The sequence below is a fragment of the Pristis pectinata genome, chromosome 11, assembly GCF_009764475.1.
Source record: "Pristis pectinata isolate sPriPec2 chromosome 11, sPriPec2.1.pri, whole genome shotgun sequence".
NCBI lineage: Eukaryota > Metazoa > Chordata > Chondrichthyes > Rhinopristiformes > Pristidae > Pristis > Pristis pectinata.
Window position 1 is genome coordinate 20,056,548 of NC_067415.1, and position 106,311 is coordinate 20,162,858.

The 106,311-nt window shown below is 40.9% G+C and overlaps 1 protein-coding gene and 1 long non-coding RNA gene across 2 annotated transcripts; one reads left to right on the forward strand and one right to left on the reverse strand.

Moving 5' to 3' along the window:
• Positions 1–16,150: 16,150 nt before the first annotated feature.
• LOC127576062 (uncharacterized) lies at positions 16,151–36,492 on the forward strand. Its single transcript, XR_007957165.1, has 3 exons — positions 16,151–16,394; positions 34,628–34,800; positions 35,768–36,492. It is a non-coding gene; the product is annotated as an uncharacterized LOC127576062 (long non-coding RNA).
• LOC127576057 (copper-transporting ATPase 2-like) lies at positions 25,505–93,531 on the reverse strand. The gene is made up of 21 exons (XM_052026393.1): positions 93,200–93,531; positions 78,806–80,036; positions 75,682–75,909; positions 71,146–71,306; positions 68,956–69,117; positions 65,680–65,756; positions 65,418–65,589; positions 59,498–59,731; positions 58,723–58,814; positions 54,584–54,711; positions 50,653–50,807; positions 47,486–47,620; positions 44,290–44,484; positions 42,983–43,165; positions 40,408–40,609; positions 39,191–39,337; positions 38,030–38,172; positions 35,187–35,390; positions 34,951–35,068; positions 32,645–32,747; positions 25,505–30,410 (listed from the first exon to the last, which is right to left on the reverse strand). The coding sequence occupies exons 1-21, from the start codon at positions 93,458–93,460 to the stop codon at positions 30,137–30,139; spliced, it is 4,605 nt and encodes a 1,534-aa protein (XP_051882353.1). The 5' UTR covers positions 93,461–93,531; the 3' UTR covers positions 25,505–30,136.
• Between the last annotated feature and the right edge of the window lie 12,780 nt (positions 93,532–106,311).

Genomic DNA, 106,311 nt, shown 5'->3' on the forward strand with positions numbered 1-106,311 from the left:
CTATCTACTGTGTGTGACAGTCTATGAAGTACTGTTTCCAATTCTACCACTGTGTATGTGTGATATATATGTTTGAAAACAATAACATTGTTATATGTTTTATTTGCTGCAGGCAGATTGAAGGGGATAACAAAATTCCTCAAAATGCTCAGTCATTTTCTATATAAGTGAGAATAGGAAAAGACCAAAATCCTAATATACTTCCACGTGCCTTCACATGTAGAACACCATTTATCCGAACAGGAATTCAATGTGAGGTCAACTTGTGAGCAATGGTGGCAAGAAAAATCCATTACTAATGTAGGAATTTAAATGCATTGTCAGTATGTGAAATTCCATCTGCATAATTAACTATTGATAATCTGCCATTCTGGTGTTAGTTTTATATTTTTGCTCTGCTGTGCTTTTTTTGTTCCATTGCTTTTTGTAGCTACCAGTTTATCATTCATCCTTGTTATTATTTTGCTGTACATTTGATCCTGGATCTGTACAAAGGAGAAGATATAATGAATTCCAGGAAAAAGCTGCCAAAAGCACTTTGGTGGTGGCATTCTTTCAGCCATATAACAACAATGGGGTGAAGAGAAAAGGATACTATGGTGTGCAGTTAGACCATTGAAGGAGTGCTGAGTCCCAGGCACTTTGCTTGAAGTCTTTTGGGCATTTTAATTCATTCGCGAAAGAATTAAACTATGGTTGCAAAAGAATTTTTAAAATCTTAAGTAAATTGGAAAAATTGCCAGGCAGGAAAGGAGACAAATCTGTCTGCAGTAATAGGAGATCTCCCTGCTGTTTGCAGCCAAGGGCCTCCTCAACCTCCTCCTCCCAGTGGCCGAAGAGAGGCACAATGGGCACGATCTTCACTGTGCATTGACTCTATGAGGAATGCAGAAAGCAGCATCAAATACTATAGTGGTCTTTTTTTGGCTTCACAAACACCAGTCAAGAAGTGTGGAATATCCTTCACAAACTTGGCTGCCTGTAGAAATTCAACTCCACCTTGTCTGCTACGTGATGGCATGCAACCCTTGCTCTTAGCCAATTGGTCACAACAGATCCAGGCTCAGTGCAAGGCCGTGACACGGTCCCATATTTCCTCAATCTGCTCCTCTCCCAACAATCTTCCCATTGGAGCTCAGTGATAATTTTGTCTCCATGTCATCTAGATCAGTGGTTTCAACCTATTAGATTTAAAACACCACTTCTTCACATTTGGTAAAATAGTCCCTTAAAACCCATAAAATCATGGACCACTCCTTTTAAGAAGTTGGGGATTCCCAGGGACTGTTAACAACCCTAAGGCCAGAACAGCCAGCGAGTAATACTACTATTTTTAATTTTCGTGAACCTTCTAACAACCTGCAGGCTGTGGTGTTCCCATGCACCTCTTACCTTGTCCTTGGTGGTAAAGGTCATAGGTTTGGGAAACGCTACTGCCGAAACCTGAGTGAGTAACTACTGTGTATTTCAGATTTACACATTGCAGCCATATTGTGTTCATGGGGAAAATGAATATTTAGATTAGTTGATGGGGTGTCAATCAAGTGGGCTGCTTTATCCTGGAGGGTGTAGAACTCTTCCAGTATTGTTGGTGCTGCACTCATCCAGGCACATGGAGAGCATTCCTTCAGACTCCTGATTTGTGCCTCATAGAAATAGAAAGGCTGTCTGATGTCAGCAGGTGAACACTGCAAGATGCCCATTTTCTGACTTTGTGGGCACAGTATTTATGTAGCTGGGATATGAACTCTCATTTCTAGATTATTAATCCAATAATTCCATCACTGTACTCCAGCTGAAATGTATCTAGGATCTCAGGTGCCCCAAACCGTCCTTTCTATGTTCTGTTCTTTGTCCTGTCAAAAAGAATACCCTGACAGACCAGAAGGGGTAAACGCTGGTCAGTAGGTGATATTTCACTAATGGCCTTTGACTGATCTCCCAGGTATATCATTTGTCAATACAACTACGCTAACATTCAGGCATAGCAAAGACAACTATGCAAGAGTCAGCAACCAACGTTTGTGAAGGAAAAGGTGGATTTATTTGAAGTCTTCTTGAATAATCATATATCTGGCCAGATGGTGACTGGCCTCAGGAGTTTTTTACCTTTTGCAGCTATCCAACGTTTTCCGTCCTGACGAAGGGTCTCGATCCGAAATGTCGACTGTTTATTTCCTTCCATTTATGCTGCCTGACCTGCTGAGTTCCTCCAGCATTTAGTGTGTGTTGAACCTATTGATATATTGTATTATGATTTCCAGAAGGCATTTGACAAGGTGTCACATAAAATCTGGTGCACAAGAGGTCATGATATTGGAGGAAGTGTGCTAACATGGAAAGAAGAACTTGTTATCACATAGAAGACAGAGCCTCACCTTAACTGGAATATTTTTCAGGCTGCAAGAATGTAGATGTTGGGATGTTTCCATTAGTGGGAGAATCTCAAATGAGGAGATATAGCTGCAAGATAAGAGGGCAGTCATTTAAAACAGGTGCATAGGAATTTCTTCCCACAGAGGGTGGTGAATTTTTGGAATTCTCTACCTGGAGGTTTGCAGAGGTGAGATCATTGGAGGTATTTAAAATTTAAGTACATACTTGTTTTGAAAGATTGGGGAATTGAGGGATATGTGGAACTAGCACAGAAGGGGAGTTGAGGCCTGGGGTGGATTTGAGGGGCCAGGTGGCCTACCCCTGGTCTTTATTTTCTTGTGTTCTTGTACACGCAGTTTTTACCATCAATCTGTTAGTAAAACCATGCTTTGAGCATCTTGTGGTATGGTTCAATATCATGAATTGAACAAAGTATTTCAATTTAAAGGCTTTTACAACATTGGACAATTCTCCATCCTATTTGGATTTCTGTATGAGAAGCTCCTCCAGTGTTTCCTTCAGCTCTCAGCCTGTTACAAAAAAATATTTGAAGAGTTTCTTGGTTCTTTACAGCTTATGAAGCTTGATCAGTTTTGTGTGTAAAAGCTACAAAACTGCCTCTACATTCCTGTCTGAACCTATTGATGTTGGTTTCTTTTGAGTTAAATGATGCACATCCAACGGATATTTCCTCCATCAGTGTATTGCTTCTTTGGAACCACACTGGAGTTTCAGCTTAAGTTATGTGCTTAGGCACTGAAGTGTTCTGGAACCTGAGTTGGAGACAAGTGCTCCTAACCTATTCTTCATATACAGTTTCAGCTGTCCTTGGCATCTGTGAACATGCAATTCTTGGAGATCTGTATCCTTGGTAACAGTGCAAAATAATTCAACAATGTTTATACAAAGAAAACCACCAAATTCACCAGTTCAGACTTTGAGTTCAATTCCGAAAGGATTCTGTGGGAAAAAAAGAGAGTACCTTAAGTTGACTGCAGCAGTGAATGCCTTTTGAGTTTCAGCCTTTTCAGGAAATGACTGATTGGGACTTTTTTTCATCACAAGTATCATTCACTGGAATAATCTAATGTGTGCAACTGCATCTAATTTTTAGTTGTCATTTATTTGATCTGCTTCAGAGTATGTGGATTTATTGATCTTGTCCTTGCATTGGGATGATCATGTCACTGACTCAACAGGATCATATTGCCAATGGATAAGTCTGGATATAAGCTTTTTACTCACTACAGCCTGGCATAAGATCACAACAATCATTTCCAAATCTGTGGATCCTGCAGATCACAAAGGAAAAATTAGAAACCTGCTCCTTGGTTTTAGAGAAGTTTGGCATCATGCAGTACTCTTAACTGCACAGCAAGTATGTATTTTTAGACCCTAAGTTACTTGGTTGTGGCTCAAGTAAAAGACCACTACTGAAACCAGTACAATGTGACCTTAATCATAAAGCACCTTTTGAAAGGGTTCAGATGGTGCAACCACTCTCTTGTACAATGGTACAACAAACAGCAGCTTAACCTGGGTCTCAGTGTAAGAGATTCTGTTTTATAGGGTATAATAACATTGACTGATGATGCAATGATTATCTTCTATCTGAATTGTTTCAGCAAACTCATATAGAGTTGTACAGCACAGAAGCATGACCTTCACCCACCACATCCATGCCGACATTTTCACCCACCTACACTAATCTGATTTTCCTGCACTAAATCCAGATCCTTCTTTGTCTTGCCCATGTAAGCGCCAGTCTAAATGTCTCTTAAATGTATTTATTGTATCTGACACCACCACCACCACCTCTGGCAGCAAGTTCCAGACATCAACCGTTTGCTGTACACAACAACTTTCCCCTCAAATACCCTTTATAACTCCTTTTGCTCACCTTAAACCTATGCCCTCTTGTTTTTGATAACCCTACTGTGGCAAAGATTCTGACTACCTACCTACCTATGCCCCTTCCCTCATCCTCCTTCATTCCAGAGAAAACAAACCTAGCCTATCCTAATGCAGGGATTCAACCCGAAACATCAACATGACTCCCCCCCCCCCCCCCCACAGACGCTGCTCAACCCGCTGAGTTTCTCCAGCAGATTGTTTTATTGCTCCAGCCTATCATATCTCTTCCTATATCTAAAGCCCTCCAATCCAGGTAACAGCCTGTTGAATCTCCTCTGTACTCTCTCCATTGCAACCACATCATTCCCATTGTGTGGTGACCAGAACTGTGCACTGTATATACAGTATGTAATATGAACTGGGTTTGGGTGTTGATTGAGGTATCTATCTTATGGCCACTGTATGATAGCATGCAAGTTATGGCCTTCAGGAATAGGATTGCAATAAACCTAATTTCAGTGCAGACTGGTGTCAAGCAAAGCTACGTCATCCTCCCAACATTTTTCTTAATCTCTCTCATCACAGTGCCACACTTTGCCTCCTCGCTGGAGTGGATCTCATCTGTAAGATAAATGAGGAACTGTCTAACCCATGTTGTCACCACTATGGAAGCAAAGTCACTCCAACTCATTTGCTCAGTTGTAGTTATCATTGGTTCATTTACTAGAGTGGATGAGAGAATGGACCTACACTAAAAAATTTGCAAAATAAAGATCCTCTACTAATGTGTCCCCACTGCACAACTCCACGTTTCGATAATAAAGGTCAGTGACATGACCCTGTAAAATCTGTGCCATGTCCCAAATCTCAGGAGACACTGCCCAGTAAAATAGACATAAATGACAAACTTTACCATCATCTTCAGTGCACCAGCAAAGCCTTTAGCTATCAGAGGAAAAGAGTGTTTGAAGATCAAGGCCTGAAACCCAACACAAAGCTCATGGTTTACCAGGCAGCAGTGATCCCTGCTCTCCTCCATGCTTCTGAGGCATGGACTATCTACAGCAGGTACTTCAAAGCAGTAGAGAGGAAGACCAATGCTGACTCTGTAGAACTCTCCAAATTCACTGATGGGATAAGTGAATCAGTATCAAGGTTCTCTACAGGCCAACGTCCCCAGCATTAAGGCCCTAATTATACATTGTCAGCTCCGATATGCAGGCCACATTGTTCACATGCTCAACACCAGACTCTCAAAAAAGGCACTTTCCTCTGAGCTCTATCACAACAAGAGATTACCAGAAGAAATGATTCAAGGATGTACCCAAAGCTCCTTGAAAAAGTGGAACACCATCATTAATTTGTGGGAATCCCTAACCAATGATTGCTCAAAATGGAGGAGGAGCACTTGGGATGGCATTGAGAAGCTCAAGTCCGTTTGTTGGGAGCACATAGGAGGTGTAAACCATGGAAGGAGTACACCATCTTACAAGCTGTCTGCACTTGTCAATTGCCCCGTCTCCTCCTCTGTGATAGTCTGCATGCTCCACATTGGCCTCTTTAGCCACCTCAGAAACTACAGAACTGGAGTGAAAGCATGTTAGCTTCAATCCTGAGGGATTGCCTCAGAAGAGTATTGGTCAGGACACCAGGGAGAATTTTTTTATTCTTTGGAAAGCGCCAAAGGAACTTTTACATCCACCTGAGAGAGCTAATTGGCCCTGATTTATTGTCCCATTTCAGAAAGAATATAGCAAATATATAATAAGCAAAAATATGAAAGTTACTTGGAAAATGCTGTTCACAAGAGGAATTTCACAATTATATATTGATTGAAGGATGTATCCATTCATCTCAATATTTTACTGCTACATGCACAACATTCTGTTAGTATTATATTCTACATTGGAATCTGATAGTGATGTCAAAGTCAGAGTTTATTGTCAAATGCACAAGTACATGTATGCACAGGTGCAATGAAAAACTTACTTGCAGCAGCATCACAGGCACTCAGTATCATATAAACAGCATTCACAAGAAAAACAAATTATACACAATTTTTACAAGAAAACACAATTAGAACAAAAAAAAACAAAGTTCATTTTAGTGCAAAGTGATCATAGTGTTGCTAAACTGTACTAATTAGGGTTTTGCCGGGTGGTTCAAAAACCTAATGGTTGACGGGAAGTAGCTGTTCTTGAACCTGGTGGTGTGGGACTTCAGGCTTCTGTACCTGCTGCCCGATGGTAACTGCGAGAAGATGATATCGCCCGGATGGTGGGGATCTTTGATAATGAATGTTGCCTTCTTGAGGCAGCGCCTCCAGTAGATACTACTGATGGTGGGGAGGGATGTGTCAGTGATGTATTAGGCAGAGTCCACTACTTTCTGCAGCTTCTTACATTCCTGCGCATTTGAATTGCAATACCAGACCGTGATGCAACCAGTCAGAATACTTTCAACAGTACGTCTGTAGAAGTTTGTCAGAGTGTTCAGTAACATGCTGAACCTCCTTAACCTCCTAAGAAAGTAGGCGTTGGCGCACCTTCTTTGTGATTGCATCTTTGTGCTGGGCTAGGACAGATCATCCAATATGTTAATGTCCCTTTTAATGTATACTGACATTTTACCAAGTCCCATGCCATTTTCAATTTTTCATTGTATATTCTGTCATTGAACTGCAACAGTGGTTTCCATGTTCACTGAGGGCTCTGAACCAAGCCCTGGTGTTTCAGGGAGTCTGGAGAATGAGGCGGTGAATTTGCCAACTATCCTGCAGGATTCAATGCTGGAACATTATTTAGACGTTTCCAGTAGACTTCCTGCCCCCTTGCCTGGGAAAGTCGGAGATGATGGTAAGTGAAGGTGGGGGGGGGGGGGGGTGGTGGGCGGGATGCATTCATAAATTGTAGGAATGGAATGAGTTGGAGATTGCATGAGGGTCAGAACTGGGGATTGTGGTGTAAGTGCATTTATTTCATGGTTTCTGCCTTTTCTGCCTCCTTTTACCTGTCAGCACTTTGGATCCTTGAGAAACAGAAGGTGTGAATTAAAATTCAAAAATCTGTCAAAATGGAAATGCATAGATAGGGTCAAAGAGTTATACAGCACGAAAACAGGTCTTTTGGCCTATTGACTCCACACCGACCAACAACATTTACATTAATCACATTTTTTCTATTCTCCCAATATTCTCATCAACTTGTACCCCCCCCCCCAGATTCTACCACTCACTTACACACTTGAGGCAATTTTACAGTGGCCAATTAACCTACTAACCTGCACGGCTTTGACTTGTGAGGGGAAACCAAAGTACCCAGAGGAAACCCATGTAGTCACAGGGAGAATATGCAAAGTTCACATAGATGACACCCAAAGTCAGGATTGAACCTGGTTCTCTGTTCCTGTGAGGTATTGTCTCTTATTAGCTGTGCCACTGTTTCACCCATCAATATTAACATTAACTGTAACATTAAGTTTTTCTCTCTCCACAGATGCTACTGATCTACTGAATATTTCATCATTCTCTTTTATTTTGTATTACCAGCAACTGCTGTTTTCTGCATTTCACAGGTCCGGCATTTTTTTCTCTCACTCTTCATTGCCCTCACCCATCTTCCTCCATTCACACTCCTCCAGATAGATCAACCACAATTTATAAACATTTATTTCCCTCTCCTGAACAGCCACCAAAAGTAATTGTGCCATCTAGGAGCTTTGTTCTCCACTCTATCACAGACATTCCTTTGTTCTTTCAACTCCTCCCCATCTCTACACAGACAGGGCCAGATTCAGGATTGAACTTGGTCACTGCCGAATAACTAATCCATCACTTGAGTATGCTAGTCATGTTATCCCAACCCTGCCTGTTGGGTTAAGATTGGTTTGAAATTTAAACTCTTTTTACCACTGGTCAGATCCAAACTCACTGGTGCTTGAATCTTAAAATTATCCCTGTCTTATATTTAAGATCCAACTTTCTTCCTATAACTTCTCTTCAGATAATAACCCATTAAAAAATGCTCCAGGAAATGGCAATTATAACAAAAGCATTTTTTGTAAATAACTATAAATGACTAGATAATCTGAGGTTTTTTGTTTTGACTGTTCCATAAAAATATTTGAAGATTATTTAATATTAAAAGTCAATTCTTCCAATTGCTCTGCCAGTAATTGCATTGCATAGTGATTAAGCAGGTCCTAAAGACCATAAAAATCACCGGAGTGGCACCTGGGCTTTGCTGAACTGATTGTTCTTATAACAAGAGGATCCGAGGGAAGTATGAATTAAAAATGGAGCTCACTATATTATATGTAATTTATGTTGATTAGTGGAATTATTTTTATATTAAGAAGGTTTTGCTTCTTGCTTTCTGAGATTAAAGCCTACATCTTAATGCCTTGTAGGAGTTGTGCGATTGAAGCTTCTGCAACCTTCTGCATGAAGACCAGTATGGGATTAGGAGATTGTCAGAGGTACCACAGCCTTCAGCCTTTTATATTAGTTCCAGGTTGCCCCCAATGATATAGAACCATAGAACAATACATCACAATACAGGCCCTTCAGCCCACCATGTTGTGCCGACCTTTAAACCACACCTAATACTATCTATCCCCTTCCTCCCACATATTCCCCCTATTTTAAATTCCTCCATATGTTCAATCTCTTGAACTTGACCAACGTGTCTGCCTCCACCATTACCCCCAGGCAGTGCATTCCATGTACCAACCACTCTCTGGGTGAAAAACCTCCCTCTGATATCTCCCTTGAACTTCCCACCCAATACTTTAAAGCCATGCCCTCTTGTATTAAGCATTGGTGCCCTGGGAAAGAGGTGCTGGATGTCTACTCTATCTATTCCTCTTAATAGTTTGTATGCCTCTATCATGTCTCCCCTCATCCTCCTTCTCTCCAAAGAGTAAAGCCCTAGCTCCCTTAGTCTGTGCTCATAATCCATACTCTCCAATCCAGGCAGCATCCTGGTAAATCTCCTCTGCATCCTTTCCAACACTTCCACATCCTTCCTATAATGAGGCGACTAGAACTGGATGCAGTACTCCAAGTGTGGTCTAACCAGAGTTACCTCGCAGCTCTTAAACTCGATCCCACGACTTATGAAAGCTAACATCCCATAAGCTTTCTTAACTACCCTATCCACCTGTGAGGCAACTTTCAGTGATCTGTGGATATGAACCCCCAGATCCCTCTGCTCCTCCACACTACCCGGAATCCTGCCATTAACCTTGTACCCTGCCTTGGAGTTTGTCCTTCCAAAGTGTACCACCTCACACTTCCCTGGATTGAACTCCACCTGCCACTTCTCAGCCCAGCTCTGCATCCTATCAATATCCCTCTGCAAGCTTCAACAATCCTCCATACTATCCACAACACCACCGACCTTTGTGTCTTCTGCAAACTTGCCAACCCACCCTTCTAGCCCTTCATCCAAGTCATTAATAAATATCACAAAAAGTAGAGGTCCCAGAACCGATCCTTGTGGGACACCACTAGTCACAGCCCTCCAATCTGAATGCACTCCCTCCACCACAACCCTCTGCTTTCTACAGGCAAGCCAATTCTGAATCCACACGGCCAAGCCTCCCTGGATCCTATACCCTCTGATCTTCTGAAGAAGCCTACCATGTGGAACCTTGTCAAACACATTACTAAAATCCATGTAGACCACATCTACTGCACTACCCTCATCAATTTTCCTGGTCACCTCCTTAAAGAACCCTATCAGATTTGTGAGACATGATCTTCCCTTCACAAAGCCATGCTGGCTGTCCCTAATCAGTCCATGATCCTCTAAATGCTCATAGATCCTATCTCTTAGAATCCTTTCCAACAGGTTCCCACCACAGACGTAAGGCTCACTGGTCTGTAATTCCCTGGACTATCCCTACTACCATTTTTGAATAAGGGGACAACATTTGCCACCCTCCAATTCTGCGGTACCATTCCTGTGAACAACGAGGACTCAAAGATCCTAGCCAATGGTTCAGCAATCTCCTCCCTCGCCCTGTGGCGTAGCCTGGGGAATACTCCATCAGGCCCCAGGGACTTATCTGTCCTTATATTTTCTAACAGCTCCAACACATCCTCTCTCTTGATATCTACATGCTCTAGAACATTAACCTTACCAACACTGTCCTCAGTGTCATCAAGTCCCCTTTCTTTGGTGAATACTGAAGAGAAGTATTCATTGAGAACCTCACCCACTTCCACAGCTTCCAGGCACATCTTCCCACCTTTGTCTCTAATCGGCCCTACCTTAACTCTCGTCATCCTTCTGCTTTTCACGTACGTGAGAAAAGCCTTGGGATTCTCCTTAACCCTACTCACCAAAGCCTTTTCATGTCCCCTTCTTGCTCTCCTCAGCCCCTTCTTAAGTTCTTTCCTTGCTACTCTATATTCCACATGAGCCCTATCTGATCCTTGCTGCTTACACCTTATGTATGCTGCCGCCTTCTTCCTAACTAGTTGTTCCGCCTCTCTTGTCACCCATGGTTCCTTCACCCTGCCGTTCTTTCTCTGCCTCACCGGGACAAATTTATCCCTAACATCCTGCAAGAGATCCCTGAACAACGACCACATCTCCATAGTACACTTCCCTTCAAAAATGTCATCCCAATTTACAATCTCAAGTTCTATCCTTATAGCCTCATAATTTGCCCTTCCCCAATTAAATATTTTCCCGTCCTCTTTGCTTCTGCCCTTGTCCATGACAATGCTAAAGGTTAGGGAGCGGTACTCACTGTCCCCAAAATGCTCATCCACCTAGAGATCTGTCACCTGACCCGGTTCATTACCTAATACTAGATCTAATATGGCATTCCCTCTAGTAGGCCTGTCAACATACTATGACATGAATCCATCCTGGACACACTTTACAAACTCTACCCCGTCTAAACCTTTGGCATTAAGCAGGTGCCAGTCAATATTTGGGAAGTTGAAGTCTCCCATGATAACAACCCTGTTATTCTTGCATCTTTCCAAAATCTGCCTCCCAATCTGCTCCTCAGTATCCCTGCTGCTACCGGGGGGGCCTATAGAATACTCCCAGTAGAGTAACTGCTCCTTTCTTGTTCTTCACTTCCACCCATCACTACCTGCTCTAACATTCTGGTTCCCCTCCCCCTGCAAATCTAGTTTAAACCCCCCGGAGCAGCATAGCAAACCTACCCGCAAGAATGTTAGTCCCCCCTCCAGTTCAGGTGCAAACCACCCCATCGGAACAGGTCCCACCTTCCCTGGAACAAAGCCCAATTGTCCAGAAACATGAAGCCCTCCCTCCTGCACCATTTCCTTAGCCACATATTTAGCTGCATGATCCTCCTATTTCTAGCCTCACTAGCTCGTGGCACAGGTAGCAATCCTGAGATTGCAGCCTTGGAGGTCCTGTCCTTCAGCCTTGCACCTAATTCTCTAGGCTCTCTTAGTGGGACCTCCTCCTCTTTCCTGTCCATTGGTCCCTGCGTGGACCGCGGCATCTGGCTGCTCACCCTCCCTCCTGACAATGTCGGGAGCTCGATCCGGGATATCATGGGCCCTGGTGCCAGGGAGGCAGCAGACCATCCGGGATTCTCGATCTCTCCTGCAGAACCTCCTGTCTGTCCCTCTGACTATCGAATCCCCTATCACTACTGCTCTCCTCTTTCCCCTCCTTCCTTTCTGAGCCGAGGGTCCGGTCTTGGTGCAGGAGACGCGATCACAGCAACTTGTCCCTGGTAGGTCGTCCCCACCAGCAGTATCCAGGACGGTGTGCTTGTTGTTGATGGGAACAGCCACAGGGGTGCTCTGCTCTTTCTGTCTATACCCCTTCCCTTTCCTGACAGTCACCCAGCTATCTGCCTCTTGACTTTTAGGGATGTTAGCTTTCATAAGTCATGGAATCGAGTTTAAGAGCCGCAAAGTAATGATGCAGCTTTACAGGGCTCTGGTTGGACCGCACTTGGAGTGCTGTGTCCAGTTCTGGTCGCCTCATTGTGGGAGGAGTGTGGAGGCATTGGGGGGGGGGGGGGTGCAGGGGAGGTTTGCTGGGGTGCTGCCTGGATTGGAGAGTATGGATTATGGGGAGAGACTGGGGGAGCTGGGGCTTTACTCGTTGGAGGGGGGGAGGATGAGGGGAGACGTGGTGGAGGTGTACAGGGTATTGGGAGGAGTGGATAGAGTGGACAGCTAACGCCTCTTTCCCAGGGCACCAATGCTCAATACAGGAGGGCATGGCTTTGGGGTCATGGGTGGGAGGTTCGGAGGAGATGTCAGAGGGAGGTTTTTCGCCCAGAGAGTGGTTGGTGCATGGAATGCGCTGCTGGGGGTAGTGGTGGAGGCTGATTCGTTGGTCAAGTTCAAGAGATTGTTAGATAAGCATATGGAGGAATTTAAAATAGAGGGATATGTGGGAGGAAGGGGTTAGATAGTCTTAGGAGTGGTTTGAAGGTCGGCACAACATGGTGGGCCAAAGGGCCTGTATTGTGCTGTATTTTATGGTTCTATGGTTCTAACTTCCACCCATACTGACTCTAGAGAGGATCCTTCTACATTATCCACCCTTTCTGCAGCTGTAATAGCATCTCTGACCAGTAACGCCACCCCTCCTCTTCTCCCCCCTCCCTATCCCTTTTAAAACACTGAAATCCAGGAATATTCAATATTCATTCCTGCCCTGGTGACAGCCAAGTCTCTGCAAGAGCCACGATATCATAGTCCCATGTACTTATCCAAGCTCTCAGTTCATCACCCTTATTCTTGATACTTCTTGCATTTAAGTAAATGCACTTTAGCCCATCTACCTTTCTACTTTTATACCCTGTACTCTGCTTCTCCTTCCTCAAAGCCTCTCTACATGTTAGATCTGACTTTTCCACATCCACTTCTTCCTCTGACCTACCCCTCTGGTTCCCATTCCCCTCGCAAACTAGTTTAAACCCTCCCGAACCACCCTAGCAAATCTGCTTGCAAAGATATTGGCCCACCTCGGGTTCAGGTGTAACCTGTCCTCCCTGTACAGGTCCCACCTTCCCCAGAAGAGATCCCAATGATCCAAAAATCTAAAACCTTCCCTCCTGCACCAACTCCTCAGCCACGCATTCATCTACCATCTCCTATTCCTACCTTCACTATCACATGACACTGGCAGCAATCCTGAGATTGCTACCCTTGTTCTTCAGCCTTCTGCCTAGCTCCCTAAACTCACTTTTCAGGACCTCATCCCCCTTCCTACCTATGTCATTGGTACCAACGTGTACCACGACTTCTGGCTGTTCTCCCTCCCGCTCAAGAATACCGTGGACCCGATCAGAGACATCCCGTACCCTGGCAGCTGGGAGGCAACATACCATCCGGGATTCATGCTCACTTCCAAAGAACCTCCTATCTGTTTCCCTGACTATCGGGTCCCCTATCACTATTGCCCTCCTCTTCTCCTCCCTTCCCTTCTGAGCAGCAGGACCAGTCCCAGTGCCAGAGACCTGGCTACTGCTGCTTGATCCCTGCAGGTCATCCCCCTCAACAGCTTCCAAAGTGGAAAACCTGTTATTGAGGGGAACAACCTCTGGGGTCCTCTGCACTATCTGCCTGTTCCCTTTCTTTTTCTTTTTCTCTCCCCTGACAGTCACCCTTCTATCTACTTCCTGGACCCTAGAAGTACCTGCTCTAAGGGGGGTGACTGTCTCCCGATGCACAGTATCTACATAACTCTCTCCCTCCCTGATGCTTTGCAGTATTTGAAGCTGCAACTCCAGCTCATCAATTCTGAACCGAAGTTCCTCCAGCCTCCAGCACTTACTGCAGAAGTGGTCACTGTGCACCCCAGCAGGGTCCACTAGCTCCCACATTAAGCAGCTGCAGCGCACCACCATGTCCTCCATCTGAACAGATTTTTTCCCTACCTAGTTTTATCCTACTTAAAATTTATAACAATAACAGGTAACAGGTAAACCTTACCTTTACCTACCAGCTACTCACCCGTCTCGCCCCTTTACGCCTAAGCCCATTGAGCCAAAGCCCAATCACTCTGCTCCCTCTCACTCTGCTGCCTGCTCCAAACGCCTTGGTTAGGAGTCTTCAAACCAAACTGCTGCGAAATGACAGAAATAATTGTAGAAAAGCCAGTCAGTATAAAGAATACAGACAAAAGAATGTTGGAGTTGGAAAATGCAGAGCTGGAGGACATGCCCAGTCTGACTTGCTGGCATGTCTTCCAGCAGGTCAGATGGGGCATGTCCTCCACACCCAGAGAAAAATATATGTTCTTTATATTGACTTTTCCCCTCCTTCACCCAAAGCTAAATACCCGGTTCTCAAGCACAAATGCAGCTGATTTATAAGGGGCACTCACATATAATTAAGGACATGAGATGTGGAATCAGTTCCAAAGTCTTACTAATAAATCACTAACAGTAAATGAGAATTGTAGAATTCAGTATTAAGTCCGGAAGGCTGTAACGTCCCCGGGCAGAAGATGAGGTGCTGTTCCTCAAGCTTGTGTTGGACCTCATTGTAACAGTACGGGAGGCCACAGACCGATAGGTCAGAGTGGGAGTGAGATGGAGAATTAAAGTGGCAGGTAATGTGAAGCAAAGCATTTACCCAATCTGCGCTTGGTTTCTCCAGTTTCGAGGAGACCATGACTTCAGGTAACTTGATTTCTCTGTCTGTATTAGTTGTCCATCTGTAATATTCTGTCAGCTTGTTGTTTTTCTGACATTTTTTTCTTTTTTTCCTCTGGGAGTGGAGGATATGCCCAGCCTGACCTGCCGGGCATGTATTCCTGCTCTGCATTTCACAACTCCTAGATTCTTTTATCTATGTTCTTGCTCTCTGACTGCTCCCATTCACTCATTGACCAGATAACCCTGTTTGCAGCTTATTCCCATGGTCACTCCGATTTTACCCTATCAGAGACAGCTCCCTCCCCTGCCCCCCCCGCAGCTGTACAATCTTTTTTTGTCTTCCTTTCAGTTCTCACGAAGTGTCTCCAATCTGAAAAGTTGACTCTATTTCACTTCATGCAGATCCTGCTTGACCTGCTGAGTATTTCCAGCATTTTCTGTTTTTATTTTAGATCTGCAGCAATTGCAGATTTTAAAAAATATTTTCCCAGGCTTATGTAAAGCTGTTCTATTTCAAAGGCTTTCCTAATGGGCTGCTTGTAAAATATTCATTATGGACTGCAGCAGGCTCCAAAACCAGTTCACAGGAAAACAACTGATGGACAATACATGCAGCCAGATTTTTGAAAACAAAACTCCTCCCTGCCTTAACACATTACAAACTATTTAGAGTTTTTCCAATCATTCTCCTTCCTTCTCCAGACTCCATGATCTCCCTTGAAGTGTTTTCAAGATCCTCAACTTGAGTTGCACATTCCTTGATTTTTTTTCACCTATTTCACCAACTTCCTCCAGTTCTGCATGTCTATGGTACTCTGACACTCATTCCTTGCTCTCAACTCTGCTCCTTCTGATTACTGCTGCTTCAACGCAGTGCTGCTCTACTTGCAACATCTTTGCAGAGTCCTAAGACCTTAATGCCCCATTGCTTAGGCTTTAAAATTTTTTTTAAGCCTTTCCCTATGAGGACACCTTCATCTTTTTCCCCCCCAGTGTCCTTGCTTCCATGTCTTCCTCACTGGTCTGCATCCATTTTGTTTCCTCCACCCTACAGCATACTGAAGAGAGCAGCAGAATAAAGGAAGCATGGTGAGGCAGGGTCACATGATTAACATCCGGTTAGCATCAATGTGAGGCAGTAGAGTTGTGCTGACGCAGTTCTGCAAGCTGACCCTGAGCACAGAACAAGCAGATAAGGATGTTCTGTTATGAACAAACATCTTGGGTCACAGTGTAACAGTCTGGTAAATTGTAAAAGCATAAACAGACACTCTGATTGCAGAACAGGTGGCTAAGGTGATTATGGAACAGTGTCTGCAGAAATTTGAAGAAATTAAAGAAACAAGTGTATGTGTGGAAAAGTAGTTCATTTGTAGCCATGCAATCTATGACAAGGAACCAGGCTATATCTGGAGGAATGTACAAAAAGATACCCCACAGGGTAAGAGACAGCAATAACTCCAGAGACTAACCATTGCAGAAGACCCTGAGGTAGGGACTCAGCAAAGAACTTACCACTTCAAACTCTGGCCTGGTTATCAAAGCAGGTAATACCTGAATCCAAATAGTGAGTCTTGGAATTGTTTGAAACTAAGTAATGAGTTTTGGAATTGTTTGAAATTATTTGCAAATAACAAAAATAATTTTTGAGCAAAGTCATTGTCGTGTGTGCTTATGGCATGCTGCGTTGAATTGGTGATAATACTTTCAGATGCTTTTTTGATTGCAGAAACACTGCAGAAATATAACTGGTTATAATGAACTGATAGGATACTTCTTTCTTCATTACCCAAATACCATGCCATTAGCTTTGCTTAATGAAACAACAAATGTTTTGCAAGGTATTTCTGTGATGATGATTGCGCTATTCAGAATTCAAAGCATTTGAACAATGCACCCACACACAGATACACTTGTACATTGACAGATTGTGGCCTCTCCTGAGATGTTAGAAAAGAAAATGATAGCTTCAAACTGTCACCAGCTGATATTGAACGAGTTACCTCATAAAATGAAGACAAGGAATATAAAGGAAACCATTGTGACAATGAATCTATTTGAACTGGAGAAGTAATTTAATCAAATTATTCTTACTGCCTTATTTAAAGAACAGAAGAGTGCTCGTCTTATTCAGTGAGACAATTTAACACATTCAGACATTACTGCTTTAATCAGTTTCTAACTTTTGCTGTAATAGGGAATTGTAACTGATTGTAGTGTAAATCAATGATCAAATAATGTGACAATTAGGCTACTGTGTTTCCTCCATTATACAGCACTTTAGTTTTTAGTGATCAAAATAAGGTATAGTAATAATGATACAAAAAGCATTCTATCAAGCACATGGGCTATGTACATTTGGAATATTGATTAACAACACCAAATAACAATATAACCATTGCACAATGGAACATTGAAGGTGGGACTGAATTCATGGAAAAAGTGCAATTAACTTGTTTCCCTTAACATACCTAAAGTGATGCAGAGCTAATGGATTTCTTCATCTCTGAGACAATCATGCATCCTGTTTCTTCTTCTGTGACTCCTGACTACCCATTGTTTATCCAAGCACCCTACCTCCAATCCCCCTTCAGGTTGAAATTTCTTTTCCAATAATAACTTCCCCATGAAATACGGTTCTGGCTTCCCAGTTCCCCTTGCCTTTTGAGTCCAGATTGCTGAAGTACATTTTCTGCCCATCATGTTTATTGACATTATAAAAGGTCCCTTTGCTCAAGCCATCTGCCTCTCCCATCAATGCATCATACTCTTCACATCCAAGAGCTGGATATCCTCTGGGCTTTTATTGTTTTGCTGCTGTAATTTTTGTGTTAATTCTGTTTGCAAAGTAAGTGTAATTGCTGTTGAAATAACAGCAGTGAAATGCAAATGAGCCCATAGAAATTCCCAGCACAAATCACTTTTCATTTCAACTTAACAAAACCCTTTAATAACAAAATGTTGCCTGTCCCATAGTGTCATTAAATTGGAAGTATGTTGGTTGCTCTGTGTGCTATGTTTAATGGAGTTGATCATTTTAAACATTTCATTTTATGTCTTTCTACACTCCTGTGGATTAAACTTTGGAATATTTAGTGCTGGAAGAGAATGCTACTGTGACTGGTGCAATTTTGTTTTGTTTCACAGCAGATAAATTAAAATTGCCTTTTTATCACAATGACCAAATAATACAGTGTGGAATCTCTACAAATTCCTCAACAGTGTGACTGGTAAAGGAAAAAAAATATCCAGAGAGAAATAATGAAATGACATATATGCCTAGCTCAATGCTTAGATAATACATTTACATAACTTGAGCTAAATGCCATTTAGCTGAACTAGATGATAACTGACCCAGCCCAGGATTTCAGGGACCCAGGGTTAACAATTGTCTCACAGTTAGGATTTACCCATTCCCAATCTCAAATGCTATCCACTTGCGTAGTGTCAAGGGTTAAAAATGAAAATGAGCTCATGAAAAACTGTTGGCACTGATGGAACACAGGGCGAGTCCGTGGGTGTAGGAAATGTGGGTAAAAATAAAGCAAGGAAAAGTTGGAAAAATATTCTGCCAAATATAGTAAATGCTAATCAACAGTGTGCAAATGTGCATTCAGGAGAGGATTGTAAAAGCTGGAAAAATGAAAATGCTGATAAGAAACTATGTACACATGGTTTGTGACATTGGTTGTTCAATTCTGCAACTACCTTATAACTGTATTTTAGTTGGCTGTTAATGAATTGCGCCCCAGTGTAAAATATGCTCCATTATAGTTGGAGAGTCAAGGTAGATGAACATTTGCAATGTAATTATGCCACAAGGATTCCAAGTTTCCTTTCTTGCTATGGTTTCTTCATGAAATATAATTGGAACATGATTTCGTAATTCAATCCTTTAAACTTTGTTACACCCTTAAAGGTGCTCCCGTTAAGGTGTAGTAATTTTGCCTGGCAGTTCCAAAACCGGACAAAGCAACTCTGAGGAATTTCTCAGTTTGCTTAAGGTTCACTGCAGAATAACTGCAATATTTTAGTAAGAAGGCACCAACCTGCACTGTTAACTCTGTTTCTCACTCTGTAGTTGCTGCCTGACCTGTTGTATATTTCTAGCTTTGTTTAGTTTATTTGATTTCCATCAAGGAGCCCCATCAGTGAACCAGTGCCATCCTTGAACACAAAAAAATTCTGAGTCAAGTGAAAATTTTGGTGGAACAAAAGAAGTTTCCCTTTTCTACCATAGATACCAATACAAATGAAGATTTAGCATTTGGCTTTGCCTTGATTGGAAATTAAAATTGGCTTATTATCATCACATGCACCAAGATACAGTGAAAAACTTAGTTTTGCAAGCCATCCATACAGATCATTTCAAAATATAAATATATCAAGGTAGTACAAGGGAAAATCAATAACATAATGCTGAATATAGTGTTACAGTTACAGAGAAAGTACAGTGCAGGTAGACAATAAGATGCAAGGGCCATGACGAGGTAAATTTTGAGGTCAAGAGTTCATCATTAAGGTACAAGAGGTCCACTCAAGTGTCTTATAACAGCAGGATAGAAGCTGTCCTTGAACCTGGTGGTGCATGTTTTCAAGGTTTTGTGCCTTCTTCCAGATGGAAGGGAAGAAGACAGAATATATTGGTATTGATGTCCGGGGTAGGAGGAGTCCTGGATCACGCTGTCTGCTTTTCCGAGGCAGCGAAAAGTATAGACGGGGTCCATGGAGGGGAGGCTGGTTTTCGTAAAGGACTGAGCTGTATCCACAGCTCTCTGTAATCCTTTGCAGTCTTGGGCAGAGCAGTTGCCATTCCAAGCTGTGATGCATCTGGATAGGATGCTTTCAATGGTGCATCTATAAAAATTGGTGTCGGTCAATGGGGATATGCCAAATCTCCTTTGCCTTCTGAGGAAGTAGAGGCACTGGTGTGCTTTCTTGGCCATAGAGTCTAAGTGGTTGGACCAGGCCAAGCTATTGGTGATGTTAGCTTGTACGATGAAGCTGAAAGCTGGAAGATGGTTTCACAAGAGGCTAACCTTGTTAACAGCTTTGAGTATTTCCGATTTCTAGATTCTGTGCTAGTTTTCTTTTGAATTCAACATTGAAACATTTAACTTCTTCATATTTCTTTAATCCAATTGTTTATTGCAAAGATATTTGAACTTCCTTAGAGGTTACCTTTATAATGAACTGAAATGTCTGTGCCAAATAAAATAGTTCTCTTTCAGTAGCAGGACCCACAAGTATGTACCGACTTAATTTGGATTCTTGGATAGAAGAAGAGAGAAATACTGTGAGCAAAACAGCTTGATATTTATGATGCATGATTACAGTAATTCAAATCTATTGATTCATCATGTTGAATGCCATAACAGCATTTAATTAACAAAATGTCTTTTGGAGAAAGGTCATTTTGTCACCAAACTGAACATTATTCATGGAAGAACAATAACCCATGAATCACTGTAGTTAACCATGGCACATGAAAGTACTAGGTACCAGAAATGATGCATAATAAATGTATCGATATTCACTGAACTATTTACCTTTTGACGTACTTCACTTCTTAATAAAAGGGCAAGAGTCAGAAGAGTTGTGTGCCATTTTCAGCACACTGAAGTTACTGTATGTTGTGGTGATACACAACTGGAGTCTCAATGCCAGCACGACTGCCCTCGAGGTGGCTGTGCTAGGTATGACACCATAATCCATTGCGTTCTGTGTTTGCCAATAAGGTGTGAAAAGTATGTTTGTTACCAAGGTCTGGTGTTTGTTACCAAAGTTCATCCTCCACAACTGTTCCCAAGGCAAATATTAAGGAAGATCAGTAAGTCAGTGAAAGATACCCTTTGATTCTGCCTGAAATTTGCTGGTCTTCCAGGCCACAGAGTTGCCCATGACTGATGCTGAAGAACCATGTACTGAGGGATGAACTAAAGCTTGGTGCAGCCACCACAGACGCTCCAAGGGGAAAGGCCACAGTTTAAGGCCCTGCCACCACTGTGCATTGAAGAGCTGGAAACAGTGTAAAAAATGCAAGGACTGTTTTGCTGACTTATAAATGTGCTGCAAATGACAAATTTTATGAACAAAGTATATTTATTAAAAATAATATGATGATGCTGTGTAACATAATTTACACCATCATAGGGTTACCCTCTGGCCAACCCTTCAATCTGATACAGCACTCCTTTGTTCTTGACTCTTCACTCTGAAGAAAGAGCTTGTCAGGAACTATTGTGTCAATCTTACACATTTCAATGAGGTTATCTCAATGGAGAATATAATTGGTCCTGGCAGCTCAAGCAAATCATATTAAGGATATTTATCTATCCTTATAAATATATAGAATGAGAAAAAACATCCATTCTGGTTATTTAGCCATTCCCCCAGAACTAAAAATGCTGGAATCATGCCAAAATGATTTGTTGCTCAGTGTTTTCATGAAGATCATGATAAGTACTGAAGGACTTTTAGTGACAGGGAAAATCATTCAATCCAGTTAAAACAACCATATTTCCACTTAGTCTGAACTCCAGTTATTATCTATGATACTATATATATTGATTATTTCTCTCCTTGGAATATGAATGTATATTGAATCCATGCTATTAATTGCTAGTTCATTCTATAAATTAGAGCATAATTACATAACAAATGGGAGTGGAAGTAGATCATACACTCCTAGCTCAAGGAGTGTAGGATCTACTTCCACTCCTATTTGTTATGTAATTACAAAGAGGAATAGAAGTAGGCTGGCCCTGTACTTCGGGAGAACTATCCTGCTCGATCCCCATACCGCCTGTTCTGATGCAAGGTCATCAACCAGAAATGGTAAACTCTGTCTCTATACACACGCTGGCTGACCTGCCAAGTACTTCTAGAATTTTCTGTTACTTATTGCATATCACTTGAATCCCTCAGTGTGCAAAAACTATTGATCTCAGTCCTCAACAATCTCATCAAGTGAGCATATACAGCTCTCTAAGGCAGAGAGTTATAAAATTTACAATCTCCTGGATAAAGAACTTATTTTTCATCTCTGCCTTACCCTCTGGCCAACCCTTCAGTCTGATACAGCACTCCTTTGTTCTCGACTCTTCACTCTGAAGAAAGAGCTTGTCAGGAACTATTGTGTCAATCTTACATATTTCAATGAGGTTATCTCAGTGGAGAATATAATTGGCCCTGGCAGCTCAGGCAAATCATATTAAGGATATTTATCTATCCTTATAAATATATAAAATGAGAAAAAACATCCATTCTGGTTATCTAGCCATTCCCCCAGAACTAAAAATGCTGGAAACACTCAGCAGGTTAGGCAGTATCTCTGGAAAGAGAAACAGAATTTATGTTTCAGGCCAAAGACCCTTTGTCAGAACTGGAAAACTAAGAAAGTGTTAGTATCAAGCTGAAGGGAGGGTGGGGAGGAATGGAATAGGACAAAGGAAATATCTCTTGTAGGGTGAGGTCAGGGTTGACCTAGTGATTAAATGCTCATGGAGCCATCTAGTTAATAGATTAATCCCTCGCCCATCTTCTCTCCAATGTAGAACTATGTTTTCTCACTTTCCCAGTTTTGTTGAAGGGTATTTAACCTGAAAGGGTAACTCTGGTTCTCTTTCCACAGATGCTGCCTGATCTGCTGAGCTTTCCCAGCATTTTCTGTTTTTTTTAAAATTCAGATTTCCAGCTTTTTTTGTTTCCCCTACTGTGGGTATCCAAGAAGAGATTTCTCAGGAGAAGTATTGTTTTTGTCCTTGGACATTCAAGTCACAAAAATTGCATGACAAAGTCAAGAGTGACTCCCAACAGTGACCAAGCATGGATTGTAGGTTTAAGTTACATATTAAGTTATAAAAGCTTAGTGTAAAACTACACTGTATTTCTGCCCCACAAAGACAGACATGGTTTGAGAGACAGAGCATGAGGTAAGGAATACCAGAAGTCCTTATGAGGAGCATGGTCATTGGAAATACTGGGCCTGTTCCTCGAGTCAGGTACCTGTGGGTATGTGAAGTGCATGCAGGACAGGTGATGCCAGAAGTGATTGAGCATCTTGGGCTGGCCAAGAAGTGATAACTGAACATCTATAGAATGGTCTCCAAATGAATATAAAAATGCCTTGCCTTTTCCAGAAACAGATTGTGTGGACCACACCTGAAAGCTGAACAGGTCTCTCTCTGTCTCTCTCTCTCTGTCTCTCTCTCTCTCTGTCTCTCTCTCTCACTGTCTCCCTCATTCTGTCTCTGTCTGTCTGTCTGTCTCTCCTTGAGGTGAAAGATCAATCATAGTCATAGAATTGTACAGCACGAAAAAAAGCCCTTTGGCCCAAAGGTGACAACCAAGATGGATATTCAAGCTAATCCCATTACCCAGCACTTGGCCCATATCCCTCTAAACTCTTGTCATCCATATACCCTGTACATGTACTTCTTAAATGCATCTAATGTATCTGTCTTAACCATTTCCTCTGGCAGCTGGTTCCATACATATACCACTGGCTGTGTTTAAAAAAAAAGTTGACCCTCAGATTCTTATTAATCCTTTGACCTCTAACCTTAAAAACTATGCCCTCTAGTTTTCGATTCTACATCCTTGGAATAAAAGGCCACTCACCCTATCTGTGCCCCTCAATATTATATATGCCCCTATGAGATCACCCCTCAGTCTCCTACGCTCCAAGGAGTAAAGGCTCAGCCTGTCTAACCTCTCCCTATAACAATCCTTCAAGTCCTGGCAACATCCTTGTAAATCTTTTTTTGCATACTTATCAGTTTAATCACATCCTTCCTACGACAGAGTGACCAAATTTGGACCTAATACACCAAGTGTGGCCTCACCAATGTTTCGTGCAATCGCAACATAACTTCCCAACTTCTATATTCAGTACCCTGACTACTGAAGGCCAGCATGCTAAATGCTTTCTTCACTGTCCTATCTACCTGTGACTCCACTTTAAGGGAACAATGCACCTGTACTCCAAGGTCCCTCTGTTCTACTATACCCAGGGCCCTTCTGTTCAATATAAAAGCCTTACCTTGATTTGTCCTTTCAAAACATAACACTTTGCGCTTATATGAATTAAACTCCATTTGCCATTCCTCAGCTCACCTACCCAACTGATCAAGATCCCGCTGCAATTCTTGATACTCCACCTACGACACCACCTATTTTAGTGTCACCTGTAAACTTACTAACCATCCCTCGTATATTCTTATCCAAATCATTAATATGGATGCCAAATAACAATAGGCCCAGCACCGACCCCTGGGGCACACCACTAGTCACAGACCTCCAGTCTGAGAAACATCCTTCCACCATCACCCTCCATCCAGCCAATTTTGTATCCAGTTTGCTAACTCCCCTTGGATGCCATGTAATTTAACCTTCCAGAGTAGCCTGCCATGCAGAACCTGATCAAAAGCCTTATGAAATCCATATATACATCCACCGCTCACCCCTCGTCAACCTTCCTCATCACTTCATCAAAAAACTCAATCAAATTCATTTAAGACAAGATCTCCCACGTATCTCTCTAATCAACCCCTGCCTTTCCAAATGTAAATATATCTTATCCCTCAGAATGCTTTCTAGCAGCTTACCTATCATGGACATTGACGTTAGGCTAACTGGTTTATAATTACCAGGTCTATCCTTACTGCTCTTCTTAAATAAAGGCACAACATTTGCTATCCTTCAGTCCTCCAAAACCTCGCCAGAGAATAGCAATATTGCACATATCTCAGTGAGGGCTCTCACAATTTCTTCCCTAGCTTCCCATAGCATTCTTGGATATACCTGGAGATTTGTCTACCTTCATACATCTTAACACATGCAATACTTCTTCTACTGTGATATGGACTGCTCCCAAAACCTCTCCATTACCTTTGCCAGGTTCCCAAGTCTTCACATCTTTGTCTATGGTAAAAACAGAGGAGAAATAATCATTGAAAATTCTGCCCATCTCCAGTGGCTCCACACAAACATTTCCGTCTTGGTCTTTGAGGGGCCCCATTCTCTCCTTAGTCACTCTTTCTCCCTTAACATGCTTAAAAATCTCTTGGGATTCTCCTTAATTTTCTCTGCCAAAGCCATCATATGTCCCCTCTTGGCCCTCCTAATTTTCTTCTTGAGTATATTCTGGCATCCTCTATGTTCCTCCAATGATTCATTTGATCCCAGCTGCCTGAATCTGACCCATGCGCCCTTTTTCTTGACCAGGGTTACAATATCCCTTGACATCCAGGCTTCCCAGTTCCCAGCAGCTTTGTCTTTTACTGTAACAGACAGGAACATGTAGTCCTTGAACTCTTGCTATCTCACTATTAAATACCTCCCACTTGGCGGAGGTCCCTTTGCCCACAAACAACCTAGCCCAATCAACCTTTGCCAGCTCCTATCTAATTCTGTCAAAATTCACCTTGTCCCAATTCAGAACTCAAACCTGCAGACCGGTTCTGACCCTTTCTAATAACTGTTTAGAAACTAACAGAACTATGGTAGCTGGTCCTAAAGTGCTCCCCTACCATGAGATCAGTCACTTGCCCCTCCTTATTTCTCAGGAGTAGATCAAACTTTGCCCCCTAAATCAATAAATATGTTACTGTTTGACCTGAGAAAGGACTGTGAAAGTGATTCCCATGCTCCATAATAGATTTATTCAACTTACTCTGTACAGAGAATACAGGATATAATATAAAATGACTACATTTCAAGAAAGACATGATGGCCTTTTGCCAAAGGTTAGCAGAATATAGAATGAATTCTCAAAGAAATCATTTAATGCTATATTAATTAAAACATTTTATATCTCTAATGTTACCTAGTTCTGTCAAATGGTCTTTGACCTGAACCATTCAATCTGTTCCTCACACCACAGATAGAATTTAAAGCATTTTGTTTTATTTGAAACACGTTCACCATGTTCTCAAATTTTCCTTTTTTGACATAATATAAAAGAGAATGTGAAGACAATTAAAATATCTTTTACACAGTAATACTGTCAACTTCTGTTGATCTTTCCGAAGTATGATAGAATCTAATGGAAAATAAAACTAGGCACTGTGTAAATGTACTGCCAATTCTTCATGAACTTGCCTTGGATTACTGGCAAAGACCTATTTCATCCAATCAGAACATGAGAAATATATCTAAAGTGACTGATATTGACTAAAAACTCCCAACTCTCCTTGTCAAATTTAATATAGGGATTCTCTGACATCTATAAAATGTGTTTCAATAGTAGTGTTGTAAATGGACGAATAACTATCTCCAATATTATAATAGTTATCCCAATTAAGAGAAAATAAAACATTTTATTTGATTCTCTTGTTTTATACTTCATGACAAATTCTGATATATAAAATTGGAAAAGAGACCTTGTTGGATTGGGATAAATTTCATTCCATGTACTACATAAAAATTGAGTGTCTTGAGCTTGGGAAAGGAATTTACCTTTTGCATCAGTTGTAAAGATGGTAAATCGTTTTTGTTTTAAACTGTTCACACCTACTGCAGAGTCCAATATTGTAAATTGTATTTTAGGTCACATAAATATGCCTTCCGTAAAATCTATGCCTTGGACTTCATGACCTTTCTTAAACACTAAGATTCTATATTTCAAAATGTTGAGGATGTTATACACAGCTGAAATATATCATTCAGATATTATATGATATTTATTTTCCTTTACCATGCAAACTATCAAAACCTGTTATAACATTTCCCAAGCTATTTTTTTACTCTAAAGCTTACTTCTGCTTCACTCAGCCTTACATTTTAATTTAGCATAGCAAAAATAAACAAAAGTTTCACATCAACTCACTTTAAGAAAAAGGAGAATTATTTTACATAATGCCAGCTTATCAGGCATATGCTGCTTAGAGGTCAACCTATAATATCAAGCCTAAAGAAAAACATTTGTTTTAAATAATTGTGTCATAAGCCAGACTATAACAATGGCCTTTGGAACTTGAGCTGTTTACAATGTTCTTGATGCGTTTGTTGAAAGTCAAACTGGGAACTTCCTTGGCTTTCAGAAATAAAACATAAATAAATTTGAGAGCAAGAATACAAAACTCACAAAATTTTACTTTTTTATCAAAACAATTTATAAATATCTTTAACTTGTACCCCAAAAATGTGTATTTGCTGCTGATATATTTCTAGAAATATATTATGTCAATTAATTCATAATGATTTGTTGAACAAGTAAAATTTTAGATACTGTTTAAAATTTAATGAACCTGAATGCCAATCATGGCCATAATACTGCATCCACATGCATGCTTGAAAGTAAATAATGTCATGAATGCAAGACAATTGAGCATGTGTTTGTGGTTGAGGTTACTGGAAGTTAATGATCTCAATCTCAGGACAGAACTGTAGTAGCCTCCCTGGTCTTAAGCCTAACATCTTCAATGGCTTCAACAAGTAATGAAAATCATTTACAAGTAAGTTAGAAGTGAAATGCTGCACCATGTTCAATTCCATTCACAGCTCCTCAGCAAACAAAGCAATCTATTGTGGCACAAAAACACAAAATGCGGGATGAACTCAGCCTCTCAAGCTGCATCTATGGAAGGTGAAACCAGTCAACGTTTCAGATCAGGGACTCTTCCTCTGAACTGGGGAAGAGTTCTGAATTCCCCAGTTCTGAGGAATGATCCGCAACCTGAAACCTTAACTGGTTTCTCTTTCCACAAACCCTGCTTGACTACCTGAGTTCTTACAGCACTTTCTGTTTTTGTTTCAGATCTCAGCATCTGCAATTTTGTTTGTTTTCCAATCTACGGCACCATGAAGCAAGACTTGGACAATATGCAGACAAGGGTGGATCTGCAGTAAATATCATTCACATCACAAAATTGCTAGACAATGATCATCTGCAACCCTTGATAATGGAACAGCATATACATTTCTGCCTCCCTCCCCCCTTCTACTTTCTGGGAGGTCACTATTGATCAGAAACACAACTGGACCAACTGCAGAAGTATTGTGGATGCACGAGAGATCAGAGGATGGGTATCCTGTAGCAAGCAACTCACCTCCTGAAACCCTAAGCCTTACCACCAACAATATGGAATAAGTCAAGAGTATGATGGAATACTCTCCACTTTCCTGGATGAGTGCAGCTTCAACAACACTCAAGAATCCAGGATAAAGCAGTCTGCTTGATTGCCATCTCATCCACCACACTAAACATTCATTCCCTCCACCACTGGTTACAGTAGCACCTACAAAATGCACTGCAGTTACTTGCCCAGGCTACTTCAAAAGCACCTCCCTAACCCACCACCATTACCAACCAAAAGAAAAAGGGCAGCAGGTGTATGGAAACACCACCGGCTCCAGTTCCCCTCCAAGTCGGCCCAGAAGGATGGCAGCAGTTCAAGAAGGTAGCTCACCACCTCTGAAGGGTAATTAGAGATGAGCAGTAAATGCTGGCCTTTGCAGCAACATCCACATCCAAAACAAGCATAAACTTTAAAAAAAAATGTCCTTTCCATAATGTGCCCTTTGACACTTTCATCACAATTTTGGAACCTTATACATGAAGAAGATCAAACCTGAATAGTTTTCAGGAAATTTGGATGTGCGGCAACACAAAAGGGATATGTTGTAACTGTACTATTCTCAAATATCACAGACTACGGGTATCAGCATCTATCAACTGGTTCCTGAATGTGCTGCAATGCTTGCATCCATCTACTGTTTAAAATACATGCTGCAAAATATCTCCAGTGTCAAGGTCTGATGTACATTATTTCTTTATTCTAACATGTTCTTCAGTGATTCATTTTGTGGAGTTTTGCATGTTAGGAAAGCTGACAAAAGGAGGGAAATTGGCTATATTCCTTCCTGCTCTCCCACCCTTGTTCTTCTTCATGCATAGTCCCTCAAGGTCGAAGATTACTTGATTCCATTCCAGTTCCCTGATAAGGCCAATGTGGGACCTGCAGACTACCAGAATTAGTTGTTGAGACAGGCAGGTGGGTAGTTTGTGAGGTAGTGTGCTCCTTCCATGTTTTACACAGGGCTTCCTTGTGCTCTTGATGCATGAACTTGAGGTTCTCAGTGTCATCTGGAATGCTCCTTCTCCATTTTGAGCAATCATGGGCCACAGATTCCAAAGACTTGGTGGACATAGTATGGATTTTACATTTTCTTTCAAGAGAACATCCTTGAATCATTTCCCCTGTGCATCTGTTGATCTTTAGCTATAATGGAGCTGGGAATAGAGTATCTGTTCCAGGAGTCTGGTTTTAGGCTTGTGAACAACATGGCTTGCCCAATAGCAGGGAGACCCCCTTTGTAGTTACCACTATTGGGTTTTTCTCCATTCTTGAAGATGATAATAATTACAGGATCTCTGAGGTTCCCGGCAGATATAGATTAGGTTGTGAATTTATGACCAAAGTCCTCAACACAAGGTCTTAGAACTTCTTCAGGGACACTGTCTGTCCCTAAGGCCTTGTTTTTCACTTGGCACATGACCTTTATGATTACATGTCCGTCAGAGATGAAGGTGAGGCTGAACCAGTTTGACAGTTTGTTGTGGATTCAAGGACAGTCGAATCAAGGAGACAGAACTGAGGATTCTTTAAAATGCTTCTATCATTGGATGCTGACTGCATCTCTGTCCTTGACAACTTAACCTCTGTTCAGCCCTAGTACTAACCATTAGGAAGCACAATTCAGCCAGTAAAGAACATGAGTCAGACCTCTTTCTCTTCCTTATTGCATCTGAATTTTGCTCAGCAACTATGGTGGTAAAAGAAATGCCTGATTTAGCTTACTTTTAAAAACAGGATGCCAATCATTTTCCATCTGATGACTTAAAAAAACAATAGTAAGGTATAAGCATTGTTATCGGGAATTCTACAAATAAAACAGAGGGTAATCTTTAAAGATATCAATATTTATATTGGGTAACATTTACTGGAATTCTCTTTGTTCAGAAATGCATGGCATCATGATCTGAAGTCAAGGTTTTATACACTAGTGACTTTCAAAGAGTAAAGGAATTAGCATTAAGTACAAAATGTCATTTTCACAGACCTAAACCTTAGAAAACTGTTGTTTCAGAAAGGTTGTGTATATTTGGTTCAAAGCACATGAAGGTTAATAAAGCAGCTTGGTCTTAATGCACAGAGTACATCAAATAAGGATACATCTAACAGCCATTTAGCTGTTGGTCCTTTAATGAAATCCTAGCTGAATGGGCACTATTTAGATAAGAAATAAATCTGTAAAAATCGTAAATCACAATCTTCATCAGTCTTTAGATACAATGCTCTTCATTTTGTTCTCCAACCAGCAGAGACCATTCATCATGTTCCTCGTGAATAGGTATGCTCTGATTTGATTGCCTGTCAGAAGTTAATGAATTTAGAGATAATCGACTGATGTGTCTTAATCGATCCCAGCTCCTGAGCCTTAGAGAGTCTCGACGCTTGTTATCCATTCCTATACGGATACTAATTTGTGATGGTGTAAATTGCTTCATGCGGCCTTGTGCTTGAGATTCAAGTTTTTCTGTATCTGGCTTCTTGTAGCTAAAATTGAGAATATACAGAATGCTGAATAAGAAAATATTCCATTTTAATCATCAAATAAATGTGATTGTTTTCAATGCAGAAAATCAATTAAATACCGCAACTGTTCTCTGATTCTAAAGGAATACAAGGCCTAAATTATCAATTGGAGATGCAAGAGAGTGCAGATGCTGGAATCCGGAGTGAAAAACAAATTGTTGGCAAGATTGTTGAAATAGCATGCAACCTGATGCAATAACTGCAAGTCTACGCTTGGTCTTACTGGTGTAGAGGAGGCCACATCATGAGCACCAAATGCAATAGACCAGGTTGGGGGAGGTGCATGTGAATCTCTGCCTCACCTGGAAGAGCTGATTAGGTCCCTGGATGTGGGCGAGGGAGGCGGTGTAGGGACATGTGTTGCAGCTCCTACAGTTGCAGGGCAAAGCGCTGGGGACGAGGAGGTGCAGGTGAGGAGGGATGAGTGAACCAGAGACTCATGGAGTGGTCTTTGCATAAAACAAATGGGTGGGGAGGAAAGATGTGACCTGTGGTGGAATTGCGTAGCTGCTGGCAGAAATGATGAAGAATGATGTGCTGGATGCAGAAGATGATAGAGTCTGTCTTTAACTTCATCCTCCCCTCTCCCCACCTGGCTTCATGTACCCACCACCCCCTCCTCACCTGATCCTACCTATCACCTGCCAGCCCCTACCTCACCCTTCCCCCTCACCTCTTTGTACTGGCTAGACTTCCTCTACACTTCCAGTCCTGATGCAGGGTCTCGACCCAAAACATCGACTACCCCTCTGCCTCCACTGATGCTGTTTGACCCACTGAGTTTCTCCAGCAGTTTGGAGGCGGTTCACCAGGTGGATTCTGGAGGTAAGGAGGTTAACCTATGAGGCGAGATTGAGATGTCTGGGACTATATTTGCTGGAGTTCAGAGGAATGAGCGGGGATCTCATAGAAACATTATAAAATTAGGGATAGATAAGAAAGAGGCACAAAAGTTGTTTCCACTGGTAAGTAAGACTAGAACTATGGGCATAGTCTCAAGATTCAGGGGAATAGATTTAGGACAACAATGAGGAGGAACTACTTTCCCCAGAGAGTAGTGAATCTGTGGAATTCTCTGCCCGGGGAAGCAGTGGAGGCTACCTCATTAAATATATTTAAGACACAGATAGATCTTTGCGTAGTCATGGAATTAAGGGTTATAGGGAAAAGGCAGGTAAAGTGGAGCTGAGTCCATGGCCAGATCAGCCATGATCTTATTGAATGGCGGAGCAGGCTTGACAAGCCAGATGGCCCACTCCTGCTCCTATTTCTTATGTTCTTATGCTTTTTGCTCCAAATTGTCAGTTGATAGTGATAAGCAAAACATAACACACAGGTTTCATTTTCCCTTATATGCCATTGTATTTGTACTTGTTATTTCTTCCACATTAAACACAGTGGAATGAGTTTAAGAAGTAAGCATGTAAGGGACGTGCCAGGAAATCAGCAAAAAAGGGGAAAATAATTTCTCTTCTCAATGAGGCATGAACCTAATTTGAAGGGTAACAAATTCCTTTAGAATTGCCTTTTTTTTTGCTCATAGCATTTAATACATCTGTATTTTATACTTGGAGGCTAATAAAACGTGTAATGTCTGTCACTGTAATACTGCTACTTTTTATCTCTATTATTAACAGTTTCATCTAACCCAATCATTTCAGAGTAAGGGCGGTTTTGCAGAAATTATCCATCCATCCTCATATCAGCACGATTCAATGGTAGCTTACACTTCCCACAAACAACATTTTGCTTTCAAAAATGCCAAGTCAATTATTTCATGCTGTAAGTGAAATAAACATTTCAGTTTGATTGGAAAGAAAATGATGTAAATATGTTCTACCACCAGGCTGGACAATGAAAGGGCATGATGTGACCAACTGTATCATAAATCCACAGAGAGATCAAAAAGGACAAGAATGGAAAGTGCTTCATGGTCATAGAAATGCTTTCTATAGTTTTCATTAAGATCATTTCAGTGTTGCAGCCTCCGATTCCACTTACAATGATTTCAAATTGAGGGAGTTATCCGCAACAGCTTCACCTGTGATTCAACACTGTTATCTTTCAAAGAGTCAAAAATGCAAATTGATATCATAACTCAGTCTTTTTAAATGGTCAATTTGTTTGTCATACAGCATACATTATTTCCTATGAGCTGACTGAACACGGTGAAATTGTTAAGTTCAGTTACTTACAGTTTCAACAATAATGAAGAAACTACCACAGAAACAGAGGAAGCCGCCATTGCAGCAGAACCCATCCATGGCTGTAACACTAGGCCCAAAGGCAAAAACACCCCTGGAAAACACATAGCATATTTAAAACATAAACTTAAAGAAGCTACTTCTATTTTACAATGAAGTGAAATCTGGCCACATGCACAATATCAGTTGACAACACAAATCAAAGGGAGGCGAAGCTGGCTGACTTCAAACTAAACGTGGCTTCCAGAAGCAGCTTTATAGGACAAAAAATAGTAAACAATTATAGTTTCAAAAGTTTTATGGTATAGGAAACCATATAAATAATGTGCATCAGCTTATTTATCCACAAAGTGAAAAATGATAATCTTGATACAATCTTACTTTGTTACAGAATTATTTAAGGGGTTGCATTTCATCAATACATTATTTCTATATTCTCTGTGCTAGCATTCCTCAGCTGTACCACCTGCACCTGTTTATCAAAGTAGCTTGCTTTAATCCTTTACATTGCAAATGCAACAGAATGTCTAACTTGTTTGTTATACAACGTGCATTGTAAATAATATCATGCACTGTTGTAATGTAAAGATAAAAATATGTTTTACAGCACTTAATAGAATTAACTACAGCACTTGTATAAAATGACTAATGAGCAAACATGTTTTAATCCCTTTCCCCATCCCATAATTTTATAATGCAGCTGGACTCCTACTTCCTTGTTAAAACTACCTTTAGAAGAAATCGACCCCCACACTGGAAATATACAGGACTTGTCAAGAAATATCTGGGTATTTTTATGTACTGGCACCAGTGCATCCTCTATAATCCACAGTCACAAGAGGGTTTCATGCAACAAGCTGTTTATTATTTCATGCAATAAGCAACACTGCTGAGATTTGATAAGCTAGTTTCCCAGCAGATCCATGAAAAATATCTATCCACCCCCAACCATGCCTCTTCTTTTCTTCCTTTTCCTAGCCTCTCTCTCTTTTTTTCTACCCCCCTTTTTTCCTCCTTACCTTTGACCCATCCCCCAGTGGATCTGCTCTCCCCTCCTCCCCCACACCTGCCTATCACTATCTCTTACCTGCATCTACCTATCACCACCATGTGCCCACCCCGCCTCCCCTCTTTTGCCCACCTATCACTGCTCTGCTTTCTCCTCCTATATATCGGGCTTCCCCTTTTCCTATCTGCAGTCTTGAAGAAGGGTCCTGACCCGAAACATTGACCGCCTGCTTTTCTCCATGGATGCTGCCTGGCCTGCTGAGTTCCTCCAGCATCATAGTGTTTTTCGTCTAGATTCCAGCATCTGCAGTCCTTTGTTTCTCATCTATCCAGAAACACGGCTGAGCAAATGTTTGAAGTTTTGTATTTCCCTTTCAGCCAGATGCAGAAGATCTGAGGTTGAAAATTTAACGGTGCTAGTTTGAATCCTATGCAGCGGTGAAATTCCTTTATCAGAGGACGAGATAAAGAGCTTCACTTTCAGCATAATGTTCAATAGTCACATTTTTTGGAACCTTTGCATTTGTTGTCCTGATCATGTCAAAGGAAGTTGGATAGAAACAGAGTTGATTCTGCATTACATCCCATCTCTGTGGCATGGACCATGGTATGATATTGCTGCATGCTAGTCCCAGTTGAAGTAGAGAGTTACATATAGCTGATTAGACAAGGAAAAGATCTGTAGATTTTTTAAAAAAACACTGACAGAGTAATATTGTTGACAAGTTATTGTGTCACAGGAGGAGGAGGTATCTTAAAAGTTAAACACATTCTTTTAAAGGGCGTACAGGAAACTGATGAAGAAGAGAAAAACATTCCAGGTCTCTTTTTCCATAATATGCAACTGATAAGAGAGTAACATCGTAATTCAGAGACAACCAGTCATTGCAGTCACCAACACTAATGCACAACTGCCCCAAACCCCCACAAATATCCTCCTACTTATTTCCTACTCTTCTCCATCAGAATTCATCTGTGAACCAGCCTGGCATCCAAGCTGGACAATTTTGTGAAGGTTTATACCGGCCAGGCGCATTGGAATCTCTGATTGGTATACAAAACTCTCCGGTGTTGTGGAAGGGAAACTCATAACCAAATCTGGAACGAGCCTTGGACTTCTGTGTGCTTTCAATGCATTGGTAATTTTCTCACTGGTTCCTAACAATATCCCAGTTTCCTCCCCTCTATACTTTGAACAGGTTTTAAATGTATAAACTTATTAATTGACTTTAAGAGAAATAAATGGTTAAAGTAAAGGAGAAGAGTAGAAAACAAGAACCTCCACTCACCGGCAGCAATAGGAATTCCTACCAGGTTATAAATTAAGGCAAATATAAAATTTATTCGAATTCGATAAACTGTCTTTTTTGATAAATCGATACTAGCCACAACATCCAGCAGGTCATTCTGGGGGGCAAAAGACAGAACACGTGTCACCGCAAATTACCAAACAAGAAAAGACAAAGAAAAGAACTATTTCAATATTATATATTATATGAATTCTGCTTATTTGACATTTGCTCACCCTAATAAGCACAACATCTGCTGCTTCAATAGCCACATCTGTACCCGTTCCAATGGCAATTCCCACATCAGCTTTAGCCAGGGCGGGAGAATCATTTATACCATCTCCAACCATTGCAACTGTTTTACCCTGATCCTGAAGTTCTTGAACTTTGGCTACTTTATGTGAGGGAAGAACTTGTGCAAACACTTTCTTGATGCCAACCTTAAAAGAATAAAAAACAAGATAAAAAGAGAAATACTTACATTTTTTTGCCATCAGTAAAATATTTATGTTTTTTAATTTGTAACTCCTGCATTTAAACCCAGTAAATAGGTCTGCATTTTCCAAATTCATACAGCTATATGTTCCTAGTTTTCTGGGGCAAACTTCCATTGAACAGTGATAGTGCACACCAGGAGGACTAACACGTGTTAAACATATACAGTGAATGATAGGGCTCTACGATATACTGAGGACAGAGGGGCCTTGGTGTACAAATCCTAGGATTCCTGAATGTGTCAGCACCAGTAGATAAGATGATGAATGTGGCAAAATATGAAATTTCCAGCATTTAACCATAATGCATTTGTTCAAAACAGAGAGGGAGCATTTGATGGCTCTGAGAAGCTTGAATCCCTTTATCGGGAACCTGCAGAAGCTCAGCAAAAATGGCAGAAGAAGCACAGAAACTCCCAGAACCACCCAGTTACCATCAAGCCCCACCTTGGTAGAGAATACAGATCCTGCTTAAGACTTTTCAGCTGCATCAGGACCTACAGAAATCCTTGACTCTGAAGGGCTGCCTAAGAAGAAGGGAATACACCAGCCTGCTGGAATCATTGTCTTTGATAACCAAACCTGTTTTTTTAAAATTAAAAATGCTCAATTACAAAGAATGCCCTCACCCCATGGCTCAGCTCAAGGCCTCTTGCTTCAAAGTAAGAATGCTGCAAGTTAAGTACCAAATTTAACTCAAGTGTCTAATCTGATACCCTGTTCAGCACTGGGGAAGTGCTGGAGTGTTCCGCTGCGGTACTGAAGGAGATGTTTAACAGAACTGTCTGCTCTCAGGTGTGTGTAAAAAATCCATGGCACTACTTCAGACTCCAGTGGGGGAGGCATTGCTGGTGTCCTTGCCAGCTGTTATCCTTCATTCAACTTTAACGGAATAGACTATCTTGTCATTAGCACATTGCTGTTAAGGTGACTTCCCTGTGTCTAACTGCCTGCCTGTTGCTTTTACATAGAACATTGAACAGTACAACACAGGAAAAGGCCTTCGGCCCATGATGTCTGTGCTGACCATGATGCCTATTTAAGCTAATCCCACCTGCCCACACATGGCCTATTCCCTCTCTGCTCCTGTTCATGTGCCTGTCTAAATGCCTCTTAAGCACTGCTATCATATCTGTTTCCTCCCCTGGCAGTGAATTCCAGGCACCTACCTTAAAAAACTTGCCTTGTAAACCTCTTTTAAACTTTCCCCCTCTCACCTTAAAACTATGCCTTGTAGTACTTGACATTTCCACCCCGCAAAAAAGCCTATCTACCCTATCTATGCCTCCCACAAACTTATATACTTCTATCAGGTTACCCCTCAGTCTCTGACACTTTTCTCGCATTACGTCAGTGATTCTAATTTAGAAGCAATGAGTTGGCTGTAAGTCATAGTAAGACATCCTGAGTTCTAATGCTAGCCCTTCATTTCTTTATTCTGTGCAAGCTACACTTCGATTGGACTTTTCAAGTCTTAAAGGTAAATTTATTGTCTCTAGTTCCTACTGTAGCCTCTTGAACTGGAACCTCCCCAACCTCAGGCGTATTGGCAGAGCAGTGGAAGAGATCCTGTCTGGGAAATCTTGGCTCTTACAATGGGAGGTACTCTATTGTTTTTTTTATTTTAAGATAAAAGGCAGAGTCAATGCATCAGGTTGTTCTTTATCACCCAGAGAATAATGGAATAGCTATTCTTGAATCCCTATTCAACATATCAGTGGACTTTTATCATTGAACTAATTCATTGGCTGCACAGTAGGATGGGGTACTTTGAGGATTGGATGGGGCCTTTAAACAGAAGAAAATCAAAGAACTGCAGATGCTGAAAATCTGAAATAAAAACAGAGAATTCTAGGAAGACTCAGTTTAGGCAACATCTGTGGAAAGAGAAACAGAATTAACATTTCGGAAGTGGGAGAGAGATAAAACAAGCTGTATGTCACCCAAACTCCCCTTCCCATGGTGACCTGCCTGTCCTTGTCCTTCTCCACTGCCATGGTGAGGCCAAACACAAACTAGAAGAACAACGCCTCACATTCCACTTGGGTAGCCTACAGCCCAATGGTATGAACACTGAATTTTCCAATTTCAGGTAACCCGTGCCCCCTGTGTTCCTTTCCCACCCTTACTGCTTCTCTCTTCCTTTGTTCAACTTTCCCATTTCCTTCTGCCCATCACCCACACATCTATCCACCTGGGTTCCTTCACCCTGGCCTACCCTCCCTATATCCTCCCCCAACTAATTCCATCTGCCCATCATCCCCCACCTCACCTACCAGCCCCTGTCCCACCCCATCCTCTCACCTCTTTATACTGGCTATCTTCCCTCCACACTCTCAGTCCTGATGCAACGTCATGACCTGAAACGTCGATTCTCGCTTTGCCTCCACAGACACTGCTTGACCCGCTGAGTCCCTCCAGCACTTGTGTTTCGTGCTAAACATTTACTAGGATGGCCACCTACCTTCTTAGATAAAATTCATGTGCAGAAATCAAAAATTGGGATTTATAAAAAAAAGTAATTAACTAAATGCAGGACATCCTGTACATGGTGAGCAGTCAGATGTTATTAACATGTACAGTACCTGGCTGGCAATTGCTGCTGCTGTTTTGCAGTTGTCACCTGTTAGCAGTACCACATCCACTCCCATGTTTTGCAAGGTGCACACAGCCAGTGGAGCTTCAGGTTTGACAGTATCTGCAATTGCTATCATCCCACACAGTGTACCTTTCCAGAAAGAACATAGTTTATACAACATTAGAAAATATAAGAAGTAGGCAGACATGAACTAATATCAGCTGCATTTGTACTGACACAAAGGAATTTAAACATGATATAAATTCAGTAAGTGGCTCAATATTAACATCACCTTTCACTGATTTATTACCTCTGTCAAATTGGGATAAGAGCTAACACATTTTATATAAATTTATTATATACATTCTGCTGGTATTTAACACAGAACATTTTTAACTCAGTATAATCAAAAACTCCTCAAAGTCTCTATGAAGTCCCAACATTTTAGGTTTATTTCAAATTTCCAGTTTTATCTTCCTAAATTTTTCTTTTCCTCCTTTTGTTTGGATTCCTTTCACATGAACATTCCTGATATTAGCTGTTTTCATGTCCTCTTGTGAGATTTTCTTTGTCATTTGCCCATTAATTACTTGCTGAAACTCAGTCCCATGACTAATGCAGTAAAAGCAATTCTACATCCTCATGCTGTGCCCGGCCTCTTAATCTGTCGTTCCTCCCAGGTCTGAGAAAACTGGCTGATCAAGAGTCAATCAGTCAAAGATGTAAAGTTCCCAACTGCATTATAATACGTAAGTACCCAACCCCTGTCCTCCACATGCCTGTCTTTTCTCAGTCAAAACTAGAAATGGATGGGTTGGAAGTGGGCTAGGTTCAGATTTGAGATTTATCTTATTTAAACCTAACATCATCCACCAAACTTTAGGGTTAATGATTACCATTTAGAGTTTATTTTACACAGGAGTATGTATCGGTAACAGGATGAGTAATATTGTTAGTAATTTGCACTATTCCTGAGGAATTCAGCAAGAAGATAATACATCAGACAATTAAATGAGATTATTAAAGATGACGTGCAATTAAATTTTGCCTAATTCTCCAACTGGAAAATTGGGATTATTGCCAGTTCTTTTGGATTATGACTAATAGTTGCAATAGGGCACTGCTTTGGATTATCTAATTATCGCAACTCCACGGTTGGATTAATTACCATCAACAGCCACCAGCACTGCTGTCTGTCCTTTCATTTCATGATTAATCATAGCCTCATCAACATCATTTCCGACATGTAATCCATTACGTGTCATCCACTCCCGGTTTCCAATTGACACAGAGTAGACCTGGGAAGCCACTGCACCTAAAGATGACAATAAATTTATTGAATTAACTCATTACTCATCAAATAATATAATCATGATTTTTTAAGTAACAGTTAATTCAAAAGGCTGTCAAGAAGGTGGTAAGAAAGACACATATTCAGTAATACAGAGAGGACTTGGAAAGCTGCACTTCCATGCATTTCCTTCCAGATTTTTTGTGAGAAACTTCAATAACTTTCTGAACTTCAAAGTCAAAGTTGAGTTTATTGTCATATGCACAAGTACAGGTGCAATGAAAAACTTACTTGCAGCAGCATCACAGGCACATAGCATCATATAAGCAGCATTCACAGGAAAAACATGAACATAAATTATACACAATTTTTACAAGAAAGAACACTAATAAGAACAAAAACAAAGTCCATTTTAGTGCAAAGTGATCAAAGTGGTCATAGTGTTGCTAAACTGCAGTGATTAGGGTTTTGCCGGTTGGTTCAAGAACCCAATGGTTGAAGGGAAGTAGCTGTTTTTGAACCTGGTGGTGTGGGACTTCAGGCTTCTGTACCTCCTGCCCAATGGTTGTTGCAAAAAGATAGCATAGCCCGGATGGTGGGGATCTTTGATGATACACGTTCCCTTCTTGAGGCAGCACCTGCTGTAGATACTACCGATGCTGGGGAGGGATGTGCCCATGATGTATTGGGCAGAGTCCACTACTCTTGGCAGCATCTTATGTTCCTGTGCATTGGAATTGCCGTACCAGACCATGATACAACCAGTCAGGACACTTTCAACAGTACATCTTCAGAAGTTTGTTAGAGTGTTGGGTGACAAGCCGTACCTCCTTAACCTCCTAAGAAAGTAAAGACACTGGCACTTCAGTGTCAAATTGTGGATCCTTTTTCATACCACACATTTTTGTGGACTACACAACATTAAAGATCATTATTTTGAACCAGGGGCTTTCACTGGCAAAAATGAAGATATAATAGCCTCACTATGATCAAATCAATTTAGTTCCTAATATTATTAACCACTTTTTACTGGTGCCATGAATCTGACTTCATCCATATAAAAAGCAGTGCAAATTTAGGAGTAAAATATTTACCTTCTGCTTCAATTATCTGCGGGGACACTGCAGCATGTGAGTCACTGAACTGTATTAACTGTGTGTTCTGTTCACATTGTTTGTTGAGACTTTCTTCACTTTTCATCAGCACAGTTTCAATGTTGGTGACTTTACAGCTGATTCCACAGCCTGGAACAGACTGAAAATCTGTGCAGTAGCCAAGCACGTCTGTGCCAAGTTCCTGAAATAGGCAGAAAAACTTTATCGTAGGACGTCGATGTTAAATCCATACTATCATTGTTGGAAATCTGAAATAAAAACATGCTGGAAAAACTCACTGTCAAGCAGCATCCATGCAAAGAGAGTTGTAGAGCCATACAGCACGAAAATGGGCCCTTCAATCCATTAAGTCCACACCAACCATAAAGCTCCCATTTACACCAATGCCATTTTATTCTCCCTACATTCGCATCCACACCTCCACAGACCACCTCTCACCTAGAGGCAATTTACAGTCATTAAATAACCTACTAACCTTTACATCTTTGGGGTGTGGAAGGAAACCCACTGGAGAACATGCTTCTCACACATAGCACCAGAGGCCACAATTATACATGGGTGGCTGGAACTGTGAGGGAGCAGTTCTACCAGCTGCATCACTACCATTAGGTACGTGAACATTGGGTTAACCCAGAATAGCTAACATTTCAAATTGAAGACTGTTCACAAGAACTGGGAAAGAGAGAGGGAAACACATTAGTTTTAAGTTGCAGAGTGGGTGGTGGGAGGTTGAGGGGGTGGGGGCGATGGTGGATAGGACAAGGAGAATACCTATGATAGGGTGAGACTAGAGTTGTCCAGTTTACAGATGAATACTTGAACGAGGCCAGTTAGATTGAAAGAGGAAACAGACAAAGGGACGTGTAAAGCTGTGAAATGCGAGTCAGAACTCAAACCAAAAGGCAAACCCAACAGATCAGACAGTGTCTGTGGAGAGAGTGTGTGTTCGGTAATAGGAAATGAGTTCATATTACAGATGGAAAACCTTACAGTGGAACTGACCAGTTCTGAAGCAAACAGGAAAAAGCGAGGTGTCCTCTTTGTTGTATTCAATATGGAACTTGAGGATCAGCCCCTCATCTTTTACCTGGGCACATGGTAGTCTTCGCAACTCAATGTCCAATGATATAATTCCAGATTTACCTGATTGTTTCAGAACTAGTCAGTTCTGCTGTAGGGTTTCCACCTGTAATATTAATTCAGTTTTTCTCTCTTTCCAAATACACAGCCTGATCTGCTGGGCATTTCCAACATTCTCCTTTAGATTCCAGGTTTAGCAATAGATCTGACCTGCTTTTTACAGCTTTTACATGTTGCCTTTTCTGTTTTTTCTCTCTCTATCTGTCCTCATTAATCCATGCACCAGACAACTCTGCAAAATGAGCAACCCTGGGCTGACCCTGAGTTATTCCCTTTATCCTATCCATTCCTCCCCCATCCTCTCAGCAGCTTGAAACAAACCTTTTTCTTTCTTCCCCAGTCATGATGAAGTGTCTTTGACTTGTAACATTAACTCTGTTTCTCTTTCTACAGATGCTGCCTGACCTGCTGAGCGTTTCCAGCATTTTCTACTTTATTTCACCTTAAGACAGTTGTCAACATAATGCAGAAATTTACTTGAACAAATACAAATAATGTTTCTATTGCATTTTTGGCTTAATAGATACCTCAAAGGTTCTTCATAAAGGAGGAATAAGTGCCAATAATTATTCAGGGAAGGTGTAAATGAAGAAGTAAAGGTTATGGTAGCCTACTGTGGGAAATGAAGACTAAAAATATGCCCTGAATGGCAAGAACTTTGACAGGGTCCAAGAAAAGATAGAAATAAGAATGTTGATCCACAGATCCTCAATGGATGTATAAATGGTGTTCTGGGTTTAAAATACATGGGCATTGAACATGCGTAAGGAAATGTTGCTGAGTTTGTATAACCTATCAGTTCAGCCAGATCTGAAGCATTCCATGCAATTCAGGGCAACTCAGTGTAAGAAAATATTAGTACTATCTCAGAATCAGAATCAAATTTATTATCACTGCCTTATATGATGTGAAATTTGTTGTTTTGCTGCAGCAGTACAGTGCAAAGACATAAATTTACTATAAATTACCAAATAACTGAATAGTGCAAAAAAAAAGGAATAATGATCTCGGAATCTATTACTATTTATAGGGTATTAGAAATTAGATGTGGAATTAGTGAATATAGTTAGGACAAAAGGTCTGAAAATCTGAAGTTACTCACACTTCACGTGAGAATTGAGGATGGAGAGGTCAGGAACAAGGACTGGTGGTGATAGGGGTGATGGAGTGGAAGAAGACAATTATCTGGAACTATCTTCACCTTTCCAAGAAGAAAATGGTTCAAAAAGAACAGATATCTTATTTGTTACTTTACAAAATATTTAAAGTAGCATCGGACCAACCCCTTCACAGATATTCCTGCCACGAAGCTGTGGCCAAGTGTATCATCATGAAATACAATAAAGGATTAAGAAGGAAATTTAAACTGGATTGAGAGACTGGTGGAAGCAATGAGGGAATGTCCATGACTTACTTCTTTGCAATATTTAGTAATGGCACTTCCAAGAGGATGTTCACTGCTGGCTTCTGCAGTGCCAACAACTGCAAGCAGTTTCTTCAGAGATAGTTGAGCTATGTTTCCCAGTACTAGAACCCTCATTACCTTCGGAACACCATGTGTAATTGTACCAGTCTTGTCAAACATCACCACTTTTATCTAGAGAGACAATAGTACAGTATTGTACAGTACACAATTCAGTACAGTAAGATAATCAGAATTCTCAAATGCAGGTTATCATTTTTTATCAACTTCAATTTCCATCATTTTCCATAAAGTAGAAGAACATGAAACCACTTAACAAGATTAGACAATAAAAAATTAAATTCTATCTTGCATGCATAAGTAACTCACTAACCACCCACAACCAAGTGCAGAAATTACTGCTGCTTTGACAGCTGAAAAAAGAACCAAACTGTATTTAAAAAATGTGCAGGGTTCTGCAAATAGATCTTCTAACTAATCACTGAAAAAGTCATGATGAGTTAGATCATTAAAGCTGGCAAAGTGATGGCAGTAATAGGAAGTGTCATACGATTCCTGGTTTATGGAAGCAGATGAGATTAAAGATACAGAGTCTCAGATTTATACAGCATAGAAACAGGCCCTTTGGTCAACCGTGTCTATCTATACTAATTTTACACCTGCTTTAATTCCATTTCCCTCTATGCCCTGCTTATTCAAGTACCTGTCAAAATGCCTCTCAAATGTTGTTACTGATCCTGCCTCCACCACCTCCTCTGGCAGCTCATTCCAGGTCCCAACAACTCTTTGGCAACTGGAATGAGCAGCCAGAGGAGGTTACCCCCTCAGATCTCCTTTAAACTTCCTCCCTGTCACCTTAAACCTATGCCCTCTAGTTTTAGACACCCCTACCATGGGAAACAGACACTGGCTACCTACCCAATCTATGCCTCTCATAATTTTATATACCTTTATCATGTCCTCTCTCATCTTCCTTTGTTCCAGAGAAAACAAACCTTAATAAAGAATTACAAAAATCTTAACACAGTAACTTAATATAGAACTACACAGTCAAAGTAGAAATATATTTGCTATGAATATGGCTGCAGGTTAATTTTTGAAAGCCTGACTTTATCATACGTTTACCCAATCCTCCAACATTACCCTGCATATTTTTTTTCTTTTTCGAGAAAAATTATCAGCTTTGTGATCTTTTGAATGGCTGCTCATCAAAATATTTGTCCAGTGCTTCTGCTGGTGAAAAATTGTATTACCTTTTATGTAAGTTTTTCTTATTCTATCACTTTACAGCCACTGACCTTGTGTGCCATCTCCAGTGGTTCTCCACCCTTGATGAGAATGCCATTTTGAGCACCAACACCCGTACCCACCATCACAGCTGTTGGTGTTGCCAATCCCAGGGAACACGGACATGCAATAGACAAAACCGTAATGGAGGTCTGAAATGCGAATCTGACAATCAGCTCAGCTTTAGAAACATTTTTGTTGTAGCCCTAGGGAACAAGGACATAAAGTAATGAGTCAACATACAAAACCAGACAATTTCGAATGCCTCTTGATGGCACACTGGGCTAGAAATTCACTCATGCAACTTCAACAACAAAAAAAATGCTCTGCAAGTGAAACTCAGGTTAACCCAAAGTAAAACAATTTTGCAGACACAAAAGCCTGCAGATGCTGGAATCTGGAGCAACAAAGAAGTTGGAGGAAATCAGCAGGTCAGGCAGCATCTGTGGAGGGAAATGGACAGTCAACATTTCGGGTTGAGACCCTTCACAATTTGGCACACATTTCACCTGTGGGGAATTATTTTTCATTTACCGGTGAGATTTTTGAAATCCCAAATTCCTTTTCTCCCCACTGTAAAGCTTTCCCTGATGCTGTCAACATCACCTTCACCAATTTTTATAGATGCACTATATTAAGCATCCTATCCAGATGCATCACAGCTTGGTATGGCAACTGCTCTATCCAAGACCGCGAGAAATTGCAGAGAGTTGTGAACACAGCCCAGTCCATCAGGAAAACCAGCCTCCCCTCCACTAACTTTGTCTACACTTCTTGCTGCCTCAGTAAAGCAGCCAACATAATTAAGGATTCTCCCACCCCAGTCATTCTCTCTTCTCCCCCTCCCATCGAGCAAAAGATACAAAACCTTGAGAACACTTACAGCCAGACTCAAGGACAGCTTCTATCCCATTGATATAAGACTCTTGAGTGGACCACTTATATGATAAAGATGAACTCTTTATCTCTCAATCTACCTTGTCATGGCCCTTGCACCTTATTTGTCTACCTGCACTGTACTTTCTCTGCAACTGTAACACTATATTCTGCATTATGTTTTTTTTTGTACTACCTCGATGTACTTATGTATGGAATGATCTGTCTGGATGCCATGCAAACAAGAGCTTTTCACGATACAAGTGACAATAATAAGCCAAATGTGCCCTTCTTGCTTTGCCCATAAGATCAGGATCATGGTAATTCTCAGCTTCCTAGCCTCAGGACCATTCCAGGCTGCTGCTTGCTGCCACATCTCACAGTTTTCAGCCCACTGCTGCCTAATGGAGGCCACCAAACTCCATGTTCAAGGGAAGAAGACATCATGTACTGTTCCTTCAGCTCAGAGAAGCAGGCAGAGTGGGCACAGGCAGTGGTTGCGTTGCAAATTTCCCCAAAATGCAGGCATTCATGGACTATACTTATGTCCTTACAGAAGCAACCCTGGAGACCTCCAGGCAGGAGTTCAAGGCTGCAGCTCTGGAGATTCTCCATGGCCCCTTTGAATAAAAAAATGCCCCCTGCAGCCACTGAACTTCACAAGCCACTCCAGGCTCCTATGACAACCTGGGAACACTATCCTTGCTTCCTCTCCTCTCCCCCATCTCACACCTCAACTATGTGCCATCCCTTCCATCATCCCAGAGTTCATTATGTCACCAACAATACTCTCCTATATTTGTACAGAAGCATTTGCCTTTAAGAGCGGCCTGAAAAGATTGCCACCATTACATTACATAGCAACAGCCACAAGAACATGCAAAACATCAATAGGAACACTGTGCCAAAAATGGCAATGTTATTTTCAGCAAGGAATTAGTTAGAGAAACATGACAACACAGTTCTATGAACATTGCAATTTGAGTTCTTGCTCTAAATATGAGTTTCATAAATAGCATTAGTGTGACCCACATTGCTGTTTTAATGTCAAAAGAATGGCATGGAGCAATTTCTAGGCCATAAGATAACCAATATTATTGGGTGATTATCCTTTGCCACAGTTGCTTGTACATAGGCAATATTAGCAAATAACTGCAGCTGAGTTTATTCAGCGGACCACTGTTAGGTTACAGCAGTTATTAGAAGTACAACTATTTGGCAGAGATTATTTTGTGTTTGACTCAATTTTCATATCAAAATGCAACACTCAAATAATCATATAAGTCCTTGCATCCTAGCCTTTTGATTGTTAAGAGAAAATTATCTTTCAAACAAAAAAATCCCACCAATTTGTGTATGATCTGCTTTAAAAGGTGGAATTAAGGTGGAACAGAAGAAATTGCACTCAGACCATGTTTTCACAGCCTAAAGACTTTAACAGCCAATGACCATTAAAGTTGTAGGAAACACAAGCCAATTTGCATACAGCAAGGCCCCCACAAACAGTAAATGCCAAATCATTTGTTTTAGGTGTTACTTGTAGGATGAATACTAGACAGAACACCAGGACAACCACTGTGCTCTTCTTGCAATGGTAGCATGAATTTAACATCCACTTGAGATGCAGATGAGGCCTTGATTTAATGCTGCATCATGAAAAACAGCAATTCAGACAGTGGAGTCCCTGGTACTGACTATCAGATGCCATCATGTCTGGAGTGCTGGAGGTGTTAAGTTGGTGTATATTTTACAGAAAAACATGAACCTTTATACATGTTTACTATAAATTGGCATTTAGTTTAGTATTTGACTTGAAACATTGACTCTGTTTCTCCTTCCACAGATCCCGTCTGACCAGCAGTTTTTGCTTGTTTATTTCAGATTTCCAGCATCTGCAGGTTTTTTTTATTCCTATCTGCTCACTTTATTTTCTAGATAGCAAATGTGGCTGAAATCCCTGGGTATTGCTGAGCTATGCAATGAGACTTAAGAAAAATTAATTCTCTTCCTCCCATCCAATCCCTCCCCTCCAACACATCCAATCTTCTCCTTAAGTCAATGGATATAAAATGTTACATTTTTAAAACAAATTATTAAACAATATTACTGAACAGGAAAGTTAAAAAATTATTTCATTCCCCCAAATTTATTTGAAGCTAACTTCTTTACTGGTTTCAGTTGTCACCTTAGATTTACAAAGAGTACCATTAAATAAGGCATTGTCTGAAAGTTTTACAAGATAGTGGCACTTGTTTTACCCTTACATTAAAGCAAATTGCACAAAGCCTTAGAGCCTGACACTCCATAAAGCAGGTATTACAGGCTACTTACAGACAAATGTGTTTTCATAATGTCGAAGTTAACAAAACCAATGATGATCCAAGTGATGAGTGTAACCACAGAAATGACAACAATAAAAGGAACAAAATATCCACTCAATTTATCTGCAAGTTGTTGAATTGGAGCCTGCAAAAATCATGAAATGAAATACAGATTAAAATATATATTCATGTGAAAGATGTATTACTGCAGATTTCCATGATGTTGGTTTTACCTTTGTCTCCATTCTCTGCCAAATTTGTAATATATACCAGAAGAGAACGGGGGGGGGTTAATAATTAATGCTGAAACATCAAAAGAATTCTGATGCCCAAACATTGTTGTTTTAAACTGCTTATATCTTCTATAAAAATTTCAAACAGAATCCTTCCCTATAAATAATAGCACCCTGTGTGTCATTCTGAACAATATTTTGTTTTCAATGACTCACACAGGAAGGAACTAAATTTTCTGGTTTGTCACATCTTATGATTCTCTAAAACCACATCATAAAAGTTAAAAATTAGAATGAATTAAGATCTAATACATAAAACAGATAAGAGTCACGTTCATGCAGATACATTTAGATTTCAATATAAGCACACAATTGTGATTTCATTATAATTATTTTGAATTAAAATAATTTGAACATTGTCATAGCTGTAGGGTTTTTTTCTGATGGAAGTGTCAACTGTAGATGCTCAGATGAAAGTACTTATTTCAGATTAATTGAGTATATTGTAAATAATAAACCTCATAAACTAAGAATAAATTACATGGATCTATAATTTGACTTTTGTTTGAACTGGAGCATAACTATGTCCAGAACAAGGTGCAGGTGTCTAATAATCACAGTACCATAGCAATTTGCTGTGACAACCTCATTAGCAAAGCTGTGGATTCTAGTCATAGCCTCAGAGATAAATTGCTGGGTCCTGGCAGAAGAGCAAGATTTGGCTGGTGGTAACATCTATGATGCATCCAGAGGTAGGTGAGAGACAATGGCTGATAAGCCTGGATTTTGAGGTCAGTGGCAATGTGTTGATACTCACTGCTTGCCTCAAGCTTTGTACAAAGATTCAGCGATCTCTGTGCCAAAAGCTACCTCTTTTGCTGTCATGTCCCATTTCAAATGGATTCTGGTATCCAGCTGTTATGATGTCATCAAGCCGGCTGAGCAGCCAATCACATTAAGGAATTCTCAGAGACAACAAACCAAGAAGGAAAAGACACTAATTTAAGTTAATTTGTTAAACATCTACGAATCATGGAGCATACATGTGTGACAAAGTGAGAGGTTGAAATCTTATTATAAATATTAAAATGTTCCCTTTCCATTCACTGGGTCCTCAGTTCTTGCGCTCTCCTTCCACTCAGCGGGTCCATGGTTTCTGTGCTTCCTTTCTACTTTCCAGGGCCCTGGTTCCCGTGCTCCCTTTACTGGGTCCTCAGTTCTTGCGCTCTCCTTCCACTCAGCGGGTCCATGGTTTCTGTGCTTCCTTTCCACTCTCCAGGGCCCTGGTTCCCGTGCTCCCTTTACTGGGTCCTCAGTTCTTGCGCTCTCCTTCCACTCAGCGGGTCCATGGTTTCTGTGCTTCCTTTCCACTCTCCAGGGCCCTGGTTCCCACCCTCCCTTTAGACTTACCTGATTCACAGGAAAACATATTATAGTACTGTGTAACAACCAAAAAAGTGAATTAAAAGTGTGTTGGGTTATTAATAGAAATAACATCCAATAGTCTGGAAAATGTTCCAGTCTGACACCACCAAAGCCCTGAGCATGCCTGATTATTGGAGTATTACTGTACTGACTATACTCTGGTTATTTTCCTTACGGTGAAGGAGAGTGAAGGGAAATTTATTGAGGTGTGCGCATGTATGACTGGGTGAGCAGGAAGGACCTGCTTCCTTTGGCAGAGAAGTTAACAACTGGTAAACATAATTGATAGGATGATTTTTCACCCGAAGGATGATGGGTGCCTGGAACTCACTGCCTGAAACAGTTGTGGAGTCAGCAACTGTTGTGAGAAAGGTTCTTTTGGTATCTTAAAGGTCTGGACACATAGTCTTTGTAATTTAAAAGTGGTTTATTAACAAAGACAAACATGGGGACAGAATGAATGGAACCAGATGCACACTCACACACTCTTAAGCAGGAGATCACGAATGTGGAGGAAAATCGCTACAGAGGGTGAGGTACACACACACACAATAACTGGGTATCAAATGATCAAGGAATAAACAATACAATGTTTGAACACCCTGATTCTGGACAAACATTGACTCTTTGGTCTCGGGAGTCCTTAACTAACTGCCCTGGAGTAGTGCACAGCTTACCTCAACATCCTCGGAGACAAAAAGAGGAAGAAAAACCAAACATGCAGCACTTTTATGCTGCTGGGGGGCTGGGTGGCCCAGCAAGGACAAAGGTGTTTTAAACGGGCCAATAGTAGGTGTGTCCAGGAACAAAGATGCTCGCACAGACCAGTCCGAGTGGTGCAGCAAGACAAAGGTGTTTACCTAATGGGGCGGAGCCGGACCCCTGATTGACAGTGGTATAGCTTCCGACCTGATAGGCAATGCTATCATCCGACCATGGGGGTCAGTAGTGTTGTCACGGTCATCTGACCCCTGGCCTTTCATACTACAGCAACCCTCATCAGTTTTATTTGAAATGAAAATTGGCAAGGATTTGCAATGGGTTGGTGATCAACCTCCAAGTTGTGAAGGTAAACAATATCTCCAGTGACTCTCTCAAATTTCGTCACCCTTTGAATTTGCAGAAGTTACATTGTTAACAGGAGTCAAAAGAATATTTATGAAGACATTCTCTAAAGTTACAGTATAATTTTATAGAAATAACATAATATGAAATAGAATCAGAAAATGTTGGAAATACAAAGTAGGTTAGGAAGCATATATGGAAAGCACAGAGTTAATGTTTCAGGTTGATCATTGACCTGTATATTAATTCTATTTCTCTTTCAGATGAGCTTCCGGACTTGAGTATGTCCAGCAATTTCTGATTTTATTTCAGGTTCCCAGAGATTGTCATATTTTGCCTTTCTATTTTAATTGCACAGTTTCATTACAAGTGGTTAGCTTTCTAATAGCTATTGTTGATGAATACAGAAAAACAACTAGACCTTAATTGGATAGTGCAAAGGTGGCAGATTTACCTTTGATGTCTGTGCTTCTTCTACTAGTTTAACAATCTGTGACAATGTTGTGTCTGAACCAACATGGGTTGCTTGAATCAGCAGAGATCCCTGTGCATTAATGGAACCGGCAATCACTACACTTCCTACTTTTTTTACAACTGGCATAGGCTCGCCTGAAAAGAAACAAAGGATTAATTACGCACAGGGTGAATCAACAGTGTTTATTCCATATTCAATATGCATACGATTTAGATATCGATGCAAAATATCAAGTGCAAACAATAACATAAACTAAGCTGGACAAAGGTTAGTTTTTTATTGACGTTGTTGTCAAGAAACCATAAGAACATTCAAGAACTGGAGAGAATCCATGAGTTCTGAATCAAGGCTGCAGACATGTGGGACACGCACCTGAAGAAAAGATAGACCTAGGGGTACAAGTACATAGTTCCCTTAGTGGTAACACAGGTAGACAAGGTGGTGAAGAAGGCATAGGGCATGCTTTATCTCCATTGTACGGGGCACTGAGTACGACAGCAATACAAGACGTTGGTGAGACCACACCTGGAATATTGTGAGCAGTTCTGGTCGCTGTACTATAGCTAAGGTGTAGACACAAGAGACTGCAGATGCTGGAATCTGGAGCAATAAACAATCTGCTGGAGGAACTTAGCGGGTTGAGCAATATCTGATGGAGGAAAGGAATTGTCAACATTTTGGGTCAAAACCCTGTATCAGGACTCAACGGACTCAGCCCTGCACCAGCCCTGATGCAGGGTTTCAACCTAAAAATTCCTTTCCTCCATCAGATATGTTCGACCTGCTGAGTTCCTCCAGCAGATTGTTTGTTGCTATAGGAAAGATGTGATTAAGCTAGAAAGGATACAGAAAAGATTCACAAGGATGTTGCTGGAACTGCAGGGCTTGAGTTATAAGGAGACACTGGATAGGCTGGGACTTTTTTCCCTGGAGTGAAGTAGACGAGGTGGTGATCTTATGGAGGCTTATAAAATCATGAGGGGCATAGATTAGGTGGATGGTCACAGTCTTTTTCCCAGGGTAGGGGACTCTAAATCTATAGGGCAGAGGTTTAAGGTGAGAGGGGAAAGATTTGAAGATGACCTGCAGGGCAAGATTTTCACAGAGAGTATGGTGGGCGTATGGAATGGGCTGCCAGAGTAAATGGTAGAGGTAGGTACAACTACAACATTTAAAAGACATCTGGACAGGTACATGGATAGCAAAGGTTTAGAGGGATATGGGCCAAATGCAGACAAATGGGATTAGCTCAGGAGGGCACCTTGGTCGGCATGGATGAGTTGGGCCAACGTGCCTGTTTCTGTGCTGTATGATTCTATGACCTTCAAGCTAATCTTATAGAAGCAAGTGAAATTCTTGATGATTAAAAATGTTTAGTTAGAACATTATATAAATTAAACTGTAAAAGCAACACAGGGAGCACAGGTTCAAAGTGTTAAAAAGTAAATGTTAGCAATCAGGAATTTCTACAAAAATCAGTAATTGAAATAATTTTTCACACAGAATAATGGAAGCAAAATCCCCAGGATCACAGAGATAATTGATGTCACCATGATGATGGTGATGCTGGAGGGAATGGGGACATTACAATCTATCTGGATGGATGAATTAAAAGATATCAAATCATCCAACATCCATATTCTTCTTAACAAAACCTGTCTTTGCTGATCTCAAGATCCCCTGTTGCTCTTGCTCTATATTTGACTGCATTGCAAATTTACTAGTTTGTTAAGGCAATTGAGTAGTTCAAACATTTTAACATACTATGTGAATGTTTTGAAAGTTCCTCATTGTCAGAAAAATACAGCCAGTTAAGCCAGGAAGATGCCAACCACAATTTCTTTTGCTTCAGCACTGAGAATAGAGCCCTTTTTGTCCAGCTAATTATAGTTAGGAAACCGGCACTAGTTAAGTACTGACAGTGAATAGGACAATGACAGGTGTGGGCACCTCACTGCTATCTGTAAATTTTGGGCTATGATCACTGAAGGTTTCATATTAGTTTGAATCTATTACTCACATATCTACTGAAATACTAAGCTGTATCTGGAGGCCAATTTCCTAAATAAGTCTTTTGATTGATACATATCCAAGTAACTATCAGTTCCAATAATTCAAAACCTATTCAAAATATTGAGTAGGTTGGATAATGTGTTCTATAATAAGTATGAAACCTCAAGGGAATTGGAAATGCTAGCATGTTTATTATGCTAAAATATGAGGTACACCACCATAATCATCAGAGATTTAATAATGAAAAGTACAATAAATACAAAATTCCTATCATAGAGAATATATTCCATTATCTTATGTTATTTTTTCACCAAAACTGGAATTGTTAAAAAATATTTATTAAGAATTTTCAATAAAATGGCACTGTATTGTATCTAAGCATCATTTCAATTCTTATTATCCAGGTGTCTAATTCATAACATTTTAAGAAATAGCAGCAGACACAATAATGTTATATTCCTACTGTTAAGATGGCTCTTGAAACACTAAAAGATTGGACTAGTAGACTTATCATTTCAATGTTCCCTGCTATGGTGGAACAGGTCATTGAACACCTTAAGCCGGCTCTGTCCACCATCCAATTAGATTGAGGCTGATCTCTACCTCAACTCATTTACCACCCTTAACTCCCCATACTTGCTATCCTACAAATATCCAAATCTCTCCACTATGAAAGCTCTAATTGCCCCATAAATCTTTATTTAATCATTTTTCCTTATCTTAAACATTTGTTTTTAACAGTGTAAAATATTGAATGCAGGATATTGGGTTTGTAACTCATTATGTTTTTTTGTAGTGGCAGCTCATGAGATATACTTAAGGTGCAAAGGTACACAGAGGTGCAAAGGTTAGAGATGATACCTAACAGCTCCAGCGGCCCAGGTTCAATCCTGATCTTGGGTGCTATCCATGTGAAGTTTCCCTGTGACCATGAGTGCTCCAGATACATACCACCCCCTCCCATCCAAAAGGTGTACCTGGTAAGTAAATTAGTTAATGTTATATTACTCCTAGACTAGGTGGTGGTGGGAGAGCATGTGAGAGAAAATAGGTTATAGCAAAATAAATAGGAGAATAGGTTTGATAGGATTGCCCTGAGAAACAGCATAGATGTGATGAGTCAAATGGCCTCCTTCTATGTTGGAAGAGGAAAACACTGGGCAAAAATCCTTGCTCAAACCTAATTTGTCCTCCTGGGTTTCCAAACACCAAATGCATCAATTGAGAGATCTTGATGGTTGGCTTTCTATTCTGGGGAGAGGGTGATATCCAAAGCTCCTATGAATTTCTGAAGAGGTCGTCAAGCATAAAGGACCTTTGACCCACAGGGTACAAGTGGAAAACTGCATGTTCAAGTGGACCATCTCTGACCATCATGAGATTAACATCAGCAGCAGATGTTCTTTTGAATCAAGACAGAGACATGGAAGACTTTTCTTCTGCTTGTGATACCGTTGTGGCAACAGATGGCACCAGAGACTTGGCCTATGATTGAATAAATCTTGTTACCAACTAACAATACAGAGTAAGATAAGTTCCATAAGTGGGCAGGATAAGCCCCTGAACTTGTTCGGGGAGTGAATGTTCTACTGCATCCCAAGAGTTAGTAACTTTTATGTTCTACGTTGACAAGCTTAATTTAAGCAAAAACAATGTATTGGATTGAGGTGTGAAACTCATTTTGCTTGTCTGCCTTGGGCTGCTGTAATGCAGGCTTAATCTGTATTTATACAAGTGGGAAGTAAAATAAAGATGGCACAATGCAGATGAACAGCATATATCTTCATCTCTGTTTTATTTTAATAAAGATCATTACAGACAGACAACAAATTGGCATCTTTAAAAGAAATACATGGGAGAAGCATGGTAAATCCAGAGCATTTTGAAGAAAACATACCTGTAATGAGAGATTCATCTGCCATAGAGGAACCTTCTACTACTTTTCCATCCACAGGAAACTTGCCGCCAGGGACAACCTTTATAACATCACCCCTTTGGACTAGATCCACAGCTACCTGCTCCTCACTGAAAAAAAACAAAGATTTTATTTTTGTGTAGTACAAAAGTTCAGAAAGCTGCTTTTATATATAAATATTGTCATCCTCCCTGTATGTTAATAAATTCAAAGACCTTGAGGACTAGAACAAATGACTGATATAACCCATTGTAGTTTTAATCTCCTGCTGGTTTTAGAAATGCCTTCTAGGTTCTAGCAACTGAGGCATGTATATTTATTGAATTGTGTGAGAATACATTGAGAAACAGATTAATGTCCCCTTAGAAATTATTCTCTGTATTTCTTCGTTGGGTCACACGATCATTTTTTAATATTGAATATGAAGGGTAAGAATTTGCTTATTGGAGTAAGAAAAACCCAGAGGCACAATGACTGTATTAAATGCACTCTGGAAGTTAGATACAATGATGAAGGCAAGTCTCTCGGTGCATGATTTGTGGAAAAATATAAAATCCAGGCTCTGCTGTTAACCTAACAAGCCTAACAGTAGAAGAGTAGGTTTGTTAGACAAGTTTTAAACCTGCCCAAACTTTTTTTATTTATTCAAGGGATGAGCCAGCATTTAATTGCCTATCCCTTATTGCCCTTGCAAAGGTGGTGGTGGGCTGCCTTCTTGAACCACTGCAGTCCTTGAGGTGTGGGAATACCCTCAATGCTGTTAGGGAGAGGGTTTTGACCCAGTGACAGTGAAGGAACAGCAATATATTTCCAAGTCAGGATGGTGTGTGGCTTGGAGAGCAACCTCCAGGTGGTGGTGTTCCCAGGCTTCTTCCGCCCTTGTCCTTGTAGAGGTCATGCACTTGGGAGGTGCTGTCTTATCGTAGTGCAAAGGACAAAGGATAATAAGCTTGTTTCTTTTTTATTTGTAGGTAATATTGTCAGAAGAGAAATTTTCCCCCAAATATTGGCTTCAGTCAAATCCAACATTTGAACAAAGGCTGTGAAAGGAACTACTCTCCTTTTTTCAAGATTTGCTTAAGTGGCTGACAATAAGTTAATTTCTTCTGCCCACCTAGTACTCTTCCCACGACAGTTCAGAATAGAGCGACTCTTTCAGGAATCTGGTGTTGGGGATGCAAACCAAATAGTCTGCTTTTTGGAGCCAACTGAGCATTTGCTCTCACTACTTTATTAGTTGCTTACAGATGTTATTCTGGGGCCATCACACCTTCTGTTAACACCTGATTTCTTATTTACACTACATTTCCAGCCCGCGAACCAAACCAACATTTTTTCATTCCACCACCACCTAAAGTAAATCCTCAGTATTTAACCCTATTTATTTTAATAATGAAATTGCATAAACATGTACATGTAGACATGAGCAGGAGAAAAGACTAGTATACACTCAATGCATGGTACTTCTAATGATCTGGTGAAAATGGTGGCATCATTTCTTGCTCTCCTGAGACTGGCTGAGATTCTCCCAGCCGACAGGCTCCTTCATCTTAGGCAGTCTCTTGGCCTCCAGGGCGTCTTGCTTCCATTCCAGTTTTGTGGGATCTGAGGTGGCTGATGAAGACAATGTGGGATCTGCAGACTCAATCACAGGTGAGACAGGAGGGGTTTGGATGGGTGGCTGCAGGTAAGTTGGGAGATGTTTAAACTGAGTTTCAGTACTCTCCTGACAAAGGGACTCAATGACAAGCCAGATACTGCATCTCCATTTTCAGAGGACATGGGCCAGGAATTCCAACATGGCAGTGGGGATGTTACACCTTTTCAAGGAGAACCATTTCTTCTGCCCACCTAGTACTCTTCCCACGACAGTTCAGAATAGAGCGACTCTTTCAGGAATCTGGTGTTGGGGATGCAAACCAAATAGTCTGCTTTTTGGAGCCAACTGAGTGCAATTAGGGCCACGGTGCTGAGGCTCGTTGGCCTGGCAAATATTTGTGTGCATACATTTGCAAAGGATTTGAGGGGCTTTGTGGAGGCAGTGTTGACGGCACCTTTCCAATATTTTGAGGTGCCTGCTGTAGGTAGTCCAAGTCTCAGAGGCATACAGGAGGACAAGGAGCAGTACTGTCCAGTAGAGCCTGAGTTTGAGGTTTGATCATGCAGTTTTTTCTACAGACTGGCACAGTGAAGACAATGGTCAATTTCATCATTGATGTCTGCCTTTGTTAAAAAGTGGCTCCTAGGATATGGGAAGTGGTGCAGACTTCCCAAGGTTTTGTTGTGGACTTTTAATGTCAGGCGTGGTATTGCACAGAAGGCAATATATGGCATTTGTTTTGTGGATGTTAAGGAGAAGGCCCATTGTATGCTCAGTGAATGATATGTCAATGACTAGTAGCTTGGCCTCTGAACGCAAGCATGCATTAGCATCACCGACTGAAGTTGAGGTGACTTTGGTTCTAGAGTGGAATCGATGTAGATTTAACAATTTCCATTTGCCCTATAAATTAGCTCCACCACTGCACAAAGTTTGTTGGAAGTGAGAAGCAGCATCGCAGTGAAACAGATTGAAAAAAGTAACCTTTGTAACAGATTGAGTAAAAGTAGAAGATTGAAAAAAACTCGACCAGTAAAGCTATTATTTGTAGTGCTTGTAAAGTTATTACTTGTCTTCCCATTGAACAGAATTAGTTTCCACTGAGGTATTTTAATTAAATAGCTTTCACTGCATTGTATGAAAAGTTAATGTGGTTAAAGGTGAAAATTATGCAAGGAAAGTGCATCAGAAGGAAAATCAGACGATTGGGAAATGACCAATGAAAATGGCAGGTACCCCATCTGCATCATTTGATTCATTCCACGCCTGTTTTTTGGGTATATATGAAGAGGCAAGAGAATTATGCAACTAATTGTTTGCAGCAGGTTGTAGGCTATCAATGCTTCATACAGTTGCACTAGTTAAATTTTCACATAGCAATTAGATTACAAAGGATGGTGTTATTTTCAATTATACTGAACCCTGAAATTAATTGCAATAAGTAGGCACAGACTATTAAGTGATGAGTATAATTATGATGTACCCTGCATTTAAATAATCTGCTAATGTTTAATGACCAAGCCCACATACAATGAGATGGTAGATAGCTAGCATTTTCCACGTAGCTGGACTCAGCAAGCAGTGAACAAATTAAAGACAGGAATTCAGGAGAGAACATTGGAGAGGACCGACATGAACCTAAATGTTTTCTCTTCAAAACATTATTCATCTGCTTAAACTTTGTTTTTATTCTGAGCTCCAGTTATCTTTTAAGATTTATTTATAGTAAGTAAAAGAACTGCTTTAGATAGGAAGGTGTTAAGATGTGTCTGGGCATTTACTTTCATTCTAACTCTGGTCCATGCATTTGTGGACTATCAAAGCTGATGCATAAACAATATGTTTTATCCATATTTTATTCAGTAGATATTTACAGAATCTACATAGCTTTAGGCACCTACAATATGTTATTTGAATCTTTTCTCCTACTTCCAACTCATCACACTATTTCTGTGTGAGTCCTTTCAGCTAATAAGATGCTTTGGGTACATTTTTAATGACCTGAATGTGAATATTGACTTTCATGTTTCACAAAACACCACCCTGAGTTAAAAGTGGAAACTGCATCTGAACATTGCAACTGCAGTAAATATCAAGCTATTTTGATTTAAGACAGGAGAATCATGAGGTTCTTGAAAGAATAGTTGTCCACCTAACTAATTCCTTCAAGCCCTTACGAAACAAACCTAATTTACAGCAATTCTGCATTACAGGGGAAGGTATTGAGAGTAGACTCTTCCATGACTTGTGGTTAGTAGGTGTGGGGGAACCTGTGTAACAGGACAACATGTACCATTCTTGTGCAGCTCCTAGTCAGCCTACCCACTGAAGTTGATACAGCCTAAGAGCAAGTTGTCCATCTTTTGTATGTGGAGGAAGGTGCTGCCAGAGAGCATTAAAGTGAAAAACAATGTAAAAAAATTATAACATATTAGATTGTAGTATTGATCTAAATGAACATTTTGTTCCAAGTATTAGCAAGGGGCCATTACAACAGGTTGAATTCAATGTGGCAGTTTACCCCAGTATTGAGTTGTCTGGTCCCAGTGTTACCACTGTCGCCTCCGTAGCTTGAAGGGATAGCAGCTTAGCCAATGCTTCTGAAGTCTTACTCTATAATAAAAATAATCTATTAGAGATCTGAGGTTTATTAAGAAAACTCTCATCCCTTTATCCCCCCCTTACTCCCATTTCATTCTCAACTCCCCTCCCGATTTCCTGTTGCAGTCTCTCCCAGATGTGCATTCTTCATCAAAATTAATCACCCATGTCCAATTTCTCAGGGCTATCCAAGTAAATGCACTGGATAATCCCCATTTCATTTTTTCACATTACCATCTCTTTACACTCCTGTCTCAAGTGAGTTCCTAACTCTGGACAGCAAAGGTTTCAATACAGCTTAGTAATTGTATTAGTAATACACAAAATAGGAGCGATGTTGCGTTGGGTTGGTAGAAAGCTCTATTGCACCAATTCAGCCCAGCAAATTGTAACAGTGATTAGGTTCCCAAAGTGTACGCAGATGTTCACACAAATTAATCACCCACGTTGGAAAGCTCAGATGACCAGGAATAAGAACATTTTGACACCCTGAAGCCAAGGCTAACTGTTGGCAATAATATAACTATGTGATCCATGAGCTTCAGAAAAATGAAAGAAGAATAAGTAATTTAAAAGGAACAAATAGAAAGTAAGAATGAAAATTCAGTTAGGTTTTACATATTAAAGAACAATTCTATCACATTTTCACAGATGGAAAATAATTTAACCAGTAAAGCATACAAATGAATAATTACCTTTGCTACATGTTCCAGCCATCTCCCCAAGGCAATGAAGACAAACAGCATTGGTGGAGTATCAAAGAAAGTCACTGGACTTTGTTCTGCCTTTTCAGCGATGCCCACAATCAGTATTACACAGGAGTACAGATATGCTACGGTAGTAGCCAGAACGATGAGCACATCCATATTGGCAGTTTTATGCTTAAGAGACTTGTAGGCTTGAACGTAGAAGTACCATCCTCCAATAAACTTCAAATATATATATTAATTAGGAGTTTACTTGAATGAAATGTGTGGAATATTGGATAGAAAATTGTTCTTCAGTAAATAATCCTCTTTCTACAACATCTCACGAACATTTCTATGTGTTTCAATTAGCACTGGACTATAGATTCGAATAAATTCCTGCATAATTTATTTCTTAATACATAAAAATATTCTCACTTGGGCATTCAAGATCAAAGCTAGTGTTTCACCCATTCCTGGAGCATTTCTTTAAATCAAGCCATTAGGCTTGCTAGAAAGCGATCTGTTTAATTGAAGGCTTTGATGGATCCTAAAGTAGTCTAACATTAGTTTAAATAATTCTAATCAACAGAAATTCCAACCACTGCAAATCAAAATTATTGACTTCCACATCAGAACCGCTCACACATCAACTAATTAAATATGACCCAGCCTCACATGAGCAAAATTTACAATATAAATTAAATATAATAAAAGTAATTTTATACTTCATCATGAAAAAATCATCTGTGAATTGCAATTTGTATTTGATAACTTCTAGGTAAGAGATTACGATGAAGATATTGGCCCACTGAATTACAATGAAACCTCACTAAAAAGTGATCACATGGTTAGAAAGACTGACTTTCATTTACTATGTAGATTATTAGAATCACCAACTAAATTAAACATTTCAAAAGACACAGTGATTTACAAACTTTATCTGTTGCTCACTGTGAATGTGCAAATCTTGACGATCCCTAAACTACACTGTAGTTGAAATTGAAATAGGAAATTCAGAATTTACAACATAGAACATAGAACAGTACAGCATAGGAACAGGCCCTTCGGCCCACTAATTAAACTAGTAATTAAACGCCTAACTAAACTAATCCCATCTGCCTACACAATGTCCACATCCCTCCATTCTCTGCACATTCATATGCCTTTCTAAGAGCCTCTTATATGCCTCTATCATATTTGCCTCGACTACGACCCTTGGGCAGTGCATTCCAGGCACCCACCACTCTCATGTAAAAACCTTGCCCCGCACATCTCCTTTTAACTTACCCCCTCTCACCTTAAATGCATGCCCTCTAGTATTAGACATTTTGAGCCTGGGAAAAAGATACCAGCTGTCTACTCTACCTATGCCTCTCATAATCTTATAACCTTCTATCAGGTCTCCCCTTCGCCTCTGTCGCTCCAGACTAAACAACCCAAGTTTGTCTAACTTCTCCTTAGAGCACATGCCCTCTAGTCCAAGCAGCATCCTGGTAAACCTCTTCTGCACCCTCTCCAAAGCCTCCACATCCTTCCTATAATGCGGCAACCAAAATTGAAAGCAACGCCAAATGTGGCCTAACCAGAGTTCTATAAAGCTGCAACATTACTTCCTGATTCTTGAACTCAACGCTTCGACTAATAAAGGCAAGCATGCCATATGCCTGCTGTACCACCCTATCAACCTGTGCAGCCACTTTCAGGGAGGTATGGCCTTGGACCCCAAGATCCCTCTGTACATCAACACAGTTAATGGCAAGACCCTTAACAATGTACTGCGCCTTTACATTTGATATCCCAAAGTGTAACACCTCACACTTGGCCGGATTAAACTCCATCGGCCATTTCTCTGCCCATATCTGCAAATGATCTATATCCCGCTGCATCCTTTGGCAATCTTCTACATTATGCACAACACCACCAATCTTTGAATCATCTGTGAACTTACTACCCACGCATTCACAGGTTAATCCAAGTCATTTATATACAGTATATCACAAACAGCAGAGGTCCCAGTATGGATCCCTGTGGAAAACCACTAGTCACGGACCTCCAGCCAGAATAAGTCCCATCGACCACTACCCTCTGTCTTCTGTGGGCAAATCAATTCTGAATCCAATTTACCAAGTCACCATGGATCCTATGCATTTTTACCTTCTGGATGAACCTACCATGAAGGACCTTGTCGAACACCTTACAAAAATCCATGTAGACAACATCCAATGCTCTACCTTCATCAATCACCTTTGTCACCTCCTCTCAAAACTCAATCAAGTTAGTATGACATGACCTACCTTGTACAGAGCCATGCTGATTGTCCCTAATTAGGCCATGCTTTTCCAAATGCTCATAAATCCTACCCCTAAGAATCCTCTCCAATAGCTTCCTTACCACTGACATGAGACTCACTGGTCTATAATTTCCAGGATTTTCCCTATTTCCTTTCTTGAACAAAGGAAAAACACTAGCTACTCGCCAGTCCTCCAGGACCTTGCCTATGGTTAGAGAGGACACAAAGATCTTGGTCTAGACCCCAGCAATCTCACCTCTTGCCTCTCTCAGTAACCTAGGATATATCCCATCAGGCCCTGGGGACATCTACCTTAATGTTCTTTAAGAGACCCATACACTTCTCTTTCTGATTTGTCTGATAAATACTAAACCATCTTTTCTTTTGCTGTGTCCAGGAAATATTTCACTATTTGAGATAAAATATTGTCAAGTGTAAACACTGAAACACATTGAGAATTTAACATGTATTTTCCTTTCTCCTTTATGTTTCTGAATTGAGATATCTCTGCCACCTGTCAAACTAACATGCCTCCTGTAAAATCCTCGTGATGATCTATCATACCTTGCAACTTAACAAATGTCAACTGTTTTAGATCAGATCATTTATGAATAGAGAGTTCACCACAACTTTCCAGTGCAAGAAATTTCCGTTTATTTCTACCTTTACTTTTCTGCCTTACTCTCACTCTCAAACTCTCACTCTGTTTCTCAAAGCAGTCTTATTTTATTTGCAAGGACCAATATCTTCATCATAATCTCTTGCTTGGTAATTTATCAAGTACAAGTTGAACTGTGCAGTTGACATTTCAAGATAAATATAAAACTCTAATCATACAATATCCAAATGTACCCAGTTATTCAACAGAATAATCTAACTAAATTTGGGTACTAAGGTAAGGGGAGTGAGTATTTATAACAATGCTTAGAATGTGTAGTTAATGGCCTGCAGATTATAAACTTTAAAAAACAAAAGCTTTGTAATATTAGATCAAGAAGACCAGCACTTATTTGGAGCCTTACACAACCTGGGTTGTCACAAAGCACTTTAGAATATGTGAAGTGTTGTGACAGCTGCAATACAGAAGACACGGCAGCCAATTTGCAAAGAGCTCATTCCCATGAACAACAATGTAAATATGACAAGGTAATCTCTTTTTGTTATGTTAATTGAGGGATATGTATTGGTCAGGGTACGGAAGATAATGTATCTGTTCTTTGAATTAGTATCTTGGCGTCTTTTATCTCTGCCTGAAAGATCATCCCATTAATAAGATGGAACTACTGACCAAGCAAGATTCTTTCAAAGTGTCAACCTAGATATTTATGTTAAAACCTCTGGACTGGAACTTGAGCATGCAATCAAATTTCCACCAACTGAAACCTTGACTGATACAAGAACACTTTTAAAAATGTGAGGATATAATGTACTAGAACAGGAGAAGGCCATTTGCAACCCTGCCCCCATCCCCCACCAAGTCTGCTCCATCATTAAGATGATGGCTGATCTAATCTTGGCCTCAACACCACTTTCCTGCTCTCTCCCTGTATCCATAAAGTTTAAACGAACAGGATTATAGAACACATATTGGTCCTATGCTGCTGGTGTTGCAGAAAGGTCCTCTGTGCAGTGTAGTTAATCACACAAATAATGTAAACTATAGTATTAAATTAGTATCTTAGAGCTTGAAATGTCAGCTAAAGTTTGGGAAGGAATAATCTTCTTTAGTCATTAAATGCCTTTGGAAAGGAATTAATGGGACAAAGATGTCAGGAGAATAGGAGGTGATTGGAATTGGAATTGGAACTGGTTTATTATTGTCACTTGTACCGAGGTACAGTGAAAAACTTGACTTACACACCGTTCATACAGATCAATTCATTACACAGTGCACTGAGGTAGTGCACGGTAAAACAATACAGTAAAGTGTCACAGCTACAGAGTAAGTGCAGTGCAGGTAGACAATAAGGTGCAAGGTCAGAACGAGGTAGACTGTGAGGTCAAGAGTCCATCTTATTGTGCTAGGGAACCGTTCAGTACTCTTATAACAGTGGGACAGAAGCTGTCCTTGAGCCTGGTGGTACGTGCTTTCAGGGTCTTGTATGTTCCACCCAGTGGGGGAAGAGAGAATGTCCAGGCTGGGTGGGCTCTTTGATTATACTGGCTGTTTTACCAAGGCAGCAGGAAGTATAGACAGAGTCCATGGAGGGGAGGCTGGTTTTCGTGATGTGCTGAGCTGCATCCACAACTCTCTGCAGTTTCTCACAGTTCCGGGCAGAGCAGTTGCCATACCAAGCCATGATGCATCCAGATAGGATGCTTTCTATGGTGCATCGATAGAAGTTGGTGAGTGTCAAGGGGACACGCCAAGGGAAGTAGAAGCACTGGTGAGCTTTCTTGGCTTTGGCATTTAAGTGGTTGGACCAGGACAGGCTGTTGGTGATGTTCACTCCTAGGAACTTGAAGCTCTCAACCCTCTCGACCTTAGCACCGTTGATGTAGACAGGTGCATGTACACTGTCCCCCCCTTCCTGAAGTCAATGACCAGCTCTTTTGTTTTGCTGACACTAAGGGAAATGTTGTTGTCATGACACCATGTCACTAAGCTTTCTATCTCCTTCCTGTACTCCAACTCATTTGAGATACGGCCCACTACGATGGTATCATCTGCAAATTTGTCAATGGAGTTCGAGCAGAATCTGGCCATGCAGTCATGAGTGTATAGGGAGTAGAGTAGGGGGCTGAGGACGCAGCCTTGTGGAGCACCAGTGTTGAGAATAATCGTGCCGGAGGTGTTGCTGCCTATCCTTACATATTGTAGTCTGTTGGTCAGGAAGTCAAGGAAGTCAATGATCTCAGTGAAATATATAAAATGCTGAGGGTTTGACAGAATAGATATTGACCAGAGAAACTGACTATCCTGACTGAGGAATCTACAACTGAGGTTCACAGTCTCAGAATAAGGGATAGCCCACTTTGGACTAAGATGATGAGAAATTTCTTTACTCTAAGAGAAGCAAATCTTTGGAATTCTCGATCCAAGAGGGCTGTGGAAGCTCAGTCATTGATTCAAAGCAGAGACCAATAGAATTATGGATATTAAATTAGTCAAGGGATAGGGCAGGAAAACAAATTTGATGTTGAGGATCAGCCACAATCTTTTTGAAAGGCAAAGCAGATTTAAGGGTACAAAGTGGTCCATTCATTCTCCTATTTCTCATCTGCTTATGTTCTTAATAATATAAATTGTTTCTATTTGGTGCATATGTCCAGGATTTTAGTTTGTCCTTGTAAAGCCACCAAATGAGCACTCAATCTCAGCAATGGCATCAGAACATAATATAAGAGAACATCCCACCAGAAAAGCAGAGATCACGTCAACCAGGTCAACTTGTCATAATTCTCTTCATTTATATTGGAGAGGCCTTGGAACAATACAGCTGGAATTTAAATCAATTCCCCAGAGTGGAGATGGGAGACCTTTTGTTATTAAACTGGTAAAAAAGTTGATTTTGAACAACCAAGTTCCTGTCCTACACTAACGTATATTAATTTACATTCAATTTGACTGTACTGTGCCCAGTACTTCAGTAGGGCTCTAGATTACTTCCGCATTTTCAATAAACTTTCACTCACCTGAACAGGAGTACAAAGAGCAAAGAAAGCCAGATTAAGAATCGATAAACCCGGAATAATATTTTGTTCTGGAGGCATGGAGCTACTGCGCTTGTCCATCACTATCATATACATCATTAGGCCAAAGACAGGGATGCCAAAAACAAGGCTAAACAAGAAGGACTTCCTCCACCTAAAATGGACACGAAAACAAAAACCTAATCATCATTCAGACTAAACTGATATTTCCTATTTATATTAAGCAAGTTATTAATAGGCTTACTGTTTTATTTCCTCTTTATGGTCCAGATTATGTACTGCTGTATCTCTTTTGACCAAAGTTGCTCCAAAGCCAAGTTCCTAAAATGGAAAAGATGTTTCAGTAGGTAGGATCCAGTGAAGTGCAGCCAAGGGCACAGAACTAAAGAGGTTTGCTTGTCCTTATACACCTTGCTTAAGAAATTAACTGGAAAAGATAACTGTAATTGACCAATTGCCTCAACTTGTTGGACCACATCCTGATATATAAAGACGTTAGCTTGGTCTTCCAATTTCTCAGGAGGAGAAGAATATTCCATTTTAAGCTGTAATTTTAGAAAACTATAGATAAAGAATGTATTAAGAACCAAATAAAACTGAAAGGGGGATGCATTAATATTAATAACAATAATAATGAAACAATTAAATGTGAATAAGACCAAACCAGAAATGAATAGGCCACAAAAACTAAGTGAAATTAGAAGAAAAATAGAACAATATTAAAGAATATAATGGAGTGTTGTTGAGTAAAATCAAGTGAAGTTGAGGCCAAAAATCTCATCAGCAATTATTTGCTAAATAATGAAGCAGGCTTGAAGGATCTTATGCCCTATTCTTGCTCCTTTTTCTTTTGATCTTAAACGGCAGGGGTGATTAATATGAGCCAAAGAATGTCTTCCCTAATGAGAGAGATATTAGAAAAGAGGTGGCTCCCGAAGTGGTTGAGAGTAAAGTGAGCATAAAACGGGCTGCTGGAGGAACTCAGTGGGTCAGGCAGCATCTGTAGAGGGAAATGGACAGTCAATGTTTTAGTTTGAGACCCTTCATCTGGACTGTTAAAGTGAGCAGCATTGTGATGAAGGAAAGAAACATTCTAAAAGAAAGGCAATATATTGAGGTGGTGGTTGGTGTAGGGGGAGTGAAAGAGAAAAAATGAAAGTGGGTGGAAGGGAGAGGGTATCCTTGTGGGCGGAATAGGCAGGTTTGAGTCAGCAAATCACCTATGATACTTCTGTGCTTCCCAGTGTAGAGAACATAAACTGAGCAATGAATACGAGGTGCTGGATTTGGGGAAAATACACACAAGTTGCTCCCTCACAACGATATATTGGTTAAAAAAAAGGAAATAGATGACAGGAAGAGGCAACTGGGATCATGGAAGTCTCTTGAGGAATATAGAGCACGTCAGAGAAGAAAGACATTTGGAGGGCAAAAAGATCCTTGACAAGTAAGATTAAAGATAATTCTAAGACATTCTATTAGTTCATCAGAAGTAAGAGGATAGCCAGGAAAAGAGTGGGCCTGCTTAGAATGGAGCCAGGAATGTGGGTGATATCCTAAATGAATACTTCTCATCTGAATTCACCAAGGAAAAGGCTATGGAAGATAGTGGGTTCAGGAAGGGGTACTTGGATAATCTGGAGAGGGTCAGTCAAAGAAGGAGGAGGTGTTGGATGTCATGGGATGCACAAGGGTGAATAAATCTCCTGGGCTTGGTGAGATCTACCTCAGTATGCTATGGAACACAAGAGACAAGATAACTGGGGCCCTGACAGAAATGCTTGGATCTTTGTTTGCCACAGGTGAGGTGCCAGAAGACTGGAGGATATCTAATGTTGTTCCTTTATTTGCATAATTTTACATACGGCCGGTAAGCCGTATGTCAGTGATAGGGAAATTATTGGAGAAAATCCTAAGGGATAGGATTTATGTATATGTGGAAAGGCTTGGTGATAGGTGGTAGAGAGTAGTGGTGGAAGGTTGCTTTTCTGATTAGAAGACTGTGACAAGTGGTGTACTGTAGGGATCAATGCTGGGACCCTGTTGTTTGTGATATATATCAACGACTTGGATGTGAATGTAGAAGGCATGATTAGAAAGCTTTCAGACAACACAAATGTTGGTGGTGTTATGTATACGGAGGAAGGTTGTCTGAAGTTACAGCAAGATATAGATCAGATGGAAAGTTGGGTGGGATTTTGTAAAGTTGGGACATTACGTTGCAACTTTACAAAACACTGCTTAGACTGCACTTCAAGTATTGTGTACAGTTTTAGACATCTCAATGTAGGAAGGATATGTTTGAGCTGGAAAGAATGCAGAGGAGATTCACCAAGATGTTGCCTGGATTGCAGAATTTTGATTTGGGGAAGATTGGATAGGCTGGGTTTGTTTTCCTTGGAGCGAAGGAGGCTGAGGTAGAACCTGATAAGGGTATATACAATAATAAGAGACACAGATAGGGAATAGTCAGAATCTATTCCCCATGTTAGTGGTATCAGTGTTATCAAAAACAAGAGGTTTAAGATGAGAGGAAGGAGCTTTAACAGGGATTTGAGGTGAAATTTTTTTACACAGAAAGTTGTTGATATCTGGAACTCACTGCCTGAAGAGGTAGAGGAGTCATATACAATCATGGTTAAGAGATACATAGACAGGCACTTAAGTAGGCTAGGCACTGAAGGATACAGACCTAATGCGGGCAAATGGGATTAGTGTAGACGGGAAAAAAGGCTGGCATGAACATGGTGGGCCAAAGGGCCCTTTTCTGTGCTGTACAACTCTTTGACTATGACCTTCTGACTCTAATATTGGCTGCAGAAGTTGTTTCTGTGTAGTCATTTGAAGGACTCTTACTTTATTCTTGCTGGCATGAAGACATCTTTATTCTGTGGTAAGTGGTGAATCTACCAGATGCTGGATTTATATGCCATGGGAAAATCCCCAGGAAGGACTCCATTATACTCTGCAATCTTTTTCCTTTCATTTGAGAGGACTGATGGCCTCAGTTTAATGTTTCTTCTCAAAGATGGTGCCCTCCAACTGTGCAACTTTCCCTCAGAACTACACTATATTTTGTATTCAGCAATTGAAATCAAGGTGAGAATACCCACTATAAGCCATAGCTGACACCAAGGTTAAACAGGAGAGTTCCAAAGGGCAGGCAGCTGGAAGAGTAGCTAAGAGCAGAGAGAAGGGAGATACCCTGAGAAGGGAGGATTAGCACCTTGCTATCAGAAAGAGGATTACGATCGGTCTATAGAAGATAGAAAAAGCAAATGCAGAGGTGATACAGTGAAGGTGAGGACAAGTGGAGCCTTGTCATAATTGCGAAAAGAAAGGGACAGGAATAGAACTCTGGAACTATAATCAATATGGCTTCATTGTAGTTCATGTAATCCCACATTACTGTCGAAGCCAAATAAAATAAAATTAAATCATGAGCCTCACAGCTTCGAAAAGGCAATCAACAGTCAAGATATTCACATGATTATTTTCAGCCTTTTAGAATTAGACATACCTCAATTATTCTGATGACATCACGTGGGCCCAATAATTCTGGATCCAGTTGGATGTGGGCTTTTCTGGTGGCAAGGGCTACTGACACATACAAAATGCCATCAACTCTTGTTAACTTTGATTCAATATTGTGAACACAAGAAGCACAAGTCATTCCTGTAATCTAAAAGTGTAAGTTATGTTGCAAGGATCCTTTGAACGACAGGACAATGCTAACATTGTTAATTAAATATTCAGGATTAATATTTGTCATGAAGGTGGTATTTATGAAAGGGGTGAAAGGACTAATGTACCAGGCACCACTGTGGCACAGTGGCACATCAGGTTGTGCTGCTGCAACACAACTTCAATGACCTGGCTTCAATCCTGCTCTCAGGCACTAAGTGAAGTTTGCATGTACTTCCTGCAACCATGTGACTTTCCACTGGGTGCATCGATTTCCTCCCACATCCCAAAGATGTGCTAGGTTAATTGGCCACTGCAAATAACCCTTGTGTAGGTGGGGGATCAGATACTCGGGGCAAGTGAGACAAATATATTACAGGGAAATATGTAAGGGAACAGTTTTGCTCTGAGATAGCAGAGACACTATGGGCTGAATGGCCTTCTTCTATGTCATGAGAAATATGATAGAACATTGACATAAATACAACTGAAATAGGAGGGAAAAATCATGAGATAATCTGTCCAACAGCTATAAATTATGTTGAAGAGTGAATTCCCAGAATAATCTCCAACTACCTTTCAAGTTTAAGAAATGTGACAGAAAGGATCAACATTGTGACCTCAGACAGACAGATTGCACACTGTTTTCTTAATTCTGTTTTGATTAACTCTTGTTTCTCTCTCCACAGATATTCCCTGATCTACCGAGTATTTCCTGAATTCTCTGTTTTCACTTCAAATTTTTAACACCCTGAAGAATTTTTGCTTTTGAATTTATTTACTCTGCAGATTTTTTCAGAGAGCATTTCAGGGACAATTAAGAGACTCTTAGATAGACACATGAATGATGGAAAAATAGGGGGCTATGTGGGTGGAAAGGGTTAGATAGATCTTAGAGCAGGATAAAATGTCGGCACAACATTGTGGGCCAAAGGGCCTGTACTGTGCTGTAGTGTTCTATCTTCTATTAAAATTCCAGGTCAAGAAGTCTCATTTATGCTAAGGTTTGCTGATGGAGTTATGTTGATGTATCCTCTTGCATCTCCCTCAAAGGTCTATACTACTGCACTTAGGCACTCAGTAAGCTACTTCAGCTGATCCATTAGTTATAAAGAAAGCATCATATTATAAAATTTTCATCATCAGTTATTGTATTTACCTGTTAAGCATCATACTGTTTCAGTAATAAAAATGTGATTGACTCCGTCACTTTTACAGACAATAAAATCTTGGGCCTATCCCCAACAACAACACTAGTGATACACCCAAGAGGCAACTTAAAAGTCTATTCCAGAATTTCTTTTAAAATAACTATTTGTTCATGAGAGATGCCAGCATTCCTTATTGTTAAATGTCTCCTGATCAGCCTGGCTTGCTAGGCCATTTCAGAGGGCAGTTAAGATAAGATCAGATGTTTTTATTAGTCACATGTACATCGAAACACAGAGTGAAATGCATCTTTTGCATAGAGTGTTCTGGGGGGCAGCCCGCAAGTGTTGCCACGCTTCCGGTGCCAACATAGCATGCCCACAACTTCCTAACCCATACACCTTTGGAATGTGGAAGGAAACCCGAGCACCTAGAGGAAATCCACGCAGACACGGGGAGAACGTACAAACTCCTTACAGACAGTGGCCGGAATTGAACCCGCGTCGGTAGCACTGTAAAGCGTTACACTAACCACTACACTACCATGCCTGCCCGGGAGCAGATGAGGTAAAGATTCCCTAAAGGACATGAATGACTTGACGTATTTTAGAGTAGTCTGATAGTTTCATGGTCACTTTAATGATCCTTCTTTTTTTTCTACCCTGGATTTATTTAGTTGCTTATCTCAGCAGCTGTGGCAGAATTAGAACCCATCTCTCTGGATAATAGTTCAGGCCTCTGGATGCGAGTTCAGTAAATTAACCACAATGCTGCTCAGTCCACAGGAAGCTTAAGTAACAATTGTTCAAAATAATTTAAAATAATGTTCATGGACCCAGTACCATTAGTCACTTCACAGAACATGAAACATACTTACATTAAGTTCCAAGTTTCCAACTGCAGATGTGTCTTCTATCACAGTAGCACCAAAGCCTAAATCTTTGATAAATTCTGCAATGGCAGTAGGTTGGATGATGTCCGGGTTATATTTTATTTCTGCTTTTCCTGCCATCAGTGCTACCAGAACAGAATGTATACCTGAAAGACACCCACTACGTTTAAAATGTTATTTCATATTTTGTAGAAAAACAGCTGGCAAAATATTGTAAGCTGTTTATATTTATAAAAGAATATATGGGAACCGAAAAAGTTCATTCAATGTACAAAATAAGGCAAACAACCTCCTCCCCCACATCTGATCTCATGATAAAGTGATGAATGGTGGTTGGAGCACAGCACTACTCTGAGGAGTCCCTGGGGCTGAAATGACTGCATCCAACAAATACATCTTCCTTTGTGCCAGAAATGATTTCACCCAGTGGATAATTTTCCCCTTGACTCCCAATGGCTTACCAGGGCTCAGTAAAATAGTGCCCCAAAATCTTATGCTCTCTCACTCTCAGCTTTGGAATTCACCTCTTTTGTCCGTGTTTGGACCAAGACTAATAATGTAGCCTTGTGAACTTGTTGAACACAAACTGAGCACTTATGTGCAGATTATTAGTGAGTAAGTACTACTTGAGAGCACTCTCGATGACACTTATTTTCACTTTGAAAATGATTACAAAGGACTGATGAGAGGACAGATTGTTGGCCAGATTGGACTGTCCTACACAGTGATAGTGATCGAGGAATCTGGGAGGCTGCCTGGAAGGTATGAGTTTCGGACTTTGTCAGGCTATTGCTTGATTTGCCTGTGGAACAAATGAACCAATTTTAGACTTGTCCCCAGAGGTTAGGGTGGAGGAATTTGCAAGGGTCAACTAGACTAGGTCATGTCATGTAAGAGTCCAATGGGTGGGGCAATACTGAGGCATCCTTTTGGTTTAATTAGTACATTTTATTGCAGTTATTTGCTACAACTAACTTGCTTGTCAGGCCATCTTAGAAGGTAGTTAACACTTGCTGTGAGTGTGGAGTCACAGACTGGATAAGAATGACAATCTAGCAGTTAAAGAGTCTTCAAGTAGTACAGCATGGAAACAGGCCCTTCGGCCCAAGACTAAGGTGCCCACCTAAGCTTGTCCCATTTGCCCGTGTTTGGTTCATATTCCTCTAAACCTTTCCTATCCACGTACTTATCCAAATGTTTTTTTAAATGTTATTGTACCTGCCTCAAGTACTTTCACTGGCAGCTCATTCCATATATGCACCTCACTCTGCGTGAAGAAGTTGCCCCTCAGCTCCCTTTTAAATCTTTCTCCTCTTACCTTAAATCTATGCCCCCTAGATTTTCATTCCCTTTCCCTGGGAAAAATAAAACTGTGTGCATCCACCCTATCTATGCCCCTCACGATGTTATACACCGCAATGAGGTCACCCCTCAGTCTCCTCCATTCCAAGGAATAAAGTCTTAGCCTGCCCAACCTCTCCCTATAACTCAGGCCCTCGAGTTCTGGCAACATTCTCGTAAATCTTCCTTGCACTTTTCCCAACTTGATGATGTATTTTCTATAACAGGGTGATCAAAACTGTATACTATACTGCAAGCGCGGTCTCACCAACACCTTGTGCAACTGCAACATAACATTCCAATTTCTATAATCAGTGTCCTGACTGATGAAGACCAGTGTGCCAAATGCCTTTTTCACCATCCTGTGATGCCACTTTCATTGAAAATGATCATGATTTGGATATTTAATTGAATTAATTTCAATTCCCTAGATGCCATAGTAGGATTCAAGCTCATGTCTCTGTAACATTACTCTAGACTTTTGGATTATTAAGGGATAGGATAGACAAACATAATAGAACACCTCTAATTAATGTCAAAGAAAAATGGTAAAGAGACAAAATTGCAGGCTCTTCATCTGAATGCATGCAGTAAGATGAAGAACCTAGAATAAGATAGGCTAATCAATGACACAAATAGAAATTAAGGATATGATCCAATATTCATCACAGACATGTGGTTCCAAAGTGACCAAGGGTTGTAAATAAATATTCCAGGACACCTAATTTTTTGAAGAGATAGTATTGGTTTATTATTGTCACTTGTACCGAGGTACAGTGAAAAACTTGTCTTGCGTACCGTTGCATAGACAAAATGGAAAAGGAAGCAGTGTGGCCCTGATGTGAAGGAATGAGACAAAAGTAGCAGAGAGGAAGGACAATGGCCGAATTTGTCAAATTCAGCTACCGTCCTTCCTCTCTGCTACTTTTGTATTTACATGCAAAGTAGCATTGCCCTTGTTGATAGCTACATGCAAAGTTTTTGCAGGCCTTAGAACAAAAACTTGCCTAATCAGCGGTTATCTTCCAGAATTTGAGATTAGAAAGTAATCCCACTATTTAAGGGAGAGAGAAAACGGGAAAGTATAGACCCACAGGGTGTCAGAGTCAATATTGCTTTATGAAAGCAAAATCATTTTTGTCAAATTTGTTAGTTTTTTGAACTTTTAACTAGCAGAATAGATGAGGGCAAAACAGTTGATATGGTCCTCAATAAGGTGCCATACAAGAAATCATTAAACAAAATTAAAACACACGGTCCTAGGAGTAATATACTGGCATCAATTAAATATTGATGAACAGTCAGAAAAGAGAGAGTAGGAATAAATGGCTCATTTTCAAGTTGGGAGGCTGTGACTCGTGGGTTACCCCAGGGATCAGTGCTGGAGTGCCAGATGTTCACAATCTATACCAATGATTTGGATAAGGGGATCAAATATGATATGTCCAAGTCTACTGAAGATTCAAAGCTGGGGGTCAATCTAAGCTGTGAAAAGAATGAAGAGAAGGTTTAGAGGATATAGACAGAGTAAGTGAAGTGCAAGGTCATGGCAGCTGGAATATCGTGTGAAAAAATATGAGGTTATCCACTTTGATAAAAAAAGAAAGGCAAAGTATCTTTTAAATGGTAAGAGTTTGAAAGGTGTTCAAAGGGACCTCCATATCCTTTTATACCGTCTCTGAAAGTTGACATGCAGGTACTAGAAGAAATTCGGAAGGCCAATGATACGTTAGCCTTTATTGCATCAGGATTTGACAACAAGATCTCAGTCCTACTCTGTAGGACCCTGGTAAATCTGGCTTTGGAATAATTTGCACAGGTATGGTCTCCCTCCTTGAGGAATGATATATTTGATAAAGGGAGTGCAGGTACAGTTCATCTGACTGATTTCTAGGATGGCGAGTTTATTATATGAGGAAAGGTTAAGCAGTCTGGGCCTACATTCCCTTAAATTAAGAACAAGAGGTGATCATATCGAAAAGTGCAAAATTCTGAAGGGCCTTGACAGGATAGATGCGAGTCAATGTTTCCCCTCACTTTGTGATGTAGAAGTGGTGTAGGTGGGGGTGGGAGGATGTCATAGTATTAAATTGAAGGGTCCAGACAGAGATCAATAGATGTTTGGATATTAAGAGAATTGAGGGATATACGTATAGGTTTGGTCCAGGAAAGTGGCACTAAAGATAAAAGATAACTGTAATCTTAGTGAAAAGCAGAGCAGCCAAACAGAGACTATTCATGCTTCTATTTTTTATGTTCTTTGAGAAGAAAATTAGCACAGTGTGTTAGTAATAAAATTAATAAATGAACTCCTTTTTAATTTTCTGTCATTCTCTAATTATCTTTCATAATGACAGTGTTTATTCCACTTATGTAATTCATTTAAATCTAATTCCGGCTTTAGACTATGAGTATCTCAGTGTGGATTTTGATTGGTTCAGGGTCTCACTGTTACAGGAGCCTCAGGTACCCATATAGGATAGCAGACCGCCGATTAAGGCAAGTTTTTGTTCTAAGGCCTGCAAAAACTTTGCATGTAGCTATCAACAAGGGCAATGCTATTTTGCATGTAAATACAGCAGCCTTTATAATGGAAGATAAAGCATACAGCACTGAAAGGTGAGAAAATTTGTTTTGGCATTAATTAACTGAGTGATAAATGTTGCTTTTGATGCTGGGAGAACTTCTCCACTCTTCTTTGAAAAGTGTCAAAGGATTTGGAGCCAGGGCCTCAATTTAATGTTTAATCCAAAAGTTAAAATGTTAAGGGCCTTAGACAAGGTAGCATTACTTCAGTTCTGCACTAAATATCACCCAAGTTTATACATGTATTGACATATTTATAGATGTTAATACATATATAGTCAAATATTTTGAAAAGCAAATACTTTGTTACTTTGGTATATTTTTATTGAAGATCCCCAAAGTATAGGTTGATTGCCTATGTTTGAATGTCAATGTGGCATCTAAGTGTTGGCCCTCTGATCCGGAGATGAGAGTGCCACCAATTGTCCCCAATGTGCCTTATGGAGAGTGTAAAGTACTATACAAATGGCACACATTAATATTGTGATTTTTTAAAAATCTAGGTTTTCTACAGCTGGAAAATCAATGTAGAATTAGTTTGTGCTGACTGTTAAGCATTATTAGATACATGGGCAGCATAAAATCATTGTTTACCTTCTTCTTTTTGAAGATTTCTTTCAATATTGGCAACACAAGAAGCACAAGTCATACCAGTAATCTGTAGGAAACATTTTTCTGTTGCCACATGCTCTTCATTGTTTTGGTTATTGGATCTGGTCTTGGATGGTAGAAACTCAAGGACATAATCATTGGATGGCAAAGTTTGATTCTTCCTTTCAGCAGACTGTTCATTTTTTGTTGGTGTGGAATGACTCGAAGATTCTGTTAAAATAATGAAAAGGGGTCATTCATATCTATGATCTGGGAGCAATAAATATCTATGACCAAAGAGTAACGTTACCAAAGCCTTTTATGGAAAGAAATATGAATTATGGAAAGAAACATGAGTTTGCAGGAAAAAAAGAATTAAACACACCATTGTGAAATTTTATCTCTGCTTTCTGGCAGGAGCAGACCAGCTAAATTACTAAAAGGGAGGTGTTCTGTTTACTACACTGTTTCCAACAAATACCAGAGACATAAGAAATTCTACAGATGTTGGAATCTGGAGCAATACACATAAAGTGATGGAGGAACTCAGCAGGTCAGGCAGCATCTATGGAGGGAAATAAACAGTCGACGTTTTGAGCTAAGACCTTTCATCAGGACCGAAAAGGAAGAGGGCAGAAGCCACAATAAGAAGGTGGGGGAAGGGGGAGGAGCACATGCAGCCAGGTGATAGGTGAGTTCAGGTAATAGTTGAGTCCAGGTGAGAGGGGGAAGGTAGGTGGGTGGGAAGGGGGCGAGATGTAATAAGCTGAGAGGTGATAGGTAGAAGAGGCAAAGGGCTGAAGTGAAGGAATCCGGTAGGAGAGGGCAGTGGACCATGGAATAAAGGCCGGAGGAGGGGAGGAGAGGAGATGGGCAGGTCATCAAGGCAGGGCAAGGGAGCCACAGGAATAAGGGAAGACAAAGGGTGGGGGGGAAGAAAAAGAAGGGGTGGGGTTACCAGAAGTTAGAGAAATCGATATAGAGGCCATCAGGTTGGAGACTCCCAAGGCGGAATATGAGGTGTCGTTCCTCCATAATAATGGATGGAAGAAGGGAGATGGGTAATAAAGGATAGAGGAGGGGAGGAGAATAGAGGAGGGGAGGAATACCATTGGTTTTGGCAATAGAATAGGCATCCTACAGACTCAAATGAAAGCCTTGTCCATGAACACTTCCATTTTCTCAGTTCCTCAACTCCACCAATATGTATCCCCGTGTTGGCGCCAGGACAATAATCTGTCCCAGGAAGATCAAATTCAGGTGAGTGCAAAGTGATGTATTTCAGGAAGTTAAATCAGAGCAGGACATACACACTGAATGGTAGGGCCCTGGGGAGAGTTGTTGAACAGAGAGAAACAAGTACATAGTTGTATGTACCAGCAGTACAAGTACATAGTTCCCTGAAAGTGGCAACACACACGGACAGGTTCAGTAGAAGGCATATGGCATGCTTGCATTCATTAACTAGACTACAATAGACTACATAGACTACAATAGTTGGGACATCATGTTACAGCTCCACAAAATGTTGGTTACACCACACTTGGAGCATTGTGTGAGGTTCTGCTAGCCATATTATAGGAATGACGTGATTAAGCTAGGGAGGGTGCAGAAAAGATTTACACGGATGTTGCCAAGACTGGAGGGCTTGAGTTATGTGGAGGGACTGGACAGGTTGGGACTGTTTTCTCTGCAGCGAAGGAGACTGAAGCGTGACCTTATAGAGGTTTATTAAATCATAAGGGCCATAGATGAGAAGGATTATCAAAGTCTTTTTTTTTCATGGTAGGGGAGTCTAAAACAAGCGGGTGTAGGTTTAAGGTGAGAGGGGAAAGATTTAAAGGGGATTTGAAGGGCAAGTTTTTCAAGACGGTAGTGGGTATATGGAAAGAGCTGCCAGAGGAAGTGGTGGAGGTAGGTACAAGTGCAACATTTAAAAGACATTTGGACCTGGTACATGAATAGGAAAGGTTTAGAGGGATATGGGCTAAATGCAGGCAAACAGGACTAGCTCAGGTAGTCACCTTGGTTGGCATGGACAAGTTGGGCCGAAGGGCCTGCTTCTATGCTGTAGAACTCCATAACACTAATCAGGAGATTATGACATCAATGGAACTATGATAAAATTTTCACTGGGCCAGTGGGGATGATGAAGAGGGCCTCCTGTCAAATAAAAGATTTTATGTAATGTAAAAAAAAATCAGGATAGCTCAGTGGCACAGCTAGCAGAGCTGCTGCTTCACAGCTCCAGCAACCTGGGTTCCAGCCTGAACTCTGCTGATGTCTATGTGGAGTTTGCACATCCTCCCCATGACCACTTGGGTTCCCTCCAGGTAGTCTGGTTTCCTACCACATCCCTAAAGTGTGCAGGTTGTTAGATTACATTGCCCCGTGTGTAGGTGAGTGGTAGAATATGGGTGATGGGGGGGGGGGAGGAGTTGATAAGAATGTCAGGAGAATAAAAGGGGTTAGGGTAGAATTAGCGTAAATGATGGTCAACACAGACTCAGTGGGCTGAAGGGCCTGTTTCACTGCTGTATCTCTCCATGAACCTAGTTTGTGAGGCTGACAAGCAGGAGAGCTGTTAATGCTCCACAGGAAAATCATGACCACCCTCTCCAGAACTTACTTTACCTCTCATGAGGCTCTCCCAGAACCTCCTTCCTGGCACTTAGCTGGAAGCAGGTTTGCGGAGAAGCACTGTCTGCTTCTGATATGCCATTAACTGCTCTGTACCTCTTCCAGTACCTCAGATTCCAACCTTATGCTCATGGAGGAATTTAAAATAGAGGGATATGTGGGAGGAAGGGGTTAGATAGTCTTAGGCGAGGTTTAAAGGTCGGCACAACATTGTGGGCCGAAGTGCCTGTATCGTGCTGTACTGTTCTGTGTTCTATGAGATGCATTTAACATTTGCCTCATTCCTCACCTCTGCTCCACCTGACCGAAATCTGCCTTGCTTTAAGATGGACTCCCTCAACATCACTCTTTAGTCCTCCATCCCACACCTTTCCAGATATGAACCTTAGATGCTGCTTAAAACTTCGTTCTTTTTAAACATTTCACTAAAACAATGACAATATTATTCAAAATCTTAAGCAGAAAAATCAGAATTTAGTTACCCTACCAGATACACAAGCAACAAATCCCATCTCATTTATGGCAGTTTTCAATTCTTCCGAGTCTGTTAATGCCGGGTCAAAGTGGATTGTTGCTTGCTCTTTGGCTGGTGAAACTTTGATTAATTTCACACCTTTTCTTTGGGAGATCTCACTCTCTATAGACTGGATGCAAGAGTTATCAGTTATTCCTCCAATGCTGAAGACAGTTGCCATGGTAGAAATTTGAAAGTGCTTTTGAGTACTATCATTTGGCGGATGTAGTAATGGTGTAAGTGGAATTGATAATGAAGTCTCACTTCTCATTTCCATCCCATTTGGAAGATATACTTTAAATTTCCCTGGTGGTAAAGCCTCTATAACCGATTTTAATGATGTTGGATTAGTTAAGAGAGGATCATACTTTGCAATAGCTTTCCTGTCCTCCAAAGACACTGTGATACTCTGCACACCTGGGAGGTTTCTGACATTTCCTTCAATATTAGAGACACAAGACTTGCAATGCATTCCCTCTATGCAGAAAGTTACTGTCATGAGTTTCCTGGTAGCACATGACGTCGTCTTGTTTGCTTTCAGGGTTTTGTTTTGTTTTCCATCTTGTGAGTTAATAGAATTGTTCACACCTCGCTTCAGAGAGCTTCTCCTGCTCTTGATTGTGGCTTGAAAACCCGCGCCATTAATTTGGTTTTGAAGCTCTTCAGGTTGAATCACATGAGGCTGGTAAACTATAACTGCTTCTTGGTTGTTAAGGGAGACCATAACTCGATGCACACCAGGCAGTTTTCCAATTTTGTTTTCAATTGAGCTTACACAAGAGTGGCAAGTCATGCCTTCCACCTTCACTTTCACCATTGCCTCAACAGGTAAATGAACTCCCTTCTCAAGCAGAGGTGGATTAGAGAGAAATGCTTCAAAGCCCATGTCATCAATTGCCTCACATATCTGCTGAGTAGTGATTATTGTAGGTACATATTGCACCATAGCAGTATTGTGTTTGAGAGACACCCTGATGCTAACAATGCCATTCTGTTTAGAAATTTGTGCCTCTATTGACTGCACACATGACTGGCAAGTCATGCCAACAATATTGATATAGGCATTGCTGATCCCAACTTCCAGAGGGAATAGTTCACTCAGGCTGGCCTCCAATCCAACATTATCAATGGCGTACCATAGAGACTTTGGGCTTTGTTCTGTAGGAGTGTAGACAAGGGCATCATTGTGTTTCTCTGAAGACAGCTGAAAGAATGAAAATGGTACAAAGTTATTTCAAACAATTCTTAACCCCAACGCAACACAAGAGACTGCAGATGCTGGAATCTGGAGCAACAGAGACAATACCAACTCAAAACAGAGTCCCTGACCAGCCGCCAGTTATGGCAGGGCTTACATGCCATAACAGGCTAGAATACGAAGTTGGGCTGCATAGCTAACAACAGCGCATCCCTTCCTGATGAACTTAACGCATTCTATGCACGTTTTGAACAAAAGGGAAGTGGATTGTCACCATCCACCCTGACAGCCACCAACGCAGCTGAACCTGTGATCATAGTGGAGGACCTAAGATCAGTCTTCCGGAGAGTGAACATGAGGAAAGCACCTGGCCCAGATGGTGCCCCGGGCCGTGTGCTCAGATCATGTGCTGATTAGCTGGCAGAAGTATTTGCTGACATATTCAACCTCTCCCTGCTTCAATCTCAGGTTCCCACCTGTTTTAAGAAGACCACTATCATCCCAAAGAAAAGCAAGGTAACATGCCTTAATGACTACCGACCAGTGGCTCTAACATCCACCATCATTAACTGCTTTGAGAGGTTGGTCATGGCATGCATCAACTCCAGCCTACCAGACAACCTGGACCTATTGCAATTCGCCTATCGCCGAAACAGGTCTAGAGCGGATGCCATTCCCTGGCCCTACACTCAGCTCTGGAGTATCTGGACAGTAAAGACACATACGTTAGACTATTGTTTATTGACTACAGCTCTGCCTTCAATACAATAATTCCAAGCAAGCTTGTCACCAAACTCCAAGACCTAGGACTCAACACCTCCCTCTGTAACTGGATCCTTGACTTTCTAACAAACAGACCGCAATCAGTGAGGATAGGCAGCAATTCCTCCGGCACGATTATGCCCAACACTGGTGCCCCACAAGGCTGCGTTCTCAGCCCTCTACTCTACTCCCTATACACTCACGACTTTGTGGCCAGATTCTGCTCTAATTCCATCTACAAGTTTGCAGATGATACCATCGTTGTAGGCCGTATCTCAAACAGCGATGAGTCGGAGTACAGGAAGGAGATAGAGAGCTTAGTGGAATGGTGTCATGACAACAACCTTGCCCTCAATGTCAACAAAACTAAAGAGCTGGTCATTGACTTCAGGAAAGGGGGTGGTGTACATGCACCTGTCTACATCAATGGTGCTGAGGTCGAGAGGGTTGAGAGCTTCAAGTTCCTGGGAGTGAACATCACCAACGGCCTGTCCTGGTCAAATCACGTAGAAGCCACGACCAAGAAAGCTCACCAGCGCCTCTACTTCCTCAGGAGGCTAAAGAAATTTGGTTTGTTCCCTTTGACTTTCACCAACTTTTACCGATGCACCATATAAAGCATCCTATCTGGATGTATCACGGCTTGGTACGGCAACTGCTCTGCCCAAGACCGCAAGAAGCTGCAGAGAGTTGTGGACACAGCCCAGCGCATCACAGACACCAGCCTCCCTCCTTGGACTCGGTCTTTACCTCTCGTTGTCTTGGTGTAGCAGCCAGCATAATCAAAGACCCCACCCACCCAGGACATTCTCTCTTCTCTCCTCTTCCATCAGGTAGAAGATACAGGAGCCTGAGGGCATGTACCACCAGACTTAAGGACAGCTTCTACCCCACTGTGATAAGACTATTGAACAGTTCTCTTATACAATGAGATGGACTATGACCTCACGATCTACCTTGTTGTGACCTTGCACCTTATTGCACTGCACTTTCTCTGTAGCTGTGACACTTTACTCTGTACTGTTATTGTTTTTACCCGTACTACATCAATGCACTCTGTACTGACTCAATGTAACTGCACTGTGTAATGAATTGACCTGTACAATCGGTTTGTAAGACAAGCTTTTCATTGTACCTCGGTACAAGTGACAATAATAAACCAATACCAACACCAAATAATCTGCTGGAGGAACTCAGCAGGCCGAGCAGCATCTGTGGGGGAAAGGAAATGTTATTACTTTGGGTCAAGACGCTGCATCAGTCCTGTTTCCTGCAGTCTACCCTATATATATATATCTCAATCATGTCTCCTCTTAACCTTCGCTGCTCCAGGGAGGACAGACCCAGCTTCTCCAGCCTCTCCTCCCAACTGAACTGCTCCCTCCCAGGCAATATCCTGGTGAATCTCCTCTGCAACCATGCTATCATTTCCTTCCTTGAACATGCTGACCAGAACTGCCCACAGTACTCCATCTGAGGTTTGATCATCAGTGCCATGAACTGCTATTGTCTTTGACATTGGTAGTCAGTAACACTTAAAACCTATTAACAAATAGAAGCAATTAATTAAAACAGTAAAAACTACATCTATGTTTTAAAAATCAATTTAAAAACAATGGAACTAACATCTAATTAATAATATTACGATTTACCTTATTTCTCCCTTTTATTTGAACAGGAACTGCTTTATTCACTGGAAGTTTAACCCAGCACAAGCTCAGTGGCCAGCCTGAGAGTAAGGAACCCAGCGTAGGTTCATCCTACCCACTCAGACCTCTTGAGGAATCCACCGATGCAGTGTAGGGGCAGCTGGAGCTGGCAACTACAGGGCAGAAGATACTGCCATCAGAGTAGGCCCACCCCAGTGCTGGAAACCTAGGCTTCAGTGGAGATGCCCGACTAACCCCCTATGTACGCACTAACATTGGGGTCAAGGATCGGCCCTGCTGTGAACCCCATAGCTTTGTCCTGTTCAGTCTGTTCCTGATATCACATGGAATAAATCACTTTGGTGATGGGAGGAGATGGAATGAAGCATTGAACACTTGTTTTGTGAAAATGGCTGCAAACATTTCAGCTTTGTGTTTTGCACTCATATGATGGCTATTACCATCACCAAGGATGGGGCTGCCTATGAAAACTAATCCTTCTGTTAGTTGTTTAAATGACCCTCCTTTTCAATGACTGTATGTGGTATCACTACTGAACTTTGCTATGATCGATTGGTTGTTGGATCACTTAGCTCTAACTATAGTTTGCCGCTTCTGCTATTCATCAGATGTGTACTTTACAAGGTTGGCATCTACCTGCTGATGGGCCTCATATGCTCTTCTCATTCAACCAGGATTGGTTCCCTGGTAGGGTGAGAATTACAGATTGTGATGAGATGCTGCAGAGGTCCCACAACATCACGTGGATACTGAACTTTGAGCTGCTAGATCTATTGTAAAGGTATTCCATTTAGAAGCATCACACAATGCAATGTAGGATGTCCTTCCTGCGAAGGAGGGAACATCTCCACAGGGACTGTGCTGCAGTGGTCACTGCTAACAATACTTAGAAAAGCAGATGTACATGTCATAAGTAGACTCAGTAAGGATGAGCTTGAGTAGCCATTTCCCTCATTCTGGTTTCTCACCATCTGCCAGAGCTCAGTCTGACTGAGCTACTTCTGAGACATTCTCTGTGACTGCCACTGAAGTTCCCCACCCAGAATATATTTTGTGCACTTGCTTCTCCAGTGCCTTTTTTAAACAGTGTCTATTCATAGTTCTCATATTTTCTTACAACATAGAAGAGGCCATTCAGCCTATCAAATTCATGCCAATTCACTTATGGCATTCCCATCAGTCACATTTACCCCACTTATTTCCCTGTAAACTATTCACACTCATATACCCATCAATGGGCCCCTTCCACCCCAATTCTTCTGCCACCCACCTGCACTAGGGGCAATTTACAGTAGCCAATTAACCTACCAGCATGTCACTGGGACATGGGAGGAAACCGGAACACATGGAGGAAATGGACACATTGTGCATGGCTGCATCAAATTGTGTCTAGACCCTGGTTTTCGCAAACACTAAATGTCACTAACAAATGCATGGGGAACCACACAACAGGGTCTACAACCTCCTTTCCTGCAGAGTTTGGAGGATGTTTCATATGGACCACTGCCTGATTATCACAATCAAAGGTGTTCTCCTGCACCAAATTTTCTACAAGGGATATGTGGTACAGAATGGTCCAGTTGAAAAGACTGTCTCCATTGTTATGAAGGATGGGTCTGGCTACATTGCCACAAAATGTTTCTTTAATCTGGATCCTGTTCTCCAAGCAGACTGTCATTTAACAGAATGCCTCATAAGATATCTTTATTAGTCACATGTACATCGAAACCCATAGTGAAATACATCTTTTGTGCAGTGTTCTGGGGGTAGCCCGCAAGTGTCGCCATGCTTCCGATGCCAACATAGCATGCCCACAACTTCCTAACCCATACGTCTTTGGAATGTGGGAGGAAACCGGAGCACCTGGAGAAAACCCATATAGACACGGGGAGAACGTACAAGTTCCTTACAGACAGTAGCCAGAATTGAACCCGGGTTGCTGGCGCTGTAATAGCGTTACGCTAACTGCTACACTACTGTGCATTGCCGGGGCTTTCAAACAAGCACTAAGACCTTGCATAGCTGGTGACAGGAAGGACATTCCCCATCAAATCCTACATGCAAAGCCAGGGTCTGAGTGCCAATGTCCGCTATCCTTGGGGTGGTGTGGTGCGGATCTCTGGAATGTGTGCTCGCCAAGAGGTTTTAGTAAGAGATGCAGTAGTCTTCATCAAAGCTCACCCTGAATTCATGCATAACACATGACTTTGCACTTTACAGGCTGTTGCCAGGGACACATGCTGAGATAAACACTGACTGCAGCTGAAAGATTATCACTTCATTGGAAGATGCCTTCAGGTCTGCCCAAAACTTGCTGGTCTTCCAGTGCAAGGAGCTGCCCATGAACAAATGTTGCAGACTGGCACATTCCCAGGTCTACTACTAAATGCTGAGGGATACAATGAAGTTTGCTCTGGCCACTGCAAAGACTCTTTGGGGAAAGGCTGTGAGGGGCTGGAACCGATGTAAAAACCCCTTGTACTTTTTTCTTAAGGAATGTATGTGAAATAAAAAAAATTGTCGTAACATGAAACTGTGTGAATGGTGACTTATGAATGCGTTATAATTTATGAATGAAGAATATTTTTGAAAGGAAAGAAAGATGATCCACTGTCACATTTTCACAGCATCCAGGGCTGTGTAGTAAATACCAATTCTCACATCCAAAGTAAAAAAGAACAGGTTTACCTGTGGTTGCTTTAATATTTTAAAAAAATATAACTGCCTGCCATAATAGTTCTCTAATGGTTAAACTGGATAGATAGGGAAATCAGAATAGTAATTGTTGGAGCTCATTTTATTTTGTTGTACATATAATTAAAGTAATTATGACATACTGGTTCTCAAATAATGGTAGATCTCCTGGGGTTTTTACCTTTGATTTCCACACACAAGCTGAACTGTAATTTCCGTACTGCATTGTCATTCAGACTAAAGACTTCTAAAGTTACTCTAACTATGCATTCACATATTCCCTTATACATCAAGCAATTAAACTTCAATATACTTTTTCAAACTTTGGAAATAATGACATTACCTAATGACATAAATGCTGGCTTACGGTAACTTTAATAAATCAATTGCAATTATAACACAGCATTACAAAATGTTCTGTGTGTTTTAGGGAATGTTTTCTGTGATTCTGTTTGGTTTCAATATAGACCACTGACAACAGTGTTTTGTTTATATTATAGAAGGTTACAAGATATTAAGCTGTGCCTTTGGGATAATTCATGGTTCCATTTTTCAGTGGAAACTAAAAAACTTGGATCTTGATGAAGGTTGTGAGAAAAAAAGCCACTTTCAGAGTTCATAACTGGTTTAAGGTGAGAGGGGAAAGAATTAAAAGGGACCCAAGAGGCAAGTTTTTCACATGGAGGGTGGTGGGTATATGGAGCGAGCTGCCAGAGGAAGCTGTAGAAGCTGGTACAATTACAATATTTAAGAGACATTTGGACAGTTACATGGATAGAGAAAATTTAGAGGGATATGGGCCAAATGCAGGCAAATGGGACTAGCTCAGCTAGGCAACGTGGTTGCCATGGACGAGTTGGGCCAAAGGGCCTGTTTCCAGGTTGTATAACTCTACGACTCTATGAATTATTCCATGAATTTGTTCCCCACACTGTTCCTAATTTAGTTTGCCCAGTCAATGTGTAGATTAAAGTCCCTTGTGATTACTGCAGAACTTTAAAAGTGCACCTCTACTTTCCTAATTTATTCAATGCAACTTTTAAGTTGTATGGGGATCTACATACAACTCTCTCCATTGTTTTGTTTCATGCAAACTGAATCTAGTTCCTCGTTTTCTCTCTACGGCCTTTGTCCCATTTTTTACTATCAGAACTACCTCGCTTCCTTTTCACTTTGCTTATTTCTTAAAAAGTCACATATCCTGGAGTTACCAGTATCTTAGAGCACAAGAGTGGATGGGAAGTAAGTTCGTTTTCAATTTCAAATCTGCCCCGAACCTCATTCCAAGCATCACATTTATCTAACATTTTTGGAGATGAGTTGGAGAGGGGGAGGTTTGGAGAATGACAGGTTCACTGAAACACAGGAAAAGATGAGCCTTGTATTCAATATCCACAAGACAAGTCCTCTACCAATCTGCCCCCACTGCAAGACACTGCCCCCCTGAAACTAAAGCCTCATAGTGAGATCCTGGAAAGTGTGGACCATTTCTCATGACTCAGGAGCACTTCTCAGCAAAAGTAGACCTCAATGACAAAATTCACCATTGCCTTTATTGTACCAGTACAGCTTTTGTTTGATTGTGGAAAAGGGTGTTTGAAGAACAAGATGGCCGACCTTGTGGTCTTCCAAGTGGCAGTGATTCCAGCCCTCCCATATGCTTCTGTGACTTGGACTACCTGCAACAGACACCTTAAGGCACTGAAAGATACCATTAATGCTGTTTCTGGAGAATCCTCCAAACTCACTGGAAGGAGAAATGAACTTGCTTAGATGCACAACCACAGCACTGAGGCCAAATTATACACAGTCCACTCATTCAGGCAGACCACATTGTTCACGTGCCTGGCATGAGTCTCCTGAAGCAGACACTCTATTCCAAGCTCAGTAATGGGAAGAAATTACCAGGTGGACAGAGGAATGGATTCAAAGATGTGTTTAAAGCCTCCTTGAAAAAAATGGAACATCCCCACTTACTCTTGGGTTTCCCTGGCTCGTCACTCCTCAAAGGAGCATTCAGGGTGCCATTGAGAACCTCAAATCTATGTATTGAGAGCACACAGAAGCATTGCATAAATGGCAGAAAGCATGCACTACTTCACAGATTACTCATCTGCCTATCCCACCAGGCACCCTTTGCCCCACATTAGCCTCATTGGTCACCTCAGAGCCTTCTAAACTGAAGTGGAAGCAAGTTGATCCTGAGGAACTGCCTTAGGAAAAAAGATCCTGGAATATTTAAATGCCAACCTTGATTATGTTGCAACAGCAGGGGACCCAGCTCTGATCCTTGCGGCACACCACTGATCACAGGCCCCCAATCTGAAAGACCCTCCACTACCACCCTCTGATTCCTTCCATCAAGCCAATTTTGTATCCAGCTGGCTAGCTCACCCTGGATCCCATGTGATCTCACCTTCTGGACCAGCCTACCATGCAGGACCTTGTCAAAAGGATCAACATAAGGATCAGGTGTTTAATAATTCTGACAAGTATAACAAAACTCTAAATTTGAGCATGAAATTTACACCAGTATACCCTACATACAGCAAATCACAGTATTATTTCAAAAACATTCATGTATCAGTAGAACACATTCCTGCTTTAAGTAGTTTAGTGGTTGATAGAGATAAAAGGTGTGCAGGTGAAGCAATTCTAAAAATGTGCAGGAGCAGAGGGACCTGGGTGTAGATGTGCACAAATCTTTGAAAGTGATAGGGCATATTATGAGAGTGGTTGATAAAGTGCACAGGATCCTGGAAGTTGTAAATAGAGGAGAAGAGCATGAGCACACGGTATGGAATGTGGAGAACTGTGAGATCGTCCATTTTGGTCCACATAACACAAAAGCACAGTATATTTTTAAATGATGAGATACTGGGTAGTGTTGATACCTAAAGGGACCCAATTGTGCTTGTATTCAATCCATTGAAAGCCATCATGCAGGTGCACCAAAGCAATTAGGAAGGCAAATCACATATTAGCCTATAGCCTCAAGTCTAAAGGAGGCTACAGGCTAATATGTGAGTTGCCTTCCTAATTGCTTTGGTGCACCCAGAAGACTAAGGCACATGGGATGCATGGAGACTTGCCAGATTAGATTCAAAATCGGCTTGGCCAAGTTTTTTTTTTACACAGAGAGGGATGAATGCCCAGAAAGTGCTGCCAGGGGAAGTGATGGAGGTGGATACGACAGCAATGTTTAAGAGGCTTTTAGACAGACACGAACAGGCAGGGAATTGAAAGATACAGACCACATGCAGGGAGATGTACAGTTTAAATTTGCATCAAGGTTGGCACAGCTATTATGGGCTAAAGGACCTGTTGCTGTGTGCTGTACTTTTCTATGCTTAGTACAAGGGTTCAACAGGTTTCAAGGGAATCAAGGAATGTGGGCATAGTACAGCCATGATCTTGATGAATGGTAGAGCAGACTTGAAGGGCCAGATAGCCTACTTCTGTTCCTACTTCTTATGTTATGTATTCTTAACTCTGTTAGGTTGCTACTAGAGTATTGAGTCCAATTCTGATCACTACACTTCAGCGAGGTCTGTGAAGGTCTAGAATGGTTCTAGGATTAAGGAATTTCAGCTATAAAGGTAGATCAGAGAAGCTGAGGTTGTTCTTGGAGCAAAGAAAGTTGAGGGGAGATTTGATAGAAATGCAGAAGAACACGGCTTGTTTTTAGGGTAAATAAAGTGAATCTGTTCCTGTAAGAAGATGGTTCAAGGAGCTGGGAGCACAGATACAAAATATTGGGCAAAAGATATGAAAAGATATGAAGGGGAAAATAAAGTCACACAGTGGGTAGCTATGAACTTGAATGTACTTTCTGAAAGGGTGACGGAAACTGAATCAATCAGAGCAGTCACGAGCTGGATGGGAATACAAGGGTATTGGTGTTGGTTTATTATTGTCACCGAGGTACAGTGAAAAACTTGTCTTGCATACTGTTCGTACAGATCAATTTATTACACAGTGCAGATACACTGAGTTAGTACAGAGTGCATTGAGATAGTACAGGTAAAAACAATAACAGAGTACAGAGTGAAGTGTCACAGCTACAGGGAAGTGCATTGCAGGTAGACAATAAGGTGCAAGGTCACAACAAGGTAGAATTATGGAGAAAAGTGACTGAATGGGACAGGCCAGATTGCTCTACCAGAAGGCAGTAGAGACTCCATGGACCAAATGGACTCCTTCTGTGCCATAATATTTCCATGATTCTTTGATATCTCATATAATCATACAGCATGGAACCAGGCCATTCAGTCCAACTTGTCCACACCAAGCAGTAGGTACCCTTCTATATCAATCCTATCTCCCAGCACTTGGTCCATTCCCTCCATGCCTAAGCGATTCAAGTACTCAGCTAGATACTTTTAAGTGTTGTCAGAGACTCAGCTTCAACCTCTCTCTCAGGCAGTGCATTCCAGGTTGTAAACGTTTCTAAAGAAAGTATTGAACTATTATTCTGTACACAGACCAGCAACTCAGCAATCACTGGCTTCCCCAAAGGGCAAGTTTTTCCCCCAAACCCTTGCTTTGTGCTATGTCCCTTTAAAGCTGGTGTATACTTTGATTTTTATTTCCTCCATCTACCCTGTCTGCTATTTTCCCCAGGAGTTCTGTTAGACCTAGACAAAACTATACAAATTTCCCAACATTTATTCTTAATTAGGGGCTCCAAAATTTCTCCTGCCACACTTAATTATCATTAGTAATAATCCAGGTTGTTCTAACTTCCTTTAGAAAATATTTACTACCTTGGCCACTCTTAAGCATACACCCAATAAAACTCCAAAATTCTGTACCAGTTTTGTTCCTCCTCCTTCCCCGAGAACCAAAGGATGCATCAGTCTGGTGGCTCTTTTACTTTATACACTTGTCTTCCTAATTATCATAATATTCTAATGTTCAACTAACCCATTGTCATTTCAAGATTCACCTCTTCACTTTAGTGTATTCAATGTTGATTGGTAGCTAATAGCAGTGATGGTCAAGGTGAAACTATTGGATTAGTGTGAAAAAAAAAGGAAATCTGCTGACCTTATCTGGTCTTGACTAAATGCTACTCATGACCTACCAGTGAGGGTTATCCTATCGAGAGAGGCTAGACACTTTGGGTTTATATTCCTTGGAGTTTAAAAGAATGAGATGTGACCTTATCCAAACGTATAAGATCCCAAGGGGGCTTGGCAGGGTAGCTGTTGAGATGCTACCACTAGTGGGTGAGTTATGAACAAAGGGCATAGCTAAAAATTAAGAGGCCGGCCATTTAAAATTGAGGTGCTGGAATTTTCTGCTGGTGAGGGTGGTGGAGGCCAGATCATTAGATATATTTAAGATGGAGAAGGAGTTGAGGCCAGCACAGATCAGCCATAATCATACTGAATGGTGAGATAGGCTTGAGGGGTCAGATGGCCTATTCCTACTCTTATGTTTTTGTGTTCTTGACTTGATTGCACATTGAAATGGCCATCAACCTCTCAGTTCAGGGGACAATTAGGGAATGACAATAAATGCAGAGCTTGTGAATGATATCCACTTCCCATAAAGGAATAAAACAAAAAAAAATTCATAGTCTTTAAAAATAGGTGAAAATGCATCCAATTGCTCAGTGAGTTCACCCAGTGAGTCATGTATTCAGTTTTACTTTTCCAGTTTTTAAAACCCATGTTTATATTGATTTGGTTAATTTCACTAAATTGCTTGTAAGTGAAAATGGAAAGGGAAAATATCCTTTGGGATATAAGGGAAAAATTCTTTGAGCTGTGAATTCCCCTTTACTATTAAACGTGCTTGCCTCTGAATCCTCTCTTACTTTTCTGGTTCAATCTGCGGGCTCTCACCACCAAAACTTATTCATTAACATTATCCCTTCATTATCCCATTAAGAAATATCCCAATTTCTGCAGACTACAACACCATCAAAGGACAAAAACAGGAGAAAAGGTGATAAAAAGTTATTTAAAATTAGATCAAAAATATATTAATTGGAATAAATTTGGTGGTACAGAATGTAGTGAAGGCTTACATTTAGTGAAAAAAAGTGGTTCAGACAGAGTAAATATGGTGAAAAATCAAAGATACATAAAAAAGTGCAATATTATTGGGACTGTGACATGTTCTCAAAATGACTGGAAGCAAATATTGATGTTTCACAGGGTCCTGTTTTGGGACTGCCTCTGTTTATTTGGCAATTATTTAGACAGAAGGCATGATATTCAAATTTTGCACACAAGTTGAAGGCGGATGAAATCCAGCGTCATTAAATGTGAAGTGATACATGGATAGGTTTGTTGATACAGAAGAGCAGAGGAATTTGGGTGTAGATTCACAAGATGTGAAAAGCAGGATATCAGTTACATAAGGTCATTGAAAAGCTTACAGATGATGGGTTTATGGCAAATGGATTGGAATACACAAGGTAAAATGAAATGGTAAACCCTTAGAAAAATTAGGAGTGCTGTATCTAGTTTTGGCCACTATGTTGAGGCATTAAACAGAAAGGTACAGCAGTTTCATTAGACTACTCACTAGAAGGAAGAAAATATAAATATTTGGAAAAATTAGGGCTGCCTTCATTAGAACAGCAACAATTACAATAGAGATACTTCCAGCACCACCAACACCTGTATTAGCAGGCAGTCTGACTAGTAAACCATGGGTTAATCCAGTCCTTCACCTTATTCAAGGCCAATCAGCCACCATGAGTCAATGTCTTTATTTTCATCTCTATTTTTATTTCAATCATTTTATAATAATCTCTCATCACAGTTTTAGTTTTGAAAGGTGTACTTTGATCATACTCTCCCTTTAACCCTTACCAAAATTGGAACATTCTTCTTAAGTCACGCATCTGTTCTGCAATACTCCAGTAAACAGGTACGTCATTAGCTGTAAAACACTGTGAGATCTTTTTGTATTTTTCTCTATCTTTCTCTTTGTTTTGACACCACCTTGTTGTAATTATTAATGATGACCCTCGTTGGCAACCTGTCATTATTTGGCCCTTTTAAAGTTCTGGAAGATATTTTTTATAATTCTAACATTTAGCAGTTGACTGAAGCATAAAGTATCAGAGAAAGCAGTTATCATATTACTCCTCTGTTTTGCCCTTCACTCACTAACCTGTCCCAGTATCAGTGGACTTTTGACTATTGGCTTTGATCTTCTTGAACAAGGAGTAATAACATTAATAAGTAACTTCACATAAAGCGTTGAATATTTTTCTCCAAAAAATAATTGACTTTTACCCATATTAAATATAGCCGGAGGATAAATACTTGCCCCAATTGACAGATGTTAATTACTACTGTAATTACCTGGAATCTTTTATACAATGATATTCAGAGGTTTATGTGTTACTGTTAAAACTTAATCTGTGCGTTAAGCTACATAAGACCACAAGATACAGGAGCAGAATTAGGCCAGTTAGCCCATCGAGTCTGCTCTGACATTCAAACATGAGTGATTTTTTCCTTTTCTCAACCCCATTCTCCTGCCTTCTCCCTGTAACCCTTAACCCCTTTAACCAATCAAGAACCTATCAATCTCTGCCTTAAATACACCCAATGACTTGGCCTCCACAGCCCTCTGTGCCAACAAATTCCACAGATTCACCATCCTCTGGCTGAAGAAATTCCTCTTCATCTCAGTTCTAAAGGGACGTCCCTTTATTCTGAGGCTGTATCCTCAGATCCTAGACTCTCCTAGTAATGGAAACACCCTCTCCATGTCTGCTCTATTCAGGCCTTTCAGCTAGAATGCTGCATGCTGCAATACTGTCAGATAAATTGAGTTACAATCACAGATGCTCATTATTCAACTGAAATAGAAATACTTGTTAAATACTCAGTGTATTGAACATTACTTTGTTCAAAGAAAGTCTTTCGGTGTGCAGCGTAAATTCAAGAATGCGATTGCAAGGCTTCTAGAGTTCAGATCACAATGATAAACCACCCTAACATGGTGCTAAACTTCTATACCATTTGATCTCTTTATTATAGGTCAATCCCCATTAAATGGTATTGCACTAACCTGAGTTGAATTTGCCTCCTCTTTGCCAGAATCACACATCTCTGAAACTTTGCTTTCTTCACTGAGAAGAAAGTTTTTATTCTTTTCGCACTGCACCCGATCACCAACATTCCGTGAAGTGCACGTAGCGACAGGTGAGTGTCGTGCATTTCCAGAATTCAGAGATAAGGAATCACCGTCACTCAGTTCAGAACCTGTGCTATCTGCCTTGAGTTTGTCTTGAACTTCATTGCACATGGTTTCTCTTTTCGATCCCATCATTGCTGCTTTTTCAAGTGTTTGGGGAGAGCCTGAAATGTCAAATGCCCAGTGTAGTCTTTGACAAGAATGAACTCCTGCTATGAAGTCCACGTAAACAGAGTGATTTGAGTTCTTAGTTGTAAAACAAATACAACAAACTGCACACAGTCTCCACCCACTTCAAACATTGGCTAACAATTTCTTCTTTGCATTCTCTGTTCATTGACCTGCCTCCAACGCTATTAATCTTTGCACACGGCAGGTCAAACTGAAAGCTGTTTATTGTATCTGATACTGAATGAGAAATGAGGGGAAAACATTGTGCAGAGGTGCCTCAGTTTGTCATCATCTAATGCTTCGTGCAATGCGTTGCTACAGTATTAGTAAACACTGCAATTAACCTGTGAAAGAATTTCAAACCTTTGATAGCTTTGTTGTGATGGCTTTAATAGAATCAACTGTTATACAAATTAAAATGTTTAGATCAATTTTAATGCCCATAATTAAGCAGCAATAACTAAATTTAAATCATGGGACTTAATCAACAGATTTTGTATCAGAAAGCAGCATGAAAACTCTTTTTCAATTATCTTGAAGCAAGGGTTTAATTTGAATTGTTTGTATCCAAAGCAGTCACTTGAGTCCAATCTTGAGTGTTATAGTGGAAAAAAAGTTTCTTAAGCAACTGAAGGTGCAGGTTAGCAACCGCAAGTAAACACACGGTGAGTCCTTTAACAAGAGCTTTTAACCATTTCAGGCAGGGACACTACATTAATTGACTCACAGAGCAAAGGAAATTTAAGCACTCATCTTCAAACGTAGTGCAATGCCTAAAAACCCAGAAACAATGCTATTGATTGCAATGCAATCAACATGTCAAATTCATGTTGCCTGCTCATTTAAATGAAGATGGTGCTTGAAGTTAATGTATTAATAGGTGGCTAGGTGAATCAGCAAGGGCCAATGCAGTGAGCATCTAGTTCCAGTTAAAACTAGTCAGCACCTCCTAAAGGGGAAGTTCACTGAGGAATTGATGGGAAACATGCAGAAAGTGAATCTAACCCAAGAGCCATTGAAATTAAGAGAACATTGAAATTAAGAGAACATTGAAGAGAAGGAGCTTCAAGGTTTTGGGGCCCTATACTGGAGCTCTTGATAGATGAAGTGAAAAGGGAGATGGTATGTATTGTCAAAGGGCCTCCAGAGACATCTTGGAAAGCAGCAGAAACAGGCAGCCACAGAAGTTAACACCAGTAATCTATCCCAGAGATCCTGTATGAGGCGCCACAAAAAGTTAAATCACCTTATATAAGTGGTCAAGGTGAGTGAACATCACATCCCACCAACTCCACCACTGACTACTGGTCATTTCATCAGACCTCCATCTACAACCGATCAGTCAGGGCTCAGATCCAACATTCTTCTGTTGAACCCATCCTCAGAGTCATAGCACTGCTACACATCTCACCCTACAACTAACAGCTGGCACACACTACCAGCTATCCAATCACGAGAGCCATATCACCAAGTAGTTAATTGCATTCACTTACACATCCTTCTCACTTTTGGGACACAGCAGCTCAGGATCATAGAACAAACTACAGAATGCCCTAATCTCAGTGAAGGAGATAATGCTGGCCATTACTGGGAGGGCTGTAGTTGAAACGATGATCAGCTCTAGGCTGAAGCTGTCAAAGATGAAGGTAACCTCATGCTTAATCCTTCAAACTGAAGTAGTGTAAAAGGAATGCTAAAGTGACAATAATGGAATAACTGAGAGGTAGAGTTAATTTTATATTAATAAGTTATAGATGGTGTAACCAAACACTTCCTAGATTCTCTAATTCTCTACATTCCAACCTTAGGTTGTGTGCAAAGACCCAGGAAGTGCAACCTGTCCAGGCAGTGGAAGAACAGCTCAGAAAGAATGAAATCGCTCTGTCATTCAATGTCATTATTATATTTACAAAGCCACATACTAACAACGAACAGTGAGTAAGTAGCTTTAAGGTGCTGGTGAGCTCATCTCTGTCCACTCAATGATCAGAGGGAAAATCAGATCAAGGATCCACCATAAGTAGTGTCTTTAAAAACATGCCTTCATAGATCTATCCTGGTGCCAGCTCTTGTACCTATTCAGATATCTGTTTATGTCTGGATAAAGGAGCATTCAGCTGTAGGGCAGCAGCAGCCTGTTGGAGAATTATTTAAGTATAAGGATTCCATCAGTCTCAAGGATACTTGTATCACAGCTTGGCCCAGTAACAGTGTTATCTCTGGTTTGGTGCAGCACCAGATTATGTTGTTGTAAATAAATGTACACATGCTGATTATAATACAAAGCAAAACCACATGCCTATAATAAGACAATGCAAATGCTATCTTCTTTGATAAAAGTTGCCTTCAAACATAGTTTCATATCACCTAACAGTTCCTTTTGCTTTGGATATTTTTATCTGCTAATTTTGTTGCCATCCTTAAAATCCATTTTCATTGATTTTCGATGTAATGAGCCTTAATTGCAACACTGTCCTTTTACTATTCTGCAAATACTGACCTTTGACTTGTGTCCAATATAATCAGACCTCCATTGTACTAAAATGTGCACTGAGTTCATGAAGAATCTGGATAAGGCATGATTTCTACCAATAAAGTACCACTCAATTCTCCTCTTGTACTAGCCACTCCAAGTTACCTCAGGCATACAAGGGGAATTAATTTAATTATTGTCGGTAATTACGATGCCTCATGATTAGGACAGTCTAACCACTTACAAGTTGAGAATTGTTACAGCACAAAAGGCAGCATTCAACCCAGTGACTCCACATCCACTAATCTCAACCGATAAAGCTAAGATTGAAGAAGGAATACACAGTCTGGGATGAGGACTCCTGGCCAAGAAACGGAAGGCACAGAGGTGAGGACTGCGGAAAAAGAGCTTAATCACATGTCAGGCTCAGAGAATATTATGTCATGGAGGGATGAAGCTGAGGCCTCTGTCAAGAATTGATTGTTCAGAATCAAAGAGAGGAAGGATGAAGCTGACACTTCTGAATTCCAGACTCAGCATGATGTTGAGCTCTTGTTCTGCTGCCATTGCCCCTGGATCGTGACCCCACGACAAAATAACAGGCATTTGTCTCACATTCAGTAACTTGACCTTCCTTCCTTGGGGATCTTCCTTCCCCAGCCTCCAGCCTTATCGTTGAACATTCCTGCACAGCCCATTTCAACCTCTTCCCCAAGATCCACAAGCAGACCTGTCCTGGTAGACCCAACCCATTGTCTCTGTGGGCAAAGAGCAGGCTGAATTTTTTCTTCCTAACAATCTCCCCTTTGTCTAGGTCCCTCCTCACTTATATTTGTGACACCTCCGATGCCCTTTATCACGTTGATATTTCAAGCTTTCCCGTCTGGCTCATCTTCACTGTGGACCCCAATCCCTCTATCCCTTCATCCCACACCAGAATAGGTGAAAGTTCTTCACTTCGTACTTGGACAGAAGCCCAACTAATCCCTTCCATCACCTTTGCCTGGCTGAACTAGGTTTTACATTGAACAACTTCTCCTTCACTCACTTTCTCCAAGTCAAAGGTGCAACTATAGGAACTCACATGGGCCAAGCTATGTCTGTTTCTTCACTGGACACATGGAACAGTCATTATTTAAATTCTATTCACACCCAAAGAGGGCTTCCAGGTGAAGCAGAAATTCACTCACACTTCTCCAATTTAGTGTATTGTTTACAGTGTAGTCTTTACATTGGAGAAACCAAATAAAGATTGGATGACCACTTTGCTGAACATTTCTGTTCAATCTGTAAGGACAAGCCAGAGCTTCCAGGTGCCTGTCAATCTAATTCTGCATCCCTCTCTGACCTCTCTGTTTGTGGACTCCTATATTGTCCCAAAGATGCCCAAGGTAGGCTCAGGGAACAGAACCTTCGTTTGGGAACATTGCAGCCTTCAGGACTTATTACTGAATTTAACAATTCCAGGTAATCCACACTTCTTTTTCCCTCCACAGATGTGGTTGTACCTTTATGTTTCAATTTGTCTTTGTTTCTCTTCTGTCTCTAATAGACAGCATTTAAAGTCATTACTACTTGGTTTCCATCCTGTAACAGACTGTGCAACTTAAAAGACGTTTGCTTTCTCATTTTTCTATTAAGGAAGTCGTTGACCTGAAACATTGATTCTGTTTATATCCCCACAGGTGGTGTTTAACCCCCTCAGTGCTTCCAGCATTTTCTATTTCTCCATGATGGCATCTATAACCTTCCATAATAACTCCATTTCTTTCTCCACTTGTCTTACAACCATCTATGTGGCTTATTAAATGTCTGCTTCAGTCATTATTTCTTTTAGTCCATTCAACAGCTTTGCAATTCTGTGTGGAAAAAGTTCCTACCCCCTTCTGTTCTAAATAGACGAGGGAGATTCAGTGGATGTTGTATACCTCGACTTTCAGAAGGCATTTGATAAAGTGCCGCACAGGAGATTGGTGGGTAAAATTAGGGCTCATGGAATTGGGGGGGGCGGGTATTAATATGGATAGAAAACTGGTTGGCGGATAGGAAACAAAGGGTAGGGGTGAATGGATGTTTCTCAGAATGGCAGGCCGTGACTAGTGGGGTGCCACAGGGCTCAGTGCTGGGACCGCAGCTGTTTACGATCTATGTCGATGATTTAGACAAAGGCATTGTGAATAACATTTGCAAGTTTGCTGATGATACAAAGTTGGGTGGCAGTGCGACATGTGTAGAGGAAGTTAGGAGAATTCAAGGTGATTTGGATAGGTTGGGTAAGTGGGCAGATACTTGGCAGATGAAGTTTAATGTTGATAAGTGTGAGGTTATCCACTTTGGGAGCAGGAACAGGAAGGCGGATTATTATCTGAATGGTGTGGAGTTAGGTAAGGGGGAAATACAAAGGGATCTAGGAGTCCTTGTTCATCAGTCACTGAAAGTGAATGAGCAAGTGCAGCAGGCAGTGATGAAGGCTAATGGAATGTTGGCCTGTATTACAAGGGGAATTGAGTACAAAAGCAAAGAGATTCTTTTGCATTTGTACAGGGCCCTGGTGAGACCACTCCTGGAGTATTGTGTACAGTTTTGGTCTCCAGGGTTAAGGAAGGATATCCTGGCTATAGAGGGCGTGCAGCGTAGGTTTACGAGGTTAATCCTGGGGATGTCGGGACTGTCTTATGCTGAGAGGTTGGAGAGATTGGGATCGTACACGCTAGAATTGAGAAGATTGAGAGGGGATCTGATTGAAACATACAGGATTATTAAGGGATTGGACAAGATAGAGACAGGAAATATGTTCCAGATGTTGGGGAAGTCCAGGACCAGGGGGCATGATTTAAGAATAAGGGCTAGGCCATTTGGGACAGAGGTGAGGAAAAACTTCTTCTCCCAGAGGGTTGTGAATTTGTGGAATGCACTGCCTCAGAGGGCAGTGGAGGCCAATTCTCTGGGCACTTTCAAGAAGGAGCTAGATAGGTTTCTTATAGATAGGGGAATCAAGGGATATGGGGACAAGGCAGGAACAGGATATTGATTGTTGAGAATCAGCCATGATCTCAAAATGGCGTTGCAGACTCGAAGGGCCGAATGGTCAACTTCTGCTCCTATTATCTATTGTCTATTGTCTATAAATGAATTATGTTTAATCTTACATCTGTGTCCCTCACTTCCAATGATTAAATTCAATCTATTTTGTCCCACCCCCTATAAATTTCTTCTGAACTGACACAAAAAGTCCTGAAAAACCAAAAATAAAGTTCAAGCGTGAAGGGAGTCTTAAACTTAGTCTTAAACTTTTAAAATTTTAATTACATTGTAGGTTGTACACTTACTGTTGGAGAATTTTTAAAATTGTAATCATGTCAATGTTCTGAGTTGTATATTTTTATTTGCACAAATACCATCAACTAAGCACTAAGTGCTTACACTTGTGTACATTGAGGTCTTTATCTTCTTTAGCCATGAATATGATAAATAAAATTCAAATTATATTTGCAATAAACCAGACTACCATTGCCCGCACAATGACAATAAATCAGACAGATGATCTAATAGCTGAACCAACAGAACACAAGCAATGGAAAATAAGAACTGAACCAGATAAAAACGAAAAGTTTAAATACAATACTTGAACCGTGTACTATAAATATTCACACTTTTCAGGACAGAAATGTAAAACTTTTACATTAAGGCTTAAAAAGTCAAACATGAAAAAATAAACTCACACTGAAAATGGATGGTCTTGAGCACCTTGAGATGAATAAACTACCATACATGGTTACAGAAAACAACAGCCTTCTAATTCCAAGTATAACATTTCACAACATACATCTCAAAATACGTACAGAAATCATATTAATAAAAAGCATCAGAGCACAGATTTTATAAACTGGATGAATATCAGAGTCACATGATTATCATCATGAGAAACTCATTACTAAAACACTCAAGTCATTTATTTGGTTGCCGCTACCACAACAGAACAGCTCAACTAGGAAATGAATGAAGATTCTTGGGGAATTGGGTGCAGACTTCACTCTGAGTGACTTCATCCACAGTAAGTTGTACCATTCAGCTGCCAAATGGTTTTAAAACAAATCTAATGCTGCTACAGTGTTGATGACTGAACATGTAGCTGCGTGAGATGCTGGAATGTGATTCTCCTCTTCAGCTATATTTCTATTTTGCCTTTGGTTTTATATCAGTACAGAGGAATAGAAAGGAATGGGAGGGGTGTGAACAGATGGATACAAGGAAGGAATTGAAATGAGCAAAGTATACAGAAATGTAGTATGAATGCCTGCACTTGCAATTGTAACAATTTCCCATGCCTACTCTGCCTGGGCTGAAAAAAAAGTAGATGAAGTCTTTTCTCCTTAAGTATGGAGCTTGGGAGACTTCTCCAATGCAGAGTTGAAAAGTAAACAGTGAGATGTAGCAGATTGCAAGGGCAGTAGCTAGGAATGATCTTAACATTAGTCAGTTGAGAGTGAGTTCGTCCTCCATGAGCAAAGTATACCAGGTGTGTATATGGAGGTGTATTTGAGTTCATAGAAGGTCATGAATCTCAAGAAGAACTGTCTTGGCATTGCCTGTGTGGGCATTGGTTTTTTTGAGAGGTCTAGTATGGCTCCCTGTAAACTCTGGGTGGATAAATCTTGGATGATGAGCCTCCAGTTATGTGGTCCCCATGGCTGCCTGCAATGTCTCTGATGCCTATGGTCCATCCCAGTCCAGCAAGAGATGTGTAAAGTGTAAACAGATCCCCTTCGCAATTGAGTTTTCAGTTGTTGTACATGTAAGCGAGCTGCAGAGCTAAGTGTGAGGCAGTATGTAACTGATAGTGGTGTTGAGCAACTTGGCAAAGAGTGCAGTTTGAGTGGTGCACCACTGCCCTCTAAGTCACAGTTTCAGAGAAACAGGGTTAGTAAAAGCTGGATGTTCCATGACGGATGTTTTTTTAGACCAATGAGGCTGAAAAATCATTGTCCCTTGTGTTAGAGAAAATCTCACCAGAAAATCAGGGGTTAAATCCTGCCAGGTGCTAAAAATTCCAAAACTGGGTACAATATTACTCTGCTTCAGAGTAAGCCTATATTCATCTGTACAGTTTTTCAGTGTTGTGAGAAGAAAATTCTAGGCATTATAGTTCTAAGTCTGCGAAAAGGTCACATTATTTGTTCAATGTTATCTCCATGATTGTATTGGGTTTCACGTCATCCCTTAAGAATATAATGTATTTTGCTTTCCCATGTACAACCATTCTTTTGTTCAATTCTTACTGAACTGAAGGTCAATGTTCCATCATAATACAACAAATGAAGCAAAAGACTCAGTCTGATTAGACCACTTCTTAAAAATGAAAATAAATGGCAATGAAATAATTGGACTGACACATCAATGAGATCTATGGAAGTTAAACTCAAATTAAAAGGAACTAAATTTTAATTACAATTCATTGATTCAGCTTGTTATACAGCAAGAAAACTAGAGGATGGCTGATGTTGTTATAAGGGATAAGCCAGGTAACTATAGGCCTAGAGAAACAAAGGACTACAGATGCTGGAATCTAGGTGAAAATCACGATGATGCTGGAGGAACTCAGCAGGCCAGGCAGCATCCATGGAGAAAAGCAGGCGGACAATGTTTCGGGTGAGGACCCTTGTTCAGGATTGAAGATAGGAAAAGGGGAAGCCCAATATATAGGAGGGGAAAGCAGAGCAGTGATAGGTGGACAAAGGAGGGGAGGCGGGGTGGGCACAGGGTGGTGATAGGTAGATGCAAGTAAGAGATAGTGATAGGCAGGTGTGGGGGAGGAGTGGAGAGCAGATCCACCGGAGGATGGGTCAAAGGTAAGAAGAGGGAAAAAAAGAGGCTAGGAAAGGGATGAAGAGAAGAAGTATGGAAGAATGGTGTGGGGGTGGAGGTGGGTTTGTGGGGTAGGGGGTGGGCATTACCTAAAGTGGGAGAATTCAATATTTATGCTGTTAGGCTGCAAGGTTCCAAGACAGAAAATGAGGTGCTGTTCCTCCAGTTTGAGCTTGGAATTCTCCTGGCAGTGGAGGAGGCCGAGGACTGTCATATCAGTGATAGCGTGGGAGGGGGAGTTGAAGTGACCGGCAACGGGAAGATGCAGGTCACGGTTACGGACAGAGCGCAGGTGTTCTGCGAAACGGTCACCTAGTCTGCGTTTGGTCTCACCAATGTAGAGGAGGCCACACTGGAGCACTGATTTTTCTCAATTTCTCCACCTCCGCCACATCTGCTCCCATGATGAGGCTTTCCACTCCAGGACATCCGAGATGTCCAACTTCTTTTCTTCCCGGGGCTTCCCCTCCCCCCCACTCCCTACTGTGGTTGAGAGAGCTCGCACTTGCATCTCTGCCGTTTCCCGCACCTCCACTCTCACCCCCACCCCTGCCAGACCCAACAGGGATAGGGTTGCCATTGTTCTCTCATTTCATCCCACCAGCCTACATATTCAACACATCATTCTCTGTGTTACGGACTCAGTGAAAGTCCCTTTAAGATAGGGAGTGTGTGTGTACGTGTGTGTGGGGCGTGCTTACGTCAATAGAAGATAAAGGACGTAATGACGTTGTTGAAGAAGTCAGAAGAAGAAGAAGGAGAGAGAGAGAGAAGGGAGAGAGACACCAGCCTGCTTGTTTTCTCTAAAGAGGGATGAGAAACAATAACTGTGTTTGCCGTAGAAATCCATGTATGGAAGTTGGAAGTAATCCGGTGGAGTTCACTTTGTTGCTGACCTGTAGAAGGAAACAGGTACTTGTGTGTGGACGACCACGATTCGGATGCTTTTCGGGGTGAGGAAGTCACTACCGAGTAAACACTGGAGTGTCGTTTGGGTTCCATCGTGGAACATTTGGATTTCGTATGTACTCTCTCTATGTTTCTCTACGTCTACGTCTTATCTTCAGACAACGGTGGTTGTTGAAGAAGCCCTTGCTCATGTTTCACCTTATGACTTGCGGAACTGAACTTTAAGAACCATTCCGGAACTTGGAGTTTGGGACTTTGTCACACACACACACAAAGAGTTTAGTTTTGGGGTTAACGTTCAAGGTTTAACATTTTTGAATTCTAACATACTAACATTTTTACTTTTATTTTACGTATTATCATAAGTAGTGATTAATAAAATAGTTTTTAACACTGAATCATGCTCAGTGTGTTTCTTTTGTTGCTGGTTCGTGACATCTGCCAATTCCGCCATCTCCAACAGGACCCCACCACCAAGCATATCTTCCCCTCCCCACCCCTTTCTGCCTTTCGCAGGGACTGGTCTCTCTGTGACTCCCTCATTCACTCCTCCCCCCTCCCCCCCCCATCCCGCTCCCAACCCGGGAACTTTCCACTGCCCCTGCCATACATGCAACACCTGCCCCTACACCACCTCCATCACCTCCATCCAGGGACCCAAACAGTCCTTTCAGGTGAGACAGAGATTTACCTGAACCTTCCTTAATATCATCCACTGCACTCAGCAATGCAGAACTTGTATCCCTGTTTGAGTGCCAATCATGAGCTGCAAGAATCATGTGGGTGTGGGGAGAAGGATTAAGGTTAGGGGGTCATGATGTTTGGGGATGATGGGCTGTAGTGGATAGAGATTATAACTACAATTGGCTTTAGTACTCTGGGCTAGCCTAGCGAAAAGTCAACCAGAATCCTTGCTGGCAACTGCTACACAATGATCCCCATCGGCAAATGCATGCACAATGGTTGGGAGCATGTTTTAATATGTCTAGCACCACAGAGCAAAGCAAGTAATCAGATAAGGCGTGGTGGCTGAAAATACAACTGTAAGAATCATTGTTTAAGAACAAATTTTAAAAAAATCAGAGGAGAGATAATGACCACATGTCCTCTGTACTAATTGCATTTTTTTAATCTATATGTAGTTAAAGAGTCAGAGTCATAGAATTATACAGCACAAAAATGGGCCCTTCAGCCCATCTCATCCACGCTAACCTTTTGCCTGCATACACCAATCCCATTTTCCCTCACTAATTCCATGTCTTTCTATGTCTTGCCTTTATAAGTGCCTATCTAAATGTCTCTTAAATGTAGTGCTGGCATATCACTCCAGCACCTCCTCTGGATATCAACCACTCATTGGTAAAAAAAAATCCCCCTCAAATCCCCTTTAAAACTCCTTCCTCTCACCTTAAAACCTATGCTCTCTTATTTTTGATATCCCTACCAGGGGAAAGATTCTGACTATCTACTCTGTCTATGCCCCTAATAATTTTATTTACCTTTCTCAGGTCACCTGCCAGCCTCCTTTGCTCCAGGGAAAACAAACAGTCTATTCAATCTCTCCCCATAACCTAAGTAGTCCAATCCAGGCAACATCCTGGTGAGCTTTCAAAAGGCTGCCCACCGTCTACAAGGCTCAAGTCAGTGGTGTGGTGGAATCCTCTCTCTTTGCCTGGATGAGTGCAGCTTCAACAATACTCAAGAAGCTCGACACCATACAGGACATAGCAGCCTGCTTGATAGGCAACCCATCCACACCCATTGACTCACTCCACCACCAATGCACAGTGGCAGCAGTTTGTACCATCTACAGGATGCACTGCAGCAGCTCACCAAGACTCCTTAGACAGTACCTTCCAGCCATGATCTCTAGCAGCAAAAGCCTGGGAGCACCACCGCCTGGAAGTTACCCTCCAAGCCACACTTCATCCTGGCTTGGAAATATTTTGCCATTCCTTTAAGGGTCACTGGGTCAAAATCCTGGAAATCTCTTCCTAATAGCATTGTGGATATACTGACACCACAAGGACTGAGGTTTGGGTATCACCACAAGAAAACAGTGAAAATGACACCAAAAGGCACCTACAGTCTGTGTAATTTTTCTGGGGTTTCCACACATCCTACTCTCATGAATATGATGATTGAGGAGAGACCTCACAAAACTTTTCTGAGTTGTTGGCACTAATTTGCTGTGTCATTGACTATATGTATCCTGTCACTTATTCTTTTTAATTTCCCTTTCAAAGTATTCTCTCAATATTACGTTGTACTTCACAAACAATACATCAGAAAGAACAAGTTTGAGGCAGGTGCAATGTACCACCATTTCCAGGTGAACACAATTTTAAAATTAAATATTATTTAAAAGTATTTACAAATATGATCTACATTTTAGATGTTCATGTTTATGGATGGCTTCCTACAAAGAAGTTCACAATTTATTTTGATCTCTGCATGCATCCATGATATCAGTTTAATTGGTATCTGTTACACCTCAGGGTTAAAAGGCAATGGGTTACAATTCAACCCTGAACCTTAAGCACGTAAGTTAGTTGGGCACCTCTGGTCAGGAGTGTGAATATTACGCAGTTAAAACACAAGACTAGAACAGAATACACAGCCTATCTAACCAATTGATATAAAGGAAGACAAGATCTCACTTTCTCTATCAAATTCTTCAAACATTTTCCAAACAACCTGCATTGTATGATCAGTAAATCCCTTTCCACATGTTCAGCATCCTCTGTGTAATGCCACTAATCTAAATTTTGCCTTCTAAGCTGAAGCTTAAAGTTTGAATCTGGAATCTTAATTGATCAGTTCTCTGAATAATCTTGAATAACATATCCCCTGGGTCTTTTCTTCTCCTGATGAAAGAGGTCCATGAGTTTCAATACCTCAGAAGTCAGTTACCCTACATCATTTATTTCCTGCTCTTTTCTGTATTGATTCTAATGCTTGGATACCATGCTCTAATACAGCAACTAGAAACATAAACACTAATTTGTTTGCAACCTTTCACAGGAACCTGCATTTGCCCAGCACCTTTAATATACAAGTATGATTCAGAAGTATAGTGATGATGCAAAGGAGGATATTAGATGAGGTGGGAAATTCTTGTTTTTTGTGGGGGTCCTTGAGAGAGTCAGAGATGTCAGGGATGGAGCCTCACAGTATAGGACATGGGGTACTGCAATATATGCCGCTGCTACTCAGGATGTTATCGGTATTGGTATTGGTTTATTATTGTCATTTGTACCGAGGTACAGTGAAAAACTTGAGTAAAGACAGAGTCCGAGGAGGGGAGACTGGTGTCCATGACAGTGAGTAGGAATAAACAGGACGTTTTCTGGTAGGCAGATGGTTACTAATGTTAGAGGCTGATTCTCTCCATTTTCTCAGGGTAAAGAAATGTGGTCAGAAGGAATTTCTTTGCCTGAAGGGCTGTGAATTTTGGGAATTCTCTACCTCAGAAGGCTATAGTTGATAGATCACTTAGTATATTGAAGGCTGAGATTAATGCATGTATGGAATCTAGGAAAGTCAAGGAATATGAGGATAAGGAGTA

Coding starts and splice junctions, on each gene's coding strand:
- LOC127576057 (XM_052026393.1), bottom strand. CDS start 93,460: ATGATGGGATCGAAAAGAGAAACCATGTGCAATGAAGTTCAAGACAAA. Junction 50,808..54,583: donor AGATGAATCTCTCATTACAG/GTATGTTTTCTT, acceptor GTTTCTTTTCAG/GCGAGCCTATGCCAGTTGTA. Junction 39,338..40,407: donor GCAGATAATTGAAGCAGAAG/GTAAATATTTTA, acceptor TGTCATCTTTAG/GTGCAGTGGCTTCCCAGGTC.